At 39.5% G+C, this 144179-nt stretch overlaps 6 protein-coding genes across 20 annotated transcripts in view; 5 read left to right on the plus strand and 1 right to left on the minus strand.

The window, feature by feature from the left end:
• Positions 1–3946: 3946 nt before the first annotated feature.
• On the plus strand, positions 3947–15475 carry slc25a1b (slc25a1 solute carrier family 25 member 1b). 2 transcript variants are annotated; one of them, XR_005613845.1, is made up of 10 exons: positions 3947–4405; positions 7817–7924; positions 9375–9474; positions 10082–10220; positions 11352–11436; positions 11623–11727; positions 11820–11935; positions 12020–12093; positions 14018–14247; positions 14347–15475. XR_005613845.1 is itself a non-coding variant. In XM_031730753.2 (9 exons), the coding sequence occupies exons 1-9, from the start codon at positions 4294–4296 to the stop codon at positions 14130–14132; spliced, it is 954 nt and encodes a 317-aa protein (XP_031586613.1). In that variant the 5' UTR covers positions 3947–4293; the 3' UTR covers positions 14133–15475. The 2 variants fall into 2 exon arrangements, 1 of the variants encoding a protein (XP_031586613.1); XM_031730753.2 differs by having other exon boundaries at positions 14018–15475.
• A 133-nt stretch (positions 15476–15608) lies between these two features.
• pi4kaa (phosphatidylinositol 4-kinase, catalytic, alpha a) lies at positions 15609–54439 on the plus strand. The gene is made up of 54 exons (XM_031730752.2): positions 15609–16326; positions 19556–19672; positions 19775–19868; positions 19955–20043; positions 20322–20394; positions 20508–20770; positions 20856–20922; positions 21063–21211; positions 21298–21363; positions 21453–21549; positions 22690–22881; positions 22965–23065; positions 23537–23666; positions 23752–23881; positions 24834–24929; positions 25003–25186; positions 25746–25846; positions 26203–26371; positions 26921–26971; positions 27078–27186; positions 30667–30803; positions 30892–31025; positions 31171–31253; positions 31332–31402; positions 32618–32742; positions 32846–32927; positions 33005–33088; positions 33446–33535; positions 33682–33801; positions 35000–35092; positions 36294–36450; positions 36568–36695; positions 36788–36946; positions 37046–37197; positions 37290–37397; positions 37994–38121; positions 39231–39386; positions 39778–39857; positions 39954–40153; positions 40542–40629; positions 40716–40883; positions 42308–42361; positions 42625–42745; positions 45575–45704; positions 45810–45880; positions 46732–46804; positions 46897–47077; positions 47173–47277; positions 48112–48237; positions 49436–49556; positions 49824–49983; positions 50169–50258; positions 51362–51445; positions 51663–54439. Exons 1-54 carry the CDS (start codon positions 16228–16230, stop codon positions 51712–51714), a joined length of 6288 nt encoding a protein of 2095 aa, XP_031586612.1. The 5' UTR covers positions 15609–16227; the 3' UTR covers positions 51715–54439.
• Positions 54440–60116: 5677 nt separating this feature from the next.
• marveld2a (MARVEL domain containing 2a) lies at positions 60117–73252 on the plus strand. 14 transcript variants are annotated; one of them, XM_039615605.1, is made up of 11 exons: positions 60136–60230; positions 61143–61178; positions 61428–61493; positions 61641–61732; positions 62653–63621; positions 64829–65049; positions 66159–66194; positions 66320–66483; positions 67303–67474; positions 68032–68082; positions 71208–73252. In XM_039615605.1, the coding sequence occupies exons 5-11, from the start codon at positions 62670–62672 to the stop codon at positions 71325–71327; spliced, it is 1716 nt and encodes a 571-aa protein (XP_039471539.1). In that variant the 5' UTR covers positions 60136–60230; positions 61143–61178; positions 61428–61493; positions 61641–61732; positions 62653–62669; the 3' UTR covers positions 71328–73252. The 14 variants fall into 14 exon arrangements, with proteins under 14 accessions (XP_031586608.1, XP_039471541.1, XP_031586602.1 ...); XM_039615603.1 differs by having other exon boundaries at positions 61428–61732; XM_039615609.1 differs by lacking the exon at positions 61641–61732.
• Positions 73253–74202: 950 nt separating this feature from the next.
• On the plus strand, positions 74203–81188 carry oclna (occludin a). Its single transcript, XM_031730738.2, has 9 exons — positions 74203–74363; positions 74952–75029; positions 75642–76302; positions 76386–76553; positions 78000–78130; positions 78961–79143; positions 79348–79519; positions 80102–80143; positions 80476–81188. The coding sequence occupies exons 2-9, from the start codon at positions 74977–74979 to the stop codon at positions 80572–80574; spliced, it is 1509 nt and encodes a 502-aa protein (XP_031586598.1). The 5' UTR covers positions 74203–74363; positions 74952–74976; the 3' UTR covers positions 80575–81188.
• A 3749-nt stretch (positions 81189–84937) lies between these two features.
• ankrd34ba (ankyrin repeat domain 34Ba) lies at positions 84938–88984 on the minus strand. Its single transcript, XM_039614132.1, has 2 exons — positions 88927–88984; positions 84938–86711 (listed from the first exon to the last, which is right to left on the minus strand). The coding sequence occupies exon 2, from the start codon at positions 86661–86663 to the stop codon at positions 85059–85061; it is 1605 nt and encodes a 534-aa protein (XP_039470066.1). The 5' UTR covers positions 86664–86711; positions 88927–88984; the 3' UTR covers positions 84938–85058.
• A 20059-nt stretch (positions 88985–109043) lies between these two features.
• rasgrf2a (Ras protein-specific guanine nucleotide-releasing factor 2a) overlaps positions 109044–144179 on the plus strand; it is a 56474-nt gene continuing 21338 nt past the window's right edge. Inside the window, exons 1-13 of the mRNA XM_039614384.1 lie at positions 109044–109904; positions 129950–130056; positions 132361–132508; positions 132750–132839; positions 132917–133170; positions 135223–135302; positions 138346–138539; positions 139221–139330; positions 140736–140854; positions 140944–141107; positions 142535–142601; positions 142706–142833; positions 142918–143000. Of these exons, the coding sequence (XP_039470318.1) occupies positions 109626–109904; positions 129950–130056; positions 132361–132508; positions 132750–132839; positions 132917–133170; positions 135223–135302; positions 138346–138539; positions 139221–139330; positions 140736–140854; positions 140944–141107; positions 142535–142601; positions 142706–142833; positions 142918–143000 (1823 nt within the window). The 5' untranslated portion in view covers positions 109044–109625. The remainder of the gene's footprint in view (positions 109905–129949; positions 130057–132360; positions 132509–132749; positions 132840–132916; positions 133171–135222; positions 135303–138345; positions 138540–139220; positions 139331–140735; positions 140855–140943; positions 141108–142534; positions 142602–142705; positions 142834–142917; positions 143001–144179) is intronic.

Consider the following 144179-nt stretch of genomic DNA (forward strand, 5'->3'; position numbering starts at 1 on the left):
TACAATATGCATAATTATCACGTTCGTACAATATAAATATCACGTTCGTACAATATAAATATTATATTGTACGAACGTGATAACTGTGTATATTGTAATAACGTGATATTATGTTGTTCAAACGTGAAAAGTATATTGTACAAACATGATAGTATATTGTACAAACATGAAAAGTATCTTGTTAGAACAATAAACTTTTCACGTTATAACGCGATATACTTCTATTTTTCTTTTGCCTGGGTGGCAGCTCTACGCTTCCGTATTATACAGCTTTAGACACTGAACACAGTGAGCAATGGGCAATCATTGATGGTGGTGTAATGGGTCACACTGACAGTAGATGAGGCTGAAATTATTTCAAGTCTTGAACCCTGAACTAAATATATTTTAAAGTGAATTTAAAAAGTGATTTAAAAATGCAGCCTGTATATAAAATATAAATACATATTTATTATATATATTTAAATATAGGGACTATGACTGGTAAAGGTAGAGCGCTGGCTGATATGAAGAAGAGAACAGTTGTTGAAGAGAAATTGTGCTTATCTCTGTGCTCTGTGAAGTCCTCTTGATTCTATAATACAGGGAGTGCAGAATTATTAGGTAAATGAGTATTTTGTCCACATCATCCTCTTCATGCATGTTGTCTTACTCCAAGCTGTATAGGCTCGAAAGCCTACTACCAATTAAGCATATTAGGTGATGTGCATCTCTGTAATGAGAAGGGGTGTGGTCTAATGACATCAACACCCTATATCAGGTGTGCATAATTATTAGGCAACTTCCTTTCCTTTGGCAAAATGGGTCAAAAGAAGGACTTGACAGGCTCAGAAAAGTCAAAAATAGTGAGATATCTTGCAGAGGGATGCAGCAGTCTTAAAATTGCAAAGCTTCTGAAGCGTGATCATCGAACAATCAAGTGTTTCATTCAAAATAGTCAACAGGGTCGCAAGAAGCGTGTGGAAAAACCAAGGCGCAAAATAACTGCCCATGAACTGAGAAAAGTCAAGCGTGCAGCTGCCAAGATGCCACTTGCCACCAGTTTGGCCATATTTCAGAGCTGCAACATCACTGGAGTGCCCAAAAGCACAAGGTGTGCAATACTCGGAGACATGGCCAAGGTAAGAAAGGCTGAAAGACGACCACCACTGAACAAGACACACAAGCTGAAACGTCAAGACTGGGCCAAGAAATATCTCAAGACTGATTTTTCTAAGGTTTTATGGACTGATGAAATGAGAGTGAGTCTTGATGGGCCAGATGGATGGGCCCGTGGCTTGATTGGTAAAGGGCAGAGAGCTCCAGTCCGACTCAGACGCCAGCAAGGTGGAGGTGGAGTACCGGTTTGGGCTGGTATCATCAAAGATGAGCTTGTGGGGCCTTTTCGGGTTGAGGAGTGAGTCAAGCTCAACTCCCAGTCCTACTGCCAGTTTCTGGAAGACACCTTCTTCAAGCAGTGGTACAGGAAGAAGTCTGCATCCTTCAAGAAAAACATGATTTTCATGCAGGACAATGCTCCATCACACGCGTCCAAGTACTCCACAGCGTGGCTGGCAAGAAAGGGTATAAAAGAAGAAAAACTAATGACATGGCCTCCTTGTTCACCTGATCTGAACCCCATTGAGAACCTGTGATCCATCATCAAATGTGAGATTTACAAGGAGGGAAAATAGTACACCTCTCTGAACAGTGTCTGGGAGGCTGTGGTTGCTGCTGCACGCAATGTTGATGGTGAACAGATCAAAACACTGACAGAATCCATGGATGGCAGGCTTTTGAGTGTCCTTGCAAAGAAAGGTGGCTATATTGGTCGCTGATTTGTTTTTGTTTTGTTTTTGAATGTCAGAAATGTATATTTGTGAATGTGGAGATGTTATATTGGTTTCACTGGTAAAAATAAATAATTGAAATGGGTATATATTTGTTTTTTGTTAAGTTGCCTAATAATTATGCACAGTAATAGTCACCTGCACACACAGATATCCCCTAAAATAGCTAAAACTAAAACAAACTAAAAACTACTTCCAAAAACATTCAGCTTTGATATTAATGAGTTTTTTGGGTTCATTGAGAACATGGTTGTTGTTCAATAATAAAATTATTCCTCAAAAATACAACTTGCCTAATAAATCTGCACTCGCTGTATAACACGGCAAAAATGAGCAGAGGAAAAGGCAAACAATACAAGACCAATTTGCAGGTCAATAGTTTGGGCAGCTGTTAAATCTGGCGTCTCTGCAGCACTTTCCAACTGTGAACATCTTACAAAGGGCAGAAATCTTTATCTCATCTGCACAACATTTTTTATACCCGGTCATCCCTTCTCTTTCTAGACATTACATTTTCTGAGATGACATCTGGCCTCACCCACTGTGACATCCATAGACTGTTGTCGACATCTTTAAAATCCCTTAATTACATTTTCTTCTTTGCTTTGTTATTCTTTGTGTTGAAAATTCTATTACATATGAACATTCAATCAAATATAAATACAATTCAGTTCATGTTTCATTCAGTTTATGCAATTTTATTTCAATTAGCTTATTCTCATATGTACATCCATTTTAGCAAATCCCTTTTCAATTCAAATACAAAGGAATAGTTTCTCTCACTTCAAACTCAGTGTTTATTGATCACACTATACTCAGTACAACTTCTTTTATCAAATCAGTCATGTTAAAATCAGATATTCTTTTAGATCAGTGGCTCCTCAGCTTTGCTCCCTCACTCCCTCACTCACTCACTCTCTCTCTCTCACACACACACACACACACACACACACACACACACACACACACACACACACACACACACACACACACACACACACACACACACACACACACACACACACACACACCAAAGTCAGACTCTCAGTGACAGGCCTGTCATTAGAACCACTATTTTCCAAGGTCCAAACTGGATCATGTCTATGCACACATAATCCAGACAGAACAGTTTTAATTACTCAAACTGCATTTCTCATTCAGCACATTAATCAGACCTATGCTTTTATTATATCTTTGATTAAGTATAAAGATGATTTACTATAATTGCAAAAGAACATATAGAAAAAAGTCTGTTGCAGCACTCTGCATCACTTTTAACATAAAAGGCTGGATGTTAAGACCTTTTACCCTCAGATGTGATGAGAAGCTGGGAGGACTTCAATCTCTCTCTGTCCCCAAATGGCATCTCGGAAAAGGCAAAGCCTCTTGAAGAGCGGTACAGGGTTAAACATTAATACAAATCAAAGTTTAACTTCATCCAACTTCAGTTAATGTGATGTTAGATAAGTTATAGGAAAATTAATGGTTAAGTTAGAGCTCTGTGTGGAGGTCTTGAGCCACCGCATATTTCATCATATTTTACTTCCAAGAAGTTACCTTATTGTAGTTTTTTAAAGTGGTCCAGTGAAATAGTTCTCCATCATTTAGAGTGTTTCACTGGACACTGGCTGCTTGTCATTTTCAGTCAAGTCCTTGTACCTGACCTTTTCCAGACACATTTTTTGTTTGTTTGTTTGTTAAGTCACTTAGGAACCATTTAAAAAAAATCAACAGCAGATTTTCAAAATAATATGAAAAAGGAAAAAGATATGCACAGGACACAGGAACTAAGAGGTGAATCTAACCCTATAGTTTATCCATATGCTGTTCCTGAATCCTCATCAGAAATGGTCTCAGTGGCAAGGTGACTGTCTTGACGAAGGGAAACAAGGAATAAGAAAGTTCGGCCTGTGTTAAGAATAAAGGTAGTCATATGAAATATTGACTTTAAAGTTCATTAGAACCTGTACAACCCCCTTTTTTGCAATATTGCAGAATAAAGTCCTGTACCGTACACTCACTCCAGCCCAGCAGGTGGCGGAAATAAGTCCAATTGTACGAGGTTAATCGCCGCACAGAAGAATGAAAAGAAGAGAAACGGCGCCCTCTAGAGGCGTGTCGCTTAATGAGGCCGGTCCTCCTTAAATGTTTGTGACAAACATGGCGTTTTGCGGTATTGGGGGGAAAGTGACACGTCCTGCCCCGCCCTAAATAAATACTGAGTCGACGCTGCCAACCTCTGTATGGCACGGAGGGAAGTTCCCTGTCAAAAGTACACAGACATGTACTCTTAGCCAGCATCAAAAGTCCAATGTTCAACACCGCCTGCTCGCCTTTTTATGTTTTCCGCCGCCGCTGCACTCAACACCCAGACTGCACCAGGACTCACAGCTGGCTGGGTTTGCGGCGATAGAGGAGGTCCGGATTGACTTCAAAAAGAAAGTTAGGCCGGGGTACCACAGTCATGTCTGGACAAAACACATTTGTCAGCCCGTTTCACAGACCCCAGTGTTTGGCTGCTGCAGCTCCGGCGGGGAAAGCCAAACTTACCCATCCTGGCAAGGCCATTTTGGCAGGTAAGAAAGTTGATGTGGGACTGAGCAGAGGCCGCCCTGCAACTTGTTTCGAAGTTTCAACAGTGAGCCTTTAATTGCAGGTGGGATCAGAGCATGGCAGTAATCACTTCCTAGTGTCTCCGGCAAGCATCTGTTGCTCAGCCTCTGTGTTATGATTATCCCTATTATTATCTTCTTTTTATCTTTTCAGGCTAAAGTGTTTGCTTGTTTCTCTTTTTGTTGTAGAAAACCTGACATTTGGTAGATTTGGTCTGTTCAGCCAAAACATTTACCAATTTGGTAACTTAAAATAAGTCTGCTGCTTTATGACCCAGGGTCCAGGAAAGAGGGGTTTTGCACACGTCTTACTATTTTGCTAAGTATTATACTGTTGTACAAGTACAGCATGGTTATTTTGAGAAGTTAGCAGTCCACCCTTTATATTCGACTGCAGCACGCTTATCTGTGAACACCATAATCAGCGGGTAGATCAACATATCTGAAGTTTTCAAGTGTGTCTTAAAAAATAATGTCAGAGTTCAACTTTAAACCAGGAATCAGTCTGAATAGGAGCAATAATTACAGCAAGCAAACTCTGATGTGGTAAGAACAAAATTTAAAGTATTTCTAAACAGAGGAATAATTATGGCCTCTAAGACATGAACAGAAGGTCCATGTGAGTCTGCTGTGGTACAAAATACTTACCTGCCTGTACAGAGCACAGCACCCTGCTGTGACAAACCCTGCTCCTCAGCTTGGGGCCAGGGTATGATCTGGGACTTGTAGACTATAGCATTCAGACAGCTGAGTGAAATGAACTCTGGTGTCCTGCAGGTTTCACTGGTCATTCAGTGACATACACGTATTTTGCACAGCTCAGTCTGTACTACAGGACAGTCAACATTGCAACATTGATAGCATGCACACACATGCTCCAGTTTTACTAAGCTTATGTTTTAACATTAGGATCTGGTTGTTTGCCAGACATGAATTTAGCTTGGTCCTAGATTATAAATTTCAAGTGGAGCTTTCTGTTGAACTTTACTTTTAGGTCCAGCTTTAATCCATTTTTGTGAAACTTGTTATAAAAGTTCAAAGATAAAGCCGCACATGTCCGTGTGATTTTTCTCTGTGTCACAGTCAGCAGTTCAGTGGGTGTTTTCTGCTGATGTGCTGGCTGTGTACGGTGTCCTCAAAGGCCCAGCTCTCCATGTTCCCTATCATGAGCCACAGTGACAAAGCACATTGCTCTCTCAGCCTTTGCACGCATTCACCAACATGCCAGCCACAAACATGGTTCCCCTGCTCCTGCTCTCTCTCATTGAATCCTGGCAGAAATGACCACTTGTTGACTAGAAAGCACACTAGAAGAGGACTTTATATATCCACTAACCCCCCTACTTTGTGTATAATGAGAATAATCTGGCTGTATCAAAAGTACTGTAAAACACACTATTAATAACCCAGTATATATGTGATGTACATAGATGGAGAGTATTGTGAGGCATTTTTGCCAAGAAATCCTATTTTTCTGTTAGCACCGAAATGCCATCTTCTACTTTTTTTTTCTTTTAAATGAGACCTTTTTAAAAAAAGGTGTAGCTTGACAGTTTGACTCACTGCATTTTTCCAAACATACAGCTTTCATATAGCTTTCATGTGAAAGTTGAAGTTCTTATTCATTTGGACAGTGTTTGGCAAGTGTGAATGGGAGATTATCCACACACCATGTGATGTCACAGACGATGTAAAAGATGGACATGGCCACTTTTATGTCACTCACTGGTTAACACAGCATGAAGATGAAGCAGTTAGCCTGGCTTGTTCAAAGATATTAGAATTATTATATGCTACTATTACCTCATAAGCTTACTGGCACAATATGCACTCTTATCCTGCTTGTATAAAGTTAAAAAAAAAAAGTAAATGTAAATTAAATATTTATGTATGATTTTTTTTTTATTTTTTTTTATTTTTTGAAAAAGTACAGGTCATAATGTAAATAACTTTTTACACCGGTAATATCATGGGTCTGTTTTACATTCCTTCCACTGTAACATTTGCGAAAGATACTACTAAATATTGTGGTTTTAATGTTGCCTAAGGAACCACGTGCCCCCTCTTTATAGAAATCATTTTTGTTATTGTTGCAAGTAATTTTAAAAAGAAAAAGTAGTTTCAGAATTCTTGCTCGGGTATGTCTTTACATGCTGGACTTAATAAACCAGTTCTGTATCTTTTTCCAGCTTCAATATGGGGAACGAGCTGCAGGTACTACTCAGCTGAGTCTTGATGTGGACTGTGTTTTTGTTTTTGTTTTTTTTCTATTTAGCAGGAATTATGCCTGGGTGTGTCATAATTGGCACCGTTTATGCAATGAGCTGGTAGCCAAAATGCTACCATGTTTGATGTTGTTGTGAGGACCGTGGTTAGTCAGACTGTAATTAAGGGGTTGTTTTTTTTTTCACAGACAGCCCCGCTTGCTTGTTTGCGTGTGAGCTAGAACCATTGCTGTGTTGGATTTTTCTGCATGACATTTGTTTGAAAGAATGCATGTTAAAAAACAACACAGGACTGAACTTTGTATTGTGAATGAATCCAAAAGCAAACGTGAGTGAAAAAGGACATTAAAGCCTTTATTTTCATCCACTGAGTTCTTAGTTTTCCCCGTTATTGCCAGATACTCTCAACACAAGGCCTTCATTGAACCCAGAAGCACACTGGCCAAAAAAACTATATTTTGTCTAGCTTTTCCCCTTTTTTACCCCACTTTTTAAAGTTCTTAATGCTTTGACAGTTTACTACTTGAAATTCAAACTTGTCCCTTCTGGGTAGTCGAGGAACTGGTCCGCTGTCACCTTGCTGAATCCATCCTGCTGCACATTAATGTGTATGGAGACTACACACCCCCTTGAGTTGGAGATGGGCCAAAGGGAGTATCTGTAGTCAGAAAACAACTGAAAAAACAGCTGAGCCAATCAGCTGCAGGATGCTTGTTAGCTGTTCAACTGCAGATCTGTAGCAACCAGGGTTTTAAGGTGGAGCTAGTCTGCACTTGTACATGAATAACTGTATAGCAGGCATCCGTGAAACGGTCCAGTGTAGATGTGGTGAATGCTAATGTGCACCTCACTAACAACTTTGAAAAGCGACTTTTCTTTTCACGCTTGCTTTTATTCTACAAACCGTATCAGATATCCTTCACACCTAACCACACCAAGGTTTTCATCTGTATTCCTTTGTGCTTCTTTTAAATGGTCACATGGCTTGCATCTTCTGTGTATTTTATTTATTTGATTTTTTTAAAATGTATTGGATTTTATTTTGTGTGAGCTACAAAAACAAATCTTTTAGTCTTTTAAATAGCTCGTTTTGACTCTTTTGTTGAAACCAGCGTTTTCTTTTTCCCCCTCCTCCTTGCCCGTTCTTTAGGTGGGATTGCAGGAGGCATAGAGATCTGCATCACCTTCCCAACAGAATATGTTAAAACACAACTGCAGCTAGATGAAAAGGCCAATCCTCCTAAATACAAAGGCATTGGTGAGTCCTTGTTTAATGTTGTCTTTTTCTTTTTTTTATTTAGTTCTAGCACTTTTGATGATATCACAATTTAAAAAAAACATATTTACCATACCTTATGATGCTTCAGTCCTTTATATTACATAAAGTACAGTGCTGATGTAGAGTTAACATTTTTAATAGAACTTATGTGTTGCTATAGTGGCTTCAGAGCATCGGTAATATGGATGTCAGTTTAGCAGAGTATCTGTAACCTCACAGAGATAAAACTGGTATCATTCTTCTTATCTAACTACCATAGAAATCGTTCTGAATCTCTCCATCTATTCTCAAAGATTAATTATTTAAACAGAAATGATAGATACTGTTGAAGGAAAAAATCTGAATGAATAATACTTTCAGGATTTTTTTACTTATTAAAATACAAAATTGCAATTCTCAGGTCAGGTTAGGAGCTATGTATGCGCAGGTATTGACGTTAGGTGGCTAATCTAGATCTGAATGACTGTGGCCGACCCTTACAAGCAGACAACGTGGAGGAGGTGGGCCAAGTTACCGTTTCTGCCCTTTGAACTTTGCTCTGCCAGTTTCACAAGACAGTTGACCCCCTAGTAATCAGGCTTTGTACTTATGGCAGTCGACTCCCTCCTGTTCGATCTGGGGGAGAATCGAAGCTGCACATGCTGATCTAAATAGCTGAAAAGGATGTTAAACATGGCATAATAATAGATAAAAGTTCAACTCATTGACAAAACAATGATAATGGGCATTCTGGACTGGTCCTTATAATGGCTCAGATGGGTAAGAAAAAAACACAACAAAAGATCATCTTTAAATTATTGCTCGACACACACAGTAGAAAATACAGACAATGTGTTTGAAATGGAAAAACCAGAACAAGCAAATAACACCAACACTGTAATAAACACATTTAAAGTTGTTTGCATGAAGATGCCATGACTCAGCTTAATGCAGAATTTCCAGTGATGTAAAAACATATTTGTTTAATGGCTACTTTGTTTAATGGCTACTTCAAATGATTAAGGATCAGCTGTACTGGGTGTTAATCATTAATTGTTTAATCATTCATGTTGATCTGAAGTTGTCGCAAAATTTTGGGCTGTTTGCACAGCTCTCCTGACTTACTCACAATGCTTGTTATTCCAGGTGTGTACGCAGACATTAGCAAATAGTGTTTGTGTAGTAAATTGATCTTTGCTCATGAACTTTGGCACAAATCGTGCTTGCGTACTGAAACTCAGTACACTGTACGAACTTTGGTACAAAGGACTGTTTGTTGTTTCCATCAAATTCAGTCTTATCTGTTAACAGCTTATTAGAGGTTTTTTTTTATAACTGTGCATATGCCCAACTGATCTTTGATACCAGTGGATCAAAGTAAATTTCTTTTTAAAAGCTGCTTCCTTTTGCTTTTTCTCTTGTCATTTATCCTGTTTCCTTCCCTCTGCAGTTGACTGTGTGAAGCAGACAGTGAAAAGTCATGGTGTGAGGGGTCTTTACAGAGGTCTAAGCTCGCTGGTCTATGGCTCTATACCTAAAGCAGCTGTCAGGTACTGCAGTGCCACAAACCAAAAGCAAATGAGCACACTAAACACGTTTTGGAATGTGCACAGTCATCTATTAACTTTACAGCAACTTCTTTCCGACTTAACTTCAGAAGTTTTTTTTTAAAGGGTTTTTCACTGTGTTTTACAGTGTTGGAATAACATCATGCCATCAAAACTCAATAAAAATGTTTCTAATTTTGAAGCAAACTGTAGATATCACACGATATTATGGAAAGATTTGTCATTGATTTTTATTTGCTTTATGATTAACTGAATATTTGATCAGTTGATTTAAAATTTATAGCAATATGAGTAAAAGGTAATTGCTTATTTTTTATTAGTTTTTAGTTTTGATTGTCACTTGTGAATAATGATTGATGATTTGCCAGGATTTTTTCTCATCCAGGCCTAATCTATATTCTCCTGAAGCTTCTTCAGAAGTTTCCTGGTACAGGCCATGGTTGTAGTAAGAATGGCCAAATGTTAATTCATTAGTTAGTGCAATTCACAATAGGAAAGCCCGAAAGTTGTTACTATTAATGGCTTCTAAGTGAGATGAAATGTATCTCTGAGTTTGTTTTAAAAAAAAAAAATTCTCTCACTTATACAGATTTGGGATGTTTGAGTTCCTCAGTAATAAGATGCGTGATGAGAGCGGCAAACTAGACAGCAAGCGAGGATTTTTCTGTGGCCTTGGAGCTGGAGTGGCAGAGGCTGTGGTTGTAGTCTGTCCTATGGAAACAATTAAGGTAAAAAAAATAAATTAAACGCATCATGTTGTGTCTTTCAATTCAAATATTTTTTATTACGTGTGGAGGAGATACAAATCTCTCTGGGCTTACATCAGGAAGGATATCTGGTGTTTTTATCAAATCAAATCAAATCAAATCAAATAAATGGAACAACCTATTGGTGCAGTCCCTTGTGAATAAGGGAGGAGCCAAAAGTAGCTTTTAGTTCAGTTACTTGTGTGGTATATGAATCTTGGTAAGGTATTACGGTAACATAAAATAACAATATAGAGGAAATGTCCTTAGTTTTAGTCTTTGTCAGGGTAGGTACATTTGTCAGCCTAACATTGATAAAGTTTCTTTAGACAGGTTCCAAACTAAGTGAAATGGCCCAGAAATACCTGTGTGGCAGCCACAAGAAAGGCTAGCTGATTTCTCTAAATGCTGAGAAAAAGTGCTTCAGTGCTCCCTTAATTAGCTCTATTAGCAATAAATACACTGGATCAAGGGTTCAGAGTGATGCATTCACAAAAACCATCGACAAAACTGACAGTGGTGCAAAATGGTAATGTTAATTATTATAGGTGCATTTTCCATTTCATACCATAACTTGCTAAATGTATTAAATTTTCAGTAAACAGGCTGTCGAACCCACAGCTGAACTCTAAATTGGATCATTTTCCTCTGGTTAAGATTCCACTGAAAGCATTAACAGGTAGAATGAAAGCTTTCACACTGAATCATCTCCCCAGAGAGTAAACATAAAATGCAATAGATTTGATTTTATAGGTTATATGTTACATTTTTGGAATGACACCAATTTTTTTTTCATGGTTCTCAGTTATATGATCTGAAGTACAGCACAGCAAAATACAATAAGAATGAGTTAGGGTGAAGTAAGATGTGCATGTATTGTTCTATTATAGCACTTCTAGTCAATCTAATATCTAATTCATATACTAAAACGGAAACTAATAAACTAAAACGGAATCAAACATAAACCTTTTATACAGTTAAAAACTTCAGGCATCAAAATAAAAAATGAATAAAAACACAAAACTAATATCCCTAGTGCGAACACAATTGGAAAATTAAAGTTATGGGATACTGCAGTCACTTTACACAGTTAATTCAGATTTGTCCTTGCAGGTCAAATTCATCCATGATCAGACATCAGCAAATCCAAAGTACAGGGGATTTTTCCATGGGGTGAGGGAGATTATTAGATCACAAGGTAAGAAGGGCTTCGGTTGCATTATACTGCCACCTGTTGTTCCTACCATTTATACACCTGTGGTATTTAGATAATTATCCTCCTTATGACTTCTGAGAAGTTCATGAATTCATTTTAGGTGATAAATATGAAAGCTGTATTGAAGGTTGTCATGAAAAAGTGATGATTTTACTGTTGCACTTTTAGGACTAAAGGGGACTTATCAAGGGTTAACAGCCACTGTCCTAAAACAAGGCTCAAACCAGGCCATCCGCTTCTATGTCATGACTTCACTAAGAAACTGGTACAAAGGTAAGGGAGTCAGTACATCTTTGCAACCACTTGATGCAAATAAAAATGCAGTAAAAAATACTTTTTTGTTTCTTTTTTTTTCTGATGGCTAGGTGATGACCCCAACAAAGCCATTAACCCTTTGATAACTGGACTGTTTGGAGCTATTGCCGGGGCTGCCAGTGTCTTCGGAAACACTCCCCTGGATGTCATTAAGACCAGAATGCAGGTTAGTGTCTTAACATATTTCCAGTTTTCCTAGTTTATCCCTTAGCTTTCCAACTAACATGTATTTATGCATATTTTCCAACAGGGCCTTGAAGCGCACAAGTACAAAAGCACAGTAGACTGTGCGGTCAAGATCCTGAAGCATGAGGGACCACTGGCGTAAGTTCATGTGCCTGGTTGATATGGTTTCTGGAAAAAAATGATTTAAAGGTTTTAAATATATATATCTATTTATTCTCACTGTCGGAGCTGGCTTTGTTTGAACTGTTAAACTGTCAGTTACCACTTATATATTGGTGAGAACATCATGTTATTTAGTTAGTGACTGCATAGTGTAGTTGTTTACACATCTGCCTAACGTACCTGGTTCAAGCCTGGCAGGACACACAGATCGTGTGGGCGATCGTGGCTCAAGAGTTGGGAATTCGCCTTGTAATCGGAAGGTTGCCGGTTCAAGCCCCGGCTTGGATAGTCTCGGTCGTTGTGTCCTTGAGCAAGACACTTCACCCGTTGCCTACTGGTGGTGGTCAGAGGGCCCGGTGGCGCCAGTGTCCGGCAGCCTCGCCTCTGTCAGTGCACCCCAGGGTGGCTGTGATTACAATGTAGCTTGCCATCACCAGTGTGTGAATGTGTGCGTGAATGGGTGGATGACTGGATGTGTAAAGCGTTTTGGGGTCCTTAGGGACTAGTAAAGCGCTATACAAATACAGGCCATTTTTTACCATCCCTTGGAGGATGTTTCAGGATGTGTGTGGTGACTTATCCATCTATCCATAAACCCGCTTTATGCTATAGACTGAGATTAAGCCCGTTCATTGGAGGGATAATAAAAACACAGGTGTATTTAAGGTGACAGGCACATCTACAGATAATTCAGAATCACAATCATGCAAGATTTGGATAATCGGAGGAACACCTTTCTTCTTTTTCTTTTTTTTTACAGCTTTAAACTGAAACTCATCTGTTTATCATCATTTTGACCTTTTTTTCAAGGTGTTCATTGTGTTATGTTTAATGTCAAAGTTGCTTTAGTTTGATTCACAGGGAAACTCTGTATAGCTCGTCTGTATAGCTTTATAGATGCTCTGTTTCAGACTAGGTCTACAGCTGCTAATTAATATTTTATCCTCCACTTCATGTTCTTTAAAAAAGTAGTCAGCAGCACAGTAGTGGAGTTGTTAGCACTGTAGCCTCACAGGACCGGTTCAAACACTGGTTGGGCTCTTTCTGGGTCGAGTCTGCATGGTCACTCTGTTGTGCCTGAGGGGGTTTCTCCTGTGTACTCCGGCCTTCTCCGTAGTGGCTCAATAATGTAGCAGTTTACACATTTGTCTAACAAGCAAAAGATCCCCAGGAGAGACTAATCCATTTAGGGTCACATCATCAGGTGTAAACAAATAAAATTAAATAAATAAATATTTATTATATGTATGTCTGTCTGTCTATCTATCTATCTATCTATCTATCTATCTATCTATCTATCTATCTATCTATCTATCTATCTATCTATCTATCTATCTATCTATCTATCTATCTATCTATCTATCTATCTATCTATCTATCTATCTATCTATCTATCTACCTACCTACCTACCTACCTACCTACCTACCTACCTACCTACCTACCTACCTACCTACCTACCTACCTACCTACCTACCTACCTACCTACCTACCTACCTACCTACCTACCTACCTACCTACCTACCTTGGGTGTGAGGTAGATGAAGTGTGCAAAGTATATTGAATAACCTCATGTATGGTTAAATGTGACATAGTCTGACATGCTTTGAGTGGTTAGTAGGACTGGAAAAGCACTGATGGATGGATGGATGGATGGATAGCAACATACTATTATAAATTTAAATATTTAAAACTTTAGTTAAGCTGAATTTATACTTATAGGCTCTGTCACCTATGATCTCCAGCTTCATATAGATATTTTTGGTCAGAAATGACTAAATTTGGCTTATAGCATTATTGCCATTACTTTTTAAAATTATTTTTTATTGACCCTACATTATTGTGAAACTCTGATATCATGGTTGCCTAATGTAACATATTCACTATCTGTTACTTCATTAGGTTCTACAAAGGTACTGTGCCTCGGCTGGGTCGGGTGTGTATGGATGTCGCAATAGTCTTCATTATCTATGAGGAAGTTGTGAAGCTCCTGAACTTGGTTTGGAAGACGGACTGAAATCAAGTGGTGCTAAATAAGCAGGACTGTCATGACAGGCCAATCTCTTTAAATCCTGTTTCTAGGTTCCAATATCTACCTCCAAGTGATTTTTCAGAAAGAAAGAAAGGGATTGGTATGTTCTTGATTTATTTATAGCACAGTAATCAGGAGTTGGAACTATTATCTAGCAGAATCACTGCTTACAGATGTTCTTTTTTCTTAAATTCCACAGAACATTTATTTCATCCTGCTCAATCAGAGAAATGAGAGTGCTCTCAACACAAACAAGGAACTAAAGTTTGTACCTACTGAATCAAAGACAAACCAGCTACTTACCTAATGTAATATGCTCAATCAGAGAACTATAGGTAAAAAAAAAATTATGGGGAGTTGACTCAAATTTATTGAATCAAAAAATTTAAACCCCTTTTATATGCAAGTTGTCAGAGACGTTAGAAACCATTGTGAGGATGTGAAATGCTCCAAAAGCTGCAGGTACATTAAGAACTGCATGGCTGAAGTCAAGATTACAGAGTAATCAGTTGTGGAAGATGCAGCATTTCTTTAAATGATAATACACATGTTCACATTATTTAGAAATGCACATTTCCATAAAGAAAGTGTTTGTGGGTAAAGAGGGTTCACTATTAAGTTGCAGAGATGTTTTAAATATGTTAACTCACTAATGTCACTAAAAGTGCCTACATGTTGTATAATTCATTTTGTGGCGTTTTGAGAATAAGAATGATTATTTAATGTGTTCACTACAGACTAGAATAATTTACACACACTGCTCTGTTTAATTCCAGTCAGTGTCTAATAAGTTCATGTCTTCTAATGTCCTTCGAACTGTTAGGGTTTTTTTTTCATGCATTGAGAAATGGTGTTATTAGTGCCTTCCATCTCATTCCTTTCTCATTAACTTTTAATGGAGTTTTTTTTTTTTAATTCTTAACTGTGTAATATTAGTTGCCTTTTCTTTTTTAACCAACTGATGACCCAATGTGCCAACTGCTGCTTGAAAATATAATGCCATGCTATTAACTGGAGTTCTAGACATGGAGTCTGGTTGTTTACATGCAATGCATTTAAATTGCTTTGCTTTGCTTATCTTATCTCTTTGTGGAGGACACACAATGTTTACCACATGTTGCCTTTTTCAGCCTCCCGTTTAACCAGACCCTGCAGAAGTGTCACACTTTGTCACAGATTTTTAAATATTTCTGGAGTTTTCTTGTTAACAGGTGAATATTATGTGATATATAATATATGAATTACCCAGGAGTTAAAAGCTGGTATTGTGCCTTCGATCTACTTAATTCTAATATGAATGCTCAGAAATAAACATGGATCAGACTGTTGGTATGGTCTTTTTTCTTTGAATCCGTCATCCAAATTTCTCATAACTTTTGCTTTTTGTCAGAATAAGCATTGGGTTCTTTGAATGTGTAGGGTTAATAATAATAGTGCTATTTGTGTTGTACTATATTAATTTTTTGTGATTACTTACTGTTGTGTGTAGTACTGGTGGTTATTTGTGGTTCTCTGTGCACAAATGTTATCTTCTTTGCTAACAGTCACCAAACAGACATTAGCTATCATTGAAAGAATGTGATAAAATGCTTTTACATTCATTATGTATATTGCAGCAATAATGTAAGGCTGACATAAAGTCCCTAGGCACACTTAGACTTGCCACTAGGCATACCATTTGGGAACGATAGATTAAGGCTATCAAACTTCTGATGTGGCTTCATAATAAATACAAATGCAAACAATCAGAAATAATCAACTCTCTTAAAAATCCTGTATTCAAGTAGGTAAAACCAAGGTATTATGGGGCTTTTGGAGTGCCTTGCAAGGCCTGAATGGCAGTCTGTCGTGGGCATACCTTGCCTCTTGCCCTGTGACTGCTGAGATAAGTTCCAAAGTCTCACGGGACCCATGGATGGATTATTTGTTGGCATATTGTCGATTTGCCCTTCTTGGACCTTACGCCTGCCGTAGCTGTCAGTACAGCCCAATGACAGTCACTGGTATTCACTAGCTACTCGTTGAGAGACGCTTGAAAGAAGATGCTTGTGTTTCTGTAGTTCTTCCAAGGGTAGTTAACATGTCTCTCAATGGAGGGGGAAGCAGAGGATTTTATTTCAACACCGTCCTGTCTTTGGCAAGGTCGCTGGCAGCTCACCGGCAGGCACCGATAGACAAGGTAACGTTTTAGTTAGACAAGAGACCTACCGGTGACCAGCTAATACCCGTAAATAGTCTTTGACAGTAAGGCCCGTCAAAGACTGCGCTTTTCTATTAGTGTGGTCTGTGTTATGAATCAGAATAGACTCTAAACATGGCTCTTTTGTCAATATATAAATTATAGCGTTATTTCAGGATTAAGGGGCCCGACATAGCATCACTAGTACCTTGCTAATGTCGGCTAACGTTAGCTGTTTTTAGCCTCTAGTTTTCCTTTAAAAAAAACAACTTTTTCCCTCATATAAACAATTCGATCCTGACTTTTCATTGGTACATTTTGGTACAGGAAAGCAAACCCTTTTTTGTGTCCTGATTCAGTCGAACACCCGCTGTATGTACATTTATACATTTATACAGTATTCTAAACTTTCAGTTTGAGAGTCATTACCAAATATGGTGCCACCAGATCTTTAATCCTTGTGGTCCGAACATTTTTTGAATGGACCAACATGTGTAGTCAATGTTGTCAGGAGAGGTGAGGGATAAATACAAGTGTTATGACAATATGTTAAAAAGCGTTACTTATCTGTAATTTATACGATGTATAAAGAAATCTGTATGGCGCAATCAAGATTTGTCCAGTGACCTAAATATTTTTGAGCTGTTACAATGAGCTGTTTATTTGGCTGACTTCAAAATGAATTTATTTTTAAATGTATTTATGTATTTGTTTGTTTGTGTAGTGTGTGTTGTTATTTATTTGTGGCAGGAAAACACAAAGATAATTATGTAAAAAATGACTGCTTATAAACTCTTTACCGTCAAAATAGACACACAGATCAAGATATAAATTGTATATTAGCCACTGTTGGTCAGCAACATCTTATTTGCTGTTGTATAGTGTGTGTGTGTTTAGTATAGTAAGCATATTGTAAGTAAGTAAGTAAACTAAGACCAAGACAAAATTGGACTTTAGCTCAAATCATTATCGGCTTTTTGTTTTCTTGTATTTAATGGGAATGGTTAATAAGTTCATGATTGGTAGTCATAGCTTTAACCTTCTGGTTTTCAAAGTTTTGTGAAAGCCAAAATTTATAGTGACAGCTGTATTCATATCTGCTCAAAACTGTTGAGATGTCATGAGTTATTTTTTCAATTGTACTTTCAGAAAGAGTTTTATTGCATATTTTCAGCATCTGTATCTAGAATGACATCTTTAGTCTTTCCAATAAGCTCCAATAGCGTATTTTATATCGTGCCACCACGACCTTATCACCCGAAGTGGTCGACCAGAGGCTGAGGGTGTAAAACAATTAAACTCTTAAACTGCTTACAGTCAGTTAACAAAAGCAAATGTATCCAGCATTTGACTTTGACAGAATGATTTAGATGAAGGATGTAGTATTTACCTCCTTGTTGTTGTACACTACAGTGATAATGTGTGGTTGATAAACAAAACAAGACACACTCTGACTTGGCTATGCCTAGGGCATATCAGTTGCTCTAATACAGTGTCAGCATACTTTCAGTTCATTGTCCAGTGTTGTGTAATGTTACCAAATCCAACATGGCTCACACAACAAGTGTATTCAGTTTTTCTCACTTCTGCTTGTATTCAATGTGTCCAGGTCTTATGTCAGGAAAAGAAACTGTGAGACCAATAAATTCTGATCCTGTTCCCAAACATTTCAGTGATAAGGACTGAAGTAATATTTTAATCCATAGTCACATGCAGGAGTTTTGGCTGACAAATATAGTGTTAATATTGCTGGCAGAAGGTAACAGAATATATGGAGAGGTGGAGTTTCACTATAGGGGTACTAGCTTGATTCTGAGTCCCCTTTTGGAGTAGGATAAAGCTGTCATGTGTGGTGATATTTTTAGTGTAGTTAATGGGTAACAAGGTCCTCAAACAGGTTAATCTGCTCATGACAGGAAAGAGGGGCAACTTCCCTGTTCTCTCAAATTAAGAGGAACAAGGCGAGAGGTACACAAAGAGGGAACAAATTATGACCTTAAGGTTGTCAATTTCACACATGAGTCCATCTGGCAATGGCATGATTTTAACAAACACTGATTTGAAATTGTTTTATTACAGTGGATCAGTCTTGAAAATGTGACACTGAATGTTGTTGAGAAACCTAAATTGTACAGCCAATTCTCTTCTGAATGAGCCAGTGTTACTCAGTTGAATCGTTAGGATTTGTGATCAGAAATTAAGCAGCTGAGTGTATTGTAAAATTCTACAAGAATGCAGAGGTTGAACTGATTAGAAAATACATTTACTGCGAATCAGAAGGGGGAAACGCTAAACAGGAAGTACACTCCCTGATAAAGAGCTGTGGCTGCAGTAATATAATGACCCGTCAGCCCATTGTGTCATTGTGTAAGAAGTGTGTGTCAGTTTGTGGACTTTATTTTGCTGTTTTTCTGTCTGCAGTAACCTGCTCTATAAATCTGTATGTGAGAGTTTTGATTATCTTTAGATTTCTGAAGATTAAAAATAAATATGAATAATAAATTATTATTATACTTCTTGCTTGTTGTCTGAGTTACTGAGTTACTTTCAGTGGATGTTAGAATGGCCTGTGGTTCTTTTGATTGATTTCAGAATCAATTTGTAAAATGGAAATGTACTATTCATCTAATTTCTGTTTATATTTTCTTTGACATTTTTCAAAAGTCAGATTTAATGAAAAATTTCAATGGTGTCTAAGCCAAAAAGACAGCAGCAGTTTGTAATAACCTGTTGAATACTCATTTCCCTCTCTTTCATTTATTAGTGTTTTGTCTCAAGCTTATTGAGACATTATTTAGGTGGTCTTTGGCTTTGAAATCAAATAGTTTTTAGAGGAATGTTTTATGTGAAGTCTCCACAACATCCCCTTTGTGGGCTTTAATCCTTTAAAATATCCTCTCTGTCTAGTAATGGAAAACAAACAGGAGCTAGTGGCCCTGCTCTCTGTTTAAATGGTGGTTAATCCCTCACTGAACTCTCAATCATGGGGCTAATTAATGCCACAGGCAGGTTTTCAGCTGGACTTTTAATTGGATTCAAATCCTGAGGCCCATTTAGATTTAGAGTCAAAATCATTACATTATGACTTTGACTCTAAATCAAAGTGCCTGTTTTAAACCCGGTAGGCAAGAAATTTCTCTATTTTTAAAATATTGTTATATTTAATAGCTTCCTAAAGTTGAGAAATGTTTACAACTCGTCTTCATCCACCCACGTTGTCCTCCCACAGGTTCAGAAGCTGCAATGCATGTGTCCAGTGGACTTCAGAGGAACCTTCCAGCTAGATGAAAGGAGAAGAGATGCTGTGATTGCTCTTGGCATTTTTCTAGTCGAGTCAAACCTGCAGGTAAATATCGTACCTGCTTTCCTCTCCTCATTGTCGTACTTTTGTGCTTGTATTAATTTAAGGATGTTAATTTTCTTATACTCTGGAATGCATGTATTTCAGCACAAAGATGCTATTGTTCCCTACCTTCTTGGGCTGCTTAAAGGACTCCCTAAAGTTCAGTGGATTGAGGAAAGCTCAGAACGCAAAGGAAGGGGTGGGTAACAATCTTACATGTACTTTATCCTGTTATTTCTACTCATTTTATAGGTGCTGTTTAGTCATTTTTGATTTTTGTTGCAGATACCCTTCCTGTGGCAGAGAACTTCAGCTTTTGTCTTGTGACATTGTTGTCGGATGTTGCCCAATGTGATGAAACCTTACGAGGGCAGGTGTGTGGTTCTGACTCTATAAACGCATGGGTGTAGATGCTGTTTATCTTTACTCATGTGTACTCAGATTTTTAAATACATTAAGCTCTCATTCACACAGGCCTAGAGACTGGTTGGCAACCATTTGACAACAACTGGTCACTAGGGAAGAAAAAAATATTCCCCAGTTGGTTAACATATGTGCTGGCAATTCCTGGAAGTTATTTGTTCCTTCAGAAGAGTAAAAATCAAAATGATTTAAATATTAATAAATATTTTTTAAATGATTATGTTATCAGATCCTGGACGCAGTTATGGACATCATGCAGGTCCTGCAAGATATCTGCAAAAATCCAGAAGCTCATGACAAAGGTACTAACAGAGACCTCGTTCTTCCGTTAAGTGCTGCTATAGATCATTCCAGTGCTAAATAACATCCACAATATTCTTGTACATATTCTTGTATTATTCTTTTTCTTGTACAGAATACCTATGTAGGTACACTGTGCCCACCTTGCTTGGTGTTGCAAGAGCATTTGGCCGATACAGCAACACTGACGAGTCGTTACTATCCAAGCTGTTTCCTCGACCAGTTGCTCCCTTGCTGTCCACAAATGATGATAGTGATACTGTCCGCCGACGGTCCTTCAATGACTTCCGTTCAATCCTACCAAGCTCTTTGCTCACAGTTTGTCAGGGAGACTCTCTGAAACGCAAAGGCTCCTCTGTGTCCAGTGTGTCACAACAGGTAATAAAATGAAACAGGCAAGAAGGCAAAAGTAACGACGTGTAAAATAAATAAATAAAAAATGAAATCCTAATTTTGTTTTCAGGCCAGTCCAGAGAGAGCAGGTCTGACACCTAACTCACCCGCTGATCCCTCTGCACAGTACTTTGAAGGTAATTTGATCTGCTGTCAGATCAGGGTGGCACCTCTTTTTGGGTGCAGTTTTTCATGCTTTGAAAAGTTGTTTTGTTTTTTACCATGAACAAAATAGACATTTTTACGGTACATAATTGATTCTTCCCTCTATGTTAAGGTTCTTACCTCCCCGATGGCAGTGCAGTGGACCCTGACTACTACTTCTCCACCATCAGCTCCAGCTTCTCTGTGTCCCCTCTTTTCACTGGAAGCAGCACTGGAGAGTTTCATGTCCCTCTAGATATGCTCAGACAACTCCTTCACATGGTCAGCAGTAACCACACTCAGAGTTTGGTTTTGTACATGCATGCTGCTGTGCAAAAGGTGAACCCTGTATTACTTCTTTTGAACAGGTTCAACAGTTTGTCTCTGAGTCATTTTTAAAATCACTGGATGACACCTTGGCAGAACTTCAAGTGGTATGCCTCTCAAGTCCACGCAGAGATTTCTCTTCACTTTACTTTTCATGTTACGCTTTATTTGTAAATTTCTGTTGCTTTCTTTGCAGGTGAATCCTGGTCTTCATCTCTACTACAAAACCTTCAGTGATCCTCTTTATGTAGCCATATTTAAAATGCTGAGAGACACTCTGTATAATATGAAAGGTAAGGAAATATGTAATAGATCCTTTTATTAGAGGTAGTTTTTGTAATTACCCTTAACAAAATCTAACTAATACTTTCACCACCTTGAGGCAGTGTTAAATTAACAAGCTGACTCTGTTATTTGTGTCTAAAAAGTGCTATGTTTCTCGTAAAGTCCTTGTTTGAAGAAGAGAAAAGTTAACCAGAAACTAGAGAAACAGTGGTGGTCTGCATTCTCAATTGCACACTTTGATCAAGAATAAAAATATGGTGCCAGAATTACAGGCGATAAACAGCGCTGTAACTGATTACACGAATGAGAACCAGTAATATTCTAACTTTTATTTTTAAAATTATGTCTTTTAATTTTGAGATATTTTTTTTTACCGTGATCTTGAAAATGGTATTGAGTATTTTACTGGGATATTGGTATAGAGTTTGAAATTGTAGTGTCATGAAAACCCTACCTATTAATTGCAGAAAATGTGCAGAAAAGTGGATGGATCTGAGATCCCCCAGATAACAGAGTAATAAACAGCTAATTGAGCTAAAATTAAGTCAGTTTCATATTTTTTTTTTCTAAAATATGTATTACAAAGCTAACTTGGCAATCTAATTTGGAATTTTTCATTAAAATACCCTGAAAGATGCTTGAAACATACACACAAAGTGAAGAGGTCCAGTTTAAGACTCTTAGTGCATAGGGCCAATGTGGGCCTCATAAACTACAGCTTTAAGTGCCACCTAGAGGAACTGCAGTTATTACAACTTGCACACTGGCTTCCTTGTTCAGCTCTCAAGGTTGCCCATCGATTCTTTCACATTATCAGGGATTGTAACATCTAGTCCTTTTACTGAATGTATTTTGTTTTCCTCCCGTGTTTGATGAGGAAAATGTGGATGCAGGCTGCATTGAGTCATCGCATCATCTTGTGGTTCAAAATGGAGTTAAATGAAAGTACTGCTGCTTTCGAATATGGGAGTCTTTTCTTTGTGTTCCGTTGATAGCTCTAGCTGATTTTGGAGTTGTTAAAACTAACTATTTTTTTAACACAGGAGTTTACAATAAGTGCCTTTTATATTATTCAGTAACAAAATCACAATTTCTCCTTCCCTAATATCTCTACAACAATAATAATAACATAATTTGTATTCTGTCAGAACTTCAGACAGACTATGTGAAGGAGGTTCATGACTTTGTACTGGAGCAGTTTAGCAGCAGCCAGTCAGAGTTGCAGAGGATTCTTCATGATGTTGAGTACCTCCAGAGTGAACTGAGCCCACTCAAACTGCGCTGTCAGGCTAATGCCGCCTGTGTAGACCTCATGGTGTGGGCTGTTACTGAGGAGCAGGGTAAGTCTTGCTTCCTGTAGTCCAACAGTGAGTAATCAGTCTCAGTAATCTTCATTGTAAACCTTTTTTTGTTTGTTTGCCAGGAGCTGAGAACCTTTGCACCAAGCTCTCAGAGAAACTGCAATCAAAGACATCCAGTAAAGTCATCATTGCTCACATGCCCCTCCTCATTTGCTGCTTACAGGTGAAGAACTACCAGAGGAAGGAAGAACATGATGTGGGAGCGGGAGTAGAAAAGTGTTGTGTCTTGTTAAGATTTTGTTTCTCTTTGACAGATTAGTGCTTTCTTTCTTTTCTTTTTTTTGTTCAAGCCGATCAGTATGGTTTATACTTCTAAGGTATAGCAGGAAAATTTTGACAATGCTAACATTGGGCTAAGATGCTCACATTAGAGCCATAACGATCAGTAGTTTGGTGCCAAGTTGATGACAAATTTCTGAAACCTAGTGGTACTTGATTTTCTAGGTTATCACTGATGCTTTAGGTAATCACAGACTGTATCAAAGGAGAAATGAAAAGCTTTAAAGTAACATCTAGTGTGGCTGTCCTATTGGAATGTTTCTCCTGCTTTCTTCACAGTAAATAGCTGTAAAGCTGGGAGGAATGCAAATATTATGATTACAAATGCACATTTAGAAATGCGTTTTGTGTTCAGGGTTTGGGTCGTCTGTGTGAACGCTTTCCAGTGGTGGCCCACTCTGTTACCACATCCCTGAGAGACTTCTTGGTTGTGCCCTCTCCTGTTTTGGTGAAGTTGTACAAATATCACAGCCAGTACACCCCAGGTAAATAATGCTCCACCACTACCAGCCAGCCAACCGTGTTCCTTCCAGTTTAATGTGTTCTTACAAGATTATGATTTTGTTTAAGGTGGTAGTGAAATAAAGATTCATGTGACCAATGAACATTCCCAGTCAACACTCAGCACCCATTCGAGCAAGAAGAGCCAGCCGTCCATGTATGAGCAGCTTCGGGACATCTCCATTGATAACATCTGCAGGTGAGTTCCCCCACAGGTACATCAGGCACTGGAGCTTTCCATTTTCCAGTTTGCAAAAAAACAGTATAAATAACAGGTTCACAGAAGTCTTCATAAACATAACCTTTTAAGATCCAATTTACTCCCACAGAGTTGTTATGAAGGAGAAATAATGGTTCAGTGGTTGTAGTGCATCGGCATACCACAGAAGCTGCAGACTCCTTGTCTATCTGCAGAGAGCATCTGTTTTGTTAGATGTGGGCAGTGCTAAAAATATGTGTTATAACCACTAAGTGTGCTCTCCAAAAGTTGATTCTGTTCATCTGGAACAGATTTGGAGATTTACTTACCTGGATGATTGCCCATGCATCAAGACCTCCAAAAGTTGAATCTGTTCATCTGGACGTAGCGTTTTGTGGGAGAAACGTTTCGTCACTCATCCAAGTGACTTCTTCAGTCTCAGCTGACTGCAGGTTTCCCCAAACCTTATAAACAGTACATTTGCATAATGACTGAAACCAGCCCACTGAAGGAACAATGGGCTGTGAGGTCAGTTCCTTAATCATAATTATGCAAATTCCCATGACCATGACCACTGAAGAAGTCACTTGGATGAGTGACGAAACGTTTCTCCCACAAAACGCTACGTCCAGATGAACAGATTCAACTTTTGGAGATTTACTTTCCTGGATGATTGAGAATGCATCAAGACATGCATCAAGACCAGTATGTGGGCTATTTTTGCTTGTGCTGTTGTTGGTCTGTCAGCAAGCTGTGGAAAACTCTGAAGTTATAACATACAAAGAGATGAAAGTGTGTTTAAAAACAATGATAAATGTCCACTGTGAATCCACACAAATGTACAACGTGCTTCCTTTTACTATAAGGCATTGCTGAAAGAAATCCATCCCACTTGCATGTACATATCAGTGTCAACAAAGCCTTCACTCCCAGTCTTTCCCTCTGCTCTCAGGTGCCTTAAAGCTGGCCTGACTATGGATAATGTCATTGTTGAAGCTTTTCTCGCCAGTCTGTCGAATCGCCTTTATATCTATCAGGAAAATGACAAGTAAGCCTCTCACCAAAATTATTCATCTGCTCTTGACTTGTGAAGTCAAAATAACCAAGATATTGCCCCACAGGGATGCTCACTTGATTCCAGACCACACAATCAGGGCTTTGGGTCACATTGCTGTGGCCTTACGGGACACCCCCCGAGTAATGGAGCCCATCCTTCAGATTCTGCAGCAGAAGTTCTGCCAGCCTCCCTCCCAGCTTGATGTCCTCATCATAGACCAACTTGGATGTATGGTCATCACAGGGAATGTGAGTTTTTATATATTAACTTCATGTGTCTTAGAACTTCAAGCTTCTAGAGTAATTCAATTGAATGCAATTTTATTTATGAAGTGCCAATTCATAACAGCAGTTGCTTCAAGGCACTTTATATTGTAGGGTAAGACATGGTTAAACAAAGCTAGGATATCATCTGCATAGTAGTGAAAATGTATGCTGTATCTTACAATAATATTGCCCAAGGGAAGCATGTATGATGTTGACAGATTTGGTTCCCAGCACAGAACCCTGTGGAACTCCATTGCTAACTTTTGCATGTGAAGAAGGCTTCCTAATTATATTAAGAAATTGGAATCTTGATCATCTCTATGATTTAAACCACCGCAGTGCAGTTCCTTTTAATACTTATGCACAATTGTGAGTTATACAAGGGAATCAAGCTTCTGTGGTATGCTTTCTTTTTCAGAGGAAGGACGGTATATGACAACATATGCAGTGATATCAGATCCAAATCTAACTTTTTTAAAATGTAATTTTTATTTTTGAAGGGGAACTTTGTGGGTTTTTTTCTCTTTTTCTTCCACTTTAGCAATACATCTACCAGGAAGTTTGGAATTTGTTCCAGCAGATCAGTGTCAAGGCAAGCTCCATGGTTTACTCTACCAAAGATTACAAAGATCACGGATACAGGTAAGAATCACCTTATAGGGCAGATGAGGAATTTTAAAGTCTTAAAACAGCATTTTCTTTCCCCTGGTGTTATGGTTTTGCTTGTTCACATTGGCATCATGTTTTTTTCTTTACTATTGTCATTTCACTGCAAGTGCTGGCCACTTGCTCTACAGTCCTGTGTTAGCATTCAAAAGTTTATTTCAAGCTTCAATGCAGCTGAGTTTTCTTTTGTTTTTTCTCCATCTTGAGCATCAGCAAGCAAAAACTGTATCAATTCTCTTATGGGAGCCTGAATGTGAACCATACCCTGCTGCTGCAGAAATGCATGTGCTACTGCTTATCTTGTACATAAATGTTCCTTCCTCTTTCTGCAGACACTGTTCCTTGGCTGTTATAAATGCACTGGGTAACATAGCAGCAAACCTTCAGGCTGAGCATATGGTTGACGAGCTACTAGTGAACCTGCTAGAACTCTTTGTTCAGCTGGGCTTAGAGGGCAAGAGAGCTAGTGAGAGGGCCTCAGACAAGGGCCCAGCTCTGAAGGTATGGCACACGCTCACATTGCACATTCCAGTATAATGGGAAGGAAAAACAACACAAGTGGAACTAAAAACAATATAGGGTAGTCAGGTATAAGGTCAAACTAGTCAAGTAAAGTCAACACACGCAAGAGGAAGTTTTACCTTAAATGGCTTTGCTTCATTTTCTTAGCAATCTGCTTTCATAAGATAACAGCATACTATAATTGGGAAATGATTCAGAAATTGTACAGTTTTCCTGTAGCTAGAGCCAGGAAACACAGGTGATGCATATAGTAGCTTTTAAGTCACACTGTTTTTAGTTTCCTTCAGATCGCACCCCCCTGACTTTATAGTTCATACAGTGCTCAATAAATTTAATTTTTCACATTTTAATATTTTTATTAGGATGGGAATTTACAGGTTTCTTGTTTGTTTTTATGCTAGAGTGTTTAATAAATTTGTTAAACACTGAAACCTTTGCTTGTGTAGAAAAAATTTAATATAGTTAACTCATTAATTAAATAAAGTGGTAGTCTATTTTCAAGTGTCTAATTCAGCTCTGTACCTCCAGGCATCAAGCAGTGCCGGAAATCTTGGAGTCCTTATTCCAGTCATTGCAGTGGTAAGTGATTTGTGTATTTTCATCATATCATCTTTGATAAAGCAGAGTCATTGGAAACCTAGCACTTTTAAAAGGTCTATCATCGCTCCTCTTCTTCTGCTTTTAGCTGACGAAGAGGCTACCACCAATCAAGGAGGCAAAGCCACGCCTGCAGAAGCTCTTTAGAGACTTCTGGCTCTACTCCGTAGTCATGGGATTTGCTGTGGAGGGTTCAGGTAGAAGGAGTTGTTTATTTCTGTTTTCTGTTGTGTACAAAAATATCTTGTAAATAAATATATTTATTTTAGTAGTCTCATCATATCAGTCTGTTTTAAATTAGGAAATGCAGTGGGAATTTGTGGGAAAAATTTCAAGCAAATGTTTTTTTTTTTCCTGGAATCATCATTATCTTTAATTTATTATAATAGCCTTAATGAATTCATATATCTGTAGCTTCTTTTTAGGATTATATGCAGTACTGTGCAAAAGTCTTAATCCACCCCTTATTCTTTATATTTTATTTCATTTTTATTTATCCATTCATCCATTCTCTTCCGTTTATCCTTGTCAGGGTTGGGGGCACTCACATTCATACCTATGGGCAATTTAGAATTACCAATTAACCTAACCCCACTAACTGCATGTCTTTGGACTGTGGGAGGAAGCCGGAGTACCCGGAGAGAACCCACACAAATACAGGGAACATGCACACTCCACACAGAAAGGCCCCGGCCAGGATAGGTGGAATCAAACAGGACCTTCTTGCTGTGAAGCAACAGTGCTAGTTGTGCGGTAATTGTCCCATCTCAAGGCACTTTATATTGTAAAGGAAAGAACCTGCAATAATGGAGACAAAGCTGGAACAATCGCACAACCCTCTATGAGCAAGCACTTAGGGTACAACAGTGGGATGGAAAACTCCCTTTTAACAGGAAGAAACCTCCAGCAGAACCAGGCTCAGGGATTGGCAGCCATCTGCTGTGAACAGTTGGGGATGAGGGGAAGGAAATAGGACAAAGGACACACTGGATTTAATCAAATCAACTTTGGCTCTCTTCCACAAAGTGGTTTATATACACATAGACAGTGAAAAGCCATGAGTGAAGAAGAAACACTTGGTGCATAATGGGAACCCGCTAGTAGCCTAGGCATTTTGTAGCATAACTAAGGGGATGTTCAGACTCACGTGATCCAGCCCTAACATAAGCTTTAAAAAAAGGGAAAGTTTTAAGCATATACCGGTACTTAAAACTAGAGAAGATTTCTGTCTGCCATATCTAAACTGTAAGCTGGTTCCACAGAAAGCTGAGGTCTCTGCCTCTTATTTTACTTTTAAATACCCTAGGAACTACAGATAAGTGCTCTATTGCGGTGAAAAGGTAGTATATCAGGGCCTGTATATGAGGAGGAGGATTTTTAATTTGATTCTGGATTAACAAGGAGCCAACGAAGATAACAAATGGGATAAATAGGCTCTCTCTTTCTAGTCCCTTTCACTACTCTTGCTGTAGCAGTCTGGATCAATTAAAGGCTTTTCAGGGAGCCTTTAGAACAAACTGATAATAATGAATTACAATAGTCCATCCTAGAAGTAGTAAATACATAAACTAGTCAATCACCATCACTCTGTGACAGGATGTTTTGAATTTTCGAGATACAATGCAAATGCCAGGATGCAGTCCAAAATATTTACTATTTATTTATTAAGAATTATCCTGATCAAAAATTACGTGAAGATTCCACACAGTGTTACTGGAGGCCAAGGTAATATCATCCAAAGTAAGTTTCTGGTGAGACACCATTTTTCAAAGTTTTTTAGGGCCAGGTACAACAACCTTTTTTGTTTTTATCTGAATTTCAGGTTTATGTTTTAAGACATTTCTGCAGTTGAACTAATTTCAAATCAAATCACCTTTATTGTCACATCACATGTGCAGGTACACTGGTACAGTACATGCGAGTGAAATTCTTGTGTGCAAGCTTCACAAGCAACAGAGTTGTGCAAAATACAATAACGTGCAACAAGCAAAATATAAAAATGGTTAATCTAAAAAGTAATAAATATATGTACCATATATAAAGGTATATACATTACTGAATGTGTGTACTAAATATGTTTTTTCGTGTGTGTGTGTGTGTGTGTGTGTGTGTGTGAGTGTGTATATACATGTTTTACAAATGAAATAGAGTAAACAATAAAATAAGATATATAAAATATAAAATATACAGAGGTAGGTATGTGCAAAACAGTGGCATTAATGTACAGTATGGAGTGCATAATGTTGAAGTTCCAGTAGTGAGGGTGAGGTGTCTATGGCGTGTTCAGCAGTCTGATGGCCTGGTGGAAAAAGCTGTCTCTCAGTCTGCTGGTTCGGGACCGGATGCTGCAGAACCTCCTTCCTGATGGAAGTAGTCTGAAGAGTTTATGGCTGGGGTGACTGGAGTCCTTGATGATCCTCCCGCTTTCCTCAGGCACCGCTTCCTGTAGATGTCTTGGAGGAGGGAAGCTCACCTCCAATTATCCGTTCAGCACACCGCACTACTCTCTGGAGAGCTTTGCGGTTTAAGCGGTGGTGTTGCCATACCAGGTGGTGATGCATCCAGTGAGGATGCTCTCAATGGCACAGCGATAGAAGGTCCTGAGGATGCGGGGCTCATGCCGAATCTTTTCAGTCTCCTGAGAAAGAAGAGGCGCTGCTGCGCCTTCTTCACTGTCTTGTTTATGTGTACTGACCACGTAAGATCCTCAGCCAGATGTACACCAAGGAGGCGGAAGCTGCTCACTCTCTCCACAGCGGCGCCGTTGATGGTGATGGGGTGTGTACTCCTCTGCACCTCCGGAAGTCCACTATCAGCTCCTTTGTCTTTTGCGACGTTGAGGGTGAGATGGTTGTCTTGACACCAGTGGGTCAGGCGCTGACCTCCTCCCTGTAGGCTGTCTCATCACCGTTGGTGATAAGACCCACCACTGTAGTGTCGTCCGCAAACTTCACAATGATGTTGGAGTTGTTAGTGGCCGTGCAGTCGTAGGTGTAGAGTGAGTACAGGAGAGGGCTCAGTACACACCCCTGTGGAGCACCAGTGTTCAGTGTGATGGGGGATGAGGTGGTGCTGCCCAGTCTGACCACTTGGCGTCTGTCAGACAGGAAGTTAAGGATCCAGCTGCAGAGGGAGTTGCTCAGTCCTAGATCCTGCAGTTTCCTGTCCAGCTTCGAGGGAACGATGGTGTTGAATGCTGAGCTGTAATCTACAAACAGCATTCTCATCGAATGTGCGTGTCATTTTGCTTTGGATAGACAGAATATATTGGATAGATAAAGCTGAGTTTCATCTGCATAGTAATGAAAATATATGCTATGCCTTCTAAAAATACAGCTTTGGGGAAGAATATATAACGTATATAGAACAGGTCCCAGCATAGTACCCTGGGGAACTCCATAATGAAGAAGACACCCTATTTACATGAACAAATTTAACCGTGCTAGCTAGATATGATTCAAACCACATTTTGCTTCCAAGGAGTCAGAGTTTTTCTTTTTCTAAATTGTTTCTTTTTTCTAACAGATATTGGGTGATATATTTGTTAGTAAGGTAGTAAGAAAGCTATGAAAAATACAGTAATATGTGGATGAGATTAACCATTTGGACATTTACTCACATGACACCATTCATTTTAAAGATGTAAATCCTAAATTTGCTGCTCTTGAAATGTTTAGGTTTGTGGCCAGAGGAGTGGTATGAAGGGGTTTGTGAGATAGCGACCAAATCACCATTGCTCACATTTCCCAGTGGAGAACCTTTACGCTCAGAGCTGCAGTACAACTCTGCCCTGAAGAATGATACTGTCACTCCGGTATGAGAATGCCCACATGCATACAAACACACAAATATTTTGTAGTTTACCTGCTGGCACTAGTTTTTGATTGATTGTTGAATTCCAGGCAGAGCTGAATGATCTACGCAGTACCATCATCAACCTGCTGGATCCTCCTCCAGAGGTGGCTGCTCTCATCAACAAGCTGGACTTTGCCATGTCCACATATTTGCTGTCTGTTTACAGATTGGAGTATATGAGGTAAGCCAACATGAGATTTATTTATTTTTTTATTTAAAATCTCATGCACGTCTTCTCCAGTTTGTACTAGACAAATAAGACTCACTAGCTTGACTAGTATATATATCTAACCTTTATTCTGGTTTGTTTTTCTCACATCTGTTAGGATGCTGCATTCTCTGGACTTGGACCGCTTTCAGGTTATGTTTCGATACTTTGAGGACAGAGCAATACAGAAGGATAAATCTGGTAAGAACAACTAAAAAGAACGCTGAAAAATACCAATTTACTGGTAATCATTTATTCTACACATTCAAATGTTTTCAGGTATGATGCAGTGTGTGATTGCTGTTAGCGACAAGGTTTTTGAGGTCTTCCTGCAAATGATGGCTGAGAAAGTAAGTAAGATGTTAGAAGTCACAGTATATCTTAAGTGCATTTATATCCTTACTTTATTATTCAATATGTTCTTTGGTTAAATACATATTATTTGTCATGACCTGACTCAAAAGAATGAGACAAAAGATGGTGATCATTTATAGCATTAGGTTGCTGTTAAATGATTTATTTAAATAAAAAAAACAAATATTGGTTTTCAGTATATATGCAGTGTCTGATTGCAGGGAAAATGTATGAGTGAGTGTGTGCATGCAAAAACAAAAGAGAGTGCTTTACCAGTCAGCAAACAAGGGGATAGGATATGAGTAGAGAAGAGTCAGCTCACAGGGCTGATTTCCCTCAGCACCATCTGCTTAGGTGTGCTGCGTCCTAAACTGGGTCAGCACCACCCACCAATTACCTGGAATAGATAGACACAGGAAACCAACACCAGCCATGCGGCCGTCACACTCTCCCCCATACCCTTAACCAAAAAGGAAGACAGTCATTTACATTATAAACAAACTGAACAGATTTAACAATTTGGGTGTTTTAGGTGTGCTATTCATAACCCCATACATACACTAAAGGTCCATCTCTAGACTCAGCTGTAAATTATAAATGTTTTGTAACAGTTAGATAACATTCAGCAAAGTTGAAGTCAAAAGCATCAGATCCAAAAACTACTGCAGGAGCACTGGAAGATCATCATATATTATTTAAAAACATGTTGGTTGTGGAACAAAAGTAGACAGGACCCAATTAAATCAATATTAGTCACTCATCTCAAACAGAACACACAGTTAATAAAAAAAACACTGCAGTTAATAGATGAGCACTCAACCAGACTGTGTATACACTGCAGTCAAACTGATTCAGTTTTTCTTTTCAATATTCCTGACTTTGCTCTCCAGGGAGAAACAAATCATAAATACATGACCTACTGTACACATAAGCTACACTTAGAAAGGTTCCCAATTGTAGTCTTAAAGGACTCCTGATATACTGATTTCTAGTTTTAGGTTTTACTTTTGGACTCCAATAGAGTTGCTTTACATGATTTACTGAAGCAATTCGGTGAAAGTGCAGAAATGTGAATTGTTAATAATTTCCGTCTCTCAAATGTGAGGATTTACTGCTTTTCTCTGTTTCATGTCATGTATATCACTGTAAACTATTAATGACATAATCTTGAAAATATTCAACAATAAAATTACATAATGTCACACTTTTAGCCAAAAACCAAAGCCCATGAGGAGGAGCTTGAACGCCACGCTCAGTTCCTCCTGGTGAACTTCAACCACATCCACAAAAGGATCCGTAGAGTGGCTGACAAATACTTGTCTGGCTTGGCTGAAACGTGAGCATGACTTGATGCACATGTTAATCTACTTAAAATATCACCCAGAGTCACATTAACTGTACAAAAGCAGGTTCCTAATCGACTTTTTCTCTCTATTCAGTTTCCCCCACTTGTTGTGGAGTGGCCGTGTCCTGAAGACTATGCTGGACATTCTGCAGACTCTTTCCCTCTCACTCAGTGCAGTATGTGATGATCATTAAAACTGTTATACTGCATTTGTATACCATGACTTATGCTGTATAATTTGGATCTGTTGCAGGACATTCATAAAGATCAGCCTTATTATGACATCCCAGATACACCATACAGAATCACTGTCCCAGACACGTATGAAGCCAGAGAGGTAATTCAATTCAATTCAATTTTATTTATATAGCGCCAAATCACAACAAAAGTCGCCTCAAGTAATGTTGCTTTACTTATGATTTTTGTATTTTTCAGTTCTTTCCCCTATATATGTATTAATTCAATTCAATTCAATTTTATTTATATAGCGCCAAATCACAACAACAGTCGCCTCAAGGCACTTCATATTGTACAGTAGATCCTACAATAATAGATAAAGAGAAAAACCCAACAATCATATGACCCCCTATGAGCAAGCACTGTTAGATAATAGATAATAGATTTTTGTAATGTATTGTCTATGTAGTAGATTTTTTTCTCATATATAAAAGACCTATTGTCTCTTTGGTTCTAGAGCATAGTGAAGGATTTTGCGGCACGCTGTGGAGAAATTCTTAAAGAGGCTATGAAGTGGGCTCCATCTGTGACCAAATCCCACCTACAGGTAACATTTATTTTGAAACATTCTAATCTGTAACATGCAAAACTCCACATGTTGCCTTAAACTTGTTAATTGCCCCTTGGGGATAAATAAAGTCTTCTGATTCTGAAACGTGCTTTAAACCGCTGTGCTTTACCTGGTCTTTTCAGGAGTATCTAAACAAACATCAGAACTGGGTATCAGGCCTCTCCCAGCACACAGGCCTAGCCATGGCCACAGAAAGCATCCTGCACTTTGCCGGTTACAACAGGCAGAGCACCACACTGGGGGTGGGTCACACACTCATCATTTTTACAAATTCAAGTGTTTACGTTGTTACTTCAAAAAAAAAGTTACACGTGTTTGTTATTTTAGTAGCAATTTCTCTACTACTACACTACTCTACACTACTTGTTACAGTACTTTTGAGTTACTCCATAACATCACCTGAAATAAATAACTATCAGTCAGCCATGTAAACCTGAGATTACGGCCCCACACACCAGTACATAATCCTATCATAAGGAGGGCATACATACAGTGCTCCAAAAAATATTTTCCCCCAGCCTGATTTTTTTTTTTTTTTTGCATAATTTTCATACTAACATGTTTCAGATCAAACTAATTTTAGCTTTGGACAGAAATACAGAACACGGTTTTTATGAAGTCATGAAGTCATTATTTAAAAACTGCATTTTTTATTTATTCTGGTTATCTTTTAATATTAAAATGTATTTACAATGATTTTTCTGCAGAAACATGTACAGATAGAAATGAAGGCTGCAGTACTGCAAGCCTGACTCCTTATCTCAGCTTTTGTTATCTGTTGCAGATCAAGTTCTGGTTGTGGGTTTTTGGCTGGCATGTACTCGACTTTTACATCACCCTGGGTTGTTTGATAGCTTTGTGATAGCATGTTGTCTGTGCAGATGTTTACAGCCAAAGTTGCGCTAGCATTAGTGGCAGTGCAGTCAGTCACATGAATAACTGTGTTTTCTTAGATATTTTAATATATTAATTATCAGAGTAGATTATTAGTGATTTTGGGAGAGTTTTGCCATTTAAGTTTTCTTCACGGACTGATCTTAGTGCAGAAATGTGATTTAAAAACCTTCATCAAATAAACCTTCTTTGGTCATTGTAAAGGTAACATTGCTGTGTGTAATAACTCTGTTGCTTAACTTTGTCTTCAACTGAACAACTATGCATGTGAATTGTTAAATATGTTTAATTACATTAAGATGTCAGTAGTGCATAAAATATGACCTGAAATATAAAGTGCTGTGGTTTACACAATAGGGTTAGCAAATCTGCAACAAGTTATCCAGTGTGCTATTCACGTTTGACAGATAAACTTTTGTTCTGGTAACTGTGATGTCTTGTTGAGCACAAATGAGTTAAGACTGTTTTTTATTAGTAACAGTTTATGCTTATAGTTATAGTAACAGTGTGGTTTATTAGGCACTTCTTTGTCACTTTCTCTTTTAGTCCACTCAACTAACTGAGAGGCCAGCCTGTGTGAAAAAGGACTACTCAAACTTCATGGCCTCTCTCAATCTCAGGAACAGATACGCTGGAGAGGTAAACTCACAATAAATATTACAACCCGTGTTCACTAAAACCAACCAAATCAGTTATAAACTATACTGTAGAATTTACAAGTTATTTTTTTCTTGTGCACTATTTCCTTTTCTGTTTTCCAATCATGTAGTTGGTCATGGCTTATAAATACTGCCTGTGACAGCAAATCTGCTGTGATGAACAAGCCAGTTTTTCGTGATCATGGCTTTGTTGTCAAAGTAAACATCATTATATAGGAACAGATGTACTGGGGGATCACAATGATATCTCAAGTGAATCTTCACAAAAAAGTTGGAGGCAAAAAAAACATTCTCCCAAAGCACAACAAAAAACATCTGCTGCTGTGGTGGCCCACCTGACTGCACAGCAGAGGAAAAACTACACCCACGCCAACATTCAGCAAAGTCCCAAACTACATAAGACAATAGTCACCCAGATTGAGTCCATCCTCCACCTGTGGTAGATCCCCCCCCCCTACCTGCAGAGTGGTCTCCTCAAAAGCTGGACATAATCACTTGGAGTTTGGTTTCTCAAAATCACATCCGGAAGCCTTGAGTTATGTTTGGCTGTGACCATCAAGTGGGAAGGGGTGATATTGTCATGAAAAGGATGGCCTGAGAAATGATCGGCTAATACTAATAGCCTCAGTTTTAAACTATGAGTGCAAAACACAGGAACATATACTTGCTACAGTAACTACAACAAAATAACATGCCAGTAAAATACTGGAGTTTCATTCATTGGGTAAGTTGTTAGTATAATTAACATCACAAGCAATACTACTAGGCAGATCTGGAGGCTGTTTTTTGGCATTTATGTGTTGGCTTAATTTTTGATCTTGGAGGTTCCAAAATCTAGTTGAGTTGTAAACACGTTTTCACAACGGTGGCCATTGTTGATAACACTGTGGCTGCTTCTAATGGACCAGTACCTGATCTAATGGTCCAGAAATCTCTGTAATGCAATCAAAGGGGGAAAAGTTGGACTGCGTTAGCTATTGCATTAGTGATCATGGCCACATTATTTTGGTTGAAGAAAAAACAGATTCTTCTGAAATTTCATTTGGTGAACACTGAAATCTTGATGGGCTCATAATGGTGCCAGAGTGAAACCAGAATACGATGCAGACAGATTTGGGAAACATAACCTCTGTTTATTAGCTATATTTTTCATGCTCATAAATGTTCTCTTTCATTTGTAGGTATCAGGTATGATCAACTTTGCCCAGGCAGTCCGGGGACAGTCTGATTTGGGCCGACTGATGATTAAACAGTTGGGAGAGGCATTAGACTCTGCACAGCCTGAGGCTTTTACTGAGGCTATGTTCAAACTGACTGCCTTGCTCATCAGCACCAAAGGTTATTTTCCTTTATGATTTACTTTGGTATTTTGCAGGCACAAGTGATGATGCTGGTATCAAATTCATGTCTCTCTCTTTTTTTTGGGTGGCATTTTCTCTCCTGACTTGCCTGTAGATTGTGATCCTCAGCTCCTGCACCACCTGTGCTGGTCTCCACTCAAGATGTTTACAGAACATGGTATGGAAACAGCAATCGCCTGTTGGGAGTGGCTGCTGGCGGCACGTATAGGAGTGGAAGTACCGGTACGTATACACAAACAAACAAAAACCTCTCTCTCTCTTGTCGGTATACTTGAATTGCATACATAGTGTCAGTATCCTGTATGCCTGCTTAGTTCATGCGAGAGATGGCAGGAGCATGGCAGATGACTGTGGAGCTGAAGATGGGCTTGTTCTCGGATGCTCAGGTGGAGGCTGATCCTCTGGCTGCCTCAGAGGAAAGCCAGCCCATCCCCTGCCCTCCAAATGTTACCCCTCACCATGTCTGGATAGAGGTTGGATAACCGCCAATCTGCTTGAGTTGTTTATGTGTTCTCTTGTTAGTCAATTCTTTTTAAATTCTCGCCTTGTTTTGTGTCTCCCTGTTCCACTAGTTTCTGGTCCAGAGATTTGAGATAGCAAAATACTCCAGTGCAGATCAAGTGGAAATCTTTGGCAGTTTGATGCAACGCTCTCTGTCTCTAGATGTTGGTGGGGCTAAGAACAGCCTCAACCGCCATGTAGCTGCCATTGGACCTCGCTTCAGGTATATACCAGTCACAGTGTTTACATAGTATTTATGGTTTGCTTATACAAAATCTCCCTGCACTATGAAAACCATCTTTCTCTGTCCTCCAGGCTGCTCACTCTTGGTCTGGCTTTGCTCCACTCTGACGTCGTCACCAATGCAACTGTAAGAAATGTGCTTCGGGAGAAGATCTACTCTACTGCCTTTGATTACTTCAGGTAGTCAGACTCGGATGCTTGCTCTTCTTCAATCAAATCTAGGCTTACAACAAGTTAACATTTTTCAGTGCTAGCTGATTAGCATGCTAACTTTGGCATATCTGTCTTCAATCTTTCACCTAATCTCCTAGCTTTTGTTTATTTGCATTCTATTATTGTTTGTAATTAAATTTTAATTGAAAATTTTTAAACCATCCCTTGTATTATTACTTTGTAAAGTAAAACTTATAAATAAACTATAAACTAGTGATTTTTCATCTAACACCATGTGTCTCTATTAAATCCAATGTCAATTCATCCAACAACTGGCAAGGCAGTTAATCAATCACAAAAAAAAGTCAAACTTTGAAAAGTGCTGCATGAAAAGGGGAAAAAAATTAACCATTTTGGAACGAAAGTCAGTAAAGGTCTCTGTCATTCTCGCTGTCTTTAACTTGTTGAGCTCTTTTAATCTGGACCAAACGAGTAAGTTAACCAGCATTCCAACCTTTAGAGCCAAGATAGCCTTAGGGTTAACCCTAACCCTAACTCAGGAGTTAGGTAGTATTAGCCCTAATCTAACCCTAGTGAGACATTTAATGTTTTTGTCTTTCTAGTGTGGCTCCAAAGTTCCCCACCCAGGGTGACAAGCGTCTCCGTGAGGACATCAGCATCATAATCCGTTTCTACGCCAGCATCCTGTCTGACAAGAAGTACCTGGCAGCCTCTCATTTGGTCCCACCTGGTGAGCTTGGTACTACCCCAGCCCCGAGCACGCTCTCTGCTGGGATATTTGGATCGCTTATCGTGTCCAGCACTTCTCCAATATCTATCTTAAGTAAGCCTAAAGCAGTGGAGCTTGGACTGCACTGCAGCAGGGGCATGCTTTTACGTGGGTCAAATTTGAGATTGCTTTTCCTCACAGTCCTCCTGATATATGCATCTTTGATATGGATTTAATGTACTCTTTTTTTTCTTTTCCCTAAACGTTCTTATTTTGGTTCCTCTCATATGTTCAGTTTTTCTACTTTTCCTTTACTTGTTTCCTCTACTTTGTGATCCATAATATTTAACTCAGTTTTTGTCTTAAAAATTTAGAAGCTGTGAGGAAAAGCACAAATTTGTCAGCTGCGTCAACATGCATGACTACTCATCATATCAGCCCACCAGTCTGCCTCCCCCCAAGTGATCATTTTCAAAGAAACCATAAATTGAAAAAATATTTTTTCGTCCAACCAAGAAATTTCCTTCCTCTTCATACCCAAAGACCTTGAGAAAAGACATCGTCTCATACTCATACAGAGCATACCTCTTCAGGTCCTCAGTGCAAATTCTGGCTCAGATTACTTGCATCTGATCCAGTATCAGTGCACCGGCCGCCTACATTTACTCCGGAGTCCCTTGATTTCAAATACATGATCATGACATCAGCAGACGGCTAAGTGACACGGTTCATCTCGCTCTTCAACAACTCCCTCATTATCATATTGTTTGTGACTGTTTAGAATTTATAACGTTTTATGTGTAAGGAACGCTCTTGTACAAGTTTGATTTAAGGAAAATGCTGTATTATTTTGACTGGATATGATTTTGAAAAAAGTGGCTACATTTTAGAAAAATGACAATGAAACCAAAAACAGAACCATATTTCGATTGACACAGAAAACTAAATGACATTTTGGAAAACACAAACTTCAAAACAGCATTTGGTGTTCCCTATTAAATTTAATATCCTCTTCCATCCTTTCAGACTGTACGTCAGGGCCACCATAGGATGATAAAGCATAGATGTAGATGTGCTGAGAGTAACCCACTGTGTTCATGGCCACACTGATTCTGTTTGTATTTGAACAGATAATCAGGACGCATCTTTGAACAGCCTGTCAGTGATGAACGCTGCTGATCTGAGGGGCAACATGGATTCCAGCTCCCGCACCCAACAGACTGGCCAGGGATGGATCAATACCTACCCGCTGTCGAGTGGCATGTCCACCACATCCAAAAAATCAGGTAGAACTTAGGTTCGGTGTTTCGGACAGTATAAAGAATGAGTATGTATTCAAGAGCCTTTTGAAACTGATAATAGCACTTCCTTCAATAATCAAATATAGTTTAAATGTAAAAAGTGTGTCATGTCACAGTGTCATATCATTTGTTTTAAGAGTGTGACTGACATTTCCTTTCTGTCTGGGTGGCATCATAAAATGTAAAATGAAAATATGGACATTAAAAGCATCTTTGATATAGCAAAAACTCTTGCAGTCATTTGGACTGCACTGCTCTAGACTGTGAACTGGTGAAATATCCAAGCCATCGTCTTTTCCAAATCAAAAGAGACGAACACAGATGGGAAATGTCTGAGGACTTATGGACTGACTTTTTGTACCTTTTCTTTTTCTAGGCACATCCAAGAAAAGTAACAGAGGAACGCAGCTTCACAAATACTACATGAAACGCAGGACTCTGTTGCTGGCATTACTGGTGAGTCAAAACAATATGGGTATTTTGACTGCACTTAAGATGCCTGTTCATGATGAAACCTTCTTAATGGTCTTGACCTCTGGTTTGTGTATCCAGGCTAGTGAGATCGAACGGTTGACAACGTGGTACAACCCCCTCTCCACACAAGAGCTGGCCATCGCCACAGAGCAGTCAGTGGAGACTAGCATCGCGAACTGGAGGTCCAAATACATCAGCCTGACAGAGAAACAGTGGAAGGACCACGTCAACCTGGCCTGGAGTATCGCTCCATTCCTGGCTATGCAATTACCAACAAGGTGGCCAGTCTCTAAGAACGATCTCTAATAACAGACATAAATGCCTCTTTGTTTAAATGAGTATTAGACCGCTTTTGCCATTTAATTTCCTATTAACTAAATCCATGAGAGCACTGTTCTGGGTTGTCAGGGCCAACTGTCCATTTTGTGCATAAGATAGATCAAATCATCTTAAAAGCTTATCACTTGACTCACCCTATATCAGCTTTGAAAACAATGTTGCCACTAAAAAAGGTCAACACACAACATCCCTCCTTGTGGTCTGCTGCTTGTAGGAAAAACAGTAGTCGAAATTCTGACTAAGAAGAAACCAGTGCTTAATGTAAAGGTGTGACTATCCTTCTTGTATTAGAGTGTAGATTTTCATTTTAAATGCCTTATTTTCCAGATTTAAGAATGACGCCATTGTTGCTGAAGTGACCAGACTTGTGAGACTGGACCCTGGTGCAGTCAGTGATGTGCCCGAGGCTGTCAAGGTGAGATTAGGTGTTCTTGTAAAGCTTGATTTTGGAAATCTTATATGTTTAATGTGACTGAATGTTGTATAATTATCCTTCTTTAGTTCCTGGTGACATGGCACACTATTGATGCTGACTCCCCTGAGTTGAGCCACATCTTGTGTTGGGCTCCAGCTGACCCGCCCACTGGTCTGTCCTACTTCAGCAGCATGTACCCTCCTCATCCCCTTACTGCTCAGTACGGGGTTAAAGTGCTACGCTCTTTTCCTCCAGTAGGTCAAGATTTGTTTTTGGTTTTCTGGGCTCAGCATGGCATTGACTCAAGCTGCTTTCATTAATGTGCTGAACTTTTTGAAAGGATTAGACATTAAAATGTCTTCTTTAAACTGCCAGCTCTCCTGTACAAAGCAATGTGGATTTGCGCCAAGAATTGCTTAGTAATTATCGGGTACACTATATTGCCAAAAGTATTTGCTCGTCTGCTTTCACATCCATAGGAGTTTTAGTGATGTCCCATTCTTAATCCATAGGTTTTAATATGATGTTGGCCCTCTGCAGGTATAACAAATTCATCTCTTTTGGTAAGGCTTTCCACAAGATTTCGGTGTGTTTATGGGAATATTTGACCATTCTTCCAGAAGCACATTTGTTAGGTCAAACACTGATGTTGGACAAAAAGGCCTGTCTCACAGTCTCCGCTCTAATTCATCTCAAAGGTGTTCAGGTTGAGGTCAGGACTCTGTGCAGGCCAGTCAAGTTCTGCCACACCAAATTTGCTCATAAAAGTCTTTCTGAACCATGCTTTTTGCAGTGGTCATGTTGGAACAGGAAGGGGTCATCCCCAAACTGTTTCCACAAAATTGGGAGCATGAAATTGTCCACAATGTCTTGGTATGCTGAAGCATTAACAGTTCCTTTCATAGTAACTAAGGGGCCGAGTCCGGCTCCTGAAAAGCAACCGCAGACTCCAGAAAACACATCGTCACTGCTCTTGATTCCAGTCGTGGCAATCTTTGCATTGGCTCGCATTCTTCCAATCTCTCTGTGCACTGTTCTTGAGCTAATCTGAAAGCCATGGGAAGTTTGGACATCTGTAGTGAATGACTCAGCAGAAAGCCGACTTCTCCGCACTATGGGCCTCACCATCTGCTGACCCTAATCTGTGATTTTATGTAGCTTACCAATTTGTGGCTGAATTGCTGTCATTCCCAATCACTTCCACTTTGTTTTGATACCACAAGCGGTTGACTGTGGAATATTTAGTAGAGAGGAAATTTCACAACTGGACTTTATGCACAGGTGGCATCCTATCACGGTACAACGCTGAACTTAAGTGAGCTCCTGAGAACAACCTATTCTTTCCCAAATGTTTGTAGAAGACGTCTGAATGCATAGGTGCTTGATTTTATACACCTGTGGCCATGGAAGTGACTGGAACACCTGAATTCAATTATTTGAGTGGGTGAGTGAATACTTTTGGCAGTATAGGGTATAGTGTTCCCGGCATAAAACAAGCTTCCAGTGGGCCACATGAGAGAAAATCGTGAGGCAGTGTCTTGACCTGAGTTCATGTGTGACAGCAACTTAGGAGGAGAACTTACTTTGTTCCTCCTTTAATAGTGTCACAGCACCAAGGTGGAGGATACAACTTCATACAAACAAATCTTTCTTAATAGTTCTTCATTGTTTTTCCTAGGATGCCATCTTATTCTACATTCCTCAGATTGTTCAGGCTCTGCGTTATGACAAGGTAATATTAACAATTCCACCTTTGCGGATTTCATGACTAAAAATTCCATGCTCTAGTCTGTGATAACTTGGGAGATTATTTTTCCTTCTACAAGAAGTTCATCATATTCCCTTCCAAAAAAAAAAAAAAACATTAATTGTGGGAGCTTAAACTATGAGTTTATCAACAGATATTTGTGTTTTTGCTAAAGGCAAAGGAGAGAGATATAATTAACTATAATAATAATACCAATATAAGCTTTGTCTGCTCTCTGTCTCGGTAAGATGGGTTACGTGAGAGAATATATCCTGTGGGCAGCCCAGAAGTCTCAGCTTCTTGCCCACCAGTTCATCTGGAACATGAAGACCAACATCTTTATGGATGAAGAGGGCCACCAAAAAGACCGTGAGTAGAGATTTATCGAATTGCGTTAGTTAGTCTGAGTAACAAAGAAAGAAAAGAATGAACTTGTGGTTATATTAAAACCTACATGAACACACTCAGTAAAGATACTTTTTCAAAGTAAAACATGAAACTGTTTCTATTCAGCTCTTCAAGCTCCTTCAACTGTCTCGTACAAAGTTAACCTAGTTAAGTCAAATTTAAGCTTTTTGAGAAATAAGTAAAGAAATAAGCAAAGGTGGAATTGTTAAAAAGGTGATCAGAAAAAAGTAAAGGCAGAATAGGTTTAATAAGAAATAAGTGACATATTCTATTATCATGAATTGACTCAAAGTGGGTAACCAAGAAAGAGTTCACACAAAAAGTTTACTTAAATAAAAGATAATTTATTCAACATAACCTAACCAAAAAAACAAAGATAACCAATGTATTGATGCAAGATGGATTGGAAGAGACAGACTTAACAGTTCTTCTGGGCCAACTTTTATAGCCTGAGGTGAGCTGCATTAGCTGACGATCCTCCCATGCCAGTCATCAGTAACAGCAGACCAGGACTTTCTTGAGAGTGAGAGGGGTGTTACACCCCCATTCTTAAAAAATCAGTGTTCCACCTTGACATTGGAAATGAATCTAAAAAAAAAAATCATAATTCATTAACAATAATGCAACATTAAAACATATGCCATTTAATAAAATGGCCACCTGACCCATCAAGCCAGCTAATACCAACACCCTTACCAAATCCAATTCCTCTAGCCAGCAACATGAGTAACCTGGATCAAATTCAAGGAGGAAAAAAGAAAACGCTAGTAAAAATGCTAGATATAGTAATATGGCATGGCCAAGCTGGAGATTTCTAATAGTGTAACTGGCATATAGAAGAGTGCAAGTGGTATCTCCCCCAGGTTGCAAATCTGTTCTCGCAAATAGGTTAAACAGGAAAAATTCTTAAACCTCATAATAGCGAAAAAATAAATAAATAAAAATCAAAGGGTTGCTCCAGATCTGAAGAACTAGAATCACAAGCCACACTAATCATAATGTCCAAGACATTAACAAATAGGGAACCAAACTACAATAATGTTCGCACCTATTAAAAGTACATTTAAGGAGCTCTACACCAAAGCTACTAAACCAAGCTACCAAGTTAATTCTTTACTGCACTATTCAAGATCAGCTCTGCAGTTCTTACCAGTTATGTCTATCGACATAGTTGCTGTACACCATGCCCACTATTGAACAGTCCAGTCATGTGTTCTGTAAGGCCACAACCCATGAGACAAATGAAGTGGTGAAGCACCAGCAATAGATCCCACGCTCCCCAGCCCTAGTTCTTCAGTTCAAATTATAGACAGATACTGGTGGTGAAAATATTCACCACCAGTACGATCGACTTTTACTGGCACGATAGACTTTCTGGAAACCAGAGAAATGCTCCCACGATATTGTCTTCAACCACATTCCCTGCTGCACTAAAGAGAAACCATAGTTGATCTCCTATTGAGATCAGACATTTAAGCATACTAAAGGGTAATTCACCCTTCAGATGAAACCAAGCCAAGCAAAGTGGAGGCTATTCATGCTCTCTTCCGAAATCAACCACATCAGCCATGTAACCAGTCACATTGGTCACAATGCTAAATACCAGTGTCACGGGTTCAAAATATTGGGGATGGATACAAGAGGAAAACCAAAATAACAACACTGGTCCGGCCGGGTCAAGTCAAACGATGATTTTAATGAATACACGTGTGGGAGATGAATACTGCACGCAGACAGCATCGATCTCAAAATGGTGGAGCATTGCTCAAACTCTTATAGCCTCTAGTGGCCCCCACCTAATCATAAAAGCCTAAACATTGACATTCTTTCTCTCACACGGCGCCTAAACTATGACCTTGGCTCCCTGTTTATCTGCTCCTGCTGAGATGGGGCAGAAAACCTCTCTGGTATGTTCTGCTCTCTTCTAATCAGACAAATAAGGCGATGACTTTCTGAGAACAGTATTTCTTATAACTCAGCCCTATAATGCATCATAAAACAATATCATTCATTCACAATAAATCAGCAGTCAAATGTAATGCAAATCAGTTTAACAAATGTAATAGTTATCACCTTCTTCTAATTCAGGAGAATAATGCAAACTAAAACTACATAATATTTATCTTTAATTACGGGTATAACATGGCATAAGGTAATATTATAATCCCACACCATCTTGGGGTGGCTGTAGCTCAGAAGGCAGAGCAGGTCATCTATTAATCACTATTAAAGTTGATTGTTGCTCCAGTCTGCATACTAAAGTATCCTTGGGCATGATACCTGAGTTGCCCCTACTGTGTTCCTCAAAATGTGAATCTTTGTGAAATATATATATAAAGAACTTAGACATAGAAAAAAAGTGTGTGTGTGTGTGTGAATAAGCTCGTGGCTCAAGAGTTGGCAGTTCGTCTTGTGATCGGAAGGTTGCCGGTTCGAGCCCCGGCTCGGACAGTCTCGGTCGTTGTGTCCTTGGGCAAGACACTTCACCTACCGCCTACTGGTGATGGCCAGAGGGGCCAATGGCGCGATATGGCAGCCTTGCTTCTGTCAGTCTGCCCCAGGGCAGCTGTGGCTACAACTGTAGCTTGCCTCCACCAGTGTGTGAATGTGAGAGTGAATGAATAGTGGAATTGTAAAGCGCTTTGAGGATCTCGAAAAGCGCTATATAAATGCAATCCATTATTATTTCATTATTATTAATAAGACACGTTGTATAAAGAGCATTCTCAAATAGAGTAGAAAAGCACTATATAAGAATAAGTCCATCTAAAATTGAATGTTTCTGCATAGCTGACATTGGGGAGCTGTTGGAGCAGATGGTTGAGGAGATCACAGGTTCACTGTCAGGTCCTGCCAAAGATTTCTACCAGAGAGAGTTTGACTTCTTCAACAAAATCACCAACGTTTCTGCTATTATCAAGTAAGTCTGTTAGCTTGTATTCTGCTATTCGTCATAGTCATGTATGTGCCACAACCACAGATAAGTTTAAATTCTGCTGTGTTTGTTGTTTGCGTTTTTCCCCAGGCCAGTTCCAAAGGGCGAGGAGAGAAAGAGAGCTTGCCTCAAAGCTCTGTCCGATATCAAAGTGCAGCCAGGTAATGAACTGTCTGAGAGTAAATATGGGTGCCTATTTGACTCTGTAAACTGTAAACTTCAGTTAAATCTTCTGTGAAAACAGTTTTAATCTAAGTATTTTAACAGCACATTGTATGAACAGGGTGGGGTGCTCAAAATGACGTCATATAGAGAGTAGAAAAAATGACTTTGGTCATGTTTATTATGAGCATCCACCAGTACTCTACATTCATTATAATACATTATAACGTAAAACTCTGTACACAGAGCTTGTACACAGAGCACACAAAAAGAAAAAATATCAATATAAAATGAATAAATGTATTTGCTTGCTCTTAGTCATATTGCATGGGTCTGAATAAGGATCCTGCAGCTATTTATTTACAGACTGTCCCTTAAAGACTGACATAATGTTCTTTCATTGTGTCAAATGATATTGATAAAATATCTTCACTTCACAGAATCAATTTGTTTTTCTGTTTCCAACCACTTGGCCAATATATAATACCTTTTGTCCATACAGACAAACACATGCCTGTGTTGTGATATTAAAACACTGCGTAAGCCCTTTGTGTTGTAAAATAAAGGTGTATTCTTATAAGGTCAGGCATTTCTTCCTGCCTGTATAGTGTGCTTCTTAGGAGAGCAAGCTTTGAAAGGACAGATTAAAGCGTTTAATTTACACCCTTTAATTTTGCAAACAGATTTAAGGTTACAACACTGCTCTGTTTACTCTGACAAAGACACAGCAGTGCTGAAATGTTAGTCTGCTTGCAAAGGCAGAAGCTGTGAATTAATCATTGTGCTTCAGGCCCTTCTGTCCTTTCAGAGTTTGAGTCTTATGTTTGTATCTTGTCTTGCTGTTTTCTAGGTTGTTACCTCCCTAGTAATCCTGAAGCCATAGTACTGGACATTGATTACAAGTCTGGAACACCTATGCAGAGGTAATGTTGGGTCTTTATTTGTGTTTCATAGAGTAGTTTCAGTGATAAGTATGACTGTAACTTATGGGAGTGTGTGTTTTCTGTGTTTGCAGTGCTGCCAAGGCTCCCTATCTGGCCAAGTTCAAGGTGAAGCGCTGCGGAGTGAGTGAACTTGAGAGGGAGGGTCTCCGCTGCCCATCAGACTCTCTGGAAGATGGAGAGGAGAATCCAGATGGGTCAAAGAAGGTTTGCTGGCAGGCCGCCATCTTCAAAGTGGGAGATGACTGCAGACAGGTACAGCATTTCTCTTTGACTGTCTGATCAATGTCTGACACTTCATACTTCATACTCAGACTAATTTCCCTTTGTGTTTTTTATCCTTTCTCCAGGATATGCTTGCACTGCAGATCATAGGGCTTTTTAAGAATATCTTCCAGCTGGTCGGCCTGGATTTGTTTGTCTTCCCTTACAGAGTGGTGGCTACTGCACCAGGGGTATGGCTCTTTTCTCTAATATTTCTTCTGCTTTCATCTCCTTTCCCCATTTACTTCAGTACTAAGTATTAAAAATTTAATGTTTTTTTTAAAGATTTTTCATCATTTTATTTATAAAAATAATAAAACAATCCAAATAGAACACTATAGGAATGGAATACATTGTAGCTCTAATTCAAATTGCATTGTCCCCAAAATGTTTTATTTTATTTACAGCTTAAAATACCATGTAAAATTCATTCTGACACATCTACATCCCCCTATTGTTTCAGTGTTTGTGCAGGTCAGCAGCATCTTGACAAACTGGAACATGCTGGAACAACTCTTCTAGCTACTCAGTAAAAATAAATATAATGCTAGAATGCAAACCAACTGACAGTTTGGCTCTGTTCCAGCTGTGCATACATGTCCTGTTTTGACATCGCTGTAAACCAGTACAGTTTTCAGATACACAGAAAGAAAAAACAATGGTATCGTCATATTACATACTTGTAATTGTACTCTAAAACAATGAAAACATTAATTTTGTATAAAATATCATCTTTAAATGTAAAACAAATGCCAGTAAGCTTCCACATTATTTTTTAATACTGTAAATGAGCATATCCAGTTTTGTTGTTGTTGTTGTTAATCGAAAGACAGACCACGTTGGAAAGTGACCCTAAACATGGTGTATGTTTTATAAACTAATGTACATTAGAGAAAATTGTCGATTTGACATTTTGTGCATCTGCCACAAAGTTACTTTTCCTGTAATCGTCTGTAGTTCATTTGGGATAATAATGGAGGATATTCTGATAAACGTCACATATCATCACATCTTCTCTTCCTCAGTGTGGCGTGATTGAGTGCATCCCGGATTGTAAATCCAGGGACCAGCTCGGTAGACAGACTGACTTTGGAATGTATGATTACTTCCGGAATCAGTATGGTGATGAATCCACCCTCGCCTTCCAGAAGGTATAGAGCTTAAATTATGGGACTCTTCAACTCAGTGTTGCATAATTCATAATGAGGATTTACTAATACTTCAGAAGGATTCATAGATGGTTCTAGTATGACAGGCTAGCCTAGTAGGATAGCCTGCCAAAAAGTCTTTTCAAAGTAAAAGTGGAATAGCCATATGGTTACATACATGTATCATGAGTGTTTTAATCTGAAATTTAGTAATCACAGGGACACGTTGTGGTTGGTGGTTTTCTGTCTGCCATTTTAAGCAAGGTGTATATTGCTAGCTTGGTTTGCTAAGACTCCTAAACATCAGTTCAGTAACAGTCACCAGCATGTGTGGACCAATAGGAGCACAAAGCAATTTTCAACACACAACATTGTCGTTTAAGCGAGAGAAATCACAAATGGCACATACATTGTTTGTGTGGTCACAGCAGAGATATATGACTCTCTTATCTTTTAGCGTGACACAGGAACCATCTTATGAGACAAACTGAACTAACTAATTATCAAGTTATAATAATGATAATAATAATAATAATGGATTGGATTTCATATAGCGCTTTTCAAGGCACCCAAAGCGCTTTACAATGCCACTATTTATTCACTCTCACATTCACACACTGGTGGAGGCAAGCTACTGTTGTAGCCACAGCTGCCCTGGGGCAGACTGACAGAGGCGAGGCTGCCATATCGCGCCATCTGCCCCTCTGGCCAACACCAGTAGGCGGTAGGTAAAGTGTCTTGCCCAAGGACACAACGACCAGGACAGAGAGCCCGGGGATCGAACCGGTGACCTTCCGGTTGCAGATACGCTTCCCAACCCCCCTGAGCCACGGTCGCTCGCCCCTATAGTTGAGTGTAACCAGCCATACAAAAGACCTAACTGAAAAAGAATTTCGTTGTGCAGCTTTCTTAACAGTGACTTCTCTTAATAGACAAACTTAACCTGCTTATCTAAAACTGTACTGAAACACTAGTAAAATCTGACACCTGCCACTCTTTACTCTTTATGATGTTCCTTGTGAGAATGGATAAGATGTGTATAAAATTAATAATGAGTTCCTGACATGAAAAAGGCATATCCATGATCCTTGTATGAATGCTTTGGGGAACACATTCATGGACTGTCATCTAAGAGATTTTTGAATGTGGTGGGAAATGGGCATAATTATACCTCATTATCACGTGTATGTTCTTTCTGCAGGCTCGTTATAACTTCATCCGCAGTATGGCCGCTTACAGCCTTTTGCTGTTCCTGCTGCAAATCAAAGACAGGCACAACGGCAACATCATGCTGGACAGCAAGGGCCACCTCATTCACATAGGTGGGGTGTATGGGTTTGATCTGGATGTTTCCTTTTTTTATCATTGTTATTATTTTATGATTATTTTTTTTTAAACTGTAAGCTTCTTGAATGTCCACACTTGATGGACAGTAGTTATTATTGTTTCATTAATTATGATCATTATTAACTTTTATTAATTATTGCTCAAATCTGGGCACAATGTTTTAAACAAAGTTGTACACACCAGAGAGTAGTTTCATCAATTTTACAGAGTAATGGTGAAGGTTTGGCATATTTTGTTTGCAGATTTTGGCTTCATGTTTGAGAGCTCTCCTGGAGGTAACCTGGGCTGGGAGCCAGACATCAAGCTGACAGATGAGATGGTGATGATCATGGGAGGCAAGATGGAGGCCACACCTTTTAAATGGTTCATGGAGATGTGTGTCAGAGGATATCTGGCTGTACGGTATGAAGCTGAAAAAACAAACCAGTGTCTCCAGTAGTTTTGTAGAAAACAAAAAGGCTTTCATGGTTGTTTAAAGGTTTCTGTCAAATAATTTTTGTGCTACATGGGATTCATCTGTGAAGAAAGTAGTGGCAAAGAAATTGTCGATATTGTAACTTTATGTTGTGTTTTCTCTGGTCAAACAGCCCATACATGGATGCAGTAGTTTCTCTAGTGACCCTCATGCTGGACACTGGACTCCCATGTTTCAGAGGACAAACCATAAAACTTCTCAAGTAAGTTCAACAGTGTGACTTCTCAGTCTTTTTGCTTCTATGGTGAGTTAGGCTACGTTCACACTACAGGTCTTAATGCTCAATTCCGATTTTTTGATCAAATCCGATTTTTTTGTCTGCTTGTTCACACTACAAATAAAATGCGACAGCAAACGCGTTCTAGTGTGAACGCTCAAAGCGACCCGCATGCGCAAAAGAAGATGTCACACACAACGGGCTGTTTAGACCCAGAGCAAACAATATTGTTTGACTGATGGCCCTTAATATAAAGACTTCGGACTTTACGTTTCCCAATTTGTGCTTTAAGTTATTTTGTTATTTACATAATAATGTAGATAACCTAATAATTATCCGTATTGCTGTTTTAGAGGAGCGGTGCTTCAAAGGATAGTTGCAGATTTCGGTCAGAATCTGCAGATTATACAGTACAAATAAAATGTTCACGTTTCTCCAACGTTGTCTTCCCAACAGTTTCACTAACATGTACACTGGATGGCCAGGAAGCGTTTGCGGTGTCTTCTCGGGCGCTTCTCCGGCGCTGATAATTGGCGTCTGCCTTGTATCAGTGACGTAAAAGACGGATTTAATGCGACATGACCGTTCAAACAGGAGTCGCTTTCTAAAACATCGGATATGTATCGGATTCAGTACCACATACGAAAGTGACCCAGATCGGATTTGAAAATATCGGATTTGTGCTGTTCACACTGTCATACCATGATCGGATATGGGTCGCATAGGGTCAAAAAAATCGGATTTGATGCGCTTTCGCCTGCAGTGTGAACGTAGCCTTATTGTTCTGTGACTATATTGTATGTAGTCAATATTATGTCAAAAATCTCCCATACAGTAAAATCCTGCCAATTTATCTCAGACTAGAGCACTATAAAAACTAGTATAGAAATAAATATTTGGTAATATGTGTTTTGACAGCTATTCTGTAGGTGTCAAAAAAGGAAGCAAAACAAAGTGCAGCCACCTGGAGTTAAAAAAACAATCAGTGCAGCATGTAAGGCACACTTCCAGTGCCACTGGACTGTGAACCTGTTATTTCCACCCAAAATGTGTTCACATTGATTGTTTTTTCTTTTGTTTTTTGTCAGAGGACGTTTTAATCCGCAAATGAGTGAAAAAGAAGCGGCAGCATTCATCATCAAAGTCATCCAAAGCTGTTTCCTCAGTAGCAGGTGACAAAATACTTGCATTACTTAATTTGTGCTGCAGTTGTTACAGAAGACAAACGTATAAGCCCATTGCCAAAATTGGTCAAATATTGTATAGTGTCATTTTGGGATATTAAAGAACTTTATTAACACACCCATAGATAAAGGAAAAAGGTGTTTATATATTTTTATTATTAACATTGTTCCTTCTAATAAATATTTGTTAACTTCATTTTAACAGGAGCAAGACATACGACATGCTGCAGTATTACCAAAACCAGATTCCATACTGAAGATAATCTCCCAGCCTTCCACTGTGCATCCAGAACAAACGAGCAATGCTGTGTTTTTATAAAACTGAATGAGGTGGTGGTCCCGAACACTACTCTGCTCCTCAGAGTTTGGCAAAAATGATGCACTTTAACACTAAATCATCTCATTCTCATGTAATTACTTACACAAGACTGAAAAATGATGTGTGTCGTTTACTAAACAGGTATCTGAAAGGCCCTTTAAGTATTTTCTTGATGCTGTTACTTGTTACTGTGCAACACTAACTTAAGGGTCACATTAGAGGAACTTGGCCTAAAAGGGAGCCATCTTTACAGTGTTTGTAAAAAGCAGCTGTTATCATTTTGTTCCTATGCTGTTACCCATTTTGATGCACTTTATTGAGTACAGTATTTCTGCAGCTTCACCTGCCTACAGTCAAGAGATTAAAGCTCAAATGTAAGACATTAAAATACTCTGAAGAAATGTAGATGTTTTTAAATTCATCCAAAATGAATGCAGCAGTCAATCAACATTTAACCAGTAGTCTTTAGAAATGTAAAGGTGTTTAGAGAATCAGACATACTTATGCTGTAGCTTGTACTGTAGATTATTTGCTGTAGAATCACATCAGCACAGGCGGTTTTCTGTGATGTATGTGTAGGGTTATGTGTGACAAACTTTTAACTGTGCTACTTTGATGGTTACACCTTTTCATGCGAGTCTTTATATGTCATATCTGTTGTATGGAGGCATTTTTACACAAAACTTTGGTTCTGGTTGAGCCTTTTGTTCCCACTAATTTACCAATAGTTGACATTGTATCTCTATTTGTCTAGAGCAGATGCACACAGTAGAAAGTTCTGCGAGGTTATACATTTAAGTAGCACTTACTTAATCTGCAAAACAGCTCACATTAGTACAAGTAATTACTGTTAAATAACACATAAAGAGAGCAAGTGTTGCAGCTGGAATGTGCATGGCATATGTTACTCACAATCAAAATACAAAACTTATTTTGTATGAACAAAATAGTTACATTAACATAGGCAAATATGAGCAATATTAAAAGACTTTCATGCAGCGTTTATTGTGCAGGATTGTGTGTCTTTTCTTGCTACTGCCTGTCTTTAGATTATAAAACAGAGGCACAACTGAGACAAAAAAGTGAACCTTATCTTATCTTGACTTACAGTGTTAATGAGGAAAAAAATAAGATTTTACTTTATAGTGGTTACAGGTTGTCGTTACTTGAGGGGCCATGGTGCTAGTACATTAAATGCAATGAATAAGAGCCCGAACAATTTGGTGGCAGCAATATTTTTCCAAGAGGAAAAGAGCAAATAATGTATCTTTGGTTTCACTGAAATTGTTATAAACTCTTGGAATGGATCCAAAAAGGTGGCAAAACTCATACCAGGTAGTCCAAATGTGAAATTCCCTGTACACTGAAACACAGTGCTTAACATCTGTGGCCTACTTTATTACTCGAGAGGAGCCAAACTTGAATCAGCTGCTACACCAGAAAGGAGTTCCAGGTTAGAGAACACTGGAAATAAAAGCACAAGGTGTTATAGTGAATAGATCTAAAATAGGCCCACAAACTTAACCAAGAAATTCATTTTTCCTACTTTTTCAGTTTCTTTTTACTACTTTCTTAGTTCTTTTCACTTTTTACTTTGCTCTTTACCCTTCTTCCAAATTTTTCCATGTTTCTCTCCATTTTTAATTTTTTCATTCCGATCCCTTTTTCTTTCATTTTTCTTTCCTACTTAGCTTTACATCACGCTATCATTTCTTATTACTTTAATTCTTTATTTCTCCATCTCTTGTTTTCTTTTTCTTGTCTTTTTCTTTATTTCTCCTGCACTATTTGTTTGTTTGTTTTTACATTTTTCCCCCCACGTGTAGTATTAAATGCTTAAATACAGCACACAGGCTGGACCATGACCCATTGGTTACTACTATTCTGTCTGTCTGATAGCATGTGTCAGAATACATGTGTGCAATATGTCTGCAAAACCCTGTTTGGAAACATTCCTCATATTAACATTATTATTATCTTTGCATCAAAACAATCCTCTTGGCTTACTGATGCAGATGATGATTATACCTAAAAAGCCATTTCTCCTTCCCATGGTAGAATCACAACTGTAGTAATACTTGACATAAAAAGAACTTTATGCAATATATATTTATGTGTATTAATGTTGTATCTGTGTGTTGTGTTCTGCAAATGAAATTACAATGATTCCCTCTGTCCCAGTCCTTGTGTGAAAAGTTTAGTGCTGCAGCCATGTTTTCTTATTGTATTTCTCAAAGTGTTTGAGTATATGGAAATTAAATGGGAGGATGTCCCTACTGAGGTCAGTAGTAGGTTTTACTGAAATTCTGTTATTTTAAACATGTAAGTCATCCCTTATGTTAACCAATATCTGTCTGAAGCTTTGGTCATCTTGCATGCTTTACCCATATATGGCTGTCTTTGTGAGGTACAGTCTGGGTTTTAGCTGGGAGTGAAGTTAGGGAATTTTTTCTGGTCATCATTTTGTGACAGACCATCATTGAGCTGTTCTAGGGTTCAGAACAGAACTAAGTATGGGTCAGGGTTAAGGGCCTGGGAGTGCATTCATTAATGCCCTCATAGAAATAGCCATATGGTGTGTGTGTGTGTGTGGTGGTGGTGGTGATGGTGCTAATGTGTGGAAACTTGTTATTATCAGATTAAATGTCAACATTTCACCAGAATCAGACTGTCAGTGTATCATTAATTCTTTTTTTTGTGTGTTCCTCTAAGTCTTATTTCATTGTCATCTTTCCTTTCTCCTTACACTGGCTCTTTTTTAACTGTTCCTTGTTTTGTTTTGTTTTTTTCGTCCTTGTTTTCTTTTTCATTTCATTCTTTTACATACTTTTTTCACTTTTCTTTGTTAATGTTAATTTATTTTACCCCTTTATTTTATTTTTTCTCTACTCCTTTTTTTCATTTCTTTCTGAGGTGAAAAAAAAAGAAAGAAGAAAAGTTTAAAAACAAAAAAGTAAAAAAAAAAAAACAATCATAGCGGACAAAACAAACAATTAAAAAAAAAGTGGTCAGGAATAAATAGCAAACATATTTTGGAAAATCAAACTTTCCTTAAAATAATAGTGTTTGAAGGTATCAGATAACATTAGTTTTATAGGTTATGTGAGCCTGGCAACCACTGAATGAAGACAAGGAAGAGTTGGAAGACCATAAAGCCAACGACACTGATCTTTGACCTCTCTGAAGAAACTTAAGCAGACTCCTTACAACAGTTGGAATAATAAGAAGCACAAAGTGCAGTTGTTTAATTTTAGTAGTTTTTTTCCATACTTAAACAATATATTTAAATTTCTGTAATTATGTTCTAAATGTGGTCATCTGATATCCATAATGTCAAGAGATTTATTCTAAAGACACTTCTTCAGCTAAGAGACTAAGGGTAGAAACACACAGACGCTGTGGTTTTCACTTGTATACAAGGGCGGTCACAGAACGCTCACACCAGAGTGGGGGCCCTGTGGTGCGCGCTCTGTTCTTGCACTTGTCTTTATTTATATACAAAAGTAATACAACAGTGAATACGTCTATTCATAGGCAGAGGAATGTTAGTGCGTAGGGAGTGAAGATAAGAGTGGTTCAGATGTATGCGTGTGTGTTGTGAGATTCAGAAGGACGCGGCCCCTCTTCTTGTTAGAGAGCGCAGATAAAAGTGTCCAGCTCTCCTCTTCCTGCTTGTTCAGCTATTATCGCTGTGAGAAAGAATTTATAAAACAGTCTTGTAGTGGACAACAGTCTAAGTCATCAGAGGTCAACATACAGTATTCTATCATATGCAAACTTATATCATTAAAAGCTTATACTGACTACTAAGTACAATTTTCCATTGACACATAAAAATAACCAAAAATGTGTAAAATAACAAACCCTTACTCTTTATTTTAACACTGGGCATCAAAGAGACTGGTGGTTTATACCAGTAGCACAAAGAACACGATGACTGTGGGATGACTTGTCATTCACAAAGAAGCCCCAAGACAAACAGCTGGCAGAACTGAACTCTTCGTCTTCTTGTTCAAGTTGGTCTTTCTGAAACTCTGAAAACTGGACTTAGTGCTAGCTAGTAGCAAGATACAAAAATCAATATATTGAAATCAATAATGCATAATATTTTTGTGCAGTAACTGTTAATAGTTCCATGAACCATTGAGCCAGGCATGTTGTTATATGGATTTCATTAATATTGCTCCAAAGGTTATCAACAGTAGATATTTATTTCTAGTGTTAAGTTGTTTTAATTTGGCATTTTAAATACTTTTTAAATTAGGCAAATTTAGTGTTCACACTTTATGTTTGGGTAATGCCAATTTTACCTGATTGTTCAATGGTAATTTTTCATGGGTAAGCTGTTATAATACCCTGATTCAGGCAGGTCTCCTAAAAATCATCTTTAATTCAGTTCAGATCAATTCAGCAGTCACTGTGGCTAACTGTGTGTGCTAACTAGCACTGTTGCCTCACAGCAAGAAGGTCTTCACTTCAATTCCACCATCAGGCTAGGGTCTTTCTGTGTGGAGTTCCCATGTTCTTCCTGTGTTTGTTTGGGTTAATTGGAAAGACTAAATTGCCCATAGGTGTGAAAGTGGGTCTATGTGTTGATCTGGTGTCCAGGGTGTACCCTGCCTCTCGCCCTAAGACAGCTGGGATAGGCTCCAGCGCCCCCTGCGACCCTGAAAAGGATAAGTGGAAGTGAATCAATTCAGCAGAATTTTCATACAACTGAATTAAAGATAAAAAACAACAATCCCTTGTGAGCAAGCAGTTGGTGACAGTGGAAATGAAAACATCCCAAAGTACCACGCTGGGGAACGTGTGGGTATGTCAGAAAATTAAAGCAAATATGCCTTAAAATTGACCTTTAGGCACTGGAAGTAACTCTCTGGTTAATACTGTTATTTGCTATTAATATTTAGTGGTGTATAATTGATTATTTTATAGGAAATGGAGTTGAAGTCAGTTAAGTGAATAGTCTAAGCAGCCAGCAGAGCTTCTTGTTCTTTTTCTTTTTCTTTTTGGACATGTTTTCATCTTTGGCATCTGGATTTTCTTGTTTGGTATTGCTGGCCTTCTTTAAGTGTTTTTCTTGCACATTCTCGTGGAGTGTCTCATTTTGGGCCTGAGAATGATCTAGTTTAGTAATGCCACTGCCCATCATTGGGTATAAAGTGGGCACTGGGCTCTGGTTGCCACAACCCATCATTAGGTATTAAGTTTGGATTGGGTTCTGTTTGTGACGACTCATCATTGGATACATTGTTTGAATTGGGATCATGTTGCCAATTATCTGGTTTGGTAACATTGGACTCTTCTTGTTTTTTTATTGTCTCTTCCAGAGACTGCACAATCTGCTGCAGTATTATGTTTTCTTCTTCTGCTTCCTGGAGTTTGTTTTTTATGTTTGTGTTCCCCTGGTTTTGCTTATCTACAGTTTCCAGGTAGGAAGCTTTGGTCTTTTCCAGTTCTTGTTAAAAGTTTTGCGCCTTCAATTGATTTTTTTTCACAAAGGGCTTTACTGGTGCAGAGTTTGATTTTGAGGTCTGTGAACTCACAGTGGGCTTGTTGTTCTTATTCTTGCGTTCTGCAACTTCCTCTTCTATATCTTTTTTTATTTTGAGGAGTTGCTCGCAGAGCTGTTCAATCTCCTCCTGCTGTTTCTTACATTGGATTCCAATTCAGCTTCTCCCTCCAGTTGTTTTCAGCTCTGGAGAGTCTTTGTGTGGAGCCTCTGTGGTTTGTGTTGAAACCTTCACACTCAGCTCCACAGCAGTGTTAGCTGTGTTGCTCTCTTCAACAGGAGCATCCCTCTCCTCACAGAGTTCTCCTCTGTGCTGGACTCAGGCCTGTTTCTGTGAGCCTCTTCCAGCTGTTCTTGGAGCTCGAGAATGTATTTTTCTGCATTTTCTCTGCAGCACTTTAACTGCAAGAGAAGCCAATCATTATGGGTTTTGCACTTGGCAGCTTTGTGATTTGCAGCTACCATTTTGTAATGACTTGTTGGCTGAATGTGCTGAGATTCCTGCAGTTGGAATCTTAGTGCGGCAACCTATCGCTCATATTAAATGGAGGTCTGCTATCACTGGGTATAAATTAGGCATTGGGCTCCTGCTGCCAAGGCCCTTGACTGGGTATAAAGTGTGGATTGGGGCAACATTGTTGCCAAGGCCCCCAATTGGGTCCCAGGCTTCTTCCTCTGGTGTTTGGGTTTCCATTTTGCTGAATATTCTGTTTATTTTTACCTCTTGAGTTTGGCTGCGCCAGATGAAGTCCCCTCATTTGGTGCCTTTAACAATATCTTGCACTCTTCAAACTCTCAAGCAGCTTTAAGCAGTCTGCACAGTTCTTCCATTAAAAAAACAAACAAACAAGACAAAACAAAATATACAAATTTTTTATTACTTAGTTTTTAATAAAGGTTTTAAATATTTTTATAACAGAAAAGGAAAACAACAAACAAACAATAAACAACAAACAACAAAACAAGCAGTCAACTGAAAAACACAGCTTCTTCCCTACAAAGCAATTCTGGCAGTGAGAACATGACATTATATTCATGAATTGACAACACATATACAGATGTATGAGCAACCCATACTAACCCATACTAATTTCGGATAGATTTCAACCACTTGTCCCATCTTGTGGTATAAATATTAGCTTGCAACCTTAACCAAAAGGTAAGTTTTTCCATTTTATGAATCTCCTCAACAACGCTCAACCAGTCATCCAGAACAGTGGGGTCAGTACATTAATTAATTAATTCTTCGGGTAAGTCTCCTAAATAAAATGTTATGACGGACCGTTGTTTTGATTTAAAGCCTATAGTCTATTCTATCTTTGACATCTCCCCAAAATTTAGAGAGTTTTCGACAAGACCAGAATATGTTGGTATGGTTTGCAATAGTTTCCCACAGCTCCTCCAGCATGAGGAATTTCCCCCCGTTTGTTGTTTTGGTGTTATGAAAAATCATACCAAGTTTTTCCAACTAAATTCTTGCCAGTAGGCAGAAGATGAGGTTTAAGTAGCAGTCTCACACATATTGTCCCATTGTTCAGAAGATATAACAGTGGACAACTCTTTCTCCCATCTTTTTTAAATATAATCTGTTGATGTTCCCCAACTTTTTAATATACTCTGGTAGAGTTTAGAGATTATTGATTTACATCCCTTAAAGTATGTTTGTAAAATCAGATTAATTATTTCATTAGGTTGATTTGCATATTGATTTGCTCTCCTGATATTTAGACTGTAGTATTGATATTTTAACCTTCTTTAGTCACTTTTGAGGACAAATATTGCTGTAATTGTAGGACTCTGAAAAAGTCACTTTTTCCTAGCTCTTTTTTTTTTTAATATTTCAAAACTTAGAAGGCCATTCTTATCCATTATTTTACGATATCCATTAATCCCTTTATGTGACCAGTTTTTAAATTTTAAATCCATTTGGTTTGGTTTAAACCCAGAGTCATAAGCCACCGACTTAAGTACTTGAAAATGTGGTTCCTTAGGTTTAGTTCTTTTACTAACTCAAACCAAATAAGCAATGTAAAAGATGCCAAAGGGTTCAGTTCTTTCTGACAAGCTGTTGTCAGTTTCTGATCTCCTATCAGGGATTGTATTGGAATGACCCCACACATATTCTCCATTTTTTTCCATTGGGCCTCACAAGTATCATCACACCATTGTATAACTATTTTGAGTTGAGCAGCAAAGTAGTAATCTCGGAGACTTGTGAGAGAGAAGCCGCCTTTATCTTTACAAATTAATAATGTGCTATATTTAATTCTAGGTTTCCACCCCCTCGACAAAATATTAATTTTACAGTACAAAATAAATAAAATAAAATAAACATTTAAGTGTGTGTCATTGTGTCGTTGTTTTGTCACTGACGTGTTCTATCAACCATTCTGTCTCGTTGTGAAAATTATGTCTCTGTGTAGGTATACTGGATCTCTCTGTTGTCATACGTATCTTTTTAGCTGTCTTTGAGAACTTTGTCATCCTTTGTCCTTGATCATTTACTTTTCTTTGTACATCTAAGGAGAAATGGCAACAGTTCAAATTCCGCGCAGTTCATAAAGCTGCCAGCTAGGACCAGTTCTCTCTGTTATTGTTGTGTTATTAGCGTGGTATTCAGTGACCTTAATGAAAGCACCTTATGTCATATATCTGATTATTGTCCAGACAGCAGCAGCAGTGACACTTTATTATTATATTGCATGGCAGATTAAAGTGGTTGCGTCTACATGGCTGAAGATCTAAATGAGCCAGCGTCAGTTTGTGGTGGTGTCAGGTGAGCTGCTGCTGAACTTCTCTTTTTTCCAACCAGGTAAACTGCTCCTCTGTGTAGTGACGTCAAAGGGATGGGCGAGTCACGTGCTTGCCTTCGAGTGAAACCTGTGGTTAACGTTACTGAAATGGGAGCGAGAAGAACGGGAAAAGGAAGGAAAGCGAATAAGGTAAGCGACCTCCAACGCGATGGTTCCACTACACAGAGCGCGGAGTTATGTCTTTCGCAGAATAATAGAAGGAGTTGGTTAGTGTGTCGGAATAAAAGTTTTTATGTCGAAAAGTAGGCGGTAAAGAGAGGGCTGAGTCACATTGTTGAGTCCTCGAGTGAAGTTTACCTCCTGTTCACTCAGCCAAACATGTGAAAAGAGCTGTGTTCGGAGGAAAAAAATCATATCGCAGTCTCCAAACTACATTGAAAACGATATTAGCTTAACATAGTGTCAGACCAGAGTATTGGGCTGACCTGTTCTCTTGTCCGAACCCCCTGGCTGTGTGCCAGCTCAAGCTATAAAGTCCACAGGTCCAGGCCTCCTTCCATGCGCGCAGTGATATCATTTGATACGGACTACAAAGTGATCCTGTTTTCTCGTTACCTGTTTGTTATTAAAGCAAGTAGAGCTTAGGAACAGCTTCATAATAACAGTAGCAGGCGTCTGTCTGACTCGAACTGGTGATAAAGTCAAAAGTGAACTAACAGTCCTCGTCGTGAGCCGCTACTCTACAGTTTAGTCACAGCTCAAGAATTCAGGTCCTTTACTCCAGCTATTAATACCATGCTAGAATTTAAAATAGTACTCTACGGCTGATGATAATAATCTGTTAAATAAATTAATAAGACGGTTATTTTCATTATTAACCCTTTATGTTATATTAAATGAAAATTTCTCCTTGCATTGACCAGTTGTGATAAGCCTGAACCAAAGGAGACGTTTGATTGGTCAATACTCTGAGAAAGCTTAAAGTGGACCTGTTACACTTTTTATTTTACATCTTTTTCATTATACATTGTCACAATGGTGAAATTAGTTGAACTTTAATATGTTAATGTGACTTCTTCCCCATTACTTCTGTTGTTGCAGGGCGGGGTCAACATCTTCCCAGTGATATTGAAAATGGTATAGAATAACAAGTAATTTCCTGGTTATCGGTATAGAGTTTGAAATTCTAGTAATGTGACAACTCTAGAGCTATGTCCACCCCAGTGTACTTTAAGGTCCTGTACCTTGGATAGTTCTCATAGTACAACTGTAAAATTTTGATTGTTTGATAGCTTCATTAAGCATAATTAGGTCATACAAAAAACAGCTGATTGTGAGAGGGTCAGGTGGAAGGCACTCACTGACTGGCAACTCAATTTATGTTAGTTTTGGCTGGAGAGGCGAGAGTGAACAGAGGTAGCTGGTTAGCAGAGACTGAACTTTCAAACTAAGGTAAGGTTAATGTGCTTGTGTGAGAAACATTGCCAGCTTTCGCCAGTTTAGCTTCAACCTAAGTACAGTGCATTAAATGATAAGACAGTTGATCAAAGCACGGAGTTTACAACTCATCTTCATATCTTCCCTTGTCTGTCTCTACAGGTGATTCATCTGTACACTGTATAGTCATACAAGGTTTGCATTCTGACCTGCAAGCCAATGTAAGTCGTGTTGAGTGACTGCGTGTAAACGAGGTATTCAAGCATACTTTTTTTAACCTCTCAAGATCAAATCTGCCATAAGAAACTGTCTTTCAAAGGCTCATTAGTTAGTAAGAATGTATTTTTGTGCTGTCTGCAGCAGCAGCTTGCAGTAAATAAAGCATTCCTGAATAGCTTATTGAGGCAACAGGGGAATTCATGCTCCATACTTGTTTGCAGCACAAAAATACAGTCTTTATTCAGCTTGCATGGAGGACGCTTGGATAACATCTTCAATCACAAGTGCTTTTTGTATGAAGAGGGTTTTCGCTGGTGACATCTGGTACTCTGGGGCTTATCTTTTTTAGTTTGGTGTACTTTTGCCTCCTCGTGAATGTTGGGCTTGAGTATCATTTATGAGATCATCATCAATCTGAGACTTAATTTGATTTTTTTCTTCCTTTTTTCTTTCTCCTTTTTTTCTTTCTTCTGTTATTTAAGTTGATAATAAGAATGAAGCTAAAACAAATGCACACTTCATAATTACTTGATGGATCACACTTCATTGAATACTTAATTAGGGAGTATTTATTCAACCAGTCAACTATGTTTCAATTCTCAAAAATTAATGGACTTGCTCAGTGATGGACTGTTAAGAGAAGTTAACAATGAACAGGATCAGAAGGCGCTGTCTGTTAGGGACCATGTCTGTTTAAATAGTACGTGTATATATATATGTATGTATGTATGCACTTGTGTATATGTATGTACGTGTATGTACATATATATATATATATATATATATATATATATATATATATATATATATATATATATATATATATAGATAGATAGATAGATAGATAGATAGATAGATAGATAGATAGATAGATAGATATAGATATATATATATATATCTCACAGTACACCAAATACTTAGTTATAATAACTTATAAACATGTCTGTGCGTTTAGGGACCATCACCATCCTCATGTCCTATGGAGGAGGCTCTTACGGACGCACTGAGCGTGTCCACCATGCGCCCCACTATGACCAGGTACCCAGTTCTTTACCCCGATCAGACTCCTATGATCTACAGCCCCTGAGAGAGCAAAGAGCTCCTCATCTTGCTCAGAGCACCGACCCTCTTCCACCTCCACCTTTGCCTGCTCAGCCTCCTGTTGGCCCTGAGTTTGACCCCAGTGGAAGTGAAGACAACGCTGATCAAGAGCCTGATCCTGCCATTGACATCAAACCAGTCCACCGCTTTATCCCCAACTCATGGAAGAACTTCTTCAGAGGAAGCAATCGCAGTAGTGAAAAGACGTGGTCCATGCCTGCCTCTTCAAGCAATAACAACAGCACAACAGACGGAGTTCGCTGCTCCCCCCCACACTCCCCCTCTCTTCCTGCGTCATTCCGAGATAAATATGGTGGATCAGGCGGCAGCTACAACTCACGGAAAGAGCTTCTGGAAGCAAGGGATGGCCATGATTCTATGTCTGGGCACACCTACCATACAGGTCTGACCTACAGTGAGCGAGTGCAGGAGTACCATCAGCGCTATGCCTACATGAAGTCCTGGGCTGGACTGCTGAGGATTCTGGGCTGTGTGGAGCTGCTGCTGGGAGCAGGTGTATTTGCCTGTGTCTGTGCTTATATCCACAAAGACAATGAGTGGTTCAACATGTTTGGATATTCGTCTCCTGGTGGAGCTTATGGAGCAGGTTACTATGGTGGCAGCATAGACGGGACCTACTACTACACAGGCCCCAAAACCCCTTTTGTGTTGGTAGTGGCAGGGCTGGCATGGGTGGTAACTGTGATCATGTTAGTGCTCGGGATGACCATGTACTACCGCACCATCCTGCTGGACTCTTCCTGGTGGCCTGTGACTGAGTTTATCATAAACTTGGCCTTGGCATTGCTGTACATGGCAGCAGGTAGGAAACATAGCTGCATCTTGTCAGTGAAGACAGTTCAGTGGATTATTCAGAGAATCTGTTGTTTAAAAGAATATTTTTAAATCGTTTTTTTCAGCGTGGTAGACACCATCAATGTAATTTCATTGAAAACTTTACAGCAAGGGTTGTAGAAAGTACCCAGACTTCACCATAGACTGCCGTGCTAAAATCTTGGAATTTTACTCTTTTGTTTGTTTTTACTCAACCAGATACATTTTGTTCAAGCAATTATAGGTGTAGTTACTTGGATTTTTACCCAGACAGCTGTATGCTCTTGAAATTAGAAGAAAGTTGAACTCTTTACAGTGTGTTCTGTGGCTTGCTAACCAAGTTTCCCAAGACTCCTTTGACAACTAAGGACTTAAAAATTATGCATTAATTTCAAAATGCATAGTCCAGAAGTCAGTGGGTCACTTTTCAATGCCTACATTCATCTTTTATATACAGTATATGAAAGTTGTTCAGGGGACCTAAAACATCTTGTTTTGTGCAGACAGTGATCTTCTTTAATAGAGTCCAGAAATAAACAATATCAAGCTAGAAATTGGCACAGTACTCCCTCTTAATTAAAGCTTAAGAGGTTATGATGCATGATAGAAAACTCATTAACAGGCAAGTCCTGTATTTCAAACCCAGTTATTGGTGGAATGCAGTTAAAAATGTAAAAGAGAAAACAATTTTCAGTTAAACTACTTTGCCATTGTAGCAAGGTTGAAGTGAAGCTATTATGTATACTTGGGTTAATGACAACTTGGTTCTTAATATATATGTGGAGCCAGTCTGAGTTAATCACTAACTCAAGGGTGTGTGAAAATTGACAAAGGAAAGAGAAGCAGACTATTTTATCTAAGGCTATAAAGACTGTGATTTGGGGTTCTGGGTCATGTCATATACTTCTCATACTCTCTATAGAACCAAACACTGAATTGCAAATATAAAGAAGTCAGATATGTTAATATTAACTACAACTCTGATTAATTTGGTGCGCTTAGAAATACAGTATTGCAGTGGGATTGAAGTATCAAGTAAAAAAAAATAGATTCAGGTAAAACTGAGGTAATTCCAGTGCATAACTTTGTCTGGTGGTATAATGTAATGATTTTAAAATTAAAATGAATTAAATATTCAGTCTCTTTTTAAATCAGTTTTTGAACTGCATACATAATAGAATATTTTTATTCCCCAGGTATTGTCTATGTTCGAGACACAAATCGTGGAGGGCTCTGCTCCTACCCAGTGTTCAACAATGGTATTAACGGAGCGTTCTGCAGAACGGAAGCAGGCCAGATTGCTGCCATTATCTTCCTCTTTGTCACAATGCTTGTGTATCTGATTGGAGCCATTGTGTGCCTCAAGCTGTGGAGACATGAAGCTGCACGTAAATACCGGGAGAGGTACGGCCAGGAGGTGAGCTTGCTTTGTTTAGGTTTGCTCTGTTTTATGAAATTGGGTCTAGGGATTCCTTACATTCAGTCAAGAGTTCTTCTTCACTTTGATAACTTAAAAACAGTCTCAAACATGTCCACACATGCAGACGCAGACTGCACTGCAACAACAAACCACATAATTTGCACACAAGCTCCAGGGGAGTGAGTGGGTGGGGTCTGCCAGTCCTGCGCATGTGTTGCCAAAAGGTGTACACAAAGTTCAGTCTAGTTTTGCCTTGTCTTCTTTCTCTTTTATTAATTGTGCAACATGCAAGTGACCTTTTTTAATTCGGAGAGTTAAAGGAGATGATTTATGCCACTGGTCATAACTACACTAGTCATTTTGCCTAGTTATGCACTAAAATTGGAAGCACTGTTAACCTACTGAAATTTTAATTGTGAGGAACAGTTTGTGTAGGTACTCTGTACGCATATAGTGGGTGATAAGAGAGAGGGAGACACCAGGGAGTTTATTTCTTAAGTCATTTGTGAGTAAGCGCCTAAGTTAACATTGTTCACACGTAGCAAAGAACAATTAAGCCTTCCATAATTATTGTTTACAAGTGGAAGGATATCAGACAAATAGGTATTAATATAGTTTAATTGGTTATTAATTATTTTTAAGTTTCTTTATGGTATTTTTATAATGGCTAATGGCAACAGTTGGCTAATAGTACAGATTAGCTAGCTCATAGTTGTAGCTTTAGTATCCTTGCTTGCAAAACCCTGAATGAGGGTTAAATACATGTGTGCTGGATGTATAGTCCTGCTTTTCACACTAAGCCAGTGGGCTTGTGGTCCATTTGAGGGGTTTATATAAAAATAAAATAAACATATTTGGCATCAATTCAAGACAAATGAGCTCAGTAATGAAAAGTAAGCAAGACTTACTTTGTGTAAGCTCTTGTGTGAGCTCAGTAAATGAGCTCACACAAGACAACGTTTTAAAAATAACAGAGCAAAAACAAAATTTACAAACTCCTATTGTTATTGTAGGGTTTAATGGCAGCTCCAAAGTAAAACATAGGGATGTAAAAAATATAAATCACATGTTAATGAATTATATTTTTATATATCTTACGTGTGCAGATGCAGCCATCAAACATACGAGCTGTGCAGTCATTGGTAAGGATTCTGTAAGAAAAGACTTAACACATTAAAGATGGAATGCAGAAAGAATAAAATCTTGTTTGATGATTTCTCTGTAAGTATTACAGTAATCCAGTAAACATGTTGTTGTGTCTCTGCAGATGGTAACAGATTCTGCTCCTGCTCCCAGAATTCCAGAACAGGTCCAGGGCTCTTCAGTGGTTCCCATCCATACTGCACCAAAAGCAATTCCTGCAAAGGTTTTGCAGGGAGCTATACCTTCGGGGCACATTCCTAAACCTGTTATAGTGCCAGACTACATTGCGTAAGTGTTACCTAGAAAATATAAAAAAAGTCAAGAGAGTCAAACAAAAGTAGATACAGTACACAGTCAATCTGCAGTTGTTACTTTCAACTAAAATTGTTAAATAAAAAGGCTCAGTTAGACATCACAGAAGACGAGGGAAAATCACACCTGCACACACATAAACATATCTAATAGTAAATGTCTTCTGTGAGTTTTCTTTTTTGTTTGCACTGATTTTGCTTTTACAAAGTCAAACATACTGAAACTCAACTAGCAAATGGTTTTAATATAAAGTGGCAATCATTTTGTCAGGTACCTTGAAGTGTATTATTTGTAATATAGGTGTTTCAGTAGTAGATGAATATCAGTTTGTCCACCACATCTTGTCCTCCAGCAACCGAACAGCAATTTTTGTTTAACACTGAAGTTTCACCTTTCACAGAAAGGTACAAAGAAAACTGATAAACCAATATACACACATACACTTACATAGATATACAAGGCAATTAAAACTCCATGAAAATAAACCACATATTAAAAGCTTTTCTAATTTGTCTAACTATTTACCATTTTTTTAAACACTTATGAAACTTTAAATATTTCTCGTATTTCAGACAAAAAAATACTTATTTCATTTAATGAAATAAATAAATAGTAAATAAATACAATAGGTGGTACTTGCAAGTATTATAAATCTGTTTTATTCATAAACACAATTTTGACAGCATATTGGATCTTTATCTCCACTATCGCCATGTATAACTTAAATATGCTTAGGAAAAGACAAAACATCTTGTGACATTAAAACTGTGCTCTTTGTATTCCTGTTTCCTACAGTAAGTACCCAGTGATCCGGTCAGATGAGGAGCGGGACCAGTACCGGGCCGTGTTTAACGATCAGTATGCAGAGTACAAAGAGCTCCACTCAGAGGTGCAGGCAACCCTCAAGAAGTTTGATGAAATGGACGCTATGATGCGCAGTTTACCTCAGCACCCTACCAACCAGATGGTGATTGCTTATATAGACCTCTTATATTTCATTTAACAAGAACTGATGTTGCTTTGCTCAGCGCAGCTTCACATTAAGCTTAAACTACCTAATGAGGCCTTTTTGGATGTGTTTAGATGTCTACAAGACTGAGTTAGCCACCCTCAAAAAGTTCTGTTTGTACTGTTATATCTACATTGACTCCCTTAAATTTTGCCTGTTGCATTTGGCATAAATACAGTAATTATTTTAAAAATAAAAGGCACTAATAGGTTACACTGAAACTAATAAAATGAAACTAAAATTAAACATTTTAAACTGTAAAAGCTAAACTAAAACAAGCAAACCCATGATTGCATGTTTGGAATATTACACTCTGTCTTTTTGTTTTGAAATTGTACCTCATTTCCTCATCCCATAACTTCCCCTGTTTGGACTTCCAGTTCCCTCTGTATTTCCCCTCCACCCTAAAATTCCTCACTCTCATCAGAGAGCTGCTGGTACTGCGTCACTGCAACTCATTTTCATACTGAGTTTCAGTGTTTGAGTTAACTCTGCCTCTCTTTCTGTTCTTGTAGGAGGTGGATCGCATTAACAGAATCCTCCAGGAGTACCAAAGGAAGAAAAATGTGAGCTTATTGTCTTGTTACTGTTTTATACAATGGGGCAAATAATTATTTCCCTACTAAATTTGTGATTTTCTTCACTTACAAAAGTATAAACAGTCTCTACTTCTTGTTAGTTTCATTTTAATGGAGAAGAGACGGATTAGCGACCAAAAAAATCCATAAAAACACATTACAGAAGTTACAAATTGATTTCATTGTCACTGAGTGAACTAAATATTGAATCTGAATATTGAATATTGATCTGAACTCATCATGTGTAGAAAGCACACCTGTCCACTTTCTGCTAATGGTGATGGCTTAACCTACATGGGGAGCAGCTATGTGCTTTGAAATCTGGTTATGAACCATAGTCATAGATGGGTCTTTTAGCAGGATAGTGACCCAAAACTTTCCATAATAATTAAATTACCATAAAAGGCTTTTCCTTTCTTTGAAAGTATGCAGATTGGCCATTTGGCCAGAAAAGGAAACTGTGCAACAGCAATGTTTATCATGAACAAGGGAGGAGCAAAAAAATAAAAAACCCAAAGAAAACATCACAGATCATCAACAAGGATTGCATGACAAAGACTGTTTGTTTGTGACACTGCCCCCTGGTGCAACTGTTAGCCTACATGTTGCCTACATGTTGCAAACAGTTGCAAACAGTTGCAACATGTAGGCAATCTTTCCTTCCCACTGCTGCTATGTGCCTTTTTTGTTTTCTCCAGGGTTTTCATTCTTACATTGTAGGGTTTTTATGAAGCACCTTGAGGTGCCTTTTTATTGATTAGGTGCTATATAAATAAAGTCTAATTAAACTGAATGGAAATGTTCTCAGGTCCACAGCCCTCTGATTAGGGATGGGTATCGTTTAGGTTTTATCCGATACCGGTGCCAAACCGGTACTTTTGAAACGGTGCCGGTGCTTAAACGGTGCTCAAACCGGTGCTTAAAGAACGGAGAACACAAAATTGGTCCAAAAAGCTCTCATGTTCAGCTGTTTTTTTTTATAAAAAGATAACAATGTTAGCCTTTTCTGCAGCTATAGGGCATATATGGTATCACTCTTGGCTGGAAGCAGTGCTTAAACAATGGAAAAAACACAAACTTTGTCCAAAAACCTCTCGTGTTTAGCTGTTTTTTTTGTAAAAAGATAACAATGTTAGCCTTTTCTGCAGCTATAGGGCATATATGGTTTCACTCTTGGCTGGAAGCAGTGCTTAAACAATGGAAAAAACACAAACTTTGTCCAAAAACCTCTCGTGTTTAGCTGTTTTTTTTTGTAAAAAGATAACAATGTTAGCCTTTTCTGCAGCTATAGGGCATATATGGTTTCACTCTTGGCTGGAAGCAGTGCTTAAACAATGGAAAAAACACAAACTTTGTCCAAAACCTCTCGTGTTTAGCTTTTTTTTTGTAAAAGATAACAATGTTAGCCTTTTCTGCAGCTATAGGGCATATATGGTTTCACTCTTGGCTGGAAGCAGTGCTTAAACAATGGAAAAAACACAAACTTTGTCCAAAAACCTCTCATGTTTAACTGTTTTCCACTTTTTCTTTGGTCATTTTAGCCTTTTTGGCCAGGGTGAAGGGAGTATCTGCCATCAAACAAGAAGACAGCCGCATGTAACTACCACGGTGTTTGCTAGTTCACCTTACATGCATTAATGTAATAATGTGGTTAGCGTACTCAACGTTAATTACACACGAACAACATGAAGCAACTCGCGCAGAGAAGAACGGCTGCTGCTGCCATCATCATCCGTCATCATTTCTGCTACACTGGCAGGGCTAGGGGCCAGGACTCTACTCTTCGGGTTCTTGGGGGATGTTGCTAACTCCGGGTCCGATAACAGGCACCACACCCGCAGTAGATGTGCTCGGTGTGAGGTCTCGCAGCAAGCTATCAAACACGGCGCATTTCTCGGCTTAAAAAAAAACCCGCTATGCGTCGCCAGGTGTTTCATCAGATTTGAGGTGTTACCTCCTTTGACAGTATCACAGTATCAGCTTAAAGCACTTGTTGCAGGCTGCTGAGTTTGCATTTTTTGCTGTGAAGTACAGCCAGACTTTTGACCGCTTCGCCTTGGGGATTTTCAATCTGTAGCTCTGCTCTAAAAGAACGTACGTACCTGGCCCCGCCTACTATCCTCGGAAACGTAAAATGATTGGCTAGAATTGGCTCAGGAAAAAAAAAGCACCGAAATAAAGCACCGAAATGTGCGCTGCTTTTCGGTCTGGTTACTACCGGACACCGGTACCCATCCCTACCTCTGATACTTTTTTATACTGGGTAATTTTTTATACCTTTATAAAGCCTTTATTGATTAAACATGTTGTCATTTTTACCGACATATCTTTTATTGCTCTTCCATATTTTTCATTGCTCCATAAATGATCAGGTTTAACGGAGCTTTGAAGGGCTAAAGGTCGACAAAGGTCCTGTGCATATACCTCAGAAAAAAGACTGGAAGCTCTTTCTATGTCAAATACAGCTGGAAAAAAGTCCAGAGAAACAAAAGTGAGCTAAAAGCTGTAGACAGAAGACCTTTTTTAAAACAAAAAAAATAGATATTTTGACATGGGTTTGCAGGAAAAGCACAGGATTCTTATCATTCTTTCAAAAAGTGACCCTCTGCAACTAATTTTTTTTGTTCAGTTATTTTGACGCTAAATTAACTTTAGTTTCAATGGTCACTGGGATATGATAACCTGTCAAATTTATAATCAAAATGTAAGAGATTTGCTGTATCTGCTGTAATGTATCAGGTGTTAATGCTGGCCGGATTCCTTTTGGGAGAGGATCCACTGACATAGTTTATTGTAACTTCAGCAATCATTAATTCCACATGTGCTTTTTTTGCATTCACAAGTCAAAAGGTCTGTTATGAAAAGGTCTACTAATCTCCACGGATATTGTGTAATTTTAGAATGTTGTTATTGTTGTGTTGAGTATTTGGGATAGAGTCATCGAAAACCACAGTGTTGTAATGAAGCAACATGTTGCCTATTGCAACAGCATGGCACAATGTTTTTAATGGACAGCAATGTCAGATTTAGGAGTTTATCATTTGGCTTTGTCTTTTGGTGGTTAAAGAACAGTAGACTATAATCTGATCGCTGTTTCTGCCTTACCTTTACAGGATCCCACTTTCCTAGAAAAGAAAGAGCGTTGTGAGTATCTGAAGAACAAGCTATCACACATCAAACAGAAGATCCAAGAATATGATAAAGTCATGGAGTGGAATGACGGCTACAGCTGAAAACCTCTGAGAAATTCCTGTACTGCAGCACAAATACTGAACTGCTGTCGCCATCTCTACATCACCAGTGCTAAAAATGAGCACTTGATGTTGCAAGTTGATGTTGAATGCAGTCAAAACCATGAGCTTATCAAGCTTTCCCTGCCTTTTGAAATCTGTTCAGCGACAATATCTGGAAGAAAACACATCTGTCAACAGTTTCTCTTTTGAATGTGGGGTTTCTTAAAGCCTTGAAGTCCAAAGCAAATGACCACAATGTTTCATCTTTAATACCTTATTTCATTTTGTAAGGGGGAGTTAGATTAAAATGTTATCTCACTGGTGTATTCAGTTACCTAAATCCTTGGTTACGCGGTCCAGAGTCCGGTCACCAAAAAAGAATGTGTATTCCCTAACCACTTAGTGACTGGTTTGCTGGAAGTTGCTGGCTGTTGCTAGGTGTCACTAATCAGAATTAGAATACTTTATTGATTCCTAGGGCAAATTATTTTGGTTACAGTGCTCCAGTACAAACAGTAACAAAGACAGACAATACACAAAGTAAGAAATATACAATATATATATATGTATATATCTGAATAAGAAAGTAGAGCATGTGCAAAAAGGGTGTATACAGTGTGTTAAGTAAATAGATTCTACATTCTACATTCTGGTTTGCTACTGCTTAGTGAGTCGTTTTGTGAGTGATTGCAGACAAGTTAGCGTCTTCAATGTAAACTACTAGCACACTTAGATCCCTGCTAGCAACTGAAGCAATTGCAAGGTTTCTGGTGCTGCACCATATACCCTTATGCAACCAATGTCATGCTAACAATTGTCAGCAATGTCTAGCAACTATTTTCCAACCGGTTGAAGAGTGTACACTTTTCCCTAGTGAATGGAGGTTGCCAGTGTGTCATTAAAATGTCATTAGTCCTTAGTGAATAATTCTTTAGCAGTTGATTTCACAGTGACTGCCAGCAATCTTCATGACCCATGCCAATTAGTCTCACATTTTTCACTAGCACTGGTGCCAGTGATTGCTATATGAGTGCTCACCATTCCCTAGACCTCTGTGACTGTGGATTAAGCTAAGCCAACTGGCTACATTCTTAAATTTGGGTGATTAGCTTAGCTGGATATTAAGGAAGTAGGCTAAATAGCACGGCTAACTTTAATAAATCCCTAACTTTAATAAAAACCCCAAATACCCCTCTGCCCAGCCAGACCACAGTTCTGTCTATGTAACACCCTTTAAGCTGGCTGTCACTTTGCTGTAGCTTTATAATTTGATTGAATGCAAACCAAAAAATTCTAATTTAAAATGAATAAATATACATAATATGTGTGTGTGATGCTGTGACTAAAAAATGTAGCTGAGGCTGTCCATTTAATTTCATATCTGACAATAGTTTCAAGTGAATGTCTGTGTATAATTAGTGATAATGCTGCATTATTTCTGTCAGGGTTTAACCTGTTGTTTTTTTGTCAGTTGTCTGCGTAATTTGTGTTTTCTTACTTTTAACCTCATGAAAACCACTGTTTATGTAGCTCTTTTTTTCCTCTTATGATTATTTTAAGTGCACATTTTCAGAATCAGAATCAGAGAGTCTTTATTTATCCCCAAGGGGCAATTAGGATACATTTTTATGTTGTGGCGTCTGAATCTGAAAATAAGGATGTCAGCTGGTAGAATTTTAGCTGTTTGCTATGTGTACTTTGGATGCAACTTGCACAGACTTTGAGTGAAAAAAACACATTTTGTACATTATAGTCACGTAACTGCCTAAAAATCTCAATTTATTTGCTCTATCACAATGTGAACCTTTTCACTGAACAGAAAATATTTTCCAAGCTTTTTGTTACTCTTTATTGCTGTAAATGTCCATAATTTTTCATAATTTCATGCTTTCTGTTCCCCAAATACAGTTCTGCTTATTGCACGACGGTGTAGTTCTATTCTTTGTTAATCAGCAGCCAGCCATTTTGCTTTGTGGCAAAAAGTAATAAAACTTATCAAAATATTGATGGGCAAGAACACCAAAGAAGACAAAAGGCTGGATGAGAGATGAAAGAAGTGACTGAGTAATCAACTGATTAAACAAATTTTATCTTTTGAGTTGCTTTCCCAGTAATACTTTTTCTGGCTTTTGGACTTTTATAGTGCAAATGAGCCCATTGAAATACTGTTTTAAATATTCGAATATTAAAGAAGCTGTTGCTTTAGATGTAGTATTAACTTAAAAAACCATTTTGTAGACAAAAATAAGACAATTCTTTAATTAATAGTAAAAATATTAGTTGATGCAAAATCTGGACTTAATCATAACATGAAAATCCTGACTCTAAAGTTACATATGTAACCAATTAGGTAGGTCAACAACTGGTCACCTACCAATGAGAACGTTGGTGGTTCGATCCCATCTCCTCCTCTCTGCATGCCAAATATCCATAGACAAGGTGCGTCCATGTGTGTAACTGTCAGATTGACAAAAGCTCTGATGTGAATGAGGAGAGTTGTGTCAAGTGTTTTGAGCAGAAAATCGCTATATAAGAACCAGTCCATTTACCATTATTAAAAACATTTTGCATTGGGTTATGTGCGAACGTTAACAAATCAAAGCTCAGAAAAAACATTTAAACTTGTTTTTTATAATTTTATTCAGTTCGTGTTAATTAGTCTTCTCTTGCTTACTTGTGTACGAGGGATACGTTTGTTGGAGTGACACTCAAAGATTGGCGAACTTCTTTTTAATGTCACTCATATTAGCTTCCTTCTTTGCCAGGCGAAATAGGTTTGCATTTAAGTTGTTGGAGACGTTTGTTAAAATACATTGGTTTAACATTTGTAAGAGACATGCACAACCAACTTAAAAAATGTATTTATAGAAACGTTTTGGTTTTTATTCAGAGGGAAAAGGCTGACTTCCGCTCATGAGGCGGGGCGTGCTGTTACCTAGCGAGAGACGAACCTGTCTAGGTGTGGTCAGGATGTTTTTATCCGAAGCCGCAGTTTCACTTGACCTGTTTCAGCTGAGGACTCTTACAACGTAGCAGGTTAGTGTATCGATTTGAAATTGTGGGACTATCAGCAGAGGCTTCTTTCATTTTAAACTAACGATCTAAAGATAAGTGTGTCGTTGGATACTCCTCAAATCAATTATCCTATTAACAAGATCCCTTCTATGAAACAAAATTGCTAGGTAAAAATCGAGTAAAAACTGAGAGGCTGTTATGACTGAAGCGGTTGTTGTGCAGTGGATTTTAATCTGTTAGAAGGTGGTTTGTCATGCTAGCAATTGTAATCTTGGGTTTTGTGGCTGTATACTAGCACGGTTATGCTGTGGGGAATAAGTCTCTGAAAATGTCTTACAAATATCTTACTATGTAGGCCTGATGTTTGCAGCAGAGTAATTAATGGAGTCAATAATTGTGAATAAAAGAAATGTTCGGTTCCACTTTTTAGTTGAAATGCTGCCTTTTCTTTTTGGTGAATGTCATAATAAAGTCAGCAGATCCATGGACCTTTGGAAGACTTCAGGAAGTTATCACCATTTAACAATGATAATACGTAATAGCTATGAGAACACTTAGGACCCCTAAATGCGATCTGTTTTAACCATAAAATGTTCTTATTTTTTACAGATCAGCACCAAGTGGATCAGAAGTTATGTCTTCCAGTCCCGTAGGAAGCCCTCCTCCTTACGAGGCAGATAATGACCAGTGAGTGTTTTTCGATTAATATACCTACTGCTGATCATTTTGTATTGTAAGTGTTCATCAGAATGTTCAAGATAATAGTGCTGTGTATGTGTATGAACACTACTTGTATAGAAGAGAGGCCACAATTCTAAATTGCCACAACCTAATCGATAATTGTGAAATATTTTAAAATCCTCTTCCAAAACTTTCTTTTTTGGATGAGTATTACTTCTTTTTCTTTTTTTCTTTCTGACTTTGTCATTTTTTTTTTTTAGTTTGTCTTCATGTGGGTTGAAATCAGTTTTGTTAAGATTTTTGTTGTAGCTTTCATTTACCTTACATGCAAATAAAAAATGTATATAATTAAAAAATATTTACAAACTAATTAAATTTGACAAATCTAGGAAGAAATGTTGTTTATGTTATTAAATAATCTCCGGGAAAAAACGAAATTTTACTGTTAAATTGAGTTTTTGTAATTTTTTTAATTCAGTCATGGTTTGCATTGCAGTAGTAGCAGATATATAGTTGTCACAGGCACATACTAGAACTTTAATTATCAACTATCACTATAAATATATATATATATCTATAAACCCCATAATCACTATCTCTTTTGTTTCCCCCCCACAGTAAAATCATTCCGCAGCCTGCCTATTCTTACTACCCAGATGATGAGTTCCAGCATTTCTACCGCTTGACGTCTCCACCAGGCGTCCTCAAAATCATGGCTGTCATTTGCACTTTTTTGTGCTTGCTTATATTTGCTTGCGTTGCCTCCACACTGGCTTATGACTCTCAGGGAGCATTGTCTGGTTTTGGAGGCATTGGCGGCTATGGTGGCAGCTATGGCGGCTATGGTGGCAGCTATGGCGGCGGCTATGGTGGCGGCTATGGCGGCGGCTTTGGCGGCGGCTATGGCGGTGGCTATGGATATGGAGGATATGGTTACAGTTATGTTGAACCACGTTCAGGCAAAGGGTTTATGATTGCCATGGCAGCCATTGTGTTCATCTTCGTACTCACTGTCTTCATCGTCATTGTATCCCGTCAAAGCCTATCAGAGAGCAGGAGGTTCTACCTGGCTGTGGTGATCATCTCTGCCATCCTAGCCCTGTTTATGCTTATAGCCACCATAGTATACTTGGTGGCAGTGAACCCATCGGCACAGTCATATGGAACGCTTCAAGGCAACACCCTTACTGCACTGTGTGCTCCCTACCAACAGCCGCAGTCCTCAGCACTATTTGTTAATGAATACCTTTACCATTACTGCGTGTTTGAGCCACAAGAGGTGAGGGCACAGATTTGATTTATGTCCATTTCTGTCTTTAACTTTTTTCTGTTTCTAATATGGTGGCTTATTTCCCATTCCAGGCCATTGCCGTTGTGTTTGGCTTCCTGGTGACAGCAGCTCTGATTATCATGCTGGTCTTTGCACTGAAGACGCGGCAGAAAATCCAAAATTTTGGCAAAAGCAACATTTTGTGGAAGAAAGTGAAAGTCATCGATGACTTGGCACCACCTCAGGATGTAGAGGCATGGGTGAGTGACAGCTTTATATGGGCTTTTGTAAAGATACATTTTCGCAAAAACATTTGTTATTGCAATGACATAAAAAAACAAAACAATTAGTTTGCAATGACATAAAACAGCTATTTTTCGACAAGGACAGGGCATTTGAAGCCTTTATTTCATTATTTTCTAATTTTTCATTGAGTAATCAGTTCAAAGTCTGTTCTATTTTCTTAAATTCCATTGTTAGGCCTTTATGTTTCCTGTTAATTCCACCCAACAGTTCAAAGCATTCAGTTTACAATGATTGTTTTGTGGTATCACATATGAGCACATATGATAAAGACTGCTATGGATCAGAGCATTTTTTCCATTTTCGGAGAAGAGCAGTTATAGCCCAGAACTGTCTTTGTAATCTGATGTAATGCAGCAGTAGAGGACTGGTAAAACCAGTTTGATGGTAGTCACTTGTTTATCAGCAGAGAAGGTGAAATGTGGACCAATGAGCTCTTTCTGTCTAGCGCTGTATTTGTGGTTTCAAGGTGTGGCGTGCTCTCAGATAACAGTTTCAGTCTCACTCTGGCATGTCTTTAGTCACATGCTGGCATGTCATGTAGTAAGGAAGGAATTTACACAGCATGAACTAGAGCTTATTATTGTTACTATGTTCAAGCATTAAAACAAAGGTATTTACATTTCACATTGAATTATGTAAAACAAGTTTCATTGGGGTTTTGCAATATATCCTAGTGAGTAGCAACGAGATAGTGAGTCATTTCGAAAGTCATGATGATATTCACCACAGCCAAGTCCTTGCTGTACACTTCACATTACAGCAGTAAACAGGAAAAGCAGGTTTGAGTGGTACTTTGAATTGCATTTAAAAAAAAAAAGAAAGAAAGAAAGAAAAAAGAAAAAGTCATCAGTTAGCCCATGCGTAACTCCACATGAACAAGTTATTTCTTAGAAAGTATTTACTTTACTGGAGCTTATGGGAATGTGCCTGAAAGTGCTGAGGCAGTGTGACTGCAGCACACACAGTACATCTAGACAGTTAAAGTGTATCTCATTTGTGATATATAGTTAGATTTAGCTAACTAAAATGCATATCAAATGGTGAGAGGAAGTATCTCAAAGAAGAAAATGAATAGTTGGCTAAACTAAAGCTAGCTGGTGAATGGAAAAAGTGATGGGGTTTAATAGTTAATGATTTTGCTCAAACTTGCAAATGACCAGTGAGTTTTGGCTAGATGTTGGCACTGTAACCTTTACATATTCACTTGTCAAATGAAAGGTTGCTGTTTTCCTGCCAGAGACACTAGTCCCCTTTGGGGTCGCATCAGGAAAAGCATCTGGCGTAAATGTGCCAAATCAAGCATGAAAGTAGCTACTTGCTGATGCGCAATAAAAGTTTTGGATATGGGTTTTATATATTATTTAAAAATATGTTGCTAATTTGTTTACATTTTTGTGAAGGTGAACAATGTGTCTGCTACGCCTGGAGAAGTTCCCATTTCAGACTACCCAGAAAAACTAAGGAGCTCCAGGAGTCATCTGGATGATGAAAGCACAAACTATGACAAACCACCATACAGCTACAGCCCTCAGTGAGTATGCGCCCTGATACAAGTGCAGGTGTTTATTTCTCAATCCTAATTCAACACTGAATCTTATTTTGTAAGACTGAGGACAGCACCCCGAGACCACTGAGATGTCACAGATACGCATCATAGTTTTCCTCCCAGAATCAGTACTGAAGTCTGATTCTGGGAGTCTAATTATCCATGTGTTTGCAGCCATGCTAGCAGTTACTGCATATAACTGTAGACTATATAAAAAATTGGACATAATGTCTGGGTTTGAAAAGTGAAGCCAGTGAGGAAGAAAGCAGGAAACCTGCTTTCTTTATAATGGCCTGCGGTTATGATTCCTATGGCTCCAAAAAGATTTCCAGTTGTGTAGACGTCTGTGGGGAAACTTGCCCTGCTCCTAGGTCACAGTGCTATCAGTACAATCTCTATGACATTGGTCCGCTGCAGTGTATTGCAGACTCAGCTTGAGCCTTGTTTATGCAACCTTGTTTTGCTCCTCGAAACTGATTGGAACTTTTTCTCATGAAAACACATGACCCAGACCTAAGCAGAATGAGCTGATTATTATATTATTATACAGAATATCAAGAAAACATGTGAGTGCTGGCCTGGTATTGATGAGGTAACACACCAAGCTATAAGGAATCAGGAAGTTATTAAAGGTTATCTCATACAGTGTGAATATGCAGGTTATTTATGGCTGTGTTTTACTTCCTGCTACATTAGTAGAAGTTTCCTGACACTCAACTTACATAAAATCTTCCATTGTCAAAATCTTCTATTAATGTACTAACCTTTGTCATTGATTTTTAAAGTAATTATTGTATTATTGTATTGTCACATAGGCCTGTTGTCCAGGAACTGCCACTGCAAAGCAGGCCTCCCTACAGCAGTATCTCAGAAGTGGCAAGTTCAGCTGGATATTCCAGAACGAGACGACCAGGTCGGCCCCGCCACGCAGACGGACAGGACTACGACACAGATTACAACTCCTCTGGAGACGAGCTGGATGACAACGATTTTGATAGGTAAGACATAAGTCTTAATCCTCATAACCAGACCGCTGGAACTGATCATCTTTGAAACATCATTACCCCTCAAGTCAGCTCTATCATATATCTGTCTTATTTTCTTTTTTCTTTGAATTTTTAAAAAATGTTTTCACATATGATCTTCTAAGATCATTCTGTTCATTCTTTTCTCTTCTCATTCTTCCCATTTCCTTCCTCCAGTGAATTTCCTCCAATAGCAAATGAGCAAGAGCGCAATGACTACAAGCGTGAATTTGACCATGACCATCAGGAGTACAAAGATCTGCAGGCAGAGCTTGATGCCATTAACCAGAACCTTTCAGCAGTGGACAGAGAGCTGGATGAACTGGAGGAGGGAAGCCCACAGTACCTGGTGAGATTTTAAAATATTTCTAGTATTTCTGATATTGATAATCTGAAAACCCAAGTTGCAGTTATGTTGATGGATAAATGTTGGATGTTGGATGCGTGATGATGAAAAAGTGCTTTTCACTAAATTAAAGCTTTTCTAAACAAAAAAGAAAGAAAGTAATAAATCAGTAATAAATTGACTGCTACTTATATAGCACCATTCTACTCGGTTTTTAGCACTCAAAGCATTTTCTGCTGCAAGTTTCATTCACCCATGATGTCCATGTCCGTACTCACACACACACACACACACACACACACACACACACACACACACACACACACACACACACACACACACACATTCATGCAGTACATTTATCTAAAATTCACACACTTGCACTCCAATGAATGCATCGGGTGCAAATATTTTGTAGAAGTATCAAGGATGCTTCAACACATGGAAGAGATACAAGAGGCCAAGCCATCGACCTTCCAGTTGGTAGACGCCCACTCTACCACCTGTCACCCAATCAATGAAAGTTAAATGTTGAACTTTAGTAATCTGACTAAACTTTGAAATGTTTGTCTGCCCTTTCAACAGGATGCTTTGGATGAGTACAACAAGATAAAGAATATGAAAAAGGTATGTGGGGAATATTTAATCTATACTTGTCAGTTTTCATTTATTTTTTTATTTATGTCCTGTCACTGTGATACATGTGACTGGACAAGACACCAGCATTTATCATGCTGGTGTCTTGTTAGAATCCATATCAGCTGTAGACACATTCTTGTAATAACTCAGCAATGATGCATAGCAGAAATTTTATAGACAAAATGGTGACTCTCTAAACTGACCATACGTATGAATGAAAAAAGTTTTCTCTGAAAAAGAAAATAGTTGGATAGACGTAAGATATATAGGTACCTTCTGCTGTATGTATAATTTACAAGCTTTACCTTTTTTATCCACAGTCTTCAGATTATCAGGTGAAGAAGCGCAGGTGTAAATATCTGAAGTCCAAACTGAACCATATCAAGAAGATGGTCAGTGATTACGACCGCAGGACCTGAAATAAAAATGTGTGAGGACTGTACGCCTGTCTGAGACTGGACAGGAGAACCTGAATCAAGTCACTCTTGGATTAACGGCAGGATAAATCTACAGTGACTTACACTGAAAGGGTTACAACTGCCTGGCTGTTCATATTTTAGCACAAAAAAAACCAACCCCCCCCCCCCAAGTTGTATTTCTGTCTTGTATTTTGTGCTACTGTTTGTATTGGTATAAATAAGGAACTTTCATAGATTCTATTGTATGTATTTATTTAGCCCCATTTGATCTGAATAGAAGTCTAGTAGTAGAGTCCTACTACGTGGCTATAGACTGTTGAGCACAAAATCACACACAATTCCAAAGTTGAATGTCTTTTGCTCATAGTAACTTGCTTTTACTGTCTCTTAAGTTTTAAGTCCATTCTACTTCTACATGATAAACAAAAACATGTAAATATGTAGCAAACAATGTTTTTAGCAGTTTGTGGTAATAAGTGACCTTATGTGTTAAAGTCTGTTAATTGATGACAGAATAGACATTTTGACTAAGCATGTTTAATGCATAATGATGTGTTTTTAACAGTGGTTTGTGGTACATTTTTAATATAATAAAATCAAGTTTTTCCATCCAACTCAGTGTCCTTTCCAGCTGACAGCTTTTTTTTTTAACTGACATACATATACTTGAGACGCGAAGAGTATTATTGAAACAAGCCTAACATTCAAAGTGGCTGATTTACCTGCAGGGAACTATCAGCTAATTTGGCCTGTCACAGATACCTTATATAAACATATGTTACCTTACGTTTCCCAATAAATATGTTTTGCATAATATATAAAATTATGCTTGGTGCTGTTAGAAAATTGTCCCATCACACAACCTATCCAACAGTGTGTCTCCAATTCTAATCTATATAATGTATCTTTAAGAGGTTGATTGAGGAGATTGTATTAACTGTTAGTTACAGCCATTTTTATACACAATACCCTATTTTCAAGGGTACAAATTAACTGCAACACTTTTTTAAAAGCCATTGGTGGACAATTGCAGGGTATTGTTTCATTATTCTAATCAATTCCACAGTTGCAGTTTGCATTTTGAATCCATTTCTTTTAACACACGACATGAGCTGCTGCTGCAAACCTAACAGGCAATCCTTAAACCTAAAACCAAAAAAATAACAAATCATTAGCATAGAACATAGAGAATGAAGAAAGCAACTGTTCTTGCAAAATCTGCAGGATCTACAGGATCATTTCCATGGTATAAAAGAATGTTTCTAAACACCCTGAAAAGGAAGGTCAACATATTATAACCTTACTTCTACCCAAAAAGACATTATGGGAGAAAATGTAGTGGGTTAACAAAAAGGTACAAATTGGAAACGACCTATTCTAAAAATAAAAAAAAAAAAAGCATACTAAATCATTCAATTTAGTGTGCTTGTTTTTAGTATTCAATAGTACTGTACTGGAATCATTCAATTCCACTTGAGCCCCTGAATGTAAGGACTGTGTCTAAAAATGACTTCAATTACTCAAGATTTAACATAGTTGTTTTCTTTAACAGCTCAAATTAAAATTACAGTACATCTAGAAAGTATTCACAGTGCTTCACTTGGTCCACAGTTTGTCATGTTACAGCCTTATTCCAAAATGCATTAAATGTATTTTTATTTCAAGATTCTACACACAGTACCCCATTATGACAACATGAAAACAATTGCTTGAATTTTTTTGCAAATTTCTTAAGAATAAAAAACAAAAACATATAACATGTACATATGTATCTACAGCCTTTGATAAAGCCTTTGATAAAGTCCAAGGAATTGTCTGTAGACCTCGGAGACATGATTGTATCAAGGCACAGATCTGGAGAAGGGTGTAGAAAAATGGAGGCTCTTAATGAGCACAGTAGCCTCAATCATCTGTAATTGCAAGAAATTTGGAACCACCTGGACTCTTCCTAGTCTGCATCGGAGTAGAAAAGCCTTCAGTCAGGGAGGTGACCAAGAGCCCGATGATCAGACTCTACAGAGCTCTAGCTCTGCGCGCACAGAGGAGAACCTTCCAGAAGGACAACCACTCCTCAGTAAAAGGAACATGACAGCTTGCCTGGAGTTTGTCAAAAGTCATCTGAAGGACTCTCATATCATAAGAAACAAAATTCTCTTCTCCAATGAAGCATGGATTGAACTCTTTGATCATAATGCCAAGCGTCATGTGTGGAGGAAACCAGACACTGCTGATCACCTGGCTAATTCCATCCCTATAGTGAAGCATGGTGGTGGCAGCTTCATACTGTGGAGATGGTTTTCAGCACCAGGAACTGGGATACTAGTCAGGGTTGAGGGGAAGATGAATACAACAATGTACAGAGACATACCTGATCAAAACATGCACCAGAGTGCTCTGGGCCTGGGATGAAGTTCCATTTTCCAAAAGGACAACAACCCTAAGCACACAGGGAAAATAACAAAGGAGTGGCTTGGGGCTGACTCCTTTGAGCCTAGAAATCTCTACCTAACCTGATGCGGCTTGAGAGGTTCTGTAAAGAAGAATAGGAGAAACTGCCCAAAAGCAAAAGTGCCAAACTTGCACCATCATAGTCAAAAACCCTTGAGGCTGTAATTGCTGCCAAAGGTGATTCGACAAATATTGAGCAAAGGCTGTGAATACTTATATAAGTGTTATATTTTATTTTATTTTATTTTATTTTATTTTATTTATTTATTTTTTTACAGAATGATCTGAAAAGAAAACTATGGAGAAGGACTTTGTCACTGTGCTGTCTGAAGGATACCACATTATCTGCCAAAGATTGTGAAGGCAATGTTATGGTATGTGCTAACATACACATGCCACAACACTGCATTGACTACTCTGCTTAGATTCAGCCAAATGCAGCAAAACACATTTGCCAGCACTTTACAGTGCAAATACAATGCAACCCAAAGCATTACAGTAAAATCAACCTAAGAATTCCTCATGATAAAGAAATGGTATATTCTGCAGTGGCCATGCCAGTCACTTCAACTGAACTGAAAGGGAGCGAGCTTTTCAGAGCACTTTGCTCTCCGACTGCAGGCTTACTTGTTCCTAGAGTATTTAAAAGTAGAATGGGAGGCAGAGCCTTCCATTTTCAGGCCCCTCTTATGTGGAAACAGCTTCCAGTTTGTATTCATCTCTACTTTTAAGATTAGGCTTAAAATTTCCCTTTTTGCTAAAGCATATAGTTAGGGCTGGATCAGGTGACCCCGAATCCTCTTTTAGTTACGCTTTTGGTGCAGGCTGCTCGGGATTCCCATGATGCATTGAGTATTTACTCTTCAGTCACCTTTCTCACTCGCTATGTGTTAATAGACCTCTCTGCATTGAATCATACGTGTTATTAATCTCTGGCTCTCTTCCACAGCATGTCTTTTATCCTGTCTTTCGATCGCAGCAGATGGCCACCCCTCCATGAGCCTGGTTCTGCTGGAGGTTTCTTCCTGTTAAAGAGAGTTTTCCCTTCCCATTATTGCCAAGTGCTTGCTCACAGGGGGTCATATGATTGTTGGGTTTTACTCTGTATGTATTATTGTAGGGTCTACCTTACAATATATAAAGTGCCTTGAGGCGAGTATTGTTGTAATTTGGTGCTGTATAAATAAAATTGAATTGAAATGAATGGAATAAAAAACAATACTGGTATTTAAAAATACATTTATTTGTCTGATTACTTTTGACCCTCTGAAAATGGTGCTGTGTGTAAAAGTTGGTGTAATTCCTAAACTGTTAATGTAATATTTTTGTTACACCTTTTCAATGAAAGCTGAAAGTTTTGTTAGCACATTTCTGCACATAAAGATTTTAAAGCCACATTAACTCAGCTCTTGAGTGTAGTTAAGCATTTCGTTCGATTTTGAACTCACATACTCTTATCCATGTCTTGTGGAAAGAAGTTCTGGTGTGTAATAGCCTACAGAAATAAAAAGATGATTTGCAAAGTTAACAAGTAATTAAATTAAGAGAGCGGAATGTCCGGTATTTTTTTCCTTCAGCTGTTGGTGAAAGAAAAAGCTAAACTAAAAAGAACTGAATATTAAACTTAAAATTGTTAAGTAACCAGAGGCATGCCTGCAAATTAAAGCTAACATTTCTTTAACTTCCCTGGCTATACTTTCTACTAACGTTCTTTTACCAGAACAATTTATTAAAGTCAAAGAAGCAGGTTTTTAGCCCGACTTTCTGTCATTCGAGTGACCAAAATGTCTAAATATAATTTGAGAGAAGATCTATATTTAAGAACTGCACACACTAAAGCTATTTGACAAGACAGCACACCAAAGCACAGAAAAATCTATAGTTTATATGTTGTTAAATCCATGAATGTCTGAGGATCCAATAATTTTGCATACACTCTTTCGTTTTCCTCAGTTAATATGCACACACCATAGCTCACAGGAGAACAGAATTCACGTCGGAACATGCTTGCACTTTTCTTGCATCCTGGCTAGATTTCAAGCTGTGGCCTTGAACTGTTCAGTCTGCATTGAGTGTCTTCTTAGAAGCATCCTCCTAGTAAGCTCTTTCCGGGGCCCAGGAGGAGCAGAGGGAAAAAAATGCTTTTGGCCAGACTCTTTCTCAGAAAAACTACTTCCATTGCTGGAGCTGAGGTTACAAACATTAAGGATGGGGGTGTTAGTAAGAGGTGGCAGAGATCTTGGTCTGGCCTGTGAGTTAAGATCCAGCAAGAAGGCACCAGAACCTCTGCGCTCATATCCAGAAAGGATTCTCTGACTCGTTCCTGACACCAACTCCCTGGAACCCATTGTGCTAGAGGAATGCAAAGGCGCCAGCCTCTTGCCATCTGTCAGGTCTCTAGCTTTCTGCTCTTCAGGGACATTTTGAATGTTTACAGCTATTTGTGGGTCAGAGTTGTATATGTCTGCACCTAGCTTGCGTCTTTGAATGACATTATGAAGGCTTGATGAAGCCATGCAAGGTTGCAGTTGCGTTACAAGAATTTTACCAGTGGAAAGCGAGGAGGGAACTGAATCTGTACCAAGGTTTACAGAATGCAGATTAGGATGGGAGGCAGAGTGAGATGAAATGAGACCTGGTAGTAGTATCTTTTGTCCAACTTGTTTGGCACTATCATTCTTTCCATCTCTCGCTTTTTTATTACTTGCTTCACAACATTTGTAGCTGTCAAAGTTTGGGCTGTTATCCTCATCCCGTCTAGGAACTCTGAATGAGAAGTTATCAGTCAGACTTAAATCCTGGGCTTTTTCTGAGACTGAAGCTTCAGGAGGTTGCTGGGTGAGCAGAGATGCTGGGATCTTCAGCCAGGGTTCAGAATTCAGCCTCAGTAGAGGCTGCTGCAGTCCATTTAGAGGTGCTTGGCAAAGCCCGCGAAATCTTGACGGGGAGCACGGATGGGAGCTTATGCCACAGATCTGTGCTTCTTTAAAAGAAAAGACTGGTTTTGGAGGGCACAAGGTAGAGGAGGTGCACTGGGGAGATGTGATGAGCTGGATTTCAGATGGAGATGCAGGAGCTGGTAATGTCATTTTTTCTGCCTGGTCAAGAGGACGAAGGGGAGGCATGCTGAGGTACTGCTTGGTTTGCAGTTTACCACATGGGAATTTGTCAGTTGTTATGATGATCACCTCCTTTCCCTTGTCTTTGCATGCATCAAGCAACAAGTTCAGCACCTTTAGGTCTCCAGCCATGACTGCGTAAACCAATGCTGATGTCCCAGACTGATCCTCCAGACTGATGTCTGCCCCACTGGCCAAAAGCAGAGAAACCACCTCTGGGCCATCCTGCTCCCGGCAGGCATGCATCAGTGCAGATCGACCTTCTTTGTCCTGGATGTTGGGGTCTGCTCCCTTTTCTAGAAGAAACTGGATCAGCTTGACTCGACTGGCACTCTGGGCATCAACATGCTGGGTACGGCAGGCCACCATCAGTGGGGTCTGGCCTTGGCTGTCACTCTCATTAATATAGGCTCCCCCTTCCAGGAGGAGTCGTGTGAGCCGCAGGCGACGGAGAAACACTGCTTTTAGTAGTGGATTACCTGAATCTATGGTTACACCAGGATTACAGCCTTCTGCCTCCATGCTTCTTGGTCACAGATGGTGATTTTGAAGATGTAGAAAGACAGATTTCTGTGGAAAATAACAAAACTATTTAAGGTTCTATAGAAGAAGAGCAGCAATTTTAATAGAAATTAGTAGAACATAGTTGTGTAATAGCCAGGCGTATTCTCAAGTCAAATACATTATAGAGTACACATTTTCCGTGTTAGATGTACTAAAAATGTTCTGGATTTTAAATACAAATCCAGTACACTGTATTTATCAGTGCAACACTTGCCGCACTTGCTATGATGATGATATCAGCAAGAAACCTGTCGAAAAACAGTAGCAACCCACACATGCAAATCTAGAAATCTTCCTTAATTCGATACCAATATGATTCTTGTTTAGTTACATCAAGGCACAAAAGGACACAGTTAGAGCTTAGATAAGTGTCATGGTGTGGGTTAAAATTCCAGTCTTCTGGCTGTTGTTAGAAAAGTTGAAAAAAAAAAAGTGCCAGTTGTCGCATGTTATAATATTATATCTATGTGCTAATGTATGTGTTATCTTTAGTCTTACTTTACAATTTCCTTTGAAAATTCTGTTTATAAGTGATACTTTCAAATGGATTGCATATATTACAGTTTCTTTACCAAAGTGTGAAACAAATAGTCAGGAAAAGCAAGAAACTGATAATTGTCATCTTCATTTTCAGCAGTTTTATGTCTGCAGCACCAGCAGAGCCAGCCTCTTTCTATCAGCCTTTGTGCTGTTTGTCCTTGCGTTTTTCTGTTAGGCCAGAAAAGGCTGCAGTTAGCAACGTCTCAGACAGCAACACAGCATTTTCCTCAGTTAGTCACAGATACCAAAACACTACAATGAAAAACATTGCTAGACTGTTTTTTTAGGTTATTTTTCTGCTTTTTATATGTAAAGTAGCAACAGTGGGTGTTTATGTGTGACATATAGATACCTGCATTACCAGTCATATTAGGGCTTTGATGACAGTGAAAACAGTGAAAACAGGCATATATCTATATATCTATATATATATAATGTTTTCCTGTGATATATATATATATATATATATATATATATATATATATATATATATATATATATATATATATATATATATATATATATATATATATATATATATATATCACAGGAAAACATTACTGCTGTTGTCTAGTTTTTCTCAATCTGAACTACATCAGCTGTGCTGGGTGGGAATCACAGATGTTGTGCCACTTATGCATATAATGAACCTTACTTCTTGATTGCATTACCTTTAATGTGAGCAGGCAACATGTTTTCATCTTGCAACTGCTGTCAGCAGTAAAGTCTGTCTGCTGGCAGCTATTACCCATCAAAAAAAATAACACCACCTGCACCATGTTTGACAGATGAGGTGTAGGTGGTATGCATTCAATTATCCTGTTCCGTATTTGGTCAAAATCTCTTTGCTGGTGCCCAGGTCAATCACTTTGTTACTGAACTATACATGAATCTCTTGGTTTCTGGCCTCTGGCATTTGTGTCTTCATAACCTTTTCAGCCACATTATTACAGTATTAGCAGAGCAATATGAGAAGCATCTCACAAGCCTAGATGTGACACTGACATATATAATTTATAGTGTACACATTATAAATGTGGATGTCTAAGGTAGCATGAAACTAGCATCCAACAGCTTTGGGATAGATGCAAGCTACATAGACTAATTTAACACAGTTTTGCCTCTAATTTATTCTGGTTTATTTCTTTCTGTGCCAATGACAGAACAACAGAATGTTTTAAAGAATCAGTTCTAGACCGTTCTACTATAACACGCTCAACACAGAATCTCTACAGAACTCTCTGTATAAGCAGGCGACAATCTACAATGTAGCTTAAAATCTTCATTCTACCCTTACCCTGTCCTTATTTTCCCTTCAAATGCTTACAAACTGCAGTGCAAACATTATACCTTTTGTCTTCCTCTCTGCAGATCTCTAACAGTTCTGCACATTGAATATCAAAAAAATCCACCTCACCTGAACAGTATTAGCTCAACATTCATCCTGTGGAAGACCACTGTGTGTGTGTTTGTGTGTGTAGATATATGTTTACTGCAAGTGTGTGTCCATGGTAAGCATCCTAGAGCCATATAATTACAATGTTATCTTTGTTACTTCAAAGATTAACATCTTTTGTGCATTAAATTCCATTCAGAGTTATCAACTGGTTGTAAGATAAGCGAAATAATAAAATTAAGTTGCAAAGTTGAAGAATCGCTACTGTGTATCTGTGTGACTCACCAGCCTCGAGTCAGTTAGGATTAGTCCTCTCCTGCAGACATTCACTCTCCTGTTGCAGAGCTGCGACTGGCGTGATGCTGGAAGGATTGTGTCACAATAACTGAGAGGAGAAAGAAACTGCAGCAACCAAGGTTTTCCAGAATGAGTCTGCTTCTCAGACAAAACGTGTTATGAGCGCGAGTGATACAGGCTTGATTTCAGGGAGGTCTAAGAAATGGTTAATCCATCGCTACAGCAGCAGCAATTGCAGAGAGAGAGAAAACAGGGAAGGTTTGCAAAGATGAACGTACAAGGTGAAGCACTATAGCAACAACTGCAGCATGTTCTTTCATCAAAGGGGGTCTGATTCAGCAAAGGCTTATTAATTGTGAAATTAGCCACAGAGGACTTTTTTTTTTACTTATGTGCAGAAAGGAAACTGCATTTTGTCCACCTTATCAATGACATCTCCATGACAACCATCAAGAAGGCTGAATGACGGCACACATTGTAATTGTGCTGGAGGAACTGTTCTTTGTCTGTATGAATGTGTGTGGGGGGAGAGTGTGTACACACCTCTGTGAGAACCAGATTCTTTGCATGTACCTTAATTTTTGTAATATGAATGCTTGAATGTGAAGGTTTGTAACAGGGACTCAAGAAAGACAAGGATTACTTACAATTTATTCACCATAAAAAGACTTGTAGTTCTTAACAAATGATTATTCTTATCATTTTAAGATATGTTTCCCATTAATGCAACTAATGTGGCTCTATAGATCATATTTACTTTGTGCTGTCCAGCCCAGCTGGACCAAATGTTCAGTTCTCCATATAGTATGTAAAAGCTGTTTGTGGTTGTGTATGTTTTATATCTATTTTACTGTGATCCACCCAGTAGGAAAATATGCTCAGCAGGAAGCTGTCAGTAGCCTCATATCAGTTTTCAAAAGCTGCATTTTTTCTTGTGGCTACCTTAGGCTAAAACTAAATTAACTAATTAAAAGCTTTAAATGCTGGTAGAAAAAAATTGTTTCAGTGTCAGTGAATAGTTCCGCCATTTAAAACTAATTTACAAATTATAAATTGGTTTTATAACATACTTTCTTTCATTCTTTCTTTTAGTTTAGTTTTTAAGGCCTAAAGTTATGACTGTGGGATGTCATGGCACTGGGTCTGTGACCCAGTGTTCATGTGTTTTCAGGTTTTATTAATATTCTTTGATTTAGTGTCATTCCTGGTTTTGGTTCTCTTAATCATTTTCTGCTTATTTTTATAGTTTCTAGTCTTTAGTTTTCTGTCACTGTGCCTTCTCTGTGTTCCACGTTTCTCATTTAGTTACTCTTGTCTCCGTAAACCAAGTTCTCTCTCTATCTCCCCCAGTCAGTCATGTCCCCATGTCTGCTTCTCTCCTGGTCACAGTGTTAAGCCCTCCTGGTCTCCCGTACTTGTCGTGCGTCCCGTTTTACTTCGACAGTCTCTCGTCCTGTGTTCAGTGTATTTAGTTTTGCTTCCATTGTGTCATTAGAGCAAGGCTTCAGAGTGTAGTCAAGGCAGCACAGAAGATCATCGGCTGCCTTCTCCCCTCCCGCTGCCTCAACAGAGCAACAAACATCATCAAAGACATTTCACCCTGGTTTTAACTTGTTCAACCTGCTTCCCTCAGGGAAGCGCTACAGGTGGATCAGCACACACACAACACACACACACACACACACACACACACACACACATACATATATATATATATATATTAGTGCTGCCCATGTTAATTTCGTTAAAATGACTGCACGGGCTGCACGGTGTCAATGTGTTAGCACGGTTAGCTCATTAACGTGTGATCCTCTGTTAGTGAGTGATCCGCGTTAACTCGCTAACAGAGATTTGCCTCATTAATGCGGTTATGGCGTTAACGTCATTTTAACAAGATTATATTAGTGCGGAAAATATATATATATATATATTCCGCACTATAATGAGCAGTTAAAATCACTGAATTTTCTCAAAAACACCGTGCTCAAAAATCTGTCAAAAAGGTTTTAGTACGACTTTGGTAAGCTACGAAGCTGCACGACTTGATGGACTGTCGGAGTATTACCGTAGTCAGGAGCCTCACGGAGTAATCTGGGTCCAAAACTCTGTCCACTTCAGGTCCCGAAGTCAAACAAATGCTGCGGCATCACTGAGAGTTAAAAAATGTCTAAATTCTTTCATCTTTAATAAACTGATGAGGGTTTTACTAGGTGTAACTGCTAAGTTTAACATTCAGGCATCCATGAAAACAGAATTTATTAAATTTAACCGAGTTAGAAGTTAGCAGGAAGTTAGCTCGCTAGTTTGTACCTAAACATGATATACCATGTTCTGACTGAGAGATTTCTGAAAAAATTAAAATGTACAGCTCTACTATCACTTCCAACATAAATGAAGACAGAAAACTAAACAGCAGTGACTTTTGTAGGGTTACTTTAGTTGGACTAGCTGGTACATATGTGCTACGTGATCGCTAGCGACACAGCTATGTTAGCATAACATAAACACAGTAAAGCTGAAGGATGACTGCTAACTTTTTTTCACTTGATACAGTTTAACGGGTTGGTTCCCGATGGTTAGGGACAAAGGCAATCGGATGGCAGGATGCTGTAAACGGACCAAACTTCAGTCAGGAGAACAACTGAGATAATCTAGCAACAATACAAGGATAGTCATTAATATACTGCAACAACATGGGGCTAGAGTAGCTGCGAGAGGATTCAACAGTAATGAATCAATAGTACGAAAGTGGAGGAAGCAAGAAGAATGAGTTGAGTAAAGTTTGACTTATCTGACTGTTTTGTTTCACTTAATGTGCCTTATAATCCGGTGCGGTGCCTTATGATCCGAAAAATACGGTATATATACATGTATATATATTTAGTTACTATATATATGTATATTAAAAAAACACCCATCTCGCCCCTGCGGGCGGTTTTATCCTTCAAGCTCGGGTCCTCTACCAGAGGCCTGGGAGCTTGAGGGTTCTGCGCAGTATCTTAGCTGTTCCCAGGACTGCGCTCTTCTGGACAGAGATCTCCGATGTTGTTCCCGGGATCTGCTGGAGCCACTCGCCTAGCTTGGGAGTCACAGCACCTAGTGCTCCGATTACCACGGGACCACCGTATATATATATATATATATATATATATATATATATATATATATATATATATATATATATATATATATATGGAGAGAGAGGCAGTATGCATAATATGCAAACGGCTAACAAACAGTCAGTCATTATAATTCATCATACATTGAGAATAAGACAAATCAGCAATCAACAATGGCTAATTAATATTGTGCTGAACACAGTCCAAAAGATTCAATAAGTCACACCAGTGTCTACTGTTAACTATCATAGCCAAATGTAACAAATGTAAACAGAGGTTTGCACTATCCCTACTTATTAATGTTATCTTGCTGTATCTCTGTTGTGGCCAGTGCTATCCTCTATCCTGTTGCATTCTGGGGCAGTAGGTTGAGGGTCACAGATGCCAACAGTCTAAATATATATATATGTATATATATATATATATATATATATATATATATATATATATATATATATATATATATATATATATATATATATACACACACATGTATATGTGTTTGTGCAGCAGGTGCACCTCGTAAATGGAGGGTGCCCTTACTCCTCGCAGATGGGCAATAGAAAACCGTTCGGTGCCTATGCAATCCTCAGAATGCGCTGGCATGATATAGGGGCAGCATGGGTGCGAGTAACTTTTTTTGCCAATGCCATGATGCTGCCCCCACCACGATGCCACCCTGGGCAACTGCCCATGTCGCCCATATCAAAAACCGCTATTGACAAATATAGTCAATTCTGGCTCCAAAAAAATACCATGAAGGTGGCCGAATGAGTTTGAGGCTTCAAAATGTGAAGTCCAGAAACCGTCAGGTGAAATCACTGTGGCCACGTCCATCTTACTTATACAGTCTATGCACACTTAAACAAATCAGCAAGTGCAGATAAATATGCCATTTCAAGGTGACTGGGTTGGATCGTCCTTAATTCACTCACTGGCTACTTTTAATCAAAAACAATAGTTTTAAAATGTGTAATAAAAGATCGTGCCAGAGATGGGGGAAAAATTAACAGATTATAACAGATTATTATGAAATGAATGGCCATAAATAAATGCAAAACCATTAGAGCGCAGTATTTATAAAAACTGCCATGCTTCTGACTTTTTTATATTCTTTGCACATTCTGCTAAGGCTGTTTGTAACCCAGCTGTTACAGTAATTGTCCAAACAATGGTACGTGGTTTTTATCACTTTGCTGTAGCCATAGAAACAAGTGTGAGGTCACCTCTGAAGTCTGAGCTAGAAGTGATGTCACTTCCGAGTTGAGCAAGAAAACAGGTTTTTGCTGCTTACAGTAACAGTGTAGAGCCATTCATGGATTACTAGTAATAGGTTTTTTTTTTCTCTGCCTTTCTTTTTTAATTCTATTGTTATTTAGCAAGCCACACCCACACATTAGTGACAGTATCCATTAGACGTTTTAGAGTTTTACTTATATTTGCAAGCCCAGTCTTATATCTTGGATTGTTAGGTAGGCTGCTCCGACTTATCGACTTGGTAGTCTGACTTGTAAAGGGGTATTCCAGTTTAAAATCCCGAGTGGGAACTTGGAAAGAGGAACTAAGAGTGCAACTAAGAGTGCAATATATAATCCCTCCACAAGATGTTAGCATCCGACAGCGTTTTTCTATATGAGGTATTATTGATATTTTATGGTGATTTGGATTTTATTTATCCATAGTAAAAGCAAAAAATTTAAACACGCCTTTTGTTTGTATGGTAAATCAAATACTTTTATTATTCAGTTTCTGAATAATAACTAATAAATAAAGCAAATAAAGCATTTGCTTTATTTATATTTTAAGCACAAAATTGCATACTCAAGTAAAATGCAATTTTACTGAGCCACTTCTGTGCTACTCTCTTGTAAAGTTTATGTCAAATTATGGTCCTTTAAAATACTTACATTTAGTTTAGAAAAAACTTTTTCAAATTATATGTAGAAAAATCCTTAAACAAGCACTTTATATTAACTCATGCAGCTCATATTTATTATTTTTTAATTACTTTTTTTCTCGTTTTAGTTAGAAAAAGATTAAACATTCCACCCACGATTAAAAGAAAATGATAAATACACACTGGTAAGTTGTTGATATTTTTTATTGTACATGAAACAGAAATTTCTATAAAATTTTGAGATCTTTGTATGTGTGTACATACACACTAAAAAAAGCTGAGTTATTTTCATAACTCAAGTTCTGGGTAAAAGTCATGGGTAAATTGGGTTAGTTTGACAAAATATTGGTTCAAAAGTCGTGACTCAGGAGTTGGGTTGGCAATATGCTGGGTTCTTTAATTAACTCCCTGGTTTGAATAATTAAGTTGGCTGGCTTTGATCAAGTATTGTTTGCGTTGAAGACAAGCCTCAGAAGAAGCCATATCTTTCTTCACAAACTGCCATTTTCAACTACACTGTGACCTGATCAGATATCACTGGACTTCTCCTCTACTACGAAATAAAACAGGGTAAGTAAAAAGTGAATTCTAACAATTTCAAAGTCATGTGCGCTGGGGTAATGAAAAAACAATCTGCTTTGAATCTAGTTGTTGCATGCTGAATTTTTTTCTTGGCCTTATTAGACAGATACAGTGAAGACTGACAGGAAAGTAAGGGGGGAGACATGCGGCAAAAGGCAACAGGTCGGACTCAAACCCAGGCCGAACTGCTTTCAGCCATGCAGCATATGGTTACTTGCTCATCCAACTGAGCTAAAACGGCACCCAGTAAATAGAGATTAACCCAAATGTTAATGGTAATATAACACTTGTGGAATGTTATGAGTTTCAACCCAATTTTTGGTCAATTTAACCCATTTTTGGATAAATATCTTAATCCAGTGTGCTGGGTCAAACCAATAACCCAACCCAAATAACCCTGTAAATTGGGTTATTTTTCACCCAGCATTTTTTAGTGTGTATGTGAGTGTGACTGTTCTTTATGTTTTTAGACAACCTTTGTCCCATCTGCTTCAAAGCAGTAGTACTGGGCACCCGAGTATAGTACTGAGTTATGTTGCATTCCCAAGTTTAACCAGTAAATCCTAGTGTTTAGGAAACACATGATTTTTACTCTTTTATCAATGTGTCATTTTTAAAATTTTATTTCAGTCTAACTCTATAATATCAGTAGTAAATGCTGTTTATCATGCATGCCTATGCGAGGATCCTCTGTGGTTCAAAGACCACAAAACTGCTGCCTGATATAGCCATATGCAGTGTTTGAGTCCTGCACAGCAGCAAAAACAAGTACCTATTACCTGCTCTTTTTCTACCCTGTTCTGGTGAAAATCACCACTCTGAACAAGTACTCTCAGCTGGAAGCAAGAGACACCCACAGCACTGTATGTTTAGCCATCATGACTAACCAGGCACCTGCTTGATTTCCCTTTAAGGGAAAGAACACACTTTTGAGATTTTTTATAGCTAACGTTCAAGCAGTTCACTGAATAGCAGGCCTATTACTGACACTCTGCTTTGGAAGAGAAAAGAACAAAGAAATTATGGAGAAGCTGTACATGTATCTTTTTACATTAGCGCAACTTGCTTGTTCATTTGTAATTAAAATGCATTACATATTACATATTTAGAGACAAAAAAAGGTGAGGATATCCAATTCATGTGGCTAACAAGGCTCAGCACCAGAACCTCTCTTTCACTGATTCCCTTTGTTTGTGTTATGTAGTATAAGAGCCATATAAATCATTGCCAACTTGGTCAGAAGAGTTATTATATTACACAATATTACACTGGTGGAAGAATCTTATCTCGATATCTCTTTGGCTTATTATTGCCTTTGATGATGAGACTTGTTTTTCCAGAAAGGAGAAGCTGCTCCACACCATCACACTGTCTAAACAAAAACCTTTTACCCTAATGGTCCAGCAATCAGAATAGCCTTCTCAACGTCTTCTCCATCCTTCGACCCTATGATCCAACTGCTATAGGCAGAACCTGGACTCATCGCTGAAAACATCCTTCAGATTCCAGTGCACAAGTTGTTGATGCCAGTCCAAACATTCTTGATTGTGAATGGCACTCATAGCAGGCCTAGCTATGCTATACTAGCAGTCCTGTGAGACTGGAGACTGGCTGTATGCAGTCTGTTCTGGATTGCCTGGGTACACAGCTAGGTTGGCTGTATCTGGGTGTCAGCAACTCAAAACAAGAGTGAATAACAGAATAAGTTGTTTGGCATTGGCAGGGAACAGTTGGCAATTTTTTCATGGGTACAAACCACCCTTCTGCTGCTCAATACACAAATGCATTTTCATTACAAATGTGGCACCATTTAAGGGAAAGTAAACAGGCTTTCCAACAGTATATGATTTATTGCCAAGAAGCACTGTTACAACACTTAATACACTGATCAAGCATAAATTTCCTAACTTTTGTGCTAAGTTTAGCTATGAAATAAGAAAACAGTAATGTACATTCTGCAAAACTGGAAGCTATTACACTTTTTTGCCAATAACATATGATTCACATTATGGTCAGTAATGTTTAGAGATGTATAGTATATGTTTCAGGCATAGTGGTAGGCATGTAGTAAATAGTAATCCTCCTTAATCCTTTGCTGGCTATATCTACAGTTGTCAGATGGAGATCTACAGAGAGTATTAAAACTCTGTATGACCACCCACTATGCGCTGCTGCTTGCACAACAAATAAAACAAAACACAGTTTAAAATGCTAAAGTACTTCATTTATTTTACTGACTAAAATGTAAAACACATTTTACTTTGTTTTGACAGGCAGAAGGAAAGAAGGAATGGCACACAGAAAATTTATGGATATAGTGAAGGATGTGCATGCAGAGGGTCTTTATGGTGCTCTTGCAAAGTACAGTTTTGATGAAGGGAAAGCTGAAATTAAGAAATAATTTTGGCCACAAATGAGTCTACACGTGGCTCTGTATACATACTCAACAGTTTTCATCACTTCAAAACAGAAATTAAAAAGAGAGTTACTTGTGGTGAAGACTATTTTAACAGCACTTTAACTGCTTTATTTTTTTCTGTTTGTCATCATCATTATTCTTATCATCACTACAAAAACCCACCTCTGAACTCTAGACATCTGTTAGATGTGTGATAAAGTAGCTATTTTCTAACAATGAACAACTTCCATGCATAAACCCCCAAACAAAACAGCCATAATAAAAGTAAACAATTATTACTGTTTTATTATTTTAAGATAACACTGTAAAACCTTGTCTTTATGAGTACATAAATGCCTCTGTTTACATTGTACATGAACACAAAGAGACATGCAATGGATTATACAGTCTTGCTACCTGTTTCACTCTCCTTTGCTGATGGAAGGTGTAAACAATGTACAATATGAATTATCCAACAGCAGATGTTGTGTAAAGATAAAAGAACACTTTCAGTACATTTGTTAGTTATTAAGGTACACACAGTGCATAAAAATAATTTGTTAGCTTCTTCACATAGTCTTTGCTGTATAATGTTTAGCTTTTCATTCTAAATGATACAGGTTCTTAGGCATTTAGTAAAGGAAACGCTTCACTGATGTACATTCAAAATTGTGCATTTATTACAGCATACTGCTACGGTGTATAACAAAGGTGTGTGCTGACAGTTGGTGAGATGATTATACTGCTTTTAAGCTTACAAATTCTCAGAATAAGCAGCATTCCCCTCCAAGCTAAATACAATTGAAACTGAGCAACGTGTGTCTGACGGCAGGCGCTGATGCAACATGTGCGTGCCCTTGTCCTTTCCTTTAACCTCACAGGGTTTGTTTGTCTATTTGCTCCTCCCCTTGTAGCTCTGCTCATGATATTAAGCTGCAAAGGGACTTTTTCCCCCCAACTGTCACCATTGCCACTGTCTGCCTGTGGACACAGTTGTCAGATGTGGCCTTTTAATGCTCTGAAACTGATCAGACATGACAGGATGAGGTTAATCTACCTCAGGAGTTAATGGGCTAGCTCACCAGGACTTCATAGTAGGCTGTTTACAAAAGCAGGGATTATGTATGTGCAATATCAATGCCTTACTTTCAGTCTTAACACATTCATTAATTCTCACTTTTTACCTTTTTAGCGGAGAAAGAATGTGCTTACTAAAACACTTCAGCATTACCAGTTGATCATTATAAACTTAGATTTAAGGAAGAGTTAAAAGGCAATACAACTAGGAGAAATTACACACACACACACACACACATACACACACAGGTGCAAATACATAGAAAATACTTTCTACAGTTTTTCCAATTACATTTCTCCCTTATTAGCTTCTCATTATTGGCTTCATTCAGAACTGCATTTACAATCCATCTCCTCACACACTATATCTTGAATAATCAGGACCCATCATATCTTAAAGACCTTGTAGTATCTTATTGTCCTAAAAGAGGACTTCATTCTCACATTGTATGCTTACTTGTGGTTACTAGAATTTTCAGAACCCTCACTCAGTTATGCTGCACTGAGCTTAGGCTGTTGGGGGGCCTCCCATGATATACTGTTTCTTTTTCATTCATTTCTTTTCGCTTCTATATATATATATTTATAAACCTCTACTATATTTAATCATAAATACTTATTAACCTCTGGCTATTTCTTCCATAGGTTAATCTGGCTCTGGCTATTTCTTCCATAGTGTGTCTTTTGTCCAGTTTCTTTCTGCCCTCTCTCTCTCTTTCCCCTCACCCCCAACTGGTTGTGGGGAATGGCCGCCCCTCCGTGAGGCTGCTTCTGCCTGAGATTTTTTCTCTGTTAAAAGGCAGTTTTTCATTCACTCTATTGCCAGTAGCTTGGTCGTGGGGTTCCGTGTGCTTGATGGAGTTTCTTTCTAATATTGTAAGGTCTTTGATTTATAATATAAAGCACCTTGAACAGAGTCTTGCTGACAGTTTATGTGGGTTGTATGTAATTTTAATAGAATAAATATGGATTAAATTTGATTTTTAATAAAAAATCAAACGATGGCAGTGTTTTTCTACTTTTCACACTCACATTCACACCTATGGACAATTTAGAATTATCAATTAACCTAACCCCACTAACTTTATGTCTTTGGACTGTGGGAGGAAGCTGGAGTACCCAGAGAGAACACGGGGACGAAGGGAGAACATGTTAACTCCACATAGAAAGTTCCTGATCTAATGGTAAAATTGAACTCAGGGCCTTGCTGTGGAGGCAACAGTGCTAACCATAGCTGCTCCATGAAGTTATTCAAATTTCTATTATTTTACAGTTCTATTTTGACCCCCAGCTCTCAGAATATAACCTTTTTTAACAGTTCAAAGCAGAGTGGAGTGAAGTTAGACTTCATCATGGTAAACTGATACACAGGAAAATGGAGAGAGTAATTTTTCCAAAGTTAACATTATTTTCCTCTAAAAGAGTCATTTTTACTCATTTTGGATTGTAATCATTTCAATTGGCCGCCAGAGTTGGAGCAAAAAAACAGAGGAATTTCCATTGGAGTAATATGACATGACCATGCCCACTATCCCGCAGTGGAACAGAGACAACTGTCAGCGGTGAGCCAGGTAAGTGAGTAAAGTGCTCAATAATGATTGAATTTAGGATAAAATGGGGAATTTCTGTTCATCTGAAAGGTCTGTAAGTAACATTACAGCATGAGAGTTTGTGGGTCTTACATGCTGCATAATTGGCAAGGTTGATGCTTACGTTAGCTTCTGCTAAATTAATGTCGTTAGACTACTCACAGACAGCATTAAGGTATATATCACTAAACTAAATTTAGCATTGCTCAATAGCTGCTTTAGGTAGTATAATTGACCAGGGTAGTGTGTTTTTAGCAAATCCAGTGCACTAATGTTTTATCCAAAAAAGGTCGTTGAGCACATGTGTTTTACTCCAAACTGAGTCATGAAAATTGACTTTTTTACCTGATGTTCTGTTAGTAATATGTGTGTTTTATCGAGGATTGACGTTTGTGGATGTTTCACCTGTTCAGTTAGAAAGCAGGTGTGGTTTACTCTGAATTGAGACACATACACGACTGTTTTCGCCTGATCTTTGGTTAGGAGCATGTGTGTTTAATGGAGTGAATCTTGTATGTGTACTACTGTTAGTTTAGCAAGCACGTGTGTTTTACTCGAATTGAAAAGTATATATGGTTGCAGTGTGCACAAGTGTGCAGTTTTAGATGTTTCTTTTAAGCCCTATGTGTTTTGTGTGTGCCTCTGTTTTGTTCAATTTTGTAAGTATTTGTAGTAAATCTAATTATTTAAAAATATCCTTTTCATATCATGAAGGATGCAAGCTGTGCCTGTGAAGTGCAGAGAACAACAGAAGTACATCAGTTTTGAGGGCCAGCTGACCTACAGATCATTTTTGGAATGCGGTGAGTAAAAAACGTCAACATTTCCTGCGTGTTTCAAAGTGTGAATCAGTCAAGCTTTGGGGATGATGTTATAATAGCTGCTATACCAACTGTTTAGGTTTATTTTGCTCAATTTATTTAATTTCACTTTCTTTGCCTTGTTCTGGTGTTTATTTCAAATGTATAATGCAATTTTATTATGTTCACAGTTGCCAAGAAGTTCAACATCCCAAACATATGGCTTCTCTAAGATACTTGATCCAATTGTGAAGAATATGAAAATCCTGGAGAGGGATGGAATTACGATTGCCTTGCATGATGACCCAGTACATGGAACTATTGTCCAAGTTACTACTGACAACCTTGATCTTCACTGTCTGTTTGGTTTTCTAGAGTCATTTAGTGCCAGATATTGTTGCCACTTTTGTCTTGCTGAAAAAGAGGACTTTCAGAAAGAGTTTACAGAGGATTCACCCAAGATAATCATGCGAACTCAAGCACTTCATACTGAACATTGCCAAAAAATGGAGGCAAATCCCAGACTGCCTTATGTGATGGGTGTTAAACAGTCTTGGATTCTAAACTCATTGCAGTACTTCAATACATGTGAAAATTTCTCTGTTGATATTATGCACAATATCTTGGAGGGAGTCGCACAATATGAAATGAAACTGATTATGTTACATGCAATAGATCAGTATACAACAAAGGAAGTGGACATGAGAATTAAGAGCTTTAACTATGGCTAAATGGAACAAAACAACAAACCACCTACAGTGAAGTTGGGAGAGGACTCAAATGACTTGGAGTTAAATGCCATCCAGTCCTGGTTTTTACATCGGCATCTACCACTCATCTTTGGAGACTTAGTTTGTCCAAACGATCAGCACTGGTATTTGCTACTGTGTTTCACTGTGCCTTTTGATAGAATAATATGTAATAACTGAAGGTAGACATAGATGATTGAACTAAAAACTAGCTGTGAAAAGTATATTAAATTCAACTTTAAACTAACAAACAAATCCAACAATGGCAGAGGTGGTGCAGTGTTTGGCACTTTTCCCTTACAGCAACTATGTCTTGGGTCCAAATTTACAATCTGGCTGGGGCCTTTCTTTCTTCCGTTTTTTTTCCTGGGGGGCCTTTCTGCATGGAGTTTGCACGTTCTTTGTATGCCTGTGTGGGTTCTCTACAGGTACTGTGACTGCTCCCACAGTCCTGAGATATGCAGTTAGTGGAGTAAGGTAAATTTGTGATTTTAAATTGGGTTTAGGTATGAATGTGAGTGCGAATGGTTGTCTGTCTCTCTGTGTTAGCCCTCTGCAGGGTGTACCCTGCGTCTTGCCCCATGGCACCAGCACCCCTGAAACCAGAAGAAGATGGATGCAATAAAAATAAAAAGTAGACAAGAGCTAGCTGAAATTATGCAGTGTGCTTACAAAACTATCCTAAATAAAATAAAAAAAAATAAAATACAGGAACTGCTTTTATTTTTTACTTTTTGTCAGTCTGACATAAAGAAGAGGTTTCCTAAGGGGTTTTGAACAGAGATCCACACAAAATCCATGTGAACATAGTGCAATTACCATTTTAAAATATAAATAAAATGGCGCAAGGCTTATATATATATATATATATATATATATATATATATATATATATATATATATATATATATATATATATATATATATATATATATATATATATATATATATATATATATATATATACACATACATACATACAGGAGTGCAGAATTATTAGGCAAGCTGTATTTTTGAGGAATAATTTTATTATTGAACAACAACCATGTTCTCAATGAACCCAAAAACTCATTAATATCAAAGCTGAATGTTTTTGGAAGTAGTTTTTAGTTTGTTTTAGTTTTAGCTATTTTAGGGGGATATCTGTGTGTGCAGGTGACTATTACTGTGCATAATTATTAGGCAACTTAACAAAAACAAATATATACCCATCCATCCATCCATCCATTCGCTTCCGCTTATCCTTTTCAGGGTCGCGGGGGGCGCTGGAGCCTATCCCAGCTGTCATAGGGCGAGAGGCGGGGTACACCCTGGACAGGCCGCCAGTCTGTCGCAGGGCCAACACACAGGGACAAACAACCATTCACTCGCACATTCACACCTAGTGGCAATTTGGATTTTCCAATTAACCTATCCCCACAAGTTGCATGTCTTTGGACGGTGGAGGAAGCCGAGTACCCGGAGAGAACCCACGCAAACACGGGAGAACATGCAAACTCCACACAGAAAGACCCCGGCCTGATGTTGGAATTGAACTCAGGACCTTCTTGCTGTGCGGCAACAGTGCTAACCACCGTGCCACCGTGCTACCCGGAGTACATGGGATGATCCATGTCTGAGGCAAATTATAGCAATAATTGTAGTTTACTGATTTGAGAAACCTGCACATGATACTTGTCCTGTTGATGCTGAATGCTTTATTACTCTTATGATACAATTGTTTATAAGTGTGAAGTTTGATTTCACTTCTAGATCTTGTTTTCCAGGCCATGATGGTGTGTATGCTATTACTGTGCATAATTATTAGGCAACTTAACAAAAAACAAATATATACCCATTTCAATTATTTATTTTTACCAGTGAAACCAATATAACATCTCCACATTCACAAATATACATTTCTGACATTCATAAACAAAACAAAAAGAAATCAGCGACCAATATAGCCACCTTTCTTTGCAAGGACACTCAAAAGCCTGCCACCCATGGATTCTGTCAGTGTTTTGGTCTGTTCACCATCAACATTGCGTGCAGCAGCAACCACAGCCTCCCAGGCACTGTTCAGAGAGGTGTACTGTTTTCCCTCCTTGTAAATCTCACATTTGATGATGGACCACAGGTTCTCAATGGGGTTCAGATCAGGTGAACAAGGAGGCCATGTCATTAGTTTTTCTTGCCAGCCACGCTGTGGAGTACTTGGACGCGTGTGATGGAGCATTGTCCTGCATGAAAATCATGTTTTTCCTGAAGGATGCAGACTTCTTCCTGTACCACTGCTTGAAGAAGGTGTCTTCCAGAAACTGGCAGTAGGACTGGGAGTTGAGCTTGACTCCATCCTCAACCCGAAAAGGCCCCACAAGCTCATCTTTGATGATACCAGCCCAAACCAGTACTCCACCTCCACCTTGCTGGCGCCTGAGTCGGACTGGAGCTCTCTGCCTTTACCAATCCAGCCACGGGCCCATCCATCTGGCCCATCAAGACTCACTCTCATTTCATCAGTCCATAAAACCTTAGAAAAATCAGTCTTGAGATATTTCTTGGCCCAGTCTTGACGTTTCAGCTTGTGTGTCTTGTTCAGTGGTGGTCGTCTTTCAGCCTTTCTTACCTTGGCCATGTCTCCGAGTATTGCACACCTTGTGCTTTTGGGCACTCCAGTGATGTTGCAGCTCTGAAATATGGCCAAACTGGTGGCAAGTGGCATCTTGGCAGCTGCACGCTTGACTTTTCTCAGTTCATGGGCAGTTATTTTGCGCCTTGGTTTTTCCACACGCTTCTTGCGACCCTGTTGACTATTTTGAATGAAACGCTTGATTGTTCGATGATCACGCTTCAGAAGCTTTGCAATTTTAAGACTGCTGCATCCCTCTGCAAGATATCTCACTATTTTTGACTTTTCTGAGCCTGTCAAGTCCTTCTTTTGACCCATTTTGCCAAAGGAAAGGAAGTTGCCTAATAATTATGCACACCTGATATAGGGTGTTGATGTCATTAGACCACACCCCTTCTCATTACAGAGATGCACATCACCTAATATGCTTAATTGGTAGTAGGCTTTCGAGCCTATACAGCTTGGAGTAAGACAACATGCATGAAGAGGATGATGTGGACAAAATACTCATTTGCCTAATAATTCTGCACTCCCTGTATATGTAGGTGTACATATATATATGTTCACCTACATATTGTAGCGGGTCAGGGCTGTTTGGGGTTTGACAGCTATGTTCTGTTGTTCTAGGCGGCAGCGTTATGTTGCCATGGTTACAGGTGATGCTCTCTCTCTGCGACTGTGTGTTTCTGGGTGGAGAGAGCGCCATTTTGTTGATGTTGTTTTTCACTGTTGAATGATAATAAACGGCTGTGCTCCCTGGCTAGCTCGCAGGAAGCAAGACCAAACGATACCTCTGTCTCCTCCTTGTCTGAGCTCGCCACATTGGTGTCAGAAGTGGGATAGCTCACCCTCACCGGAATGGAGAGAGACACTCAGAGGCTGGAGCAAGCCGTCGAAGAGAGCATTCGCTGCTTGGGAAGCTGGCGATCGAAGAGAGAGGAAGCGAGTGGCCATATAAGTCCCCCGACGGGTCCCGACAGCACGAGCGCACCACGGCAGCGGCCCGTCGTGACAGACGCTAGGACAATGCTTCATGGGCTGCCTCTGTCGACCGACACGCTGAGCCCCCGACAGCGAGCAGTGATGCCTACAACGCCAGCTAAGGTACCGAAACACAATGGGCTAACCCCGCTAGAGCCCTACCTCTCACAAGTACGGCTAGCCACGAGGCATGGGGGCTGGAGTGACGAAGAGGCTGCTACGCACTGCAGGTACTGCTTGACCTAGCCCCGGCAGAGCAGCATGAACTCCAGGCCCTCACCATGGCACTCGAGAGGTGATTTGGGTAGCGGCACTCCACTGATCAGAGCAGGAAGCAGCTGACCAACCGGAGCCATCGGGCAGGGGAGAGCCTGGGTGCCTTTGCAGCTGATGTGTTGCTATATGCTCGCCGTGGCTACCCAGAGTTCCCAGCAGCAGCCCATGAGGAGCTTAGCCTGCATGCTTTTTTGCGAGGACTCTTTCCAGAGCAACTGCGCCAACACGTCCGGCTGGCTATGCCTCAAACTCTCCGTGAGGCGCTCCTTGAGGCTGAAAGGGCCGAGCTGGTGCTCGCCTCGCGACCTAACCAGCAGGTGATCCCCCCAAACTACCCCCAAATCAGAGCCGCAGACTGCAACAGGGAGGGGGAGGTCCCGGACATATGCCAGCTGCAGCCCTCGCTGCCCTGGAGGCGTCCCCGTCGACCGACCGCTGCTACTGGTGCGATGAGCCTGGTCACGTGGCGTGCAACTGCCTGGCGCCCGCCCCAAAGACCAGAACTATGTGGCCTCAGGGAAATGAGAGGGGGAGCGGTGTAGCGAGGGGACCACCGCTCCAGCTTCCTGCCCCCCTCCAAGAACGATGCACGGTGACGGGCCTAGTCGGGCACCTCAAGGGACTCTACCTGAGCTGCTGTGTGGAGGACCAGCCCTGCCAGGCCCTGGTGGACACAGGGTCTACCATTTCCCTAATACAACCTGGTGTGTTCCCTGGAACGTCCGGGCCACTTGTGATGGGTTGGTCGCCCACCGACACCCAGCTGATGATGGTGACGGGGGAGAGAACTGACATACGGGGGAAGACACCGTTGCGGATCCGAGTGAAGGATCTGGAGCTGGTGTACAACTTCTGGCTTGCTGACATCCAAGACCAGTGCATCATCGGCCTTGATCTGCTGACCCGCTGGGGGGCCTGCGTTGACAGCGCGAAGCTGGCTATCACTCTTGGTACAGAGACTCTGGCCCTCCAGTGCGGTCAAAAGCAGTGAAAGGAGGGGACCAGAGGCAGACAAGCCAGGCTTCAGGCAGCTGCTGCTCAACAGACTTCGGACGCCGGTGGCTCTGGACCATCTCTACTCGCCTCAGCCCCAGCCTCTAGGCCCAACAAACCTCCCTCGACCGAGACAACCCAAGCGGTTGATGACCAGCGGCAGCAGTTGAGGTGCCTCCTGGACGGGAATGTGGACATCATTGCCACTAGTGATGAAGACTGTAGGCAGACGCGGCTGGTTCAGCACCCACACCGGCTGCCCCTCTCGAAATGACAGGAGGAGTGGGCCCAGGAGGCACTGGGCATGGCTACTGCTCAGGCCACAGCCAGCAGAGGGGAATGGCTCCCGTTGACCACGCAGCAGCTGAAGCGGAAGCAGGAGGCTGACGCGACATTGGTTCAGGTGGGGGCCTGGCTGGAGGCGGCGCGATGCCCAGACTGGACAGGGGTGTCAGGACAGGGGCCCGAAGTGAAGGCCTACTACTCCCAGTACAACAATCTGGAGACCCACGACGGCCTCCTATACCAGAGATGGCGGGCCCCCGGTCAGGGCAGGGGTCTCCTGCAGCTGTTGGTGCCTCGGTTGCTGCAGTCCCAGGTGCTCAAGCTTGTCCACGCCTCGGTGGGGGCCGGCCACTATGGAAATGCCAAAACTCGGTTCTACTGGCCTGGTTGTCGATGGGATGTGGAACTTCATGTGAACTGCTGTGACACCTGCACGCCACGGAAGGGCCCCACTCAACGCTCCACTGCCCCCCTGCAGCAGCACCGGGTGGGGGCCCCGATGCAGAGAGTGGGAGTAGACGTCCTAGGGCCTTTCCCCGTCACCGAGTTAGGGAACTGGCACGTGTTGGTGGCCAGGGACTGCTGCAGGAGGTGGAGGGAGCGGCCGCGGGTGGTTCATGACTACACCCGCCAGGCCCAGGCCAGCGCCGGAGTACGACAAAAAAGAGCCTGCGACAACAGGTGCCGAGGGGGAGCTTTCATGCCTGGCGACAAGGTTTGGGTGTACTGCCCGGTTCGTAAGAGGGGAGTGTCCCCCAGGCTGTGCAGTCACTGGCAAGGGCCGGTGGAGGTCGTGGAGCGGCTAACAGAAGTGATGTACCATATCCGCATGAACGGCCTGGGGCGCATGGTGGTGTTGCACCAGGACAGACTCTCACCGTACCGCCCGCCCGCTCCAGCAGCCGCCGGGGCAGGGGATGCTGGTGGCACCCCATGTTCTGATCCGAGTGACTCTTCCCCTGCTGGTTGAGATCAGCCTGTGTGCCGAAAGAAGATACCTGAGCATTTGTGGGACTTTGTGTTGGGTAATGGGGTTGTCGGGGACGACTGACCCCTTAGGTGGGGGCTATGTAGGGCTGTTTGGGGTTTGACAGCTATTTTCTGTTGTTCCAGGGGGCAGCGTTATGTTGCCATGGTTACAGGTGACGCTCTCTCTCTGCGACTGTGGGTTTCTGGGTGGAGAGAGCCCCATTTTGTTGTTGATGTTTTTCGCTGTTGAATGATAATAAACGACTGTGCTCCCTGGCTAGCTCGCGGGAAGCAAGACCAAACGATACCTCTGTCTCCTCCTTGTCTGAGCTCGCCGCAATATATATATCACAGTATATAAGCTGGTGACTCATTTACAGAGCATTATCTGCACACAAGTGAAATGCAAGTCTGTGGCAGCTTAGCTCCATCAGTCATTTGTCTCCGCATGTGTGCGACACATACAAACACTGACTACTAAAGCATTACAACATCTGTTTCAGGCTGGATGGGACTTTCAACAGCCATCTTTTGATGCAAATAACCACAAAAATAGAAACTTCTGCTTTTGTCCACCTTACAAATGTGTGTTAGAAACGGACACACAGAGACACACACACACTTATTAGTGCTGAAGGCATATCTACTCTAAAGAGAACAACCATAAGTGTGATAAACAATTTTTTTTGTTATATTTTAAGACTCCTTGAGAACACAAGTGCTCAAAGTGATATGTTGATTTTAAAGGTCAAATCTTGATACAAATACACTTATGCTTAGACATCACTTACCATAACAACTTATTTTGTAAAAGAAATAACCTGATTTAGGTGATTTGGAGTCTGAAATGTATACCAGTCAGACTATCAGTCAGACTTTTGAAAAGTCACAGCAATATTTGCTATTTCATGCATCAAATTTCACCAAATGTTTTGGAGGACTGCAATTAACATTACTCATAGAGCCACATGACTAAGTTGAAATAAATCACCAGAGTTGTTAAAGAAGGCCTATCATGCTATTGTGATTTGCACATATCCATTTCTCTGGCCACTTTGTTAGGTTTACCTATCAACTGCTCCCTAACATAAATATCAATCAGCCACACATAGCACTAGTTTAGGTAGGAACCACAGACATGGTCAGAACGAACTGAAGTTCAAACTGACATGGGTTTTTAACATGGGCTGTTTTGTCTCAAAAACCCCAAAACAGCCTGGTTTGAAACTGTTGATCTGCTGGAAGTTTTCTGCACAACCAACTCTAGGGTTAGACCGAAAATGCTTTGCTGATTTCAGAGGTCAGGGAATAATGCCCATGTAAACATGTAACACAATTAGGTTGAAATTGCTGGTAATGGACCCCCCCCCCACACACACACACACACACACACAATTAATAGCAATACACCTTACATATATTTTGTTCGCTTGGCATTTGGAGAAAAACGTAAAAGATTTATCCGGTTTAATCTGGCCAGTGTACAAACTGCTAAGTAAAAAAAAAAAAAATTCCCCAAGTTTCCTCTAAACAACAAACCTGTCAGCTGATGTCAACAAATCTGCAAACATTTTATACCATGTAAGAAAACCTCGAAAGGAGGCAGATTTCATGAAAAATATCACTATCCACCTCAGAGAACCAACAAACTGGACCTGAGCAAAGCGGGAACCAGCCCTCAGCAGAGACTTTTTTTTTCTTTTTTTCTTTTCTTTCTTTCTTTTTTTTTTTTTTTTTTTTTTTTTACAGCGAAACGTGTGCTGTGTAAAGCTGTGGGTGTGTAAACTTTGGTGCACACGTTCTGCCGGCTCGGGGCGTTTTTGCGCTGCCTAAATTGAACTCCTGCGAGGCTCCGCGCTCAGAGAGCAGCTCGCGGGCTGCGGCGATCTGTCTCTTTAAGTTGGTGTCAAAGCCGATTAGCGCTGATGTCCGCCGTGATTCTGTTTTTACCGTCTGTTGACTGAGTCTATTTCTGTGTGCTGTTGTTGGCGGTACTACACACCGTCGTTTTCCTCATTTTTTTAACCACCTGGACAAAAACACACTGGCTTGCTAGGTCATGTCCGAACTTTGCAGCATGGAGATGTGTTGAAGCGGTGCTGCTTTTCAACGGTTCAGCTTGACGGGGCAGATCACACTGGAGCCTGTATTTGACAGTCTGGTAAGAGTGATGCACTCTTCAACTTTTTATGCCATGGCAAGCCTGGATTACCTTTTTCTGCAGATGAGATGTTAACCACTTTCTCTTCAGTATCCATCCGGTAAAGATAACGGTAGCGATATCGAGGATCCGTGATGTGATACATATGTTTGCTCTTTGAAGTTGGGATCAAAATAAGAACAGGACTCAGTGTAAACATAATGCAGAAGAGCGTGCGGTACAATGAGGGCCACGCTCTGTATCTGTCAGTGGTTGCGCGCAAAGAGGGGACCAAGCGCGGCTATCTGAGCAAGAAGACCACAGAGAACAGCCGCTGGGCTGAGAAGTACTTCGCCCTCTACCAGAATGTGCTCTTCTACTTCGAGAACGACCAGAGCGCAAGGCCCTCAGGTATATACCTGCTGGAGGGATGCACGTGCGAGAGGGCACCGGCGCCCAAAGTGTCCGCCATCAGCAAGGATGCCATTGAGAAGCAGCAGGTGCGTCCCACAGTAAACGCGCTTTTAGCGTAAAAAAACCTCCATTTCCTTTGCTCTTTCATTTCTATCTTTCTTGAGTCCCTTTAAAAAGTCCTCACCCCACATACACGGTGTCATGAGTCTTGCTCAGCGTTTCTTTATTTTCCCTCCCAAAACTCTAGCTATCAGGAATTCAAAAGGTAATTAGACATCCTTCATGATACAACCTCTAACTTATGGTGGAATGTCCCACCAGGTAATTTTGATGAATTTAGGTTTAAATTTTTAGCGCTTAAAATGAAGTGTTATGTCCTAATTATACTTAAAAAGTATTTTCATTCGAGATTGTGTCTCTTTTGTACTCAGTACATACACGTTTACATCCAAATATATATAAAAAAATTACTTAAAATAATTAGTTTTTGGTTTGTGTAAAAACTGGCAGTTGCTCAACTATACTTATAATAATATGCAACACTAGGAAATGGTGAGTATTTTTAGGTATGAAAAGTTACACCATCATTCACAAGAATTACTTAGTAAAAGTTCGGAAAGTTAGTTATTAACTTTACTGACTAACTAACTAACTAAATAAATACAAACATTTACAGTGCTTATAAAAACTTACAAACCCTTAGTAAGAATTATGTATAGCAGTTTTAGTTAGTAAAATAATTCTGTCACTATTTAAACACAGAAATTACAGCAGAAATTTCAAGAGAAACCTATTAAACAGGTCACACAAAGGTAGTTGTGTTTATTGTTGTATTCTTTTGTAATTTAAAGTCTATATGTCAGGCATGTTTGGCACACAGCATATTTGAGTTTAGCATATTTGATCATAAATATAATATACCTACGCTACCAGTCAAAAGTTTTAGAAAACCCCAATCTTTCCAGTTTTTATGCAGTTTAATGTCTCATTGCACAATGAAAGCATTGGCGGTGTTTTATGGCCCAGGCAAACCTGTTTGTCTTATTCTGACATCTTAGCAATGGCTTTCTTGCTTTAACTCATTCTGTCAAACCTGCAGCTCGAAGTCTTCTCTTCACATTTGAAACTGAGACTTGTTTACTACGACCACAATTAGGCTGTGCTTGAAGCTGTTCTTCTGTGAGCAGCTTATCATGCTAGCTGTTAACTCTCAGAAACTTGTCCTCAGATTCAGTTGTGGCTTTGGGTCTGCCAAACCTCTTCCTATCAGAGTTTGCTCGAGCTTCTGAGTGCCTTTTGATGGTGAAGGAAACTGTACTCACTCACACCTTGACTTTCTTAACAATTTATCTGTGGGAAAGACCTACGTTTTTAAGTGTTATGACGGTCTGTCTCTCTTCCACTGTTAATTCCCTTTTTTCACCATTTTTGTAGCAACACACTACTTTCTGCAGTACAATACTGTTCAACTGATGCTCATGAGGCTATGGTACCACATTGTGTTCCAATACTGCTTTTATACAGACAGAGGGGTTGGAAGTAATCCAGAAAAGTTGGAACACCTGTAGGAATTAGTAGCACGAGCTTTCAAGGCTTGATCAACCTCCATGGCTGTAGTACAGCTTTAAATTGTTAACTCATTCTGTGTTTGTGCTGAATAACTATTTCACAAAAGCAGAAATAAAAGTCAAAATAGACTATGCTGTATCATACACATCATTGTAATGAAATTGAAATGAAAATGCATGTAGAGACCATTTGTTCACCTTTTCTGTGTCATACAAAGACACGGCAGATGCAACCAAAGATCTCAAATTTGGACTCATCAGAACAAAGCACAGATTTCCACTGGTCTAATGTCCATTCCTTGTGTTTCTTGGCCCAAATAAATCTCTTCTGCTTGTTGCTTTTCTTTAATAGTGGTTTAGCAGTTGTTTGACCATAAAGGCCCAATTTGCATAGTCTCCTCTGAACAGTTGATTTAGAGATGTGTCTGCTACTGGAACTGTGTGGCATTTATCTGGCCTCTAATCTGAGGTGCTGTTAACTTGCAATTTCTGAGGCTGGTGACTGGGATGAATTTATCCTCAGCAGCAGAGGTGACTCTTGATCTTCTTTTCCTGGGGTGGTCGCCATGTGAGCCAGTTTCGTCGTAGCGCCTGATGGTTTTGTCATTTCTCTTTACTTAGCCGATTGGTTCTTGCCAGAATATGAATTCTAACAGGTGTGAAATAGGACATCAGCTGTGTACCAACCTCACTTCTGCATAACACAACTGATGGTCCCAACCCCATTAAGAACACCAGAAATTCCTGGTTGCTGGTTTAGCTCACTGGGATGAGCAGGCGGCCATATGCTACAAGGATGAGAACAGCCGGCCCGGGTTTGAATCTGACCTGCAGCCCTTTGCTGCATGTCTTCCCTCTCTCTTTCCTGTCATTCTTCACTGTACCTTTTCAAAAAAAGGCAAAAAAAAAGATAAAAAAAAAAGACAACAATTCCACAAATGAACCCTGACAGGGCCACTTGTTCTATTGAAGGTCGCATGCAGTGCCAGAATAACAGTAATTTCACACAGAGTCATAGGTGGGGTCGCATTGGGTGTAGGGAGAGGTTTGGAGGTGGCGATTGGGCAATTACTGCTTAGTTTAAGGTGGTGTGTGCCACCCCAAGGCCTTCTTGTGGTCAGGCTCTTGTTATGAGCAATTCAGTGACAGTGACAACAAGATGTTTGCAACCTTTAAGTAATATAGGCTGGTAATATTGGCTTGGTCAGGCTTTACTTAATGTTCTTAGTATGTATAGTAACATTGTAGATTTTTCTTTTTTTTAATTTTATGTGAGCTGATGTTCTTACATGTTATAATGAGTGTTGCTAACTAAAGTTAGAGGGGTTTAGAATATTAAACTGACACATGGGGGGCATTGACCATCCTTGGAGCCATGCTAGTTGCTAGTGAAACTAAAGTCATAAATATCACTTCGCAGAATCATTTAATAACTAGTTTTTTTAAGTTACTTATTTTTGTCTGAGTAACAGTTTCTAACTCAAATATTCAGTTTACCATACTGAAAAACAAAGGAGGAAAAATACGCTCTTAAGTTTTTATATGCTTTGGCATTTTAATTTGTAAAAAAATAAAACACCCTCTGTACATGGTATGAGTGACAAATGTGATAAAAATTAATAATTTATTAAGTAAATAAATGAAAGACATTAAATGTTCAATAAACTTTTTTAGAATAAGAATATATAACAAAAACCTCAGAAGATAAATAAATCCCATTAGAAGAGATTTCACAGCTTTGAAATGTTCTGCTTTACAAATTGTTTACTTGAGCAATTATATATTCAAAGCAAAGCTTTGTGGATTTTGTGAAATACTTTCAAAGTTGCTCCACACTGTAAAATCTAATTAGTTCCCAGAACTCAAAAAAATTATGGAAACTCGTTGCCTCAAAAAAATTGAGTAAAGCTTAACTAAAAATGACTAAGTTAGATCAACTTATTTACTTTGAGTACTCTATACAAGCTCATTTGTTCCCAGAACTCAAAAAAATTGGATCAAGTTTACGTAAGATGACCAAGTTAGGGCAACTTACTCATTTTGAGTACACTGTACAGCCTTGTTAGTTCCCAGAACTCAAAAAAATTATGGAAACTCGTTGGCTCAAAAAAACTAAGTAAAGCTTACTTAAGATGACTGTTAGGACAACTTATACATTGCAAGTCTGCAGTATTAACAATAACTTGATATTTCTGACTGTACAATACTAATTGTTTACCTACTGACAAACATGTTAAGTTCAACTAAATGAAAAAACAATTTGTGGTAACATGAATATGATTAAAAATAATTAACAACAATTTTTGTAATGATGTTAAAATGAGCCCAACTTTTATTTTCAAACACAACAAAGTATAACAGCCAACATACTGGACACTGTTCTGCTGAACAACAAACAATTATATTGCCATCACTGTTATAATCTTACAATGAAACAAAGTCTCAGATTTAATTATTCTGAAAATAAGTTTAGGCCTACCACAAGTTTGTTTTGTACTTACATTACTTATATAATCAAAATAAAAATATTTGTTGTTCTGTCACAAGTGCAGTCTCTAATTTAAACAAGACATTTGTTTTCCATTCCAACACATGAGCTGGAATGTTGTATTATTTTAAGGATGGCTTGTTTCCAGTCCAGGCATTACTGCCTGAATGACTGTCATGGATCGAGGTGATCCAAATGTAGGTGCAGAAGAAAGTCTTTAACTTCCCTTAAGTACATCTCCAAAAGTTGAATCTATTCATCTGGACGTAGCGTTTTGTGGGAGAAACGTTTCGTCACTCATCCAAGTGACTTCTTCAGTCTCAGCTGACTGCAGGTTTCCCCAAACCTTATAAACAGTACATTTGCATAATGACTGAAACCAGCCCACTGAAGGAACAATGGGCTGTGAGGTCAGTTCCTTAATCATAATTATGCAAATTCCCATGACCATTGATCAACAATCACTGACCAAAACCCACTGATCAAAGAACACTGATCAATGGCCATGAGTACCATTTACAGAGGAGAGAAGGACAAGGACAACCGCTGCCCAGGCGAAAACCTGTAGTGATCCCATATGTGTCAGGAGTATCGGAACAGTTGAGATGCATTTTTTCTAAACACCGGGTTTCTGTGGCTTTTAAACCCCAAAACACGCTGCGCCAAAAAACTGGTCCACCCAAGGATCGGGTCCCCGACACAAACAGAGTAACATAGTGTACGCTGTTAAGTGCCAGGAGGATTGCCAGGATTTATACATCGGGGAAACCAAACAACCTCTAGCGAAGCGGATGGCACAACACAGAAGAGCTACCTCATCAGGCCAGGACTCTGCAGTTTATTTACACCTACAGGCCAGTGGACACTCTTTCAATGATGAGGATGTACACATCCTGGACAGGGAAGAACGCTGGTTTGAGCGCGGAGTCAAGGAGGCCATTTACGTGAAAAGGGAAAGACCATCTCTGAATCGAGGAGGGGGCCTAAGGGTACATCTTTCGCCATCTTACAACGCTGTGATTGCAGCCATTCCCCAACTCTCTGTAAATGGTACTCATGGCCATTGATCAGTGTTCTTTGATCAGTGGGTTTTGGTCAGTGATTGTTGATCAATGGTCATGGAATTTGCATAATTATGATTAAGGAACTGACCTCACAGCCCATTGTTCCTTCAGTGGGCTGGTTTCAGTCATTATGCAAATGTACTGTTTATAAGGTTTGGGAAACCTGCAGTCAGCTGAGACTGAAGAAGTCACTTGGATGAGTGACGAAACGTTTCTCCCACAAAACGCTACGTCCAGATGAATAGATTCAACTTTTGGAGATTTACTTTCCTGGATGATTGAGAATGCATCAAGACGTTCCCTTAAGTACAGTGGCAGTGGATGTGGGTTGGAGATGCAATGAGCTTGAACCTGCAGGCGACCATCTTCACTGACCACACCATCTGTGACGGAGGACTCATCTCTCCTGGTGTCCTGCAAGCAAACAATCATATTTTTTGGAACATGAACTTAATTGCTTTCTTAAAACATTTTTTTCTGCATTTGGTATAGAACAGACTCCAATTTAGACGATCTCAGGCTCCCTCCCCACCGGAGAGGTGACATTCAATGTCCCAATTGTCAGTCTGGATAGCCCTGACCACCACCCAGCATACAATAATGTCATGAAAGGATCATTTTAAAAAGGGCTATGCAAACATGGCCAATAACTTTCATTCTAATGATGTGCAAAATGATTTTGGGCACAAAACAGATTTTGCTGTTAGAAAACTTGCAGACTTCACTATATACAGTGTAGACCCTCTAAACTAAGTTTGGGGGATGTGATCTTTCAAGAAATGCAGACCAAACTGTTGTTGTTTGTTTACTTACACAGCATGTCTTGTAGAATTAACTGTGGTCACCAGCAACAGCATAGTGCAGTCATATCTCAAGTCTAATAACAGAAGACAGGAAAAGATCAGTAAAGAAACAACTTCCCCAAACCAAAGCACAAATAAAACAATAAGTAAAACAGGCTGATCTAAAGTATGATTAAAGTTCAGCCTGATTAATATAAATGCCACTGACAGTTGCTAATATATTGGAAAACCAAAATACCACTGAGTTGATGTCTTTCTGTCCAACAACAGGAGTGCTGGTCCGGAGCCTCAAAGACAGTAAGAAGCAAGCAGAGGGAGAAAAAACAGAACATTTTTCAGAAACTGATTTGATCCTTAATGGCTGTGCAATCATTGTAACATAGAGTTTGCTTATGTTGTTAAATAAAGGCTAGATTTGACATTAATAGATGCCACAGATGTTCTAAAGCTGCCACAAAGCATGAAAAAAAAAAATAGACGTCTCCGAAAACGTTGGAGCATTTTTGCAAATATGTGATGTCTTGATAAATCGAGCAGATATTTGAAATTTACACAGCTACATTCTCGCCTGAAAATATCTTAAAAGTTTATTTTGTGACCCAGAAAAAGTAATAAGTTTTTCAGCAGCGCTCCTCCGCCATTGCCGCGCTTACAAGTACGCACAGGCTCCGACAACCGTGGCCGACAAATGCGATCCTCCTTTTCCCCAGACTACCCTTCCTGGGTCACAAAATAACCTTTTAAGATATTTTCAGGCGACAGTGTAGCTGTGTAATGCTCAAATATCTACTTAATTTATCAAAATATCACATATTTGCAAAAGTGCTTCCACATTTTCGGAGAGCTCTGTTATCCACTCCCCACATCCCACACCTACCCCACCCCTAACGGCTGCACCTCCCGAAGAATTTTGTCTGGTCTCTTATCTCACTTATTTATTTCAAACAATCAACAGAAAATTTCACCACATAGTTTTATGTAAGGTTTTTAAGGCTGTGGTGTTAATTTTTAAGTAACATGAGCCCAGCGGCAGCAGCAACGCTAGGCTAACACTAACTAGCTAGCAAGATTTTAAACCTGGTGCTAAACTAAGAGAAGCCACAAAATCAGTTTGAATGAGAGTAAACATTTACTCACCAAGTCAGTGTATCAGGTAAAGATCCACAGCAATGACAACAATAATATCTTGAGCTGACGCTTCTCCAGGTTTGCTCAACATATTCCATAAAAAATGCACCGTGAACATGCGGACTGATCCGAGAGGGAGGAGGACGGTAGTCACTTGGCATTTTCAAACCACATCTTTCATCCTTCCGCACTGAGAAGCAAAACTTCCAGCTTACTTAGTTTTTCTAAGTTAAGACAACTCAAATAAATGGAGCTTATCAGCGTTTTTGCATAAAAAGTACTGGTAACTTATTTAAATTGAGTTCTAATAACAAATTGATAAAAATTGAGTTCAGCCTATTTAATATTTTTAATTAAACACAATATTACATTTTACAGTGCAGAAGCAATTTTAGAAGTTTGGTTTTATATGTTTGTGGTCGCAACATCCATGGCTGGAAGTATTTTCTTACCTGGCTGTCTGTTCGTCTGTCTAGTTATCACAAATAGAGGGAATTTTCTGGTCAAAGGTCAAGGCCCCTGTAACTTAAAAAAATATATTTTGGGCTGTAACTCAAAACTTTAAGAGGAACACACTCACAAAAAATGCTTAAATAATTATTTGATGATCAGAAACATTGCAGATTGTTATTTCAGACTTAATATTTGAAGCATTAGAAGCAATTAGAAGAACAAGTTGTAATGGCCTTCTTGCAATGTTGTAGTCTTTGAGACTGGAGTTGCTGTAGGGTCTACATCACAGTACTTGTTGCTGAGAGGTTTCAGAAAGTAACCTCATTCATGGCACTGTTTGATCTCCAACTAATCAAGACCACCTTGTGATCTGACAGAGGGCTGAATATAAGGGCAGAGATTTTTTGATGGAAGAACTTTAAAGTCAGACAAAACATCAGAGACCATCAAAGCCCTCTGGTACAATTGAAAACTCAGCTTCTTTGATGTCCTCTCTCTTCACCAATACTCTGGTAGCAACATTAATTATACAATCACCAGCATTAAATCGTCTTGATGCATGCTCAATCATCCAGGTAAGTAAATCCCAAAAGGTTGATTCTGTTCATCTGGATGTAGCGTTTTCAGTGGGAGTAATGTCTCTGACTGCAGGTTTCCCCAACCTTATAAACAGTACATTTGTACAATGACTGAAACTAGCCCACTGATTGAACAATGGGCTGTGAGGTCAGTTCCCAGGATACACCGTGGATAGGTGGCCAGTCGGTTGCAGGGCTAACACAGAGAGACCATTCGCACTCATGGGCAATTTAGAATCACCAATTGATCTAACCCCGCTAATTTCATGTCTTTGGACTGTGAGAGGAACCTGAAGTACCCAGAGAGAACCCACGCAGACACAGGGAGAACATTCAATACGGAAGAGGATTAGGGCCACTGGAAAAAAAAAGAATTCTGACTTTAATCTCAGAATTCTGACTTTTTTCTCAGAATTCTGACTTTAATCTCAGAATTCTGAGAATAAAGTCAGAATTCTGAGAAAAAAGTCAGAATTCTGACTTTAATCTCAGAACTCTGAGAAAAAAGTCACAATTCTGAGAGTAAAGTCAGAATTCTGAGAAAAAAGTCAGAATTCTGAGATTAAAGTCAGAATTCTTCTTCTTTTTTTTTTTCCAGTGGCCCTAATACTCTTCCGTAATTCAAACATGAGAAGATTAAACCAAAACGATAAATCAGAACAATGAGCTGAAAGAGGCTAAAATGAACTGTTAAGTAATATTAAAATAATTGTTAAAACCGTTTGTTTGGAAAATACAAAGCAACTAAAACATCTTATTTTTTTTCTTCCCCCTTCTCACCATGTTTAATGCTAATGCTGCTGCCCATTATAACCTACTCACCCATGTGCCACTTGACTGATGCGTTTCCATGGTGATAAAGTTGGTAGTTGGTGAAATGGCACATACAGTAAGTTTGACGTTACACAATCAGAGATATGAAAATATGGACGTTTTCTTGAAAGGATATTTAACTGAGGCTAAATGTGATAAATCACATTAGTGTGCTTTTAAATAATGAAAATTGATTCTGCTGTGAATATGTAATACTTTCTGTTTGTGAGTATGTATCCGACATGTGGTACTGCTCTAGGATGATGCTGTGCTAGACTAAGAATAGCATCCTTGCTTGTTGTTTTGCCTGCAGTCACTGTCTGAATACCAAGTCAACACAACTGCATCTCACACATAGATGCTGCTACGCACTAGTGCTACCTGTGCTATTGGGAGACTACCTTTTACTGTACTGTGAATGGTCTCTTCAACTGCCTTTCTAAGAATATGGCACACGTGTAACAACAAAAACTCCAAAATAAGTTAAGTGAAAAAGTCCAAAACAATATATGTATTTTAAATACTGCACAGTCCTCCTTGGTATGTGTTTACACAGTGAAGTTGTGATGTAAATCCTGTGTTTGATCATAATGCTTGATCTGTAATGCTTATTTCTACCTCAATATTTTTATTCTTGGATTCTAGTAAGGTAGCTTTGGATGATTCAGAGTTCAAAATAACCAAAGCTTGGGTGCTGCCCCACAACTCTTCCCTTCCCCTTGCCTTTTTTGATTGGCTCCTTCTTAGAAATGGAAGGTGGGCCTTTTGTGCACTGTGTGGACCACATTCGGGATATCCACTTATACTGACAGACATTCAGGAATAGAAAAACTGTTTGCAACTGAGCTTTAATAGAAAATCTATTTAATCTATTTCAATAGTAATTTTTTTTTAAAATAAATTTACTGTTTTAAAATTACTGTTAGAATTACTCTTTTTTGAACCACTTTTGATTTGGCTTATGTGCCAAAAGTACTTTGGTTAGAAAAATACAGTGAAATGTTGAAAAGTAAGCAGTTAGGACCAGGGGTGACTGGATAGCTAGTAGGATGCTGTGGCACAACCATTCATCAGAAAAACAGTTTAGTTTGTGTGACATACTCAGTAAGTCAGGCGACTTACACTTTGTTCCTCTAAACTGAAGAAAAGCTGTATGCTATTGTATTTTATCCTGTTTGTCGATCAACAGGGCATTGAGCCACTGAGCAGCTTCCATCTGACTTAATGTGGGGCTAACTTTGTAATGCAGTATCCAGTTCTCTTTCATAGATCCATCTTCTCAATATGACCTTTTGGGGGGTAACAGAAACATCACCCTGTCAACAGTGTGTCCGTTTGCTTTGGCAGTATGCACATCACTTTGTAAAGTAATTTAGGCCATCTCGTCCAAACTAATATGAAAATGACAATCATCATGTCACTTAATGATGAATCATAGGTATTGCCGTCATCACTGGTTCAATTACTGAAGAAATACAAATATTGATTTGGTTTAATGTATCCAAATAGAGTTTAGATGAAAGTTTTGGTGAACAAGGGAAAGCGCTTCAGATTATGTGTGAATGTAAATACTGTGAACGATTTTTGATGTTGTATTTAATTGTTGCATTACTGAGTTCAGTAATCATACCTCCTATTTTTTAATGTTCATGTCAGTTTAAGTTCAGAAACAAGCAAAATGTCACAAAAACACTATGTGTGTTTTATTTCTTAGAGTGTTTAAACACTGAGTTCGGTTTCCAGTTTATAACCACTTTAGCTGACTTATTATCAGGATTAGTGCTTATGAATCACTTTTCTAACTAACGAAGGCCTCTCTTCACAAACAGCAGCTACTTATTACAACCTGGGACAGCTGAAATGTTAGCCAAAAAATGAGACAAGAAGTTACCTTAGCTCAGATCAACTAAATATGTGCTTTAATCTTCCATGTGTGACACAAGCACACTGCAACATCTTCATTTCAACACTTTTTAATGAATCGAGTGGGGTACATGTGAATTTCTCAGTCCCAAACGTGTTTTTGTAATTACTTTGACATTTTATTTAATTACACATTATTTATACTTGCTCCTGTCACAGATGATATTATCTTTAAAAACAGATTTTAATGACATCCTAATAATATGGCTAATGTCTATTATATTTTTTATATAATTTAAAGACAATGATTCAGTAATGAAAATAACCAGTAATGAAAACCACACAAATATGTATTGCATAGTATAAAAAGCACCCCAATTGGGCAAGTATATTCACTGCGCAGACGCAGCTTGTGTCCTCAGGGCTCTCTGTGAGTGAAAGAGAGATGAAGGAAGTAACACAGCACCATTGTCCTGCAGTTCAGGTTGTGTTGAGAGTGGTCCTGGCTGTAAGCGGGAGGTCTCATGTCTGCATCGGTGCATAGCAGACTGATGAAGTGATTTTTTGTGACTGAACGCAGTGATGCTCGATGCAGGGCAAGGCAGCTTACAGCTCCCCATTTCTCACTCTGTCTGTCTGTCTGTTCGTCTCACTTATTGTTATCCTTGTGCTTAAAGCAGGCTTGTGACCAGGGAAGCCGCATTAGCAATGCAAGGATGCTGCACAAGCCTTGATGATTATGTAACCCCCCACCCCACCCCCCGACGCACACAAACAAGCCCTTAAGCCTCTCTGGTCTGTAGCCAACACACGCTAGCAAGTGTCCCTCACCCGCTTTTTGTTACATCATTACTATACAGACCTGCTTTCTCTCTGTGGCACCCTTTTAGCAAACTATATTGTCAGACAGAGGAAAGGGAAAAACAGATATTCAGCAAGTAATTTATATGTTTATTTAACCCATATCTCATGGATCAAAGAGTTGCAACTTTGTTAAGGATTTAATGTTTGGCAAATACAGATTATATTCACTTAAATACAACTCAGTTTAGTAACATACCCAAGGATACTTCGACACATGGGCTGGAGGAGACAGAGATTCATCCCCTAACCTCCAGATTGGTAGATGACCCACTCTACTGCCTGACCTAAGAGAAAATCTATCCTATTTCTCTGAATTAATAAAATAGTAATTCCAGAGGGAAATTTTCCTGGAAAATTAGTGCATAACCATGTTAAAATTTTTGCAGTCGTATTGGGTTAAGTTGTCCTTGAGAAAAAACAACAATTTATTTTGAATTCATATTAATTTATGCAGTTTATATTTTCTACTTTTAACATACTGCCTATTGAAAGTTTGTGTCACTCCTGGATAATTTTTTTCTTAATGTGAATTTTGTTGCATTTTTTTCTCCTGAGCCCATAGGGTCCCTAACGTTTATGAGCTTACCAGTCTGGAACCTTGGTAAGCCCATAAAATATAATGCAGGGGCGTGTGTTAAAGCTCAGTTTTATTTCTTTTTATGACAAATGCAACAACATAAGTTATTTTATGTGAAATGTTGAAATACAGGGTTTAGCTAAGGTAGCTAGAGACATGCTAAGGTTTTCAGGTTACGTTATTGTTGCGTGTCTTTTGCTTTTAAATGGATAAGTACTCCCAAAACTGCCATGCAAAGGAGTTTGGCCTATTATGAAATCCAAGTCTTGATGAACTGCTGTTCCTTGTTACACGTGCTAACCTCATCAGTATGGTTTAGCAAACAGCTGAAGGGATAATGATGTGACAAATGAAAAAAAGAAAGACTGAAACATGCATCGAGTTACTGGTGACTGCTGTTTGAGTATTTGATGATGGGCTCATTCCTGTCATACTTCAGTTAGTGCATTTTTTTTAAACCTGTAAATAAAATATGAAATTTGAAATTATTTGAAAATGTGATATGGGATGGATTTCCACTATGATTTAAAGGGATTAGAATCTCGTATTCATGCATAAAGTAAAACTCAGGAGTCAGGATTTGTATTTGTGTCTTTGCTAAATTATGTATAGCCTTGTCAAATGCCCCAGTGAACTTAAATATGATAAGTACTTGTAAAAAATAGATTTAGCCTGCAGTATGTATGAGTAGAAGTCCCTACTGAGCTTAAATATTACAGTATTTCCATAAGCTTACGAGTCAAAGGTGGTATTGTTGTCTTCAAAAACAACACAAAAAGAGAACAAATTGGCTTTAAAATGAGAAGTTAGGCAGTCTTTTACCGCAGAGGCAGCAGCAGTCTATATCAACTGGGGGGCCAGCTAATGCTAATGTTAAAAAAAATCTGCAAAAACCCTATGCATAATTATACTCATACATCCAGATTATATTTAGAAAAATGTGATCAGAGTTCTATCTTAGATTGCAGAGGCGAAGTGGGAGAAAATGTTCTCTAAATGCAGATGGGGCTCAGCGACCTCACAGGATAGTTGATCCTCAACAAATTTCTATTTATTTTTAAAATTTTCCAGTAAGACCATGCTGTAAAACTAGCTTCACAAACAAATGAATGACTGTGAACATGCACGGCAGACCCAGTTGTGTTCTGTACATTTTTATTTGTTTGTGCACATCAACACCACCAACCCAGTCAGGACCCAGTCCCATATTTAAGATGGCAGGGCATGATTGTGGATGCCGCGCAGGTGCGTCCGCCTTCCCTGCACGGCACCACAGGCCATGCCCCACCACTTACCCCCATCGCCCGATTGAGGCCAGGGAGCCATCCGGCCGAACCTACTCCCCTCCCCCGGCGAGCGGGAGAGAGAATCGGCCCGGACCGTCGGCATCCCCAGCCCCAGGTCCAGCGACAGGGAGGTGTGAGTTCAGACGGCCGCCGGCAAATCCAGCAGCGCTGGCGAAGCTGATCCGGAGGTCGGCCGCGTGGCAGGTGGTCACGGCTCATAGGCGGCTGTGCCAACGTAGGATCAACTGGCATGCCGGCCTCTGGTGGAGATGAGGCCAGTCTGGCGGCGGCGGGGTCGCCCAGGCCTGGAGCAGCGTCGCCATCTCCGCTATTCTCCTTAGGTGGCACTCGGTCTTGTCCCGCAGTTCTTCCTACTGACGCCTGCTCCCGCTGCGTGCCCTCCAGCTCGGCCACCATTCTTGCCAGCTTCTCCCTCTGCTGGCCCAGTCCTGAGTCTGCCGTGCCTCCCCTCCTGGGTTTCGGCACCACTGTGAACATGCACGGCAGACCCAGTTCTGTACATTTTTATTGTTCTGTGCACATCAACATCAACACCACCAACCCCCAGTCAGGACCCAGTCCCATATTTAATATGGCGGGGCATGATTGTGGATGCCCCGCAGGTGCGTCCGCCTTCCCTGCACGGCACCACAGGTCACGCCCCACCACAATGACCTTTTTTAAATTTTAAAGATACATGTCGCGTCCCAAAGTTTTACCTGCACAGGGCATCCTCTGAGTGTCCTCGGCAGTCATGCTGGCTGCCACAATCACTGCAGAGGCACTAAATATCACTTAGTAAAATGACTAAAAACCAGAAGTTGAAGTGTGTTTATGATTACCTTGTTCAGCCTTGAAACGATTTAGCTTTACAACTTTTTACAACTTTATCTTTGCCTGGCTCTAGAAGTACAAGCCTTGTCAAGGCCTTTGTATAAATCACATAATTGGAACATAGGCATCTAGTAAATGGATAAGAAATACTTTTGAAGTGTAGTTTTCTGTTGTGTGCAGCCATTCCTGTGTAGGTTTCTAGGGATTGTCTTCTTTGAGACTACAATTCCTGACTTTCTCAATCATTTGGTCGAGTCTTGGGAGTTGTTCTAAGGGTCTTAAGACACATTTCTCACTAGTTTTCTTTCTAGATTCTTTGCAATCTTTCACGCCAAACCTCTTCCAGGATAGTTCTGTACTGTGTGGCTTTCTCAAGTGACAACTCTTGCTGAAGTTTTACACTGTGTACGGGGATAACCAAGGTAAAGAACATCATTGCACAGAAAAGTTTTTCATGGGCTAAAAATGTTGACCCTAGTAATTTTTTTCTGAAACAATAGTAACAATAATAACAATAATAACAATAATAATGATAATAATGATAATGATAATGATAATAATAATAATAATTTAAAGAAAACTAGTATGTTTAGAATTGCCCTTGTTGAAAATTTTGACAAAACCTAGTAATATCCTCCTAGGACCTGGTATCCACATATGTGAACATCACATTTTGGGATGTCTAGACCAAAATACTTAATTTTTCTCTACAAGGGCCTGATATCCACTTACGAGGACATTATACTGCCACTGTTCTATCAAAATTTAAAATGAATGTCCTCATATGTAGATCTCATTTTTCTCAGAAACAAAATTTAGGTAAAAAAAAAAAAAAAAGTGGTAATTCTTTGTTTTTACATTCATCAGGTCCCAATCAACCCAAATAGCAAAGACAAATTAAAAATGCATGCCATGAAAGAGTTCGGGTCTAAGGAGGATACTAATCATTTTGTCCTCATCTTTACAGATGTATGTATGTAAGTGCATCTTTATGTACTTCGTATTATTTGCACTAATTCTCATTTTGAAGTGGAGTCCTTGTACTCTTCCAATTATCACCTCCTCTCATGAGGTAGCAGGGCTGTTTTCTGTGTGCTATTTTAGTGTTACTTGTGCTCTTTGTGCTGTTACTTGGGGCATGAACTCTGATGAGGAAGCTGAATATGAAAATGTGAACCAAGTGTGAACCTTAGGGCTGCAGCCAACAGTTATTTTCATTAGTCTGTGGATACAAGGTGTATAACAATTGGCATAAATTATGGAATTTATCACCACAGCTGGAGGATGTTCATTCATCTTTTCTATTTTGTAGCCAATAAACAAATAACAGACTTGACACAAAAACTCTTGCTTTTGAGACATACAAGGAAAGTGGCTTTTTGAGGCATTGCTTAATGATAAAAAATAATATTCAAGCTGGTTCTAGTTTTCTCTTTTGAGAGATCAGCTTTATAGGACTCTTGTCATAGACAATTTCTTTCGATTTCCACCATAAATTTTCAGCTGGATTGAAATCTGGATGGGGTGTCTCAGGTGGTAGAGTGGGTCACCTATTCACTGGAAGGTTGGTGGTTCGATCCCAGGCTCCTCCAGTCTACATGCCAAATATCCTTGGGCAAGATATTAACCCCATGTTGCCCTCCGATGCATCCATCGGAGTGTGAATGCGAGTGAATGTTAGATAGAAGCACTACAAACCTTAGATAAAGTGCTTGTTTGAATGGGTATGATTGGGTGAATGCACGAGTTGTATAAAGCACTTTGAGTGCTCAGTGAGAGTAGTAAAGCGCTATATAAGAACCAGTCCATTTACCATTCATCCATCCATCTTTTTCCGCTTATCCGGGGCTGGGTCACTGGGACAGCCCAAGTAGAGAAGCCCAGATCTCCCTCTCCCCAGCCACCTTCTCCAGCTTGTCCCGGGGAACACCAAGGCATTCTCAGGCCAGACAAGAGATATAATCTCTCCTGCGTGGCCTGGATCTGCCCCGGGGCCTCCTCCCGGTGGGACATGCCCGGAATACCTCATCCAGGAGGCGCCCAGGAGGCATCCTTGTCAGATGCCCGAACCACCTCAACTAGCTCCTTTCAATGTGAAGGAGCAGCAGCTCTACTCTGAGCCCCGCTTGGATGGCTGACTTCTCACCCTATCTCTAAGGGAGAGGCTATCCACCCTTTGGAGGAAGCCCATTTCCGCACTCGTATCTGCGATCTCGTTCTTTCAGTCACTACCCTTAGCTCGTGGCCATAGGTGAGGGTAGGGACATAGATTGACCGGTAAATTGAGAGCTTCGCTTTTACACTCAGCTCTCTCTTCACCAGAACAGACCGGTACAGCATCCGCATCACTGCGGCCGCAGCACTAATCCGTCTGTCAATCCCCCACTCCCTTCTCCTGTCACTCGTGAACAAGACCCCGAGATATTTAAACTCCTCCACTTGGGGCAAGAACTCGTCCCTGACCCAGAGTGGGCACTCCACTCTTTTCCGGCTGAGGACCATGGCCTCAGATTTGGAGGTGCTTATTCTCATTCCCACCGCTTCACACTCAGCTGCCAACCGTTCCAAGGCAAGCTGGAGGCCACCAACCGATGAAGCCAACAGAACCACATCATCCGCGAAAAGCAGAGATGAGATTCTGAGACCACCCAAGTGAAAGCCTTCCGCCACTTGGCTACGCCTAGAAATTGTGTCCATAAAAATTATGAATAGCGGATGGCCACCAGCCACCCCCCCACCGAGCCTGGTTCCTCTGGAGGTTTCTTCCTGTTAAAGAGGAGTTTTTCCTTCCCACTGTCGCCAAACTGCTTGCTTATAGGTGTCATATCATTGTTGGGTTGTTTTCTCTGTATGTATTATTGTAGGGTCTACCTTACAATATAAAGCACCTTGAGGCAACTGTTGTTGTGATTTGGCACTATATAAATAAAATTGAATTGAATTGAATCAAAGACCGAGACTGTGACAAAGGGCAGCCCTGGTGGAGCCAATCACCAACTAGGAACGAGTCCGACTTATTGCCGGCTATGCGGACAACTTTCTCAGTCGAAATCAGCAGTGCTCCACCCGCACTATACACAGTGCAGGTAGAACACTGTTTTCCACCTCCTGAGTCGCCTGGCGGTTTGCCAGAATCTCTTCAAGGCAGTCCAAAAGTCTTTTTCCATGGTCTCTCCGAACTCCTCCCACACTCGAGTTTCTGTTTCAGCCACTGCCTGCGCCGCCTTCCGCTTGGCCTGTCGGTACATATCAGCTGCCTCCGAAGTCCCACAGGCTAACCAAGCCCGATAGGACTCCTTCTTCAGCCTGGTGGCTTATCTCACTTCTGGTGTCCACCATTTGGTTTGGGGGTTACCACCACGACAGGCACCAACCGCCTTGCGGTCGCAGCTCAGTGCAGCGGCTTCGGCAATGGAGGTGCTGAACATGGGCCATTCGGACTCATTGTCCCCAGTCTCCCTCGGAGTGCTGTTGAAGCTCTACTGTAGGTGTGCGTTGAAGATCTCACGGACCAGGGCCTCTGCTAGGCGTCCAGCACACCCTCACTATATGTTTAGGTGCGCCAGGTCTGTCCAGCGTCCTCCCCTGCCACCTGATCCAACTCACCACCAGGTGGTGATCAGTTGACAGCTCAGCCCCTCTCTTTACCGAAGTGTCCAAAATATATGACTTGAGGTCTGGTGATACGATTACAAAATCGATCATCGACCTGTGGCCTAGAGCTTCCTGGTGCCAGTGCACTTATGGACACTCTTATGTTAAAACATGGTGTTCGTTATGGCCAAACTGTGGTTTGCACAGAAGTCCAATAACAAAAACACTGCTCGGGTTCAGATCCGGGAGGCCATTCCTCCCAATTATGTCCCTCCAGGTCTTGCTGTCATTGCCCACGTGAGCATTGAAGTCTCCCAGCAGGACAACAGGCGGAGCACCCTCCAGTACCGTACCCAGGGACTCCAAGAAGGCTGGGTACTCTGAACCACCACTCGGTGCATAAGCGCAGACGATAGTCAGGACCCGTTCTGACCCAGAGGCGCATGGAACAAACCCTGTCGTCCACTGCGATAAACCCCAACGTACAGGCAGCAAACCGAGGGCATACCAAGATACCCACCCCAGCCCGCCGCCTCTCACCAGGGGCAACTCTAGACTGAGACAGTGTCCAGCCCCTCTCCAGGAGACTGGTTCCAGAGCCCAAGCCATGGGTTGAGGTGAGCCCGACTATATCTAGTCTGTACCTCTCGACTCCATGCATCAACTCAGGCTCTTTCCCCATCAGAGAGGTGACATTCCATGTCCCAATTGCCAGTCTTGGTAGCTGGAGATAGGTCCGCCAGGACCTCCGCTCCTGGCCACCGCCCAGCTTACAATGCAGTCGACCCCTACGGGGCCTCCTGCGGGTGGGCCTGCAGGAAGAGGGGCCCATGTCCCTTTTTCAGGCCCCATCGACTAAGGCCCGGCCACCAGACGCTCGCCCTCGGGCACCCTCCCCAGGCCTGGCTCCAGGGCGGGGCCCCAGTAACCCTATCCCGGGCAAGGTGAACTCTTCCCTCGATGGTTTTGTCATAGGGATCTTCTGAATCGCTCTTTGTCTGGTCCCTCACCCAGGACCAATTTGCCATGGGAGACCCTACCAGGGGGCAAAAAGCCCCCATACAACATAGCCCCTGGGATCCCTGGGACACACAAACCCCTCCACCACGATAAGGTAGCGATTCGCGGAGGGGTCCTCTCCAATCACGGACTGCATAATTTTTCTATAATTTTTCATGATCTGGAAACAAATCTGCAATTGATTTAAAGGATTTGATTGCATATATTTGAGGTATGTTTCATGCAGTCCAAATGTTCATCTATTTAACAAAAAGTGTTTTGTGTCAGCTTTCTTTTATGTGCTATAAAGAGTTGTATAAAAATGATGAGAAAATTGTCTGTTATAATTTCTTTTGTGTCTTGTCCTGAAACAAAAGATGTTATTATCTCTGATATCTTACAGTGTATCACAGTCAATTTGAAGAGTAAATATGGTAAATATACAGGAATTTCAAATTTTCTAATTTTTTCTCATTTTAATTTGTTTACCTTGTTAAAAAATGAATAAAATAAAGTGAACATAGGAACAAATAAAATAGTTTTGGACTGTTAGCAAAGTAGCTCAAAAGAAAAATACGCAAGTCATCTGCTAAAATTTTCATGTCTAATGTCACATCATTGAAAATAGAAACACATAATAAAGTCTTCGTGCAGCCATCTTCACCACTTGCAGAAATGTTTCCACTCACCTCATGGATACGCTTGCATCAAGCATGCCGCAACGAATTTTTGAAGCGATCAACAATAACACTGGAGCTATTCATTACTGAGTTCATGTTTGGAACTTGATTTCTATTTTGGGGGGTTTACAGGTTTTTTGGAGGAGAGGTCCTAAACTTTTGATCAGCTGTAAAACAGCCTCTTTCAGTTTAAGCGTCGTTTTCAATAAATTGCATGCTCAAAAAATGTTTTGTCTCACTCCCATTTCTTCTTGTTGCATGTTGAAGCTGTACTTGGAACCTTGTTAAGATCCAATCACGCAAAATATGATTTTTTGCCATTTTTCAAGTGGTCTTAATCTTTTGATTTGGACTACATGTTGCACACATACATTAATGTAGTTTCATTAAACTTGAGGTAAAAACATATAATAATTCTGTCATTGTCTAGATTGTAAGCCTGAATAAACCTGTTGAAAAAAATATTCCGACCTAAGATTAAAGATCTTTTTTTCTAAGCATGCAGTCACATTACTTTTTGTCTCTTTTCTTTCACATAGTACTACTTCATGGTCAATTTTGGCCACGATGGGCAGAAACCTCTAGAGATGCGAGCAGAGGATGAGTTGGACTGCAACGAATGGGTGGAGGGCATCCAGCAGGCCAGGTATGAAGTGACAAGAGTTTTCACTTTTTTACAATGTTATAAAATATTGTAATTTATGCATTTTCATCTGTATACAACTTGGTCTTTCTAATGGCTCCATAGTGCAGTGGTTTACATATTCCCTTGTACGTGAAAAGTTGTTAGTTTAATTTCAGCCAGCGATTAAAATTTCCCTTGGTTGCATCAGGAAGGGTGTGTAGCATAAAACTCTGAAAAATACCTGCTGTAGAGCAAGAGTGTGTTTATTTCCCATTTTTATGCCTGTCTTATTTGTTCTGTACAGTGTCCTTGGGTGTTTTGAAAGCCACTTTTAAATAAAATGTATTATTATTAAGAGATGGGAAAGCCATGCAGCAAAGGGCTGCAGGTCAGACTCAATACTGCACTGCTCCACTCAGGCCATGTAACATATGGTTGCCAGCTCAACCACTGAGCTAAACCAGCACCAGACAGCTTTAAACTTAAAACCATATGAAAGAGATTAGGTAAGAAAAATCCAATAAATTAATACACATTAATTTAGCAGTACTCCTCCCATAGTCGCATGACTTCCTCCCACAGTCCAAAGACATGCAGCTGGTGGGGTTAGGTTAATTGGTCATTCTAAATTGCCTGTAGGTATGAATGTGAATGGTTGTCTGTCACACTGCGTTGGACTTGTGACAGACTGGCGACCTGTCTAGGGTAGTTTTAGAGCCTCAATGTGAACCTTAAAGTAGATAACCCATAAGTAATGCGTAAAAAATTACATCTCACTAATTTAGAAGATCTTTATTTTCTGGAAAAAAGCTTTTGTTGCTCTATAAAAAAGCCGACTGTGAAGCTAAGACGCCGTACTACTCATCACTGATTGAAAAAAAATAAGAAAAACCTTAGGTTTCTCTCTAGCACTGTAGCCATGCTGGCCAAGAGTCAGAGCTCTGTTGAAACTTAACTAGTAATGATGTCATGAATTTCTTCAGAAGTTTTAACAGTTACGAAAGAAATTACTCATAAACATCACACATACTATTGATACTAATTTTGTTTCCGTCTGATTCTGAGTTAACTTCAGTAATCATTTCCTCCAAACCATCAACCATCAACGTGTCCAAACCATCCCACTCCTTCATTACTGCTCAAAGTCTTACCATTGATTATTGTTTTAATCTTACATATGATATTATATCCATGATGCAATATACTATAAGCCAAATGTAAGCACAAAAGTAGTGTAGGTATGGTTCTCCTTGAAAACTTTCACTAAAAGTATAAAATAACTGCTTAACACTTCAGTTTAACAACAACAACTGAAGTAACTTATCCTTGTAATTCATCAGCAACCTACATCCATCATGTAAGCACATAATTACTTTCTTTCCACCATTTACTCTTCCTGTTATGGAGGGCAGCTTAGTGAGCTCGAGTGAGATTCTGAGATCCTCACAAAGTAAAGTGTGCTGGTAGCACGATTCACTGGAATTCTGAGGTGTGCAGAATAAACAGGAATAGAGAGTGGACTGTCCCCTGTCTCTGTTCCTGAGAGAAATATTGTCTTTCTTTCTAGGTATTATTGTTTTGCGTTTTGGATCAAATGAAGGCATTTCAGGGATGAAGACATTTCTTATAATGTTAGGTGTAACATAATACTCCAGAAGTTACTCTTGATACTTCTGGTACATTTTGATGGTAAAACTGACAACACAGGGCCTTTATTTGTAATGAAATATGTATGTACATGATAATGCTGTTTGTTTCACTACCTTCCGCTACAATGAAAATCTTTTCCTTATTATTATCTTTATCTTGTAGTAAAATGTTCCAAAATTTCATCTTGTAGTCCCTACATTTTTTGTGAGAAAATGTGCTGTGCTGAAAAGTGCGACTCAAACTCTACCTTCTGCTCTTTCTGTGTGTTTATGCAGATTTGACACCACTACCTCATGTTGTTCCATATTTGTTTAACATGCCTGTGTGCATTTGTGTGCAAGTGTTTATTCTTTCTGCTCGCAGCAGTTCACATTTAGGTCACACTGATGCTGTTGTGCTGCACTGGTTACATCACAGACTTGATCTCGTAACTCGACCTCTGTTTCTCACTGGTCTCACTTTCTGTGTCTTTCCTATTTTTAGTGTAACATTCAGTAGAAAGTATGCCTCTACTTGCCCACAGTGACATATTACTGCAGGTGTCAATAACATCAGGTTACTGCCTGATCATTCATTTAAGTCTATAACTAAAACAAATTGCCACACAAAGCTCTCTGTACATGTTAAATTACCACACTAACCGACTTCAGTACTGTCCTCCTGTGCTCCTTTTAGCTACTCTGACATCATCATTGAACGTGACATCCTGATGCAGAAGTACATCCATCTGGTCCAGATCATGGAGACTGAGAAGGTTGCAGCCAATCAGCTTCGTACTCAGCTGGAGGACCAGGACACAGAGATTGAGAGGCTCAAAGCTGAGGTATGCATGAGTGCATCTGCATCTGTGTGGCTACATAAATGCACATACTGTCACACACAGGCACCCACATGCACTCTAAAATCAAAGCACGCAGATTCCTAAATTAAATCACAGCAGGACTCTGCTGATTCTGGGGCCTATTGTTTGGGATTTTTTTTTTACCTTTTAAAATGTTCCCATGAATGTTTTATATTTTGTTTGTGCATTTTTTCATATGGACGCTGTTGTTGTGTTGTTGCAGATTACAGTATTGAACAAAGCCAAGGAAAGGATGCAGCCATACCAGAACAACCAAGATGAGGAAGACCCTGATATTAAAAAAATTAAAATGGTAAAGAATTGTAACTGCATATTAAAATTTAGAGAGACAAGGCTGTGAGAGAAACTTAGTGTGCTATGGCTATACAGGTGCAGAGTTTCATGCGTGGCTGGCTGTGTCGGAGGAAGTGGAAAATCATTGTCCAGGACTATATCTGCTCCCCTCACGCTGAGAGCATGAGGAAGAGGAACCATATTGTGTTCAACATGGTGGAAGCAGAGACAGAATACGTGCACCAGCTTTCCATCCTGGTGAATTGCTTCCTTAGGCCGCTCCGCATGGCCGCCAGTTCCAAGAAACCTCCCATTCGCCATGATGATGTTAGCAGCATCTTCCTCAACAGGTGCAATTCTCTTTTTTTGTTTTGTGTGACTCTTCACACAAATCCTGTGTTTCAGCTGCCAGTTTGTAATAACCCATATACTAGATATAAAATACTGATGTCACACATCGATTTCTGAACAAATATGAGAGTGTAGTAAGTCATCAGCTAACACTTGCCAGCAGGGGCGATTCTAGGACCAGAGCTTTGGGGGGTGCTGAGCACCCAGAGAGCTGCCCAGCCAGGCAAGATAATCTTTACTCGTCACAATGAGACTTCTTCCCTGTCTCTGTCAGTCCCTGCATCCTTAAATGTCTCCAGTTGTACAGAGTTCCCTCTGACTGTCTCCTTGGTGCATTTAAACCCCTGTTCCTCCCTGTCCTCATCCTCTGTTGTCTTCATCTCCGTTATCAGTCATCATAATTTTACCATCTCTGTGCAAGTCTGCAAATTTCTTTATTAAATCATAAGATTCTTAAATTCATCAAGTCTCTCTGCCTGGGTCCTCATCACAAAACATGACATCATTGTTTTGTACATTTTAACACAATTTAATCCCAACATTAGTTAAAGAAAAGCAAAACACTTTTTTTAAAGTCTGTAACAAAACCATCAAATCTGATAAAGGTTATTTAAATGCTGCAAAAGAAGAATGGATTGGAATAAAAAAAAAACAAAAACACATATTCTAACCTTAATTACTGGGGGAAAATTATGAATGATGATCATAGTGAGTAAGAAGTAAACTCCAAAAATAGTCTTTGAAATGTAAAAAAAATGTACAAAATACTGATCTTTACTGCAGATACTACTATGGCTCTGCAGATTTTTTCTTTTAACCTATGTGGCCTCACCTTGAGGTTGGCAAATCTGTCTATCACTTTTTGGTGGTCAACTCTCTCAAGCAGTTTAACGGTTTCAGTTTTGCCTGTCACTGTTCCCTGTCTGTTTTCTTACCTGGTTCTTCCTGACCTTGTACTTTCTCCTCACGTTCCCCTCTTTCCTCTCTCCCTCTTTGGACTGACAGTCATACACAAATAGGTTGTATTCAATTAGATAAAAAAAAAAAAAAAAAAAAAAATCACATTAATATGAAAAAAAATACTGTTAAGATCACTAATAAAAAAAAAAGTCCTCTCTCTGTACTTTCAAACAAAAGGCAAATAACCAAACCACATGTACATCTAATAAAAGATATAAATATTGAAACACTGATCCAGCATTATCCGTTATTGACGGATCATTTGTTCTTACACTTTTACCTGAATGTTGCTCCTGGGTTTAATATCGGCACATATGACAAAATAAGCAGCTTCTCTCATTCCATTTCAAAGGACAGTGGTAACAACAGTAGGCTACGGACAATTTTAAGTTTTAGATTTTAAATAGGCTACATACATTTCAATGGGAACAACAGGGCGGTCAGATGTTGCTGATTTTACTACACGAGGACGGATTGTAGGGTAGCAAACATCGTCGGAAAACTTGTTTTCAACACTGCAGGTTACCTGGGTGTAATGTTTTTCAGCTAAAAAGAAACATGGCCTGACTCCTACCTAACTATATAAAGAGTAACTGAAGGCTAAATGCAGCCAACATGTCCTGTTTCAAGCCAGGCACTCACACCTCCACTCCGCTGCGTCTCAGCCACCATCGCTCTGGCAGAAAGGACGCTAGAGCCAGAGTAGGGGAGAGGCGAGCTGGAACAAACCATTTGGGGGGGTTATCTATACTTCTGTTGTTAAAATGTTCCATCTCAATTAAGTACTGTATGCTTTTTATATTTTTAGTAGTGTGTCACACAAACAGCAAATATTGTCCAAAAAAAGTAAGAAATCTTTGGGGGTGCTTTGATTCATTTTGGGGGTGCTTCAGCACCCCCTAAAATGGGCTAAAATCACCCCTGCTTGCCAGCCTGGTTAGCAAACTGCTTCTATAAACTGTCTAGGTGTAACTCACCTACCTAGATAACGCACCAAACCTAGATCCTTTTTGTGGCCTTCCTAGCCTTATAGTTATACTACTAAACTCATTCTTAGTGAATTGAACTCACTCTTCTCTCTCTCTATTAAGTGAGACCATCATGTTTCTGCATGAAATCTTCCATCAAGGCCTGAAGGCCCGAATTGCCAACTGGCCCACTCTAGTTCTGGGTGAGTGTTTCTAAGCTTACTTTTTTAACATAAGCTGTGGTCAGAAGGTTCTACTACTACTACATGTATAGAGAGAAAAAAAGAAAAAAGAGAAAGAAAAAAAAAACCACACACCTCTGATTTACATGTAGATCACCTCCTGTTCAAGCTCATCTCCTTGGGTATCAAAGCTTCCAGTGGAGCTTTCTGCCTGCTTGCATAGAACAGGGTGGTCTGTGGAAGTGGTGCATGGTAAATGATATGGTTCTTTTCTGCACTTCCTGAGTACTCAACACCCTGCCTCAAGCACTTTTTTAATGCAAGTGCTTTTTGTCTAACGTTCACACAGACATTCATACTCCAATGGATGCATTGAAGAGCAACTTAGGAATGGTATCTTGCCCAGGAATATTTGGCATACAGACTGCAGCAGTGTCAGGAATCAAACCACCAACCTCCTAATTAGTAGATGACTTACTCAACCTCCTGAGCTACAGCCACCCCAAGTTGCTGTCTGAAATCTTGATTGGAGTGTAAACATTAGATAGAAGGCACTTGGGTAGAAAAAGCATGGAAAAAATTTTCCATTTACCGTGGTCATGACTAATGATGAGAACTGAGTTTCTGACAGCAAGACAGAAAACAGCAGTTTTAAATGAAAGTGTTTCAGTTTCGGAACATGAAGCCAGCAGGAGCTTTGACCAGGAGTGTGTTAATGGTTTTTTTGTTAGATTCACCGGGTTGTTCACCATTAATGAATGCAAACTTCTACCATTACATCATAAGGCATCTGAGGAAGAGCTTTTGGTGCAAATGAACTAAAGTGCAGCATGTGTCATCAGGTGCCTGCTCATAGCATATCAAAATAGCAGGATTCTTTGCAAAGTTTTTTTTTTTTTTAAATGAGATTGTGTTTAATGGATTTTGTTTTGGCCTGGAGTTCGACACCCCTGTTGTAATGTGATGGGATGAACAGGGTTAGCAGTTTGAAGCAGTGTGTGAAGTGCATGCTGATGATGTAGTCAGTAATGTAACAGTAAAAACTTCTAGGGAAAAAAAAAAAACAAATCCAAAAAACTGTATGTGTTCCTCGTAAGGAAACTATGGAATAATTATTCAATACTTATAGATCAAAAAGAAACTAATTTAAAAGTTTGGGAGTAATATTTGGGCAAGGCAACCAAATCAACCTGTAATGTCAAGCAACAAACAAGCTTTAAAAACATTTAGAAACCAGTACAATTAGAATGATTTTAAATTTGTGATGTTTATATGTTAAGCTTTGATGGCTGTCTGGCTGTGTAATCTTTGGACTGCTATAAAATTGCTGTAGCCAAACCTGAGTTCCTGGATTGAATTAAGTTGACGTCTACTCTTCGTTATAGTCAGCTTTCAGCAGGCTTTAGGTGTCATGGTCTGTGTGCAGCAGGCAGGAGTAGAGGACCCAAAATGCTGATTTCCGGAAGCAAACGTGGAGGCACAGCAGAAAAAAACAAAAAAACCAAAACTGACTAAACTGAGAAAACAAATAACTAACAGCCAGGCTGGCAGACACAACACATGGCAGAGAATGATGGAGATCGTGTGATGAGATTGTGTTTAATGGATCTTTGTTTTGGTCAGGATGGGACAAACAGGGATTGATCTGAAATTAGCAGGAGACATGGGATTGATGCAGGAATGCTTGAACAGATAACTTGAAAGGGAGATCAACCAAAAATATACTCCCACTGATTACTTTATTAGGTGTGCCTGTCTAGTTGTGGGTTGGACCTACGTTTGCCTTCGGAACTTCCTTAATTATTCATGGCAGTGATTCAACAAAGTGCTGGAATTCCTCTGATATTTTCACATTGACACAATAGCAGCATGCAGTTGGTTGCACATTTCCTATTTTCACCACATCCCGAAGGTGCTCTATTGGACTGAGATCTGGTGACTGTGGAGGCCATTTCGAGTACTTTGAACTAAACTTGTAATGTACAGGTGTCGGACTCCAGGCCTCGAGGGCCGGTGTCCTGCAGGTTTTAGATGTGTCCTTGAGCCAACACAGCTGATAGAAATTACTAAATTACCTCCTCAACATTCCTTGAAGTTCTCCAGAGGCCTGGTAATGAGCTAATCATTTGATTCAGGTGTGTTGGCCCAGGGTGTTATCTAAAACCTGCAGGACACCGGTCCTCGAGGCCTGGAGTTCGACACCCCTGTTGTAATGTGATGGGATGAACAGGGTTAGTAAAAGTACAAAAGCAGGCTGTGGTACTAAGGAGCCCACAGTGCACCAAGAAAACATCCCGAACACCACTATCACCAGCCTGAACATGGCACATGATAGATGGCAGGATAGATGGCCTGTTTGAATTGTGTGCTCACTTTCTTGTTGTTCGCTGACAAGACTAACACCCAGTGTTGTTTTCTGCTGCTGTAGATCATCTGCTTCAAGGTTTGATGTGTTGTGTGTTCAGATTGCAGAAATACCTTGTTTGTAGCATGGCGAGTTACTGTTGCCTTACCATCAGTTTGAAGCTGTCTGGCCATTCTATTCTGAAGTCATCAACAAGATATTTTTGCATTGTGTTCTCCTCTGACCATTTTCCATGAACCCTAGACATTGTTATGTAGAACAATATCAGTGCATCAGCAGTTTGTGAAATACTCAAAGCAGCCTGGTTGCAGACAATAATCATGACACGCATCAAGTCATTTAAATCTGCTTTCTTGCTTTTTCTGATACATGGTTTGAATTTAGCAGGTCTTCTTGACCATCGTCACATTGATAAATGCACTGAATGGCTGCAATATGATTTGTATTAAGTAGGTATCTTAATGTGTGAGCCACAAATAAAGTGGCCCATTATTATAAATCACTTTTGTTTTTTTGCTTTTTATAGTAGAACAACTTTTTGATAATACATTGTGTAGTATGCAGGTTTGAGATTTAAATATAGATCTTGGATTTTCACATGTGATTTTTTTTTTTAAGCTTAATAAAATCTAGAAAACTACTGTTTATCATCATCACCTTTGATGATGATGTCTTTTAAACTTCTTTTTCCACACCCAGCGGACCTGTTTGACATTCTACTGCCCATGCTGAACATTTACCAGGAGTTTGTGCGTAACCACCAGTACAGTCTTCAAGTGCTGGCAAACTGTAAACAGAACAGAGACTTTGACAAGCTGCTGAAACAGTATGAATCCAACGCAGCCTGTGAGGGTCGGATGCTGGAGACATTCCTCACTTATCCAATGCTCCAGGTACTTTTTACATTAAACAATGTAATCCATTAGCTGCTGTTATAAAAACTATGTAATATGCTTAACTGTAAGGCTTAATAATTTGCAACAAACACTGATGATACAATAAATAAAGACAGCATTATATAGTCAAAGTATAATATTTAGTCATATAACACGGTTACTTTTAAATGCCTTGACCTAATACACTTGTCCTCATATACTGATATACTGTGTATGAGCTCAAATGGCAGGGTAGTAAATTTATTTGCGTTAATCTAAATAACTTTGCTTTTTCATCATTCACAAAGACCTCTAATATCTTTGTTTCAGTCTGTGGTGGGGCGTGGTCTGCAGTGCCGCTGCAGGGGAGGCAGACGCACCTGAGCGGCATCCGCAATCACGCCTCGTCGGCTTAAAAGCTGAACTAGGTCCTGCAGTGTTGTTGTTGTTAGTGTGTGGCTGCGAGCTGCAGCCATCTGAAGTGTACAGCAACTGTATTAATAAAAGTAGATGCTGAAAAGCATGATTACACAGTTGGGTCTGTGGTGGATCTTTCACACAGTCTCTTATTTAAAAAGTTAATTTCCCATTTGCAACTTTTTTGGAATAGCTTGGATGGGATTTCATTGTTTAACCATTTACAATAAATTCCTACAGTGTGTATTTCACAAATAGTCACGTGGGTTTTTTACATTTTAGATTCCCCGTTACATCAGAACTCTCCACGAGCTGCTGGCGCACACACCTCATGAGCATGTGGAGCGCAAGAGTCTGGAGTTTGCCAAATCCAAACTGGAGGAACTGTCAAAGTGAGTGTGTGCTTATGAATACAGTTTCAGAAAATGATTGTATTGATGAAAAAAATAATATGGTTAGCTGGAATCAGTTATGTGGTTTCTGAGGTTTATATGAACCAAATAAACATGAGAGTTAACAGTGTTCTGCTTAAAGTTGGCTTCACCTGCAGCACATAACTGCCTCAATAGCCCCAGTACTGATGTAGTAAATGAAAAGTGACAGTGCACTAGAGTGCAAAAAAAATAAAAAATAAAAACTGTTTGAAAAGCAGTGAAAGTACTTAAACTCTTCATTATATCATCATATAGAAACAAAAAACCACACACTGCAAAATGGGAATCCCACAGGTTTAAATTTTGTGAGAGGAATCCTATATATTTATGATTTATCAGACACCTCCAAAGAAGCAGTGTGTGAAGTGCATGCTGATGATGTAGTCAGTAATGTAACAGTAAAAACTTCTAGGAAAAAAAAAAAAACAAATCCAAAAAACTGTATGTGTTCCTCGTAAGGAAACTATGGAATAATTATTCAATACTTATAGATCAAAAAGAAACTAATTTAAAAGTTTGGGAGTAATATTTGGGCAAGGCAACCAAATCAACCTGTAATGTCAAGCAACAAACAAGCTTTAAAAACATTTAGAAACCAGTACAATTAGAATGATTTTAAATTTGTGATGTTTATATGTTAAGCTTTGATGGCTGTCTGGCTGTGTAATCTTTGGACTGCTATAAAATTGCTGTAGCCAAACCTGAGTTCCTGGATTGAATTAAGTTGACGTCTACTCTTCGTTATAGTCAGCTTTCAGCAGGCTTTAGGTGTCATGGTCTGTGTGCAGCAGGCAGGAGTAGAGGACCCAAAATGCTGATTTCGGGAAGCAAACGTGGAGGCACAGCAGAAAAAAACAAAACTGACTAAACTGAGAAAACAAATAACTAACAGCCAGGCTGGCAGACACAACACATGGCAGAGAACAATGGAGATCACAAGACAGACCAAGGAAAACACAGGGCTTAAATACACAGAGCGATAATGAGGGAATGAGACACAGGAGGAGAGCACAGCTGGGAGTAATCAAACATGACAAGACCAAGGGGAAGCAAAACTGAAAACATTAACATGGAACGCAGACTGTCAAAGTAAAACAGGAAACATAACACGGCAATGCAGACCTGACACTGAGATAGAGACATGAAAAAGGCATAACACTGAATAAAGGAAAGTCATATTAAACAAAACCTAAGACTGGAAATCAGGAGATACTAAAGAACTTAGGGCGCTAGAAATATAAACAAACAAAATAAAAACTAGAGCCAGGTACCCTAACATTAGCCATGAAGGAAAATATTTTTAAAGAGCATGACTAGCAGACCAGAACATCCATTGTCCATCCATCATTGTTTGTTTTGGCAGGATGATACATGATGAAGTCAGCGACACAGAGAACATCAGGAAGAATCTGGCCATTGAAAGGATGATTGTAGAGGGCTGTGACATCCTTTTAGACACAAGTCAAACTTTCGTCAGACAAGGTGAGCTTCTGTCTTTGTATTTCATGCTTTACCAAGTCATGTTATTCCAGTTCTTAATCAGTTTACTCATTCTAATTATTTCTGGGCAGGTTCTCTCATCCATTTACCATCCAGCAGTGAACGGGGTGTTCTCAGTAAGGTGCGCCTGGGCTCTCTCTCACTGAAGAAGGAAGGAGAGAGACAATGTTTTCTCTTCACCAAACACTTCCTCATCTGTACCCGAACATCGGGAGGGAAGCTTCACTTGCTCAAGGTCAGCTTCACCTGTTCACAACTTTGCATTTTATTTATTCAGTGGGCAGTACCCTTTGGTTTGAAAACTCTTTGCCAAGGTAGACCTAACCAGCACTGATGCATTAAAAGTTTTAAACCACTAAGCATAATATCAAAAATAAAACAATAGTAAAAGCCAACTGGTGGTCTTTAAAGGTTCAAAGATTATATCATTTTTCAAGGTTAAAATGAGCAAAACCAAAATTAAAACTAAAAAAGAGCCATCTTGGTTCCATTGTGGTTAGCATGTTCATGAATTTTATTTCCCATCAGAGCAGAAAACTTGAATGCCTTCCTTGCTCTGTGTTTGCACCAGCACACACAAAAGATAACAGTCTTGTGATTTAAGATAATAGGGAAAAAATATTAAAGGAGACATATGCTAATTCCCATCTCAATATTTTTATTATTGGAATCTTCCATGATTCATACTTCAAAATATTGTTTTAACTTATTTACCTTACACCAGGCTTTGGTGCAGCCCCTCAGTTTGTTATCTGTCTGATACAAACCATATCTGTATGATACAAGCCACAGACTTCTCTGTTATTTGCAGAGAACATAAGGGTGTCTCTAAGTGCACATTGTACCACGACACATTAGTTTGCAGGTCTATGATTGATATTGTAATTGCATCATCAGATTTGCAGCTGCATGTTCTGGACACTTGGGTGAAGAGAGGAGCTGTGGTGGTGAGTTGGATCTGGTGGTGGGGGAGGATGCTGGACAGACCTGGCACACCCAAATGTATTGTGAGGGTGTGTTGGGAACGCCTGGCAGAGGCCCTGATCTGTGAGATCTATAACTCCCACTTCCTGCTGAACTTCAAAAGCATTCCAAGGGAGACTGGGGACATTGAGTCCAAATGGACATTGTTCAGCACCTCCATTGCTGAGGCTGTAGCAAGGAGCTGTGGCTGCAAGGTGGTTGGTGCCTGCCATGGTGATTTTGGCCAAACCAGTGATTTAGCTGGGAATACTGTCTGGAGATCTGGGGCGGCGTCTCTGATTTGGCAGGTGGTTCCTCTCTTTAAGATGGGAGACCAGAGGATCTGCTTCAACTATAGGGGATCACACTACTCAGCCTCTCTGGGAAGGTCTATGCCACCGTACTAGAGAAGAGAGGCTGTAGATTAGTTGAACTTTGAATACAGGAGGAACAATCCAGTTTTTGTCCTGGATGCATTACACTGGACCAGCTCTTTATCCTTTCAATGATATTTGAGGAATATTTGAGGAAATGTTAAAAACAGCCATCAGCTGTTTTTTTTATTTAGAAATTTTCATATTAAAAAATTAACGATTATTTTGAATTTCTACTTTGCTTTTCCCTCTTCCTTTGGGAAATATACTTTTAAATAAAAAGTGACATAACTAACTTAAGCTGTGTTTTCGCTTCCAATAACAGCAGGGAGGAATGTTGTCCCTGATCGAGTGTACTCTGATTGAGGAACTGGATGCCACTGATGAAGACTGTGAGTGTCTTTCTTCAGTCATTATTTTCTTTTTCCATGCATAATAGCTCAACTGAGGTGCGACTAATGTTTTGTTTTGTTCTGTGTTATTTCCGACAATGCAGCAAGTCAAGGATTTAACCATCTGGAGTTTAAAATTGTGGTTGAGCCTCCTGACGGTCAGTCCTTCTCCATTGTTCTCCTGGCTCCTTCCCGCCAGGAGAAAGCTGCCTGGACAAGTGATATCAGCCAGGTAAGAAGTCAATGGTAGAAAGATGGAATTGAATTTACCTACCTGTGACAAGGTTTCATGCTTTTTTTCTGCTTTGTGTTTTAGTGCATTGATAATATCCGATGCAACGGCCTGATGACAAGCGTGTTTGAGGAAAATTCCAAAGTTTCTGTGCCACACATGATCAAGTAAGAAAAGATGAGTGAAAAAGTGCAGTATAAATAACTACAGTTGTTGTTGGAAGTTTATATACTTGTCATGGTCATAAAAAGAAGAATTGGTTGTACAACTTTGAATTTATTTTGGGAGTTTAACAATGTTAGAACTACTTCAAAGAAAGTTTCACTAACGCTGGCTAACAGCAAAAACAGAAGCACTTGTCCGATAGAAAAGTTCAGGATATCCTCAACAATTCACCTCAGTATTGCTGCCATTGAATGGAAATGAATTTCACTGAGTCACTGACTCATATTGGACTTCTTTCACAAAGATTTACAGTCTGAGCCAGTTTTACAGGGGAAAAAAGCCTAAACTTTGTTGACTGCAGTTTGCAATCTTATAGAATCTAGCAGTGAGATGCTGTATCTTTAAATTAACAATACTGTGCTAAAGTTTTGAACCATTCCTGATTTCTTAAGATTTGCAATGAAAATTGAAACAGAATATGAAATAAACCAGACATGAAATGTAGTATATTATCCTAAGAGTTTTTTCGCTGTGGAGGACGTGAGTCTGAGTCTTCTATGTCAAGCATCTTTTGTGCAGTCTATATGATACCTACAAGGACATCCTCAAGAGGACATCCTGGGCTTTCTATTGATGCCACATTTGTGGGGGTTGGGGTACCAATGCACATGAACTTTGTTTTAACAAAAACAGGAATTGCAGTTTTTTTTAAGTGATCATTGTTTTCAGATATTGTGATTCTATTGCTAAAAATCTAATTGTTTCTTCAATTTGAGAGCCTAAACTTTGTTTTTGTAGGATTTCAGAAATAGGGTAATAGAGGAAAGGGTAAAATTGTGGTAGGAGACTCAGACCCAGAGCTGTCAAGAGATGTTGTGGAGGAAGGCCAGACATTAGAACTGGAAGGTGAAACACTCCGGGGAAGACCAGTTTTTGAGGCACCCAGTTTGCAGTCTAGGGCTCTGAAGGTTTTAGACATGTTTAGAAAGGGAAATAAGAACTTGTTCATTCTAATTCACACACACTCTTATCTTCCAGAGCTGTCCTTATCCATTATCAACCTAGGATGTTTTCATTTTGCCCAAGCTCACTGTCCTCAAAATCTGGCATGTCTTCCTCTGAACTTTCACCTCTGCTCTAATGTCTGGCCTTCCTTCATCTCATCTCCTGACAGCACTAAG

This window comes from Oreochromis aureus, linkage group 7, assembly GCF_013358895.1.
Source record: "Oreochromis aureus strain Israel breed Guangdong linkage group 7, ZZ_aureus, whole genome shotgun sequence".
Lineage (NCBI taxonomy): Eukaryota > Metazoa > Chordata > Actinopteri > Cichliformes > Cichlidae > Oreochromis > Oreochromis aureus.

Excerpts from the sequence above, each read along its gene's own strand:
- oclna (XM_031730738.2), top strand. The coding sequence starts at position 74,977 with ATGTCTTCCAGTCCCGTAGGAAGCCCTCCTCCTTACGAGGCAGATAAT. Across the intron at positions 76,303-76,385 it reads GCGTGTTTGAGCCACAAGAG|GCCATTGCCGTTGTGTTTGG; the intron begins GTGAGGGCACAG and ends TTCCCATTCCAG. Across the intron at positions 79,520-80,101 it reads AGGGAAGCCCACAGTACCTG|GATGCTTTGGATGAGTACAA; the intron begins GTGAGATTTTAA and ends CCCTTTCAACAG.
- slc25a1b (XM_031730753.2), top strand. The coding sequence starts at position 4,294 with ATGTCTGGACAAAACACATTTGTCAGCCCGTTTCACAGACCCCAGTGT. Across the intron at positions 11,437-11,622 it reads GGAGATTATTAGATCACAAG|GACTAAAGGGGACTTATCAA; the intron begins GTAAGAAGGGCT and ends TTGCACTTTTAG. Across the intron at positions 12,094-14,017 it reads AAGCATGAGGGACCACTGGC|GTTCTACAAAGGTACTGTGC; the intron begins GTAAGTTCATGT and ends TTACTTCATTAG.
- ankrd34ba (XM_039614132.1), bottom strand. The coding sequence starts at position 86,663 with ATGGAGGCAGAAGGCTGTAATCCTGGTGTAACCATAGATTCAGGTAAT.
- marveld2a (XM_031730748.2), top strand. The coding sequence starts at position 62,670 with ATGTCCTATGGAGGAGGCTCTTACGGACGCACTGAGCGTGTCCACCAT. Across the intron at positions 65,050-66,158 it reads GGGAGAGGTACGGCCAGGAG|ATGCAGCCATCAAACATACG; the intron begins GTGAGCTTGCTT and ends TTACGTGTGCAG. Across the intron at positions 66,484-67,302 it reads ATAGTGCCAGACTACATTGC|TAAGTACCCAGTGATCCGGT; the intron begins GTAAGTGTTACC and ends TGTTTCCTACAG.
- pi4kaa (XM_031730752.2), top strand. The coding sequence starts at position 16,228 with ATGTCTCTCAATGGAGGGGGAAGCAGAGGATTTTATTTCAACACCGTC. Across the intron at positions 23,882-24,833 it reads TCCATTGATAACATCTGCAG|GTGCCTTAAAGCTGGCCTGA; the intron begins GTGAGTTCCCCC and ends CTCTGCTCTCAG. Across the intron at positions 33,536-33,681 it reads TGACCAAATCCCACCTACAG|GAGTATCTAAACAAACATCA; the intron begins GTAACATTTATT and ends TGGTCTTTTCAG.